The 114,212-nt window shown below is 43.0% G+C and overlaps 1 protein-coding gene and 1 long non-coding RNA gene across 3 annotated transcripts; one reads left to right on the forward strand and one right to left on the reverse strand.

The window, feature by feature from the left end:
* Window positions 1-12,743: 12,743 nt before the first annotated feature.
* Sdc2 (syndecan 2) lies at window positions 12,744-111,245 on the forward strand. 2 transcript variants are annotated; one of them, XM_005072659.4, is made up of 5 exons: window positions 12,744-12,876; window positions 93,783-93,894; window positions 102,220-102,353; window positions 106,973-107,108; window positions 108,856-111,245. In XM_005072659.4, the coding sequence occupies exons 1-5, from the start codon at window positions 12,817-12,819 to the stop codon at window positions 109,017-109,019; spliced, it is 606 nt and encodes a 201-aa protein (XP_005072716.1). In that variant the 5' UTR covers window positions 12,744-12,816; the 3' UTR covers window positions 109,020-111,245. The 2 variants fall into 2 exon arrangements, with proteins under 2 accessions (XP_005072716.1, XP_040586235.1); XM_040730301.1 differs by lacking the exon at window positions 12,744-12,876 and adding an exon at window positions 91,111-91,146.
* On the reverse strand, window positions 96,309-107,040 carry LOC110341370. Its single transcript, XR_002383293.2, has 2 exons — window positions 106,905-107,040; window positions 96,309-96,752 (listed from the first exon to the last, which is right to left on the reverse strand). It is a non-coding gene; the product is annotated as an uncharacterized LOC110341370 (long non-coding RNA).
* Window positions 111,246-114,212: the final 2,967 nt, after the last annotated feature.

Consider the following 114,212-nt stretch of genomic DNA (forward strand, 5'->3'; position numbering starts at 1 on the left):
TGAATGAAAAAAATTCAAAATACCCAAGGAAGACATGGAATAAAACCAACCTAACTAATCAAAATGAAACACCCTGCTAGTGTGTGGTTAGGAAGCACAGGGAGACAGGTTTTGAAAGTATGGAGCCTTGGTGATCAAAGGGAGGCATCACGACATGGGAAAAGGTAGTAGACTACTAGGTGAAATGCAGAATTGGAAATGGTTGCAGAATGTAGAAGAATTTATGTAAGACGGACCAATGAGATCAATGTTAATAACAGTCCTGGGAAACCTAAGGAAGAAAGGTATATTACCTTGAAGAAGGAGAAAACAGTGAATACAAAATCCCAGCTTACCTACTCCAAATAGAATAAACCCACGGAAAGATTCTCTGACGCACTGGCCATCAGGACTCTGTGGGTAACCTGAGCCGTGAGCCGTGTGTCCCTTCATACTAGCATGCTTCCTCTGGGAGGAGAGAAACATCTCTTGCTGGCTGGGGTGTGGGGCAAGAAGAAGCAGCTCTCAGAATTCCTGGTGGGTCCGTGAGAACTTCTTGTCATAAAATGGCCAAGAAACAGCTCATAAACATAAAGATATTTTTAATTTTCAACCAAACAATCCTACTCTTGGGAATCTGATCCACAGAAAGGAAACTACATGTACTTGAATGAATATGTGAAAGGTATTCCTGTACCGTCGTTGTGCTGGTGACGGCGGTAGGGGAGCCAACAAGCATCCTTCCGGGAAACGGGATCACATAGGCGACACCAATGCCAAGGAGCCAAGGAAGATCTGTCAAGGGACTTGGTGTTCAACAAGATGAAGAAAGCAAGAAAATGCATTTGCTGGAATCCTTTTCTTTTTTTTGTAAAACAAGAACAAAATGCATAGAAAACCCCTCTGTGTGTGTATTTCATATATGCGAGTGTGTGTCCACACAGGCTTAGATGAGCATCGAAGAAAAGGGATAATGATTCATGCTTGGCTGTTTACAGGGCATATGGTTTACCAGCACTGGTGTGTTCCTTTGGGAAGCAGGGATTGAGGGAGCTGTCTTTATTATAAAGAACTGCCCAGGCTTTGTCATAAGGAAAAGAACAGAAAAGAGGCATTTAACTTCTGACTCTGAGTGTTTTATCTTTCTTTCCCTAAAGCATTTCCACTACCTTCCTCCTCCTCTTCCTCCTCCTCCTCCTCCTCCTCCTCCTCCTCCTCCTCCTCCTCCTCCTCTCTCGCTTTGGAATTTTATGCTTTTTCTCTGAGGCTTTATGTCATTTACAGCTTCCTGTGGTACGTTCATTAAGCGATAAGATGGAGTGTACTTCTGTTTCCTATTCGCTCCTAATGTCATTCAGTTGCCTGTACTTTTAGCAAACAGAACAGCTTTCTAAGAGCAAATTTTACAATGACTCAATTTTTTAATGACTAAGTTACACTTAGTGGGTGGTTACTAATTGTCTGAAAGTTTGTTCCCGAATCCAAGGGTGTCATGGAAGGCTTCTTGGAGGTATGTGACTCACATTCATATATTTGCTAACGGGGATGCTTCTAAGCCGATGCTTAAGGGGCACTCAGGAATAGATTGCAGAGAGAAAGGTGAGAAGACAGATAGATTCTTCCAGGCAGAGAAAATAATAACCATATTGACATTTATGACAATGGACACGTATTGTAACAACATACTACAGGCATGTACAGAACATTCACCATGTGCCAAGTAACTTGCTGAGTATTTAGTATTATTAGCTCATATACCTCCTTACATTAACCAAAACATAGCCAAACTACAGATGAAGGGACTCTAGCCAACCTGAACATAGCAAACGTGGCTCTGTCAGGAATTTTCCTTCTCCCCCATTCCCTCTGTCTTGCGTTAGATTACATTCCTAAAGCTAGCCACTGAGGTCTAGTACCTTATGTCCACTTTCTCCTGCTGAGACTAAGGTCCGGCTATCAAAGTATTGAAGTCCAACAATCAAAAGCCCCTCTTTGGCTAGCCTAATTAACCTGCCTGATCAAAATTAACCAACTCAAGCCGGGTGTTGGTGGCACACGCCTTTAATCCATCCCAGCACTAGGGAGGCAGAGGCAGGAAGATCTCTGTGAGTTTGAGGCCATCCTGGTCTACAGAGCAAGTTCCAGGAGAGCCTCCAAAACAATACAGAGAAACCCTGTCTCGAAAAACCAAAAAAAAAAAAAAATTAACCAACTCTTCCTAACAGGGTTACCTTTATAAAATATCATTTTCCTAGGTGCCTGTCTGCTCCCTATCCAGAGACAGTCCTTTGTTCACCTGGACAAATACCCTCCCTATCCCTCTCTCCCTTGTTCCTTTCCTCTTCCTCCTTGTCCTCTATCTCCTGTCTCCTTTCCCCTGCCCTTTATCTCTCTGGAGCAAGTAAATCTCCTTTGGGCTGAGAACTTGTGGTCTTGAGCAGATTATGGCCCCTTCAGGCTTAAATTTAATGACCTACTCATGCATCAAGGCCTTATGAATGAAGTAAAAAGTAGAAATGGGAGCTGGGAAGTGACTTAGAGTTGAGAGCACAAGTACAAGGGTCTGACTCCGGATCTCCAGTGCCCATGCAAAAAGTTAGGCATGGCCACACACATCTCTATAACCTCAGATCTAAGGACTTGGAAGAGTAGCTGGGGTTGCTAGCCACCAGCCCAGCAGACAAACCATTATCTCCTGGAGTGACATCTGATCCTTGGCCAGGCAGCGGGGAGGATTACAGGAGAGGGTGTGTGTCTGTGTTCCCTCTCTCTCACACCCTCCCACAAATTCAATAATAATGCCTCTAAAAAACCCGTGAAAATGATATTCAAACCTCTGCCTGTTGCTCCAGTCAGAAGGGGATAGTCTGCCATTTCAAACAACAAACGAGCCTGCTTTATCTGGCTTCTTGACATGTTGACTCATTCAACAATTCTTCAGGCGTGGTTACTGGACCTGTCACTCATTTTACTAGTTCAGTAGCATTTTTTCACATGTGCGTATCTGGGAATTTACAGTTTAGATCTTTTAGAGAAAAAATTCAATGAAGCAATAACGTGCAACATCAGTTCGAATGTATTCATAGCATTAATACTATTTCATCTGAAAAATTTCTATGTATTTATTTATATTTTCTTCCTTTCCTCTTTTTCCTTCCTTCTTTTTTTTTCAAGAGTATCTGAGATACCTAACTCTACAGGATAACCTCTTTTGCTTTAAAATTTGCTTCCCCTTCTGAGAGTCAGTGAGGAGGCCTGGGAGGGGCCATGAGCAGTGGATCAGTGTTTATCCCTGGCATACAAATGGACTTCGTGTGTCCATAACACAAAGAGGGATGCTCTCTCAGCTTGGACTCTTAGGGGAGTGCCTGGACCCTGCCCTGAGTGAAATGACAGACTCTAGATATCCCCTATGTGGAAGGAAATGGCGATGGGGGAGGGATGGTGGGGGGTGCAGGAGGAGGGGAGGGAGAGGGAACTGGGATTGACATGTGAAGCAAGCTATTTAAAATGAAAATAATAATAAAAATTTGCTTCCTCTAATCTAAATAACTTTTTGCACTGATAGGAACCTGATAAGTTTAACAGAGGGTCTGCCTTTATTTAGCTTGTTCTGGGCCTATACATGCCTCATTGATCACTAAATGGCAAGGATTCCATGCTAGCTTGGAATGAAAATAAGATAGTCACAATTCTGCCTATTTGTATGTCTTCTTTGATATTATTTGTATATAGCAACAGAAGGAAAACTCTTCTAATTGTTTTTGTTTGTTTGTTTGTTGTTTTTTTGTTTGTTTGTTTTTTCGAGACAGGGTTTCTCTGTATTGTTTTGGAGCCTGTCCTGGAACTTGCTCCGTAGACCAGGCTGGTCTGGAACTCACAGAGATCCACCTGCCTTTGCCTCCCGAGTGCTGGGATTAAAGGCGTACACCACCAACACCTGGCTCTTTTGTTTGTTTTTGAGAAGGAAGAGGAATTTGCCTTAAGGATATCAGGTTATCTTTTTTTTTTCATTTTTTAAAAATTTGAATAAAAGCCGGGCGTTGGTGGCGCACGCCTTTAATCCCAGCACTCTGGAGGCAGAGGCAGGCGGATCTCTGTGAGTTCGAGGCCAGCCTGGTCTACGGAGCGAGTTCCAAGACAGGCTCCAAAACAATACAGAGAAACCCTGTCTCAAAAAAAAAAAATTAAATAAAAACAAGCTTGTTTTATATGTCAATCCCAGCTCTCTCTCTCCCTCCCTTTCTCCCCTGCCCCCCACCAGCTCCCCTATCCCATGCCCTTTCTGTCACCCAAGGAGGGTGAGGCCTTCCATGGGGGATCTTCAAAGTCTGTCATATTGTTTGGAGCAGGATCTAGCCCCTGTGTCTAGGCTGAGAGAGTATCCCTCTCTATATGGAATGGGCTCCCAAAGTCCATTTGTGTACTAGGGATAAATACTGATCCACTGCCAGAGGCCCCATAGATTCCAGGCCTCCTAACTGACACCCACGTTCAGGGGGTCTGGGTTGGTGCTATGCTGGTTTCCCACCTATCAGGCTGGGGTCCATGAGCAACCCCTTGTTCAGGTCAGCTGTTTCTGTGGGTTTTTCCAGCCTGGTTTTGATCCCTTTGCTCATCACTCCTCCCTTTCTGAAACTGGATTTCAGGAATTCAGCTCAGTGTTCAGCTGTGAGTGTCTGTTTCTGCTTCCATCAGCTACTGGATTAGATGAAGGCTCTACGATGGCATATATGGCAGTCTTCAATCTCATTAGTGGGGAAGGGCATTTTAAGGCAGCCTCTCCACTATTGCTTAGATTGTTAGTTGGGGTCAACCTTGTAGATCTCTGGACATTTCCCTAGTGGCAGATTTCTCTTTAAACCTATAATAGCTCCCTCTATTATGGTATCTCTTTTCTTGCTCTCCTGTATTCCCCCCCCCCCACTGGATCTTTCTGCTCCCTCATGTCCTTCTCTCCTCTCCTCTTTTCCCCTTCTCTTTCTCCTTACTCCCTCTCCCTGTCCTCCATGCTCCCAATTAGCTCAGGAGATCTTGTCCCTTTCCCCTTTTCTGGGGGACCATGCATGTCTCTCTTAGGGTCCTCCTTGTTTCCTCGCTCCTCTGGAGGTGTGGATTGTAGGCTGGTAATCCTTTACTCTATGTCTAAAATCCATATATGAGTGAGCACATGCCATATTTGCCTTTTTGTGACTGGGTTTCCTCACTCAGGATGGTTTCTTCCAGTTCCATCCATTTGCCTTCGAACTTCAAGATTCCATATTTTTATTCCACTGAGTAGTACTCCATTGTGTAAATGTACCTCATCTTCTTTTATCCATTCTCCAGTTGAGGGACATCTAGGTTGCTTCTAGGTTCGATAACATGTCACCTTGAAGATTCTAATGGAAGAAGTGGATCTGGATGGATAAAGAAAATGGGATGCCATTTATCCTTACAGGGAGGGAAATTTCACTTATTTGTGATGATATGCTTGAATCTGGAGGGCCTTCTGTTGAGTGAAAAAGAGGCACAGAGGGCCACATGCCGCATGACCTTGCTGATATGTGGGATCTATAAAAGCTGAATTCATGGAGGCAGAATGTACAGCATTGATTACCCGAGGCCGGGGTGGATGTGAGCCAAAGCATTAAAAATCCAGTTAGACAAGAGGAATAGACTTAAGAGCTCTACTGTAACCGTTTTAAGTAGAGTTAATAAGAATCTATTGTGTTTTTGAAAATAGATGAGGATAAAATTTAGGGGTTTTTTTTTCATCACAAAAAAAGGTGACTAATTAGCTTGATTTCATCCTTCTACAATGTGTGCACATTGCAAAACAATTTCTGTACAGCACAACTTTATGCCTGTCAGAATAGTCAAAAAAAAGATTGATGACAGCTCATGTTGGAGAGGATGAAGAGTAAAGGGAACACTCCTCCATTGCTGGTGGGAGTGCAAACTTGTACAGCCGCTTTGGAAATCACTGGTGGTTTCTCAGAAAACTGGGAATCAATCTACCCCAAGACCCAGTGATTCTAATCGTGGGCATACACCCAAAGGATATGCAACCAAACCACGAGGACACTTGCTCCACTACGTTCATAGCAGCATTATTCATAATATCCAGAACCCAGAAACAACCTAGATGTCTGTCAACCAAGGAGCGGATAAAAAAAAAGGTGGTACATTTGCACAATGGAGTATTAATCAGCTGTTAAAAGCAAGGACACCAGGAAATTTGGAGTCAAATGGATGAAACTAGAAAAAATCATCCTGAGAGGGATAACCTGTTGCTGGGTCCTAACGACTTCCTTGGAGGGAGGGGGTGAGAAGGTGCTGTCTTAACAACACAGACACTGAGAGTCAGGTGAAAAGGAAACAGCAGACTCATTTTTTTAGCAATGGGGGGAACCTTATATACCCTCCCAGCATCCAGGTTTCCGATCAGTTGACATTGCGTGGTTACCCCCTCATTGACTAGGCATGATCAGGACCTCTGGCAATGCCAGACAGACTCCAGATTGGCTCATCTCTAGGCCTTGAAGGTCCTCACTTCCTACAGTAACCCAGACCAACAAAGACAAACATGGTATGTACTCATTCATAAGTGGATATTAGCTATAAAGTAAAGGAAAACCACGCTACAATCCACAGACCCAGAGAGGCTAGGTAACAAGGAGTTTCCAGGTAATAATGAGGATCCAAGTGAGGCTAGGGATGCATGGATTTCCCTGGGAAGGGGAAATAGAGGAGATCTCCTGGGTGAACTGATGGCTGGTGGGCATGGGAACTTGAGGAATCTGATTGAGGGTGGGTGGAGGGGGACAGGGCTGAGAGAGATGACTGGAAAGGGGTACTTTATGGGGTTGGGTAGAGGGCTGATGCAAAGGAAACTCCCATGAGTCTACAAGAATGACTCCAGCTAAGACTCCTGGCAGCAATGGATGCATAGCCTGAACCGGCCATCCCCTGTGATTGGATGGGTGACAACCCTGGTTGTCATTGGAGAGCCTTCATCTAGTGACTGATGGAGGCAGACTCAGAAACCCAGAGTCAAACACTGGACCAACTGTGGGAGTCCTGCTGTGGAGAGGGAAGAGGGATTGTAGGAGCCAGGGTTGTCAGGGACATTGGAGGAAAACCTACAGAAACAGCTAGCCTGGGTCATAGAAACTCACAGAGTCTGAACCAGCAACCAGGGTTCGATCTTGCATGGGACCGACCTAGGCCCTCTACATATTTGTGACAGTAGTGTAGCTTGGTCTATTTTGGGGACTCCTGGCAATGGGAACAGAGGCTGTCTCTGGTGCTTTGGCTGGCTTTTGGGAACTTACTCCTCATACTGTGTTTCCTTGCCCAGCCTGAATATAGGGAGAGGTCTTGATCTTATGGCAGCTTGCTACGCCATGCTTTGCTGATGTACATGGTAGGCCTGCCCCTTTCTGAGCAAATACAGAGGAGAGGTAATTGAGGCAGGGTGTTTGAGATGTAAAATAAATGACTAATCAAATAAAAAGATAAATATACCTAAAAAAAAAAAAAGAAAGAAAACTCACAGGGCTGGAGAGATGACTCAGTGGTTAAGAGCACTGGATGCTCTTCCAGAGGACCCAGGTTCAATTCCCAGCACCCACATGGTATTCACACCTGTCTGTAACCCCAGTTCCAGGGGATCTGGTATCTTCAATGTACATAAAGAATAAATAAATCTTAAAGAAAAAAGGAAGAAAATTCACCTGCCTACCCAAGAGAGCACTCTAGCAAGACAGTCATACCCATTTGCCGACAACCTTTAAAGAACTGTACTGCTAGAGAAGCATTTCCTATCTTATCCTAGGGATCCGTTATGTATTTTACAGTTACTTGTGTTTCTTGTCTGTCTCGTAGCAATGGAAACATGAGTTTTGTTCTATATCAGCACCATGTTGATTTTGTAGAACTGGAAGCAGACAGCTTCCCTGGCAAAGGGCTGGCTGGTGGAGGGCAAGAAACAGTGGAAAGTTTGATGCTAAAAATAGATTTCTCTTGGATTGCCCGCAGATGTTCGTCACAGCCTCAGCTCACTTGCCGTTATTAGCAATGGGTGATTAATCGTTGGCCGACTAGGCTTCCTCTGCTTTCAAGTACTCTTACTTTCCCGTTCCTATCACTTTTCAGGCTGGTACCTCCAAACTGATTTCTAGCCTAGACCCATGGTGACATTTCCGTGGAGCAGCAAATGGGAGAACAACCAAAAACTGTGAGGTGACATCTTTTTGCTTTTACAATTGTCCATACTTGACAGCTCACCTTGGAATTGAAGCACCTGTTTGTCCGAGGTCAAACTTGACCTTAGAAACGCTAGTGACAGAATCCAATGTGCCCGCTAAAGTGGAACACTGTCTTTTGTTCCTATTTTTAAAAGTTTATCTGGTTTGGGGGGCTGGAGAGACGTCTTAGCAGTTAAGAGCACTTGTTGCTCTTGAAAAGACCCCAGTTTAGTTCCTAGCAATCATTTGGTGACTCACAATAGTCAGTTATTCTGGGTCCAGTGGTTCTGATGCCCTCTTTTGGCCTCTGTGGGCACTGCAGGGACATGTCACACATACATGCATGTAAACAAAATACATTAAATAAAAATATACAAATGAAAAATTACTCCAGTTATCTCTAACGTTTTCATTTCTTCACCTAGCCTCTACATTTTTGTTTGTGTTATATGCCTTCTTATTCTCAATTTTAGACACATTTACTTATGTGGTGCTATGACACATGTATGGTAGCTGACACTCTCTTTCCATCATGTGGGCTCCAGGGGTAGAACTCAGGCTGTCAGCCTTGACAGCAACTGCCCAAACCTGCTGAACCATATCACCGGCCCTCATTTTATATATTTTCTTCTGAGATGTACCACTAGTAAAGGTACTTGGAAGACATCAGTTAAGAAGATTTCCTTGCTGTATCCCACAAAGTTCAGCCTGCAAGCTGGAAGCCCTCTGAGCAGATAGAGAATGATCCTTGGCCTAGCCACAGCTATCTTTTCTGCATCAGATACACTTCACAAAATTCAACTGAATTTTAGTCTCTCAAATTTTATTTAAAAAATTCACCTAGCAAGATGCAGACATATACCTTTATAATTTCTAGATTTAGAGACATGGCTGATGAACACTAATTGCCATTGGCTGTACCCTTCTCCCATCCTTCTTCTGCATGGGTGACATGGATAGCCAACTCAGGGGGAACCAGTCCTTGTATTTTGGTTGTGAGCCTAGTCTTCTTATACTGTCACATTTTCCCTCTCATCTTACTTGTTGATACCTTTGAACACAAGATGATGAATAATTACCTATTTTCATGGACTTTATAGTGACTCTCAACATGGTACCAATTCCCTTATGTGGTAAAGGCTCAGGCTTGAGTTTTTTTCTTCAAAGTGTAAGTCATGGAGAGTCCAATAAAAGCCAAGAGCTTTGGAGTTTGTCTTCAGGGAAGCTGACAGATACATCCCTTCTGTAGATACATCTGCTTATTAATTTTATCACTTCCTGTCCAAGCTGAATCAGAGCTTCTTGTTAGGTAGATACTTGACAAACAAAATGAACACATAATCCAATTTTCCTCAAGATGGAAATTACTTTTATAGTTCTTCTCTTCACATTTCTCTTATGTCTGCTATTATTCAGGGTCTTTATCCAGTTCCTCATCAACTTGTAGCCTTATCATAGCTTCCAAATGTTAAATGCTGGAGACAACAGAGGTATGAATATGAGACCTAGCCTCAAGAGTGAAAAATCAACTGAGTCCTTTGTGGGAACAGAGATGATAATTTATAACTTAAAACAGATTTATTTTATTTTTATGTGTCTGTGGGTTATGTGCATGGGAGGGTGGGTGACTGTTGTGGCCAGAGGCTTCAGATCCCTCTGGAGTTACAGGAAGTTCTGAGTCATCCATTGTGAGTCCTGGGAACCATACCTCTGCAAAGTGATATGTGCTCCTAACTTCTGAGCTGTTCTGATGAAACATTTCCTGGGGAGACACAACTCACAGGTCTACTCACACCAGATAGGGAACTCAAGACAGGCCCATGTACAATTACCGCTAAAGTCCAGTTTGGTGACTCAATGAGTTTTACTAGGGTTACCCTCAGCGGTATGACTGAGGAGTCACTTACAGGGGGCAGAAATGACTCAATGACAGCTGCATCGTCAAAGCCCTCTTCTGCATGGATGACAGTTCACAGAGGTAGGAACCTGGTACATATTGCACACCAGCAGGCAGCTCAACGGGTTTGAGAGTGTCCTTTCCAGGTGCCTCAGTTTGTCTAAACCTCTTCCGGCAGCTGGTCTGGTCTCAGTCTTCCTGAAACTTCTCCTCCAAGAGTTTTTTGGTAGCTTAGCTCTTTCTCGTTTAGTGGGAACTCTGTTTCTACTGCTTACTCTGGCAGGGAGTGACCTGGTGACAGGATCAGTTTCAGGGACTCCCTGAAGCTATTTTGAGTTGAGTACCTTCCTTCCTGCTTGAGGGGTTTCCTGCAGGATGGAATGTTTCAGTCTTGGAGGAAGCTTTTACATGCTCTCTCTCTAGCCCCCTGACTTACAGCTTTTTGAATGAAGTGTTAATTTTTATTGTGAAACCTCAGTACCTTCTTTTTTTTTTTTTTTTTTTTTTTTTTTTTTGGTTTTTCGAGACAGGGTTTCTCTGTGGCTTTGGAGGCTGTCCTGGAACTGGCTTGGTAGTCCAGGCTGGTCTCAAACTCACAGAGATCCGCCTGCCTCTGCCTCCTGAGTGCTGGGATTAAAGGCGTGTGCCACCAACGCCCGGCTAAACCTCAGTACCTTCTACTTCTCAAGGTGTTCTTCAACCACAAAGTGCTCACCTTACACATAAGTCTACAGTTGACTGTTTCAGAAGCCAAGCTCGCTCTTCTGTGTCCCTATTTCCCCCTTTGGGCTGCTAGCGTCTTAGGCTGCTCATAAACACCGGGCAGGAAGTTGGTAGTTCTCTGAGGTAGAATCGATATCTTAATTTAGGATTATGATTCTCCTGTTAATTTTTCCTTTGAGATCCATAACAGTAATTTATCAACGAAACAACCCAACAGTCACTTTAGATGTGACCACAGTTTAGTCTTAGTTCTAAAATGACTACAGCCTCAAGGCTGTATCTTTATGTATGAGTGTCTTAAAGGGACACAATTTTTATATGATACGGCTTGAGCTTTGGAGCGGTATTTACCTACAACATAGTTATTGCATATTTTCTAATGTATCCCAAATGATAATAAAGTAGTGACCAAGTCTGAAAAGTTCTGGCTTCTAGGAATGGGCAATGTAGAAGAAAATGAATCCATAATTCATTCAGTCCATAAATCAAAGAGGAAAACAGTGGTAGAAATTAGGAGGGTCTGTGCCTGCCTGGTTCTGTAGCACAGCACAGCCCTGAGCTGCAAGGCAAAGCCTGATACTTCAGATCAGTCTCCTCTACACAGGGAATGCATATTCATTATTTTCTTCAAGCCAGAAACGACTTTACCCTTCTCTGACCTTTTCTTTCATCTGCTATTATCTAGAATTTCTATCTAATTTTTCATTCCCATTTGTTGCTTTCAAATGTAAACACAGTGGAAACTGAGTTTAGATGATGCCTAAGGGGTGAACATAAACTGTGAGCGGCAGAAATGGCTTTTAAACCATTTACGAAGCTGCACTTTGGAGATGTTGCGTTTTCGGATTCCCCTTCCTCTGATTTTTTTTGGGGGGGGGGGGGCTCGAGGATAATCTTAACACGCGCTTGTTATGCTCGTTCTCATCTTTTCTGGATTGCAGTTTACATGATCTGGTGACCCGTGAATACTGTAATTTAATCTATAAACTTTCTCATTTTCCCGATTCTCATCGCTGTTTCTTCTAGTGACCTAATCCTCATAAACCAGAAAAGGATCAGTGTGCCGATCGCCCTTCACCGATTTTTTTTTTCTTCAGAAAAATTAAAGCGAAGAAAAAGGAAAGGAAGGGAGAAGAGGGGCAGAAAGAGGTGGTGGAGAGAGGAGAGGCGTTGAGAAGGGGAAAGGGGAGCAGGAAAATAAAAGAGCACTGAGGTTTGCAGAGGCACGTTCCTGGAGCAGCCACAGCACGGAATCGAGGGCTCCCACTGGCTCTGGAAGCTGCCAATCGCAGTGTAATCCTGTAAGAATTTCTCCCGGGTTTATCCTGGAGTCACCGCCGCCTCCTTTCCCCTAGTCGTCAGAAGGAACCCAGAGCTGCGGGCGTGGAAGAGAGGGAAGGTGGGGGCGGAGGAGGCGGAGGCGGAGCAGGACCAGGGAGAGGACGCCCGAGGGGGTGGGGGGTGGGATCGAGGGGAGGACCCGGGAGGCGGCGGCGCGCAGAAGGAGGGGCGCAGCAGCCCAGCCTCTAGTCCGGCCCCCGAGCGCTTTTCTCCAGATACCCCCGGAGTTCAGGCCGCGCGTATCGCGCGTCCCCGCCGCTCTGCATCCCAAACTTCAGCCGCAGCTCCCTTTCAAGCCATCGGCTGCTTGCTTCAAATCAGACTGCACTAAGACCGGGACTCCGAGTCTTCCGAGTGAAAGCACGCCGCCGAGCAGGACCAGCCCAGGAAAGCAGCCTCCCGAGAAGCAGCAACTCCGGTTGGGAGAGCAGAAGCCAACAAGTGAGAAGGAGCCGCGTTCCCGGGGCGCAGCGCGAAAACCGGAGCAAGCGCCAGAGGAGACAGCAGCTACCGCCCGGAATCTGAGCCCGAGCTCGAGCCCCTGCCGTGCTCCCTGCGGTGGCTCAGCTCCGGTATCTCTAGGCCCGCTGCTCTGTGCGTGGGGCTTCGTTTCATCCGGGTTGCGAGCCACGTCCCCGGGGGAATATGCAGAACGCGTGGATCCTGCTCACCTTGGGCTTGATGGCCTGCGTGTCGGCGGAGACGGTGAGTGGGCCAGGCCGGGGACGCGCGCTGTTTTGGGTGCCCAGGCTACAAGAGGAGCTAGAGGGTGATTGGGGAGCGCCACCCGGGGTATCTGCCACCCGTAGACGTGGAGCTGCCGAGAATCTGCCGGGGCAAATGAGCTTGCTTTTCCCACAGCTTGTCCCTGGTCCCTTCCTTTCCCCTCTTGCAGAATTATCCATGACTTCGGGGATGGGGGCACCAGAATTGCATCTCGGAGACTCCTACAGTCACTCCCAACTTTTCGCCCTCGGGGGATTTTGTGGTGTGGTCCAGGAAGGACGGAGGTCTTAGAGTGGCGGGTCACAAGAGCACCGCTAAGGGTCAGGGATGAGCTGGAAACTTTGGGGAGTGTCTGTTCTTGGAGACACTATCCCTCTACTCCAGGTTTTGTGCCTGACTGAATGCAAGTTTAGGGAGACGGGGCCCATATTAAACTCGAAAATATGGGGAGAGGAAAGTTTGTAAAAGTTCATTTGTTTGATGCCCCCTGTTGCTGTGGCTAGGAAGCCACACTACGTGGAGACACAGTCGGTGGTCTAGTTGGAGCTCCCCCCCCCCCCGGCCCCCCCCGGCTGCCCGGAGCTTTCGGGAACAGGCCAGAGCTCTGCCCTCTGACGTCTTCCACGAACCCTTCTCATGGAGAGAGGCCCGGGGCTTTAGGGGAGAGGGGAAAATTTAATCCGATGGCACTGGAATGCTGTAAAATGGAAAAGTGAGGTTGCTGGTGACATTGCTATGGTCCCCACAGCCTCTGGCTTCTGGGGAATGGAGACTTCTCTCCTGCTGCCCCCAGGAACCTGTGGGTTTCGCACTCCTGTGAGAATGTCTTCTTACAGTGCCAGCATCATCCCCTCTCGGGGGCGGTAGGAACTTGATTTCTCCTCAGGATTGCGTTTCTGGGGTTGGAGTTTGTTTCTCCGCATTGCCCAATGAACGCCCTCTATTGGTAACTGCCTCCCAGGCTCCCGACTACTGCGGTTGCCCCTACCTAGGCCACTGCAGCTGTTTTGGCAGGTGGAAACCCAAGCACGCAGTCCCAGGGCGGCCTTCTGCTACTGTTTCCTTTCCTCTTGTTCTCTACGGCGCTGCGCTGGCATCTAGTAACTTGCCCAATTCAAATGAATAGAAATGTCCCTTCGAAAATACTGCACGTCTTTAGCTGGGCTTGGGAGTCTCTTTTTGACCCCAGGCAATTAGGGATTGGGAAACTTTTTGGCATTCAGCCTAAAATAGACAGTTGTGATGGTGGTGTGTGTGTGTGTGTGTGTGTGTGTGTGGCGATGGTTAGAAGGTCGCTGTACATTGTTTGAGGCTGGGGAACTTAGAATTGGAAACTGGATATTTGAGCTATTGGGATGTAAAATTACAACTCTTGATATTTACAGGATTTCTCACTGACAAATGATGCTTAATCCGTTGGAATTAGTAATCCCTCCCAGCTCGTTCTGAATTTAGGCTTGTTGTAAAACCAAAAAGGGAGCTATTCTGTTTATTTAGGGAAAAAAATTCATTGCTCATTCGATGCAAAGCAAGGCAAAAGAACAGCTTAGCTAAATGATTTCCAGAGTAGATTCCTGTGAAACTGTGCAGAGCTGGGGGACATTTTCTTGAGAGATTTGCTAGGAAACGTTCCCATTTGGGGATTCCAGGCAAGAGAAACCCTTTGGAGTCTCTGTGTGGGTTTGACAGCTACTTAAGGTCTGGTGGGGTTTGTTGCTTTTTTTTTTTCTGAATTGTGCTTGTCTCCCCTCCCTGCCAGATTTCTCTTGAAGTCTCTTATCTTTGGAGGCTCTGCCATTTTTCTCAGTTCAAACCAGAATTGAATGTTTTCCAAGTGAACAGCTTTATTGGAAGATTATGTTTTGAGCCCTTGAACTATCATTCGAAGGGTGATTAAATATTTTTAAAATGTCAACTTGAGAATCCTACCTAGAGCCTTTGTTGGACAGTGAGTCAATCTTTCTCAGTAAAAGCTATTTTAAAAACCCAGACTGGCTGATAGTCCGTTTACTCTGTTTTCCCATCTCTAATTTACTTCACCTAGAACAGCATAAATATACCCAGACTTGAAACTCAAGACTTTTAGAAGTTCAGCTGCTACAAAACATTATTTCCAGAACTTTGTAGTTTTAATTTGGAAACTGCAGTGGTGTCCTGGGATTTAAAAGCAGTGATTGACTGAGCTCTAAGACTCCATTGGCAGCCAGTGAATTCTTTAGTTTATCTTAGACTTAGCTCAGAGGGGAAGGGGCGCTTCTCAGGCACTGGGGTTCAAAACTGTTTGGGGAGAGGAACTAGGGGCCCCTTCCTCAGGATACAGAGAAAGCAGGGAAGCCTGTTTCTCATGCCTGCTCGTGCATTCCACTGGCAGCTGAGGACTCTCACTACTGGAAGGATGGTGAAGGGATAGGCCAGTTGAGTGGGTCTGCAGCGAACATGCTGCTAGTTTTTCTGTCCATTTTTTTTCACATGACTGTTTATCTTTAGAAATAATACAGCGCAGACTTCTATAAACATATAATTTGAACTGGAAATATGTTTAAGGAAAGGAAGCATTTTGAACTGGTGGAGTTTTATAAACGGACTTAGATGTGTGTAAATTAAAAGAAACTGTCAGGTCGTTTGGAGGCATGCGCTACTTCAAAAGGCATCATGAAAGCCAGGCTCTGGAAAGTTTGTGCTAGAAAGGAAATTAAAGTTGAAATACTATAGTTCTTAGCAGTCTTTCTTTAAATGTATTTTGTCAGTTCTAATGGGCCAAATTACTTGCACCGGAGAGTATGACAGAAACAAAGGCTCTTTATCTGTCCGTTCAATATTAGTAGTAGACGGTGTCATTTAAGAAGGAAAGCTCAGAGGATAGGTGATCAAGAAGGAATCTGAGTATGTCTTGCAATGCTTGCTTATAGAAACTGGTATGCCTTTTTCTTTTCATTAAAAATGCTGATCAGTAAGTAGTACTTTTGCATGCTTATGAGATACCCTATGATATTTTGATTCATGCATGCATTATGTGATGTTCAAATCAAGGTCTTATATCTAGTTTTGGTGTTGTCTGCCATTTCTGCCATTACACGAGCAGCCTACCAATGGGCCAGATAACATGACCATTCAAATGGCACCTTGGGTAATCAATAGTTGAGAAAGAATTTTAAAAGGCAGGCTAGTTTTCCCAAAAGCAAAACTTATTTTTTCAAGCCTCCAGAAGTCCCCCAAACACATACACACACACACACACACACACACACACACACACACACACACACACACACTTCAGACCTGACCTATAGGTGACATGGAGTCTTTTAGGGACTATCTGTCTGGAGACTAACTTGGTCATACAGAGCCCAGCCTGCTCTGTCATTAAGGTTTACAACAAGTCTAGCCAAGCCATTGTGCTGTTGACATGTCTTCTGGTTGGTGACCCAGCAGGTCCTGAAAGGAATGCCTCCAAGCAGAAGTTCTCACCAAAATGTCCTCCCTCCCCTGCCAAAAAACCAAATGACAAGATCTCACCCATCATTCTGTGCTTCCCAGGGCAGAAAGAAGGCCTGTCATTCACACCTGTGCCAGCAGTACATTCCAGTATCTGAAAGTCACCTCATTCTTTCATGGAGTAGGAACCAAAATAAAGTCTCAGAAGAAACCCCACACCACAAAGAAGAGTTTCTGCTGAAAACAAGGCCATCCTGTTTTAACTTCTTAGTCTGCCATGGACTGGGATTTTGAAGAAATCCTTGATTCATTAATTCATTGTGCTTCTTGTCTGTAGCCCACCTTTAAACTCACCAGTGTATTAACTCTACCATTTACTCAGTAGGCAAGTCTTCCTGCAAGGTGCTCACGTGCTGGGGTTGAGCCTGCAAATCTTGTGTGTCTTCTTAGTAGCTGTGTAGCTACCGTTCTTGACCAGGTACTGGGACATGCTCTGTGGGTGCTGGGACCTGCTCTGTGGCTTATGCTTTTATCATCTTGATGATGTTGCCTATGATCTAGTAACTACCTTGTGTACTCGTCATGGCTTGGAGTCTGCATGCCTTGGCCAGATTTGTAAACTGCTCTATGCTAGTGCCATTCCCTAGTTAGTCCTTCCTGGTCACTGTTACGATCGTTCCTTAGACACGGCTGACTTTTAAGCGTCCCTCCTTTAAAATCCTGTGCATTAGACCTAAGCTTTTGTAGATTTTCATGGTTGTTCCAGTCTAACCTCCTCTTTTTGGACTTCTATAAGTAGGAAGACAGACTGACAAGAGTCACTGGAAGGACATAAAAATACAGATCTTGGAGGCTTATCTCAAACTTGCACAGTCAGAGCTCAGTGAGTATGTGTGTGGTGGGATAATTTGTATCTTTTACAAAGCATCTCTGATGGTTATAATGAGTCAGCTGCCCCTGGGAATCACAGGTTACCCCATAATTATGGACTGCTCTGTATCCCTTCCAGACCTGTCAGCTGTGGCTAAAGTGGTTTGGCTTTGGGAGGCCAACAGGTCTGGTTCCTGTGATGATGTAATGCCATCCATTCGTTATGTCAGAGCTCACACAAAACGTAAAGCTCGAAGCCACTTAAAAATGCATTTGTGTGAGTGAAATGGACCCCCAAAATTGTCTTATAACATGAATGCTGACTGTCTTGAGGGCTCAGTAGGGGTACCTATGAATGGTAGTAAGCGCTGCGTGATTTTCTTCCTTTCTCTTGGCTTGTGTTCTTGGCTATGGAATACAGATATTACACAAAGTGTTCTTTACCTGCACATCAAGATTGGCACCATCTGAGGGGTGGGTGTGGTGCTCTGCACAGCACTGAACTCAGGTAGGAGCCAGGACCAGGTAAACCACTATGGATCGTGAGATTTTCAGCATGGACCCTAGAGCACTGGGCAGACACAGAGTAATGGGTACTTCTCAGCTCAGTTTTTTTTTTAATTTAAATTTAAATTAGAAACAAGGTTGCTTCACATGTAATTCCAGGTCCCTCTCCCTTTCCCTCCCCTCCTCCCACGCCCTCTCACCAACCCCTCCAATATTCCCTCATTTCCCTTTGCTCGGCTCACTGATGCTAGTATGCCTGGGGTTCCACGAGCTCCACGTGGCCTGGGCCATTTTGCAACTGTGTCCTTTCTGCCTCAGCTTCATTTATCATGGCAGGGAAAGTGAGAAGGTAAACAAGACACAGATGCAGAGGCCCAGCATGTTAGTGGTCGTGGTGCTCATTTACTCTGGTTCCTGCATTCTTCAGCTTGGTTGAGAGACTAACCAGACATGCAGAGGTGCTGCTGGACATGTAACATCAGGAGGAAAAGTGTCAGCAATATGGGAACCTGGATTCATAAAGGGAATGTTTTCTTTTTTTTTTTTCAGGATTGTAAATGTAAGGAAACTCTCCACTTAGCTATCTGAGCATCAGGTCCTATTATTAAATGTATACAACACCTTTAATGCCAGCACATGGGAGGCAGAGATAGGTGTGTGTCTTGTGAGTTCAAGGGCAACCTGGCATACCTAGTGATCTCCAAGCCAGGCAGGGATACATTGAGATACCTTGTTTCAAAAACAGATAATCACACCAACACTGTGACAGCCCATTTCTAGGACAGATTGGGTTTAGACAAGTATGGGGGAGGGTGGTTCTGAACTCACAGGACAGGACTGGAATGGAGTTGTGAATGTCTGTCCTTTGCTGGAATGTCTCAAAGAGTCGGTAAGACTTGGGGAAGAAGAGAACCTTGGAGTCAACAGAGATTTTCTGTTTAAATTTCTTAGCAACAGAGTGAAGAATGCCCATTCATGACCTGGCCTACTAGCTGAGAAAACTGCCATTAAAGACATGCTTTCAATTTTCTTTCCTCTATAGTTGAATCTATTTTATGAAAAGTGTTACACAGATGCAGAGACAGTGTGACCTCTACACAGTATTTTGTTGTTGTTGTCTCTTTCCTTATTGTACAAGTACACCCAATACCAATAGTATTTATCGATACTGAGCCTGCAACAAATAGGGAAATGTCACATGGGACAAAATCTAGACTTATGAGAAAATTATAAAGAGTTATAAATATATCTATCTATATCTATCTATATATCTATGTCTATCTGTCTATCTATACACACACACACACACATACATATATATATATATATATATATATATATATATATATATATATATAAAATTTTTCCCTTAGAACTGAAAGGAAAAGAAAATGAAAGTAAGACATCTTCAGATCAGGCCCAAATGGGGCATTGTACACACATTGTCAAGGAATGCATCTACAAAATGATAGAGCTGGACTGGAGAAACTCTCTGCCATTACTATTTAATTTTTTCTTCTTCTTTCAGGCTATTGTTGGGGAAGCATTAGATTAATCCAACGAATAAGTAATTGAGTTCTTGCCAAACAATTCGTAAGCTTTTAAATTAACCAGTCAAAATCATGTGTACTTGTGTAAATTTGTTTTTAAGGTGAAACACTTCTGAGTTTAGTTTTAATTTTAATTTTATTTATTTATTTATTATGTATACTGTCTTCTGCCTGTGTGCCAGCAGGGGGCACCAGATCTCACTCAAGGTGGTTGTGAGCCACCATGTGGTTGCTGGGAATTGAACTTGGGACCTCTGGAAGAACAGTCAGTGCTCTTAACCGCTGAGCCATCTCTAGCCCCTGAGTTTAGTTTTGAAGCAAGGCATTCTCTCCCATAGCAGAAAAGTTAAGTTGTTTGTGGTCGTCAAAGTGACCTGTTAGCTTGAACACAGCATTCATCAGGTACTAGGATTGGTTCCATTGCTCTGGGGACTCACAACCCAGCTTGTAGTGGTTTCCCATATGTTAACAAGCTAATATAATTATCACATTGTGGCCAGTTGATGGGGTGGGATTCACTTTCGTTCTGGATAGAGGTCAGCATGACTCATGGATGACATGTGGGAGGCCTTAGGCCCTGATACACGTGACATCCACTGCTTCCTTCTTCAGCGATGGAGTTTGGTCTGAACTCTGTGGAGAACATAAGCAAGAATGGGAATAAGCAGCCTCTTTGGTAGCTAGCTAGCTTGGAGCCATCCGGACTCTAGAGTTAAGATTAGTCTGGGGTTAGAGTATATTTACCCTGTAATATGGGCATATTTATTAATCTCTGTGCTCATTTTTGTCACCTGTAAAATGAGCCATGCTAAAATGATTTCTTAGGGTTTTGTGAGGTAAAACACGTAGGCTTTTTAGTAACTGGCATATGTATGCCCTGTGCCATGTTAGTTATAGCTCCTGGTTTTCTGCTTCCTAAGGAGTAGGAGCTTGACATAACATACCTCATGAGCTCATGTGATAAGCAATACCCGAGAGGGACTCAGAGCGTCCATAACAGAGCTAGCTTTCCTTCCATAGCTAGCTCTCGCTTCCATCTTGGTCTAAATCAACTCTACGCCAAGATATGACGTGTATGCTGACACCAAGCTGTTCTCTAAAGTGAGTGATGTGAGACAATACATCATTTATTTTATCTCCGATTGCTGAAAGGCCCCTCACAATGACTGGACAAACAACATAGGTGTTCGATGTGAAAAACCCATCTCTGGGTGTGACTTTTACCACTACAGATCTGTTCAGAGGGAATGGTCTTAGTTGGGTAAATAGTGTTTTCAAATGTACTCACCGAAGCTCTGCAAATAGTTAAAAAAAAAAAAAAGAAACAGCTGGAGTATACAATAATAATGACTAGATCAAAAACTCCAGTGCACATTAAATATTAAATCCCACGTAACCGTTAAAAATGCATTTGCAAAATATAACTGTTGGCCGGGCGGTGGTGGTGCACGCCTTTAATCCCAGCACTCAGGAGGCAGAGGCAGGCGGATCTCGGTGAGTTCGAGGCCGGGCTGGACCGGCAGCCTCCAAAACAATACAGAGAAACCCTGTCTCGTAAAAACCAAGATATATATATATATATGTATATATATATAACTGTTGGGGGGACTTTATAGATTAAAATTAGGATTTGAAAATTTGCATAGTAAATAGCTGTTTATATTAAGACTATATAGACATGTAAATCTATACAGCTATATATTATACAGCTATCCATCTGAAGCACACGGACTTGTATGTATATGTGATGGAATTGTAGCGAGAATGAGAAACACACACACACACACACACACACACACACACACACACACACACCAGTGCTATAAATTGAATTGGGAGTATCAGAATAAAGTTGTTGGATCACATTAATATCTTTATTGTGGTATTTACTATGGCTTTTGTAAACTGTTATGAGCTAGTGGGCTGGAAAGAATCTTGCTGATTATTTCTTACAACCAGGCATGAACCTGTAATTGCCTCCTCAAAACAAAAACAAAAAACAACCAAAAAAGACCCCAAACCTAGAGGGTTTTACTAGTCAGCATTGCAGATCCTTCAAGGAGCGAGTAATTATTGTTCCAGAGTTCAGAGAATGATGTGATTGGAGGCTTTCCTTTCCCAGTGCATGTGGTTAGCACTAACGTATGTCAAAGTCAGGAAAACAAATCTATAGGTCAGTTTCACTCACCATTGGTGCCATAATTTTAAATAGGTATCGCCACATTGCATGTATCCACTGTGTTCATTAGAAGAACAGTATGAGTCAATATAAGTTCTATCCAAGGAGTGCTTTGACATCATGAAAGCAATGCGGTTATTAACAGTTCAAGGGGAATAGTAGATGCAGAAAACCGCCTGATATAAGTACATGGAAAAGTTTCCAACACTGGTCTTTAAATTATGGCAAATGGGAGGTTTACTATATTAGGGTTAGTACATCTGTGCCAATGACTTAATTCACTTGACACGTTTAGGAACCGAAAAGCCACTGTTTATGAAGTTGTTAGGCAACAGTCTTGTTGTATGGGTGACAGGTGTGTGGCAGTCCACTAAAGGCGAGGCTGGAACGCATTGGTTCTAACTCAATTGGAGTTCTAGTTCAGTGTTTCCAGTCACCCCGCCCACCCCCCCCCCCCACTCTCTGGATTCAGACAAATGCAGTAGATCGTGTTAAGGTTTTGGAGTTCTATAAATTACAGTCTGGTTTCTGGTGAATCAGAGTTGTTTCTTACCCCTTCCAACTTTATTTCTTAATGCGAAACTGAGGGCTTTAGTATTTGCTGTTGTGATGCTTTGAAAATTAGCTTTAATATTTTGTTGCTTTGAAGACTAGCTTTAGCAGCCAACATACAGCTTGACCTATAGCTGACATTTTAAGCATGTTTGTTTTACTTTCGAGCTTTATGATTCTGAAATAGTCTCTGATAAAAGTTTACGAAATATGTATGTGTATAGAAATATGTATGGATATGTCCTAGCATTTCTCACTTGTGGCATACGCCAAGTGGCATGCATTGTCACAAATACAGGACCAGCTATCTGTTTATTTGGCCAGGGTGGGTGTGCTGCTGAGTTTTATGTTTGCTTTCTCTCATCATCACCGCATTACTTGAGTTACACCTAAAGCACACAGAAAACTTACAAAGCAAATTTCATGGAGACAGAAAGGCAGAGAGTAACTCTTGAGTTTATAGTTGTAAACTGCTCAAGGAAGGACAACATTGGATCCTTAAACCGTAAACGCTAATTGAACTAAGTTCCCTAATACATTAAAAATTCATGTCCCTCTTCTGACATCACTTATCTAAGAGTGATATTTTGATTTGCTTATATTATATTTGATTAGATTTTATAATTATCCTGATTAGTTACCGAATTAAATTTTATGTTTAATTCACCTTTATCACTTAACACACATCATTATGTAATAGCTCTTGACTAGTTTTTCCAAACTAAAAACAAATTATGACTTGGAGCTTACTCTTTAAGTCATCTCTCTTATCCACTTTTGGTTATTTATTCTCTTGGATTCTTCCTTTCCAGTCCTTGTAATGATTAGTGGATGTTGGAGCTGAGTTTTTTTTTTTTTTTTTGAGGCAGAGTCTAACTATGTAGTCTATGTCTATAACTTTGAGACCTTCCTACCTCAGACTCTTTAGAGATAATATTATCAGCAGATGTCACCACATTCAGCTGTGATTTGTGTTAGCATGGACTTTGTGTGTGTGTGTGTGTGTGTGTGTGTGTGTGTGTGTGTGTGTGTGTGCACATGAGTGCAGGCACACATGCATGTTCATTCCTGGCATGTGTGTGGAGGTCAGAAGGTCACTTTCAGGAGTCATTTCTCTCCTTTCACTATATATACTCTGAGGATCAAACTCAGGTCTCCAGACTTGGCTGCAATAATTTTTTCCCTGCTGAGCTTTCTCACAGGCCGATGGATTTGACTCTTAGGATGTCATGCATTGACTAAGGCGCCATAATTAGTGACATAGAGTTAAACATAGAATTCTGTTTTCCCTTTTTGGTTTCTCCCGGATTCCTCTTGTTACTGTTCTGACACACATGTGAAGAACTGAAACACCATCAGAGCATGTGTTATATGCAATATACAGCATCAGTGTAGTTCACGTGCTCTGTGTAGCATGAATAACTTAAGGTGGTATTTGGCTAACTTATTCATTTCTAGCAAAATCTGTACTCCAGATAATTCCTTTGCTGGTTCATGAACCTTCTCGATAGTCGTGGGAGGAAGAGCCAAGACCCCAGGGATTTGGAAGAACCAGATGGATCAGGGACTAAAATCAAGTTGATGTGTGAATCTTAGGAATACTGTAGAGATAAAAGCTTCCTGGAGATAAGAATTGGGACTAGATGCGAAACCCTTGTGAATTAATACTGCTTTTTTTTTCTGATGGGAAAAAGCTGCTATTGTAGATAGAGATATAAAGAGCATTTCTTGGATTTTTTATGCTAAGAATATGTCAGCAGTGTGCAGTAGGCGAGTCCAGCATGCCCTTGGCCCAGGTGAATGAAGACTCTTGTTTGCTACGTTCTTTTTGCCAGCACTGGAAGTAGATTAATCCTTTCTTTCAACAGTTCCCTCTTAAAGACGGCTTTCCTAAATTATTGTGTCGTATAAGTGCATTTGTTTCAGCTATTTTCAGAAAAGAAGTTTATGGGATGATTTAAAAAAAAAGAATTTATTGAAGGGCCATAAAATTAAAGGTGACTATCTCTGCTCTCCTGCCTTGGGGGTTAGGATTGTGATCCATATTTGTGACTGTCACCTGACTCCCAGGAAGAGTGACTTGGCCAGCTTGTAGCCTACGCTCCCCGCCCCTCGTTTTTTCTGGCTTGCTGCAAAGTCGTGTAGTGATACCATAATCTCTCAAGAGTGTAGTGAAAGTTTCAAGTGTCCCTAATTTTAATTCAGTTAATGGGTTCAGGCCGCCATAACAAAGTGCTGGCTTCTTCAGTTGTCTGACTAGACTAATTCTTTCGGCCACTAGGATTCAGAGTTCTTTACAAGCATGGAGTATTTTGCTTTGATTGATTGTGTCTACATGCTTTCCATTTGTGGTCAGGAAGCTAAGGGATAGACTTCACTAAAATGTATTTGTTTTGGGTATTGGACATTTAATCCAGGTCCTCACCACTGAACTGCACCCCGAAGCCTCAGTGGGAACTCCTTAAATTCTAGGTCTGCAAATTTCTGGTTGTAATGTAGGAAGGCCATGTAACTTATGTACACCTGTGTGTTCACGTCTATAAGAAGGTGATTGGGTGCCAGGCATTGGTGGCACACGCCTTTAATCCCAGCACTCTGGAGGCAGAGGCAGGTGGATTTCTGTGAGTTCGAGGCCAGCCTGGTCTACAGAGCGAGTTTCAGGACAGCCTCCAAAACAATACAGAGAAACCCTGTCTCGACAAACAAGCAAGCAAACAAACAAACAAAAAAGGTGATTGGTCACAGTGGCCGCCTCTCTGAATTGCTGGCATGGGTCGGAGTTGACTGGCAAGCCAATCATTTAGAAGACTATCCTGCCATGAAGTTCACAGTGTCGGTGCTCATGATGATTGAAATGGGTGGTTCATAAAATACATCCATCAGACAAGAGTGTCCTATGAACGAACAATACATGTGGGTGAGGGCTGGGGGTAGGGGTGAGGGTGTCGAAGACCAGGTAAGAACATCAGAGGGAAAGTGTGACCTTTGTCCTTTCTGCCTCCCTCATCCCTGTTGTTTTTAACCCAAGTAGGCTTCTCATCTGGGTGTGGCGGGTTTTACTGTAGAGCATTCTTCTCAACAAATGGTACGCCGTATCACATCTGGAGGTTGCTGACTTCGTGCCTGCCATCCCAGCATTCAGGCCAAGGCAAGCAGAAGTGTGAGTTCTGGGCTTGCCTAGGCTTCATCCATCGTAAGACTCTTATTTTTTTTTATATAGTGCCCTTTTCATATAGGCCTCACATTCATAAAACTGGTCTTCAAGGCTGGGGCCCAGTTCTTGGTTTTATAGAAACTTCTCCAGTGAGTTTTATCTTCTAGAAGATAGGAGAACCTTTGCTTGAGATGGCTTTTTGGTCTTCTCTGCCCTAGCCCCAGGAACCTAATGGCTGTGCCAGGCTGGTCTTCTTCTCTTCCATCCTCTTCTCTTTCCCTCAATGAAATAGGATCTACTGGCTGTACTTTTTTTTTTTTTTTGATAATTGTTTCCTTGAGTTATGATAGAGCTGGGAGTTCTTGAGACCAAAGATGATACATTTGGAAATTAATTTTGCCTCACAAGGAAAAGGATGTCCTTACAGAATAGAAACAGGGAGGTGGTTCCATCCATAAACTGCCTTCCTTGCAAGCACGAAGAGCTGAGTTTCATCTCCAGCATCCACCCAAAAGCAGACTCAGGGGCACGTGTTTGTAATCCTAGCACTGGGGCCACTGGCTGGCCAGCCTAGCCTAATTGACCCAGCTGCAGGCCAAAGAGAGACCTTGTCTCAAGAAACAAGGTGGATAACTCCTGAGGTTGACCTCTGGCTTCCACATGTAGATTCGCCCATATATGCACCTGCACACATATGTGCACATTTGGTGAACACACATCTAATGGAAACATTTACGTTCTTGAGGAAAGCTTTCCCTAGAGGAACAAAGGATCTTTGTCCTCTCTTCTGTAGCAGGAAACAAGTTTAGTCAACTTATTAGACGTGCCCTAGCTATACTCTTGAGTGGAGGACTTGTGTGTTTGGTTGACTGGAATGGATTCCAGGATTTGTTTGAACACACCGATCACGTGTTAAATCTTACACACACAGCTTCAAAGGTTGTTTTCTTATGGTGCCTACATTTAAGTTCCATGCCATGAACCTGGTTCGAATTGCTGCCTTCCACACAATGCCATCATTTGCCATCAACGAAGGAAGAGAGGGCTTCAGGCTGTGCTGGGAACAAGACATCTGAAACATCTGAACTGCCTTTAGTTCTTGCTTAAGCAAAAAGCAGCAGCCCATTATCGAATCTATTCATAGTTTACTTTGTTCACGTATCTAATTTGGGAGCATGTTTGCCCTCATTCAACCCTAAAAAACACAATTTTCCATCTGTTAAACAAAAGAGGGATATCTTTAACTGACAGAGAAGGAAAGAAAGACCTTGCAAGTTACTAAGAAAAATTCTGGATTTCTCAAAGCTTTTAAGAACTATTCTGCAGGATAGCATTAAAATGCTAACCTTTTAGAAACTGCTAGTCCACATGTATCTTGTATTATAGTTGAAATGAGAGGAGTGCTTTGAAAAAGCTGCAATTATGAGCCACTCATGGTGGCTCAGAGGCTTAGAAACCGAGTAAGTCTCTGTGTCTAGAAGGATATCCAGTATTACTGCTTAGTTTTTGGTGATGACAGGGTTAAATGTGCCTTCAAAAAGTATCAAGCACAAGTGTAGCTTAATCTTAGAAGCCAAGTGAGTGGAAATAGGATTTCCCCTTCCCTGCCTCTCCACTGTGTGCCTGATAGGTAGGTAAGCATCCCAGAGTATTAAATGCAATTATTATGTAGCGGTGTTCCTTCAGTGGATGTTGAGGCCTGTGAGTTGGTACATCCAGCTTTGGGCCAGTGGTACTCAATGTATGTGTGCCAGCAATCCGCCTCAGGCGGAACCTGTGTGAAAATGCAGATCGTGATCCTCCCTCCACACCCACGCATCATTCTCCTAACGTCCCATTGGTCTGAATGTAGTCATGTGACCGGGAAAGATGCCTTGTGCTGGGGACCACAAAAATCCCTCTGAAAGATTCAGTTGCAAGCTAGCTTTGGAGAACAACAGATCCTTGGCTCGCCTTGCTCACAGCACAGTGAGAGCTCCGGGCTGTAGGGCTGGATACTGGTTTCAATCTTTGCAGCTGCCCGAGAGATTGCAATCCTCAGATGTGGAGGCCAGTGCTTTTGGACCTTTGCTACCCAAAATGTGGCCTAGACCAGCAAGCGGGAGCATCACCCGAGAGCTTGTTAGAAATCCAGAATCTGGAACCCCACAGGGACTTACTGAATCACAGTTTGCATTTTTAACAAGATTATTTAGTGACTCACAAGAGCACATTAGAGTTTGTGGAGAGAGCTGCCTTATAGAAATAACGAGTTTCCTTTGTAGAAGCCAACCCCTAGAATGCCTTTAATTTACAAGTTTGGAGAGGAGGCAGAACAGCTGCTTTGACTTCTGCCTGGCAGTCACTCAAGGAGGCGACCAACACAGAGCAAAGGACAGCTTCATAGTGGTTGCTTAGAAGGGCGGGGAGCATTCTGACAGGGGCAGTCTGTCAGCCTCTGTGAAGTGAGTGACAGCAGTTAAGATCCCTGCAGGGGCACATAATGAAGATCCCACTTCCAGGTGGGCTAATACAAGGGAACTTCTTGGCTCACATCATGGAAGAAGGGTGCAAACTTACTGGCTTCAAGTGTGATCTCAAGACATCAGGTTGGATCTCACTCTCAGCTCAGTTTCCCTTCGTGAGGGTCACTTCCTGCCTGGAAAACAATGGGGCCAACAGCTTAAGTTACTAAGAAAAAAGTCCTCAAGTGTTAGTGGCGTACTCGGATTTATTTCTCTTTACATAACAACCCAAAGACCGGCCAGAAAGCTCACAACACTTAGCCCTTAGACAGGGTGGCTGTGTCACACTTACAGTTTCCCAGCTAGGAGGGAATCAAAAAGGCACACACAGCCTGGAAGTGACATCATTCCCCTCACATCCCATTGGTTGAAATTCTGTCACGTGTCCAGAACAATGCTACGCACAGTGGAGAATGTGTAGTGACCAGTTCCCCATTTTAGCAGCCATTACAGGCTAACATGTGCCTGCATGACCTTGCCGCTCCTGTCCTGGTCACTAAGGTCAGATGCCCTCCTCGTGGCGAGGAACCAATCAGAAGTTAGCTGGCGGGGCTGTGCTGACGGCTCTGGGTGTGCTTTATAGACAAGTGCAAAACAGTGATGTACAGAGCATAGCAACTGCCCTGGGAGGGCCTATGGGCCATAACAACCAGTTGACCAATCAACACAGGGCGGGTCACCCAAACCTAGAAGAGCACCAATCCTGAGACTGTTTCATACCCCTAGACACTCCCCTTACGCTGCCCTTTAAGATCCCTGCCTCGAGGTTGCTTGGTCTCTTTCTCCAGCTCGTTAAACATCTACAATAAAGACTCTTTGCTCTTGCATCGAAATGGGCCTCTTGGTGATTTTGGGGTTCAGAATTTGGGCACAACAAATGCAGTCTTCACACACATGGCTGTGTGCCCACTCACACCTGAAGAGAGTGGGAAACTTTTAGAATTTGATGCCCACGAGAAAACCATCCCCTGGTGGCAACAAGATGGGCTATGGCATCTCAGGGTAAGAGAATCCAAAGTTGGTTTCTTGTTGACTCTTCCTGGGCCTGACTTACATGCACCGAGCTTGAAGCCACATATGGAGAACTCATCACCTGGGCTATAGTAGAAAATGGATGATTTCCAAATCTGGATGGAAAGGCTCTTGCCTGAGAGGGAGTTCTGTGGCATGGGTCCCATCTCCCGTTGGTTCCTTCCATTGCCTGTGTTCTGGCTTCCCATTGTAACGTCCTTGATCCTGACTTTAATGTAAGACATGCGTGGGACACACAGCCATTTGCCTTGGCCTCGTGATTCTGAGGCACCATCATGGATATGGTTCAGGTGTCATCACCCTTTGTGTCTGTCTGTTCACCGGCACATTGAATAACAGGCTTAGTGCAGAGTGAGTTGTGTCTTACACTTAAGCAGCTGGCAAGAAAGAGAAGTAGAGAACTTTGGTGTGGAGCCTAAAGCAGACAAAGAATGTCACTGTCTCTTGGCATCATTGTGTTTGGAACACTTGCAGATTATGGTCCTGTGGGAACAAGGTCACTTGTTGGCTGTATTGGTGTAGTTTTGAATTTTGCATGTTTTACTTTAGTGGTTGGTAAATATGAACCTAAATGAAGATAAATCTGTTTACCTCTAGAAGATGTTTTTCTCAAATACCCTAAATTAAGTGAATTAAATGTTTAATTCCTACAGATGTGTAGAGGCTTATAGCCAAACAATGTGTTTTATAAAAAATAATGATTTGAGCTCACTTCCCATGTCTTTCTCAAGCTTTTGTTTGCTGTACTGTGTTTTTTTTCAGACCTTACTCAGGATCAGAAGTGATGTCTAAAACTAAAGGCATTAATCTGCAGGAATGATGCAAATAGTAAAATTAGATTGATATGCAGCCAAAGTGCTTTAACATATACTGTGTGACGCTTTAAAGAAAGCGTTTTGACGTCTGCGGTGATAAAAAGTAATACACAATTGTCAAATAACATGCCATTTCCCAGCCTTTCAGCTGAATACTTACTGCCCTTTTAATAAAAATGGGGATTGTAGGCACATCTGATGTAAATGAACTGAGATTTTATTTGCCAGAACTCTGTGTATTCCGTTAATAAGATTTACTCCAAACACTGTTGTTGGTTTAATAAATATTAAGGGAACATTTGTGATATGCCCCCTGGCGTTTTGCTGTTTTTCTCCTCTGAGCTTTAACTACTCTTGTGAGTCTTTACCAGGCTGCCTTTGTTGTTTCCTGCCTCGAGGTACAAAATTGAGACAGAAAACCCAGAGGGTTCAAACAAATTCCATACCGTAAACTTTTTACAGATGTGTTTAGTATTCACCGAATTAAAACCTTTTTGTTTATTGAATGAAAAGAAATATTTTCTCCTTAGAGTTTTATGTGTGTAGGAGGTTTGGGTTTTATTTTACTAGAAAATTAAAAAACAGTAATAAAAGTTACCAGACAGATGAGATGACTTGCCTGGATCTTCTGTTCTCTTGGACATTGGTGTGAAGGAGTGGCAGATACCTCTGAGGAGACTGATTTGGGTTGGACACAAGAAGAGCGTCCTAAATGGCAGGCAGATGACTTGGCCAACTAGGAAGTGAGGGCCGAAGCCTGGTGTGTGCGGCTGGCTCTTTGTTTCAGATCTTCAGAGGAGATGCTGCCCACCCTCTGGCTGGAGATAAGCTCACCTTTCCCAGTTCCTTGTAGCCCTAGAAGATGCTATTGTTTCCGCAGCTTGAAGCTGTACACTGAGCAGCTCAACATGCATTTTACCTCGCTGTTTTGATGACTTGGCCTCTGATGGAGGCTGACAATCCTTTGTCTATAGTAGAATTGTGGGATTTTAGGATCTACTCACCTAATGCCAAATATTTAGCTTGGGGGGAAACAGCCGTTGAAATTTGACATTGTCTTCAAGAGATTCTGGCAGGCACCTACCATGGGGAGTGGTCAATTTTACTCTTCTTATGTGATTCAGAGAAGCCTGATCCTGGGGGTGGGGGGTGGTAGGCAAATCCATGACTCAGCAAGAAGCCTGGAGGAGGAGGGAAGAGAGCCTCCCAAGGGGTTAGTCAGAGGCAGTGCAAACCACTTGGGGGTGTAGCTGGATGGGCCACTGAACCAGCCTGTGGGGCTTGGTGAGGTAGTTTTAGTTTTCCAAGAGTCCATTGCCCTATGCATTGCCACAAGAACCAGCATTCTTTCCAAGATGCTCATTCTGTGCCGTGGGCCATCAAGCCAAGCTTTCTGTATGAGGCTTATGCAACACCATTGACATAGTAAGGGTCAGGAAACTCCAGATTAGGAACTACTTTTTCCACTTGTTTCTTTTCTACTAAAGCTCTTGTTTCCATACTTTTGGTGGCCAATAATTGGCTAGAGCTCATACAGGCTGGCTTTTCTGTCATTCGCTAGCTTAGACCATTGTCAAGTCACACAGACTTTGTTAAAGTCACTCCCCTGTTGGTCTCTGCAGCCCGGTGCCCAAAGGTCATGCAACGACTCTGCTTTTCGTTGAGGAAGCCGTATCCAACACTTTCACCAAGCGCATTAAAGTTCTCTAAAATTCAAGTGGGTTTTCTCCTTGTGTCCCATTCTCCTCTCTTTCCTTTACAGCCAAGAAGTTGTCAGGTAGAATGTAGTAGCTGTTCATGACTAACCATTACCTCTCCAAGATGCATCTTCATGTAGCTCCTCTCAGATAGGATGGAAGGTACTTCTGATATGGGGAGTATAAGTTGGGATAGGAGGTGAAGTTCTCACTGTAGGGGGTAAACGTATATGTATTAGGGAAAATCCCTCACCTCAGTTCCTTCTACAATTTAAACTCTGAATTTTACCCACTGAGTAGAGCCATGGCTCTTTTGGAACTGAATAATTTTCCTTCCTTCCTTCCTTCCTTCCTTCCTTCCTTCCTTCCTTCCTTCCTTCCTTCCTTCCTTCCTGCCTTCCTGCCTGCCTGCCTGCCTCCCTCCCTCCCTCCCTCCCTCCCTTCCTTCCGGTTTTTCGAGACAGGGTTTCTCTGTGTAGCTTTGGAGCCTGTCCCTGTAGATCAGGCTGGCCTCGGACTCACAGAGATCTCCCTGCCTTTGCCTCCTGAGTGCTGGGATCAAAGGCATGCACCACCACTGCCCCGTGACCAGTTTTCTTAAATATGAGCGATTGTATATGCCAAAAAGGACTGTATTATGGGGGCCTCAAGGAGTTGATAACGATTCTCTTCTACACAGCGTGATAGATCTAGGACCTTTCCACTAGAAAGTTTCCCAAATGCCCATGAACTTGGTGGCAAGACTTCTTAGAGCAGAAGAAAGCCCAGCTCACCTGCATTCATAACACACCCAGAATGCTCCGAAGGTGACTTGCTCACCCTAGTTCAGTCTCACACTGCTGAAATGCACACTCATGGTTCCCACTCCCTACTCTGTACTGTCTGAACACACTGAAGCTTTGGATTCACTGCTTGAGGCTAATAAATAGAAAGCTCAGGGTGACTTCTGTCAGGCCTCACCCCTGTGCCAACCATACTAGTTCCACTTTAAAGATTCTCTACAAAATACAAAACTTCATGCAGAGCTTAAAAACAAAAACATTCATCGGTTTATTTGGAAATTGCTTATGCCTCAAAGGTAGGACATAATCGTCAAAAAATATTTCATGCTCACAGTTGATATGTGTCTACAATGTATATAACAGATCTGTTAAGATATGATTTACCTACCATAAATAGCCACCCCTTTCAAATGTTATGTTGAGTGGGTTTTGATATATTTAGAGTTCTGTAAGACCAGTCACCACAGTCAAATTCTAGAACATTTTTATTATCCCTCCTCACATCCCCATTATCAATCATTTCTTCCACCTACACCAAGTTTTAGGGAACCATAATGCTACCTTGTGTCTATAGATTTGTCTATTCTTGTCACTGTAGTAGTCAGAGATCATTACAGAAAATCACAAACAATCAAAACACAGAGTTGTGGAGTGTAGTCCCAATGAATATATCTAAAACAGAACAACATCCCCCCTTCCCCGCGCTTAAGGTTCAGGGTACATCACACAGAAGAGGTGATGAAAAGATTTTGAGAGCTCAAGGATCAGGTCAGTCCTGAAGACAAATATACAAGTGACGTTATACAGACTGAGAAGGCTGTACCTAGAAATATATACGTGTATACACATACATGCATGTAACAACAGCTAATGTAAAAAGACGTCATGAATTTGAAAGAGAGAAAGGAGAGGTTTATAGGAGGCTTGGAGGCAGCAAAGAAAAGGGAGAAATAATGTAATTCTATTAGAATCTCAAAAAAATAAAAGTAAAAATAAAGACAAAGAAAAAAGTAGCCAGGCACTGTAGGCATGTCTGTAATATCAGTACTTAGGAGGCAGTTGTGTGGTTGAGGTCATCCTGAGCAACACCTTGAATTCTAGAGGAGCCTGGGGCTGTAGAGAGAGCCCTGTAAACAGCAAAACAACAACAGCAAACAATTGAACCCTAACGCAAGCAACAACGACAAACTAAAAAGTAAGTAGCAGACTGATTGGTTTGCTGATAGTTTGGTCTGTTTTCTTTGCTCCCTGACATAGGAGGCATTATGGAGTCTTCTGGAATGTTCATATTGTGGGTCTGGTCCTTGGCCTGTCCCAGCTAGTAAGTAAGGACTTAGCTAAATGATGAGCTGAAAAGATTTCCACTCCTATAAAAAAATCAGTTCTCTAAGCTGTTTTATTTTATGGTATATGAAAGCTTACATTTGTGATCTTTGAAGTGTTTCCTGGTTATTTTCTTTTCAAATTATACAATGTCTGATACAGAGTTGGGAGGGGAGTTAATCCAACGCTTGGCTCTGACCCTTGTTTCTTCTCGTGGATATAGTTGAAGGCAGATTGCTGTACTTAGAGAGCTGTTAACTGTGGAAAAGTATCTGCATGTTCTTACAACATGTTTTGATTTTATTCTTGTGGGGACTTAGCACTACAGCATGGGTTTTTAATTGTTGACAGCTGGTATATTAATATAGTGATAATAATAATTGGAAATAATGTGGTTCCACTCCTAAGCTGTTGGCTTTAATGTGCTAGATGCTTTTGATCAGAAGTCTGGCCAAGCCTTCAAGTAGAACCATTTGGAGGAGACCCATCCTAATTTTTAGTAAAAATCTGTTCAGAGTGTGTCTTGTTGTGATCCATTACAATGATTTTCATTGTTTGATTGTAATGTCTTCCACATAAAAACGCAAAACCAGCCAACACTCAACAACATCTACCTAAACACACTCTGTGGAGTCTATAAACAGAAGCAATGATGTGTCTGTGTTCTCTGAGAACTGACAGGCTCTGTGGGGCCACACACACCAGCAGAAGTCTGCCGGGAACCAGGCCGCAGGAGATGGATGCAGAAGCCAAAGCAGAAGCAACTTTATCACTTCTGTGGCATAAAGGCAACTTTCCCATTCTCCAGATAACTGTCTAGAAACCATAAAGGAGATTTACAAAGTTGTTTTTTTTTTCTTCCCTCGCTGTTTTTAGTGAATCTTTCAAATTTTAAAACATAATTTATGAGTGAAATTCATTTTGCATGGGTTCTCGAGTCTCCGTAATACATTTTTCAAAATGTTTCAACATTGTGGGTATTCACTGGTGAGTAAGTCTTCTAACAAAGAATGTGCTATTGAAAAGTGACAGAGTTGGGGTGGGGAGAGGTCTCAGCCCTGAAGATGATGGAGGGCTGGGGTGGAGAGATGGCTCAGCCCTGAGGAGGATACACTGCTTTTCAGAGTCTGGTTCCCAGTGCTCCAATCAGGCCTCGCAACCACCTGCAACTCCCCCTCCAGGATCCATCCACACGTGGTGTACATTCACACGGGCACATACATATTAAAGAAAAGAAACAAAAATAAATACTAAGAAAGTTACTTGGATAGAGATTTTGGGGGAAGCTTAAAAGAAAACCAAATAAGGTCTTGTAATTATATTGAATTATTAAAAGATAACTCTTCTGCTTCAGACATCTTCTGCCACCAAATTATCTAAATTTGTGCTTAGTAATGAAAAATATTTTAAAGTCCCCATGGAGTTTGGATTGTTTGTATGTTAGACGCAGCAGTATCCAGCTAACTATATGAACAAATCAGTAGCCTCTTATGATTTATGCTGGCCCCTAATTTGACACATTTAGTACATAACTGTTACTTAGAAATGACTGATTCTCAAAAACACCTTTACTTTTCTCCAGAGACTTCTTGGCACAAGATGAGTTGTGCTAATTATAGCCGATCTAAGAATACAGTCAAGAAAACTTTGTAATGATGACCTTATGTTCTAAATACACATTGCAAATCCGTCTCTCAGATCTACAAGTAGGAAATATTTTTTGCTAAAGCTAAGTTGTTAGTCGTGTTATATTTCTAAGAGAGCAAAACCGAAATGTTTTCACTTTCAAGTACCATGGGATTGGATGGGAGAGGCGTGATTAAGGACAAGGGACATGAGACTGGGTTTAGGAAGCAGTGTCAGAGCTATATACTTGGCAGTACTTACAATGGCCACCTTCGTTCACCTTCACTGTTGTGTGAAATTCTGCCTGTTTATGTTAACGCTGACAGAGACACAGTTGTGTGAGCAGCGGGGTTTTCACATCCCTGGCTCCCTAGGCACCTTCCCACCCCACACCATTTATATATGACATTCAGTGTGCAGACAGCAAGCAGGCTTCTGTTTGAAGTGCTTGCATCTGGAGACGCAGCTTGATAAAGCGAAACAGAGAAATCTGTTGGCATTTTGAGAATGGAGTCCGCAGAAGATGTTGTTTGCAGTGTTCTGAAAACATAAGGTCCCAGCAGCCGGAGCAGGCCTGGTGCCAGGCAATCTCTCACTTCCAGAGAATAAGGAGGGCTGAGCGGGTCCTCTAAGGATTAGCTCCAGCTCAGCAGCTGCTGTCTGAGTCGGATTGTGCATATCCTGCTCTAAGAGACCTGCATTAACCCTCAGCCCCTGGGGAACCTCAGGGCTGTCTTTTAAACAAAAGTCTCTTCCAGGGACAACCAAGGACTAAAGCCAAGACAACATGGAGGTCAAAAGAAGGTAGCTCTCTGGGAAGACTGGATTTGAGGGAGTAGCTGAGCAGAAGTGAGGAACAGTCTTTTTAGACCCGGGGAGGGAAGGAAGCTTGAGGATCTGAGAAGGGTCGAGGCTCAGAGAACTTGACTGTCTTAGTCTTTTTTTCCATTGCTATGAAGAGACACCATGACCAAGGAAACTTATAGAAGAAAGTGTGTGACGGCTGCTTAGTTTCAGAGGGTGAGTCTATGGCCGTTATGGTGAGGGACATGGCGGCAGGCAGGCAGACATGGCACTGCAGTAGCTGAGAGCTTACACTTAGTCCACTAACGTGAGGCAGCCAGAGGGAATTAATTGTGAACAAAGTTGAAATCTCAAAGCCTGCCCCTAGTGGCACTCCTCCTCCAATATGGCCACCCCTCCTAATCTTTCCCAAATGTTCCACCAATTGGGACCGAGTATTCAAATACGTGAGCCTATGGGAGGCATTCTCATTCCGACCACCACGGTGAAATCCATGTGTTCCTGTTCTCCGGTTAGACCTTATATACCACACCTATTGCCACATTTCCAAGGTTGTTATCCTTACCTTGAGATAACCATGTGTATTTTGGGGAACTGAGCTCAGAGCAGAAACTTCTAAGAAAGCATTTTGGAAGCTGGAGAGGGGTGGTTAAGAATACACATAGCCAGGCGTTGGTGGCGCACACCTTTAATCCCAGCACTCGGGAGGCAGAGGCAGGTGGATCTCTGTGAGTTCGAGGCCAGCCTGGTCTACAGAGCGAGTTCCAGGAGAGCCTCCAAAACAATACTGAGAAACTCTATATACACAGCTCTCCCAGAAGACCGGTGTTCAGTTCCCAGCACCTACATCCCAGGGTTCACAATCCCTGTAACTCCAGCTCTGAGATTCAATGCTTCTAGCCTCCAAGGGCATGTACACACACAAGCGTACATATCCGTACACAGTTAAAAATAGCAAAAGTATGCTTTTGAAAAGCAAAGGAAAAGCATGGGCTGGGAAGATGGCTCAGCTGTAAAGAGCATTAGCTGTTTTTCCCAAGGACCATGGTTTGTTTCCTGGCACCCACATAGCCATTCCTGTCTGTAACTGTCTGTAACTGCAGTTCCAGAATATCCCGTGCCTTCTCCTGGCCTCCATGTACACTAGGCAGACAAAAATACCCACATGCGTAACATAAATACTTTTTGTTTTTTTAAAGAAGACAGTGTCATGGCGTTGTACGTTAATCACTTTTGTGGACTACCCAGGCGTACTGGGATATCTTTTTCTCAAGAAGCATCTTATCAGTGTGCCAATGAGTAGTGAATGGATCATTGTAGTAAATTCTGTGTATTTTTAAAGGGAGGGGAAGCGTCTCTGAGGGTGATGCTTCTCTAAGGGAATGAATTATTTTGTTAACTATGGTGGCATGAGGCTCAGGGCTGCACTCTGGGAGAATTTACAGGCTGAAACCTCCGGAAGGCAGGTGGGTTTGCATTATGTGTTTAAGAATGTGTGTGGGGTCGCTGAACCAAGACTGTCCAGGAAACAGAAGGCTTTGTTGGAGAAGATGGACATCTTGAGGTTCTAACACGCTGCTGCTGTTATGTCACCTCTGTGCTGACTACTGAGTGACCCCCATGCTTTTCAGTTTTAAAAGATCCCTAGAATCCTTCCTGTCAGCGATTAGGACTGATAATTTCAGGTAGGAACTAACACATTAAATGCAAACCAATCAGGGGAGCATGTATGCTCTCTCTCTCTCTCTCTCTCTCTCTCTCTCTCTCTCTCTCTCTCTCTCTCTCTCTCTCTCTCTCTCTCTCTCTCTCTCTCTCTCTCTCTCTCTCTCTCTCTCTCTCTCTCTCTCTCCCTCTCCCTCTCTCCCTCCCTCCCTCCCTCCCTCCCTCTCTGTCTCTCTCTGTCTCTCTCTCTCTCTGTCTCTCTCTCTCTCTGTCTCTCTCTCTCTCTCTCTCTGTCTCTCTCTCTCTCTCTCTCTCTCTCCCTCTCCCTCTCTCCCTCCCTCCCTCCCTCTCTGTCTCTCTCTGTCTCTCTGTCTGTCTCTGTCTGTCTCTCTCTGTCTCTGTCTCTCTCTCTGTCTCTCTCTGTCTCTCTCTCTCTCTCTCTCTCTCTCTCCTAGCTGGCCATTGAGCGAGCTCCAGGGGTCCTTCTATCTCTGTCTCCTCTGCACTGGGATTATAGGCACCTGCCAGTCACACCCCGTTTTTTATGTGGGCATAGGGATTAATGTCAGATTCTCAGGGTCCTGTGCAAAGCACCTTACTTACTGACTGAGCTATCGACGCTGTCTCCTATTTTTACACTTCTTAGTAGTGGGATCGATCTCTAATTACGTTTGTTCACTCTCAGAGGTTGAGTGTGAGCCCACTATGTAGTTGTTCCCTCCATTCTCTCTCTGCAAAATTAAAAATTAGATGCTACGTTTAGGATGCCTTACTGGGATGCTGCAGCATAGCTGTCTCTGCACGTATCCTTTTCCCACGATTTTGGTGACACACATAGGAAACGTATCTTCCAGGAGACCTGTGGTTTGAGAAGTGCTTTTGTCCAGTCACCTCCTAAGAATGTACTTGAGTCCATTGGTTGATTGGTTAGGCTTTTGAAGTACCTGTTGCTTTTCCAAAAATGAGCACATCAAGCGATGACCTGAGTTCCCCCATCACTGGCTAGAAAAACGTTTAGGATAGAGGAAAAGCTCTGTGCCCTTTTGTTCTTCCCCCAAGGTACAGTTTTGGGTACTTTGGTGAGAGAAGACACCAAAGCAAGCAAAGATCCAGATAAACAAACAAGAACAAAACCAAACTGACAACTAAAAGAATCCCATCCCGTTTTTTCTGGGTTCCTTTGAATGGTAGTAAGTGTGTCTTCATCCCAAGGATGTGTATTTTTACTGGTATTATTTTGCCATGAATGGAATCTGAGGGAGAACATAAGCGGTGGTCTCTGTAGGCAGTTGTTCTAATTCTTGAGATAGATCCAATGAAGCGTTCGGAGAATCTGCGTTTGGACTGCTAAAGCAGAGGAAGTAGCTTACTGATCTGTGATGGGTATTTGAAGTCATTGTTAAGCTGTGCCGTCCGACCGTTAGAGGGTAAAATGAAGAGATTAAGGATGTAAACTGCTTCTAAACTGGTGACACTGGTTTATCTGGGAGCTGATATGTCTGTCCTTAGAGTAGCTTTACACAGTGTTTCCCGTTTTCCCCTTTCACCGTCTGCCACTTCATATATGGCTAGAAATGTGTCCTCCCTTCCCAAGACAGTGAATTATGTGGTTCTTCAAGGAAGATTTCTCTAAGGAGTTCTGAACTCAGCTGTTCCTTCCTTAGCGGTTACAGTGATAAACGCTAGAGTTTAAGATCTCTTTACACATCGCCTTGCTCTTTCCTTCCAACATGTATGTGATGGGTTATTGGGCATCTAAAATCTCACACTTTTTGGAATCTCTTTTTTAGATGCTTTGGTAGTTTTTCTGTTCAAACTCAACCACATTAACCGGGAGTTGAGACTTTCCGACTTAGAGAAGACTTTTTTGAACGGCTCACAGCAGGGGATCTGGCCCCTGTTGTTACAGCATATTTGGAAGTATCACTTAGTGACTTTCTTGAGTGTTAATCTTGTGGCTTTTCCGGGGGTTTCTGGGTACCATCGAAGAGGAGCCTCCATTGTTGGCATTCTGGGAGAGATTTACATCTGTAGACTGGATAAAAACATGCGGGAAGGTGATTAGTTTAATTGGCCCGCAATTATAATTATTCAGTAGGAGGTGACTGTGGGATTGCTGTTATAGCTCCAAATACCTGCTGGGAAGGGGAGGGAAAAGTCATTGAAAACAGCAACAATCCTAAAATTTTAGTAATAACAAAGTATCCTGGCCCTTAAAGGATAGAGAAATTCTTAACAGCTTGTTTCACCAATTCTTCTGAAAACGAGTTGGACTTTTTGTTCAAGGGTAACTGGGAAACTTTTCAGATGTTTTCTTTTCCCTTGGCACCCTTGGTGTGGAACAGTTTTAGGGAGAGGTAAACCCTCAGTGACTTCATAACTTGATGATGGTCTCCCAGGGTTGGGGAGACTATCAGGGTGGCCACAGGAGTTGTGTTGTTTTAGCTTCTTTCCAAAAAGAATCCCCATCCTTGTAATATTGTAAAGTGGAGTATTTTTCTTTCACATCAAAGGGCAGGGAATGTTCTACAGACAGTGAGCTAAGAAGCAGGGAGCTGACATTACAGTTCTCGCTTTGGGAAACTATGTTAGGAATGCCATAGTTCATGGACCAGAAACCCTGAAGTGAATCCAGGTGCCTGTGTGGTGTGCTAAGTTATCCCACAATGAAATGACTGCAGGCAGAAACTGCAGCCAGATGAACCCCAAATAAAACTGATGGCTTTATTGAACATTCTTTTCATGCGATTTAACTTTCTAGTGTGCTCATATATCACTCTGGCGATGTCATCGTAAATGGCTGACCTTTGTTTGGGGGAGTTGTTATGAGTTCTCTGTGCAGCTCAGCTTTGATTTCTGCTCACATCTGTTAAGCATGTGAGATATGCATGTGAGTCTACACACACACACACACACACACACACACACACACACACACACACACACACACACACACAAGGCACCTTGACAACTGGCAAAAAAAGACTCAATGAAAACCACTCAAAGCTAGTTTCAGCTGATGTACCAGTTTAGGATAACAGCTTCTCTGGTTTCAGATGCTGCAGTTGTGGCTGCCTTAACTGTGTGTGCTGAAAGTTGCATTAAGAAGTCTCAGGGGCAGAGAGCTGGGGTTCTTTGTTTTGCTCCCCCCCACTCTTGCTATGGTTAATGATTGCAGGATGTCTGGGAATAATGGGCCCACTCTGCAAAGCTTGTTATCAACAAGCTTTGGTGATATTTAAATGTCATTCCTCCACCCTCTTTTGCCTCTCCAATAGGAGTCAGAATGCTGCTGTAGCTGCATCTAATAAATAGTGCAGGCTTCACTGGGCTGTTTAATGAGACCTAATGTAGTGCCATTTGTGCAGCTTGGTGGGTGGTTCCCCCCCACCCCTCCACCCCCCCCCACCCCCACCCCCGTTCTTGAAAACATGTAACGTCTGAAGAACTTCCAATGATAGTCTTCTGTTTTTGTAAATTCTGTTTTGTTTTTAAGACAGTATCACTCTTAACCCAGGCTGACCCTGAACTCAGGGTGTAGTCAAGATTGACCTTGAACTCACAACCATCCCACCACTGCCTTGGACATGAAGGGATTTCAGGCATGAGCCGCCATGCTTGCTGTGTCAGTGACATCCTTTGATTTCACTAGAATCTGAGTGAGATAAGATACTTAACAGGATACCTGGATTTCCCTGAGCTTAGAGGATGCAGGAGAACTTGAGTCTGACCCTTCCTCCGGCATGTCCTTGTCAACCTCAACCTCCCAGGGTTCACAGATGCCTGTTTTCACACTCCTGGTGTGATCTGTCGTATCTTTTGCTAGTCTAGATTGAAAGGTTGCAAGACTTCTGGCCAACCAATGATGATCCTAGGCCAGAGATAGCACTGTTTTGGTCTGGACCACCCTAAGGAAGTACTGTTCCTTGATTATGGTTGTACCCTTTGGGTTTTGCAGCTCCTTTTATTTCTCCTCCAACAGCCACCACCCCTCCCCCCCATTCAGTTAGAGTTGTGAGCCTCTTCTCTGGAGTGGAGTACCTAATTCTCTGGGTGTTCTTTATAGTAACATACTTTGGTGTGGGGAGGGGGGAGGGGCATACACCACCCTGTTTCCCTGTCTTGTACATCTCTATCCTCACTTGAATGCACTTATTTAGTAGCTATTTGGCACTCAAGAAGAGGGTTCTTGTCCTGGGAGCCAGGATTCAGGTACAGTTTCTCAGATCTCTGTTTTCTCTTACAAGCTCTTTGGTGACAATATCTTCAAACTGGTCACCATCCAGACAAGTCTATTGCTGGAGTTTCTTGTTCTGCCAGGCCCCGCAGTCATTTTAGCCCCAAATTAGCACACAAAGACTTATATTAATTATTAAACTGTTGGCTAATGGCTAGGGCTTCTTATTGGCTAGCTCTGTCTTAATTATTAACCCATAACTACTAATCTATGTATATCTACATGGTCTTATCTTACCAGAGAATGCTTGACTCATCCTATCTTCCTGGTCTCTACATGGCACCTCCTTCTGCTAGTCTGTTTCTACCTACCTTTCCCAGAATTCTCTTCATCTCCTAGCCCCTCCTTTCTTCCTGCTTCTATTGGCCAAACTGTTTTAGTCATCAACCAATAAGAGAAATGTATATTCTGAAGGACATCCCCCATCACAAGTTAACTAATATCAGACCGTGAAGGAAGCTAGTGCTTGAAGTATTAGTTTACTAAGGACCTTACCTTACTTGGGAAGTCAACCCCCCATCTTTGTTCCTGAGTACTTTCAAAACCTTGATTTGTGGGATCTTTCATATATTGCTTAGGCATGAGCTTCTCCACATGTGAAATCAGAGTAAGACCCTCACATAGACAAAGGGGATGGTGTTGAGAAGAAAGAAGCACTTGTAGGACAAAGGCAGGCATAAAACCCGTTGCGCACACTGCCGGAGTGGGACCTTACACAACCTGTAGACTAGGTATCACTGACCTCATTTCATGGATGTAACTACTAAGTCCAGGAAGATTCAAATGAGCTTATCAGAGCTGGACATCTGGTCTGTGGTTTAGGCATCATATGACTTTTGGATATGACTCAAAGATTTTTTTATCTTGTAGTTATTTCCTGATATTTTGGTTCTGAAGGCTCCTCCTGTGGCTGTGCCTGCTATGGGTCTATGAAGTAGGAATTCTGCAAATATATGCTAATTATTTGTTTTTGGCTTTATACGTGGAAATCTTTAAAGATATGCAATTGTCTTTTAGGTTTCATAGACAATAAAGCACCCCCAAATCATCATTTATGTGTGTTTGTGAAGACTGCTTCCAAGGTTCCTTCAGATAACCAAATGACATTCAAGTATCCTGTCCAAATGAAATAGTATTTGTATGTAACAGTAGCGATTGCACGCATATCTTCTCACATACTTCAGAAAAGTCCTCCCATTAGTTGTAACGTCTTATAAGCAATAGTTTATAGTAATAGTGTATACATCCTGCATGAATAGCTATTATACAATATTGTTTAGGGCATGGCAAAAACAAAGTATACTTGTTCAATTTGTGTAATTTTGTTTTAGAATGTGGTTCTGTCTGTAGTTTGTTCAGAAGGCTGAAAAGAATTGGAAGCTCACAAGTTTGCAGCACAGAACTCATCTTCTTAAAGCAGTTTCTCAGTGTGTTTCTTGTTGTGAAGTATAGCACCAGTAGATGCATAACCAAATTATCTCACAGCTACACAGATTTCTTTTCTGTTTTCTGTGAAATTTAATATGGTATACCAGATGTCTTATCGTTGGCAAGATGGGGAAGGGAAGACAGACAAGTATCTTTTCTGTGTTCTATGAATGCCAGCAGGGAACTTGCAGACAAAGCTGCCAGTCTACCTAGTGGGGAGACTACAATGGGAAAAGACCTTTTCTTTTTCCTGAGAATTTTTCTTGGGGACCTTCATAAGTACATGGTTGGTATACTTCACTAAGACTAGGGGTGTGGCAGGCTTTTTTAACATGGTGAGAAGATAATGTCTAAGGATAGGTTTGTAAGTTTCTGGTCTATTTGAAAGCCCCACCACTCTCAACAGTGGGGTTAATCGTGTGGGAATTTGTTCTCCATTGCCACAGACCCTTGCTACTGCCCTAGAATAGATATTACAGGAATATCTGACCACAAAGAAATTGCCAGTTGTGGTGGCTCACACCTGCAACCCGGGACTTTGAAGGATGAGGCAGAGGAATATTATGAGCTGGTGACAGGCTGGGTCGTATGACACATGGTAGGCCAACCTGGGTTACAGAGTACTAACCTGACCCAAAACAAACAATAAAAACAACAGAACCAACCAGATCCACACTTATAACCACCATCCTCATGTTCCTAAACTTGTTTGGAATAAGTGATCATTGTGTCTGTCAGAGTCAAGAATCTAAGAAAGGCACACACGCACACGTACACACACACGTACACACACATAGACACACACAGAGACACATACACACAGGCACACACACACAGACACATACACATAGACAAATACACATACACAGGCACACATACATACACACAGGCACACACACACACACACACACACACACACACACACACACACACACACACACCCTGAAACATTAGCCTCCCAGGGCTCTTTCTCTGTGTTTATTCATTTCCAAGACTGTTGAAGGTTTAAGAGGCACCCTTTGGGCAGGAGACAGAAGCTTCTTATTTGGGGTTGCTGACACCAGATGTCTTCTTTCTATTCTTCTCCTAAATGTTTTCTTCTCTTTTTCTTGGGACTGCTGAATGGTTAGCTATTTCTTTCTTTGTTATTCTCAGTCCCTTGTGTGTATATAGTTAGATGTCTCCTGTGGCCACTTAGCTAAGTGATGGAGATTCTGTTTTTAACTTGTCCCTCTTATGCCACCCCATAGTTCCCGGCTCATTATGGTTTGCCCTCTCCTCACTCCCTCCCTCATGCTTATTTACATCTTTCTTCTAATGAGATGCCTAGAACTTTCCAACCTATTAGTTTAACGCAGATTTTTTTTTTTGGTAAGGTAGGCTTTTTTTTTCTTGATCTTTGTTGCTTTTGTTCCACTTTTTGGTAGAACACCTTATTTTCTTGGTCTTCTGAAAAGAGTTTCCATTGACTTTTAGTGTTTTAATCCTTTGAAGTGTGATTGTGGAGCTGGGGGGGGGGCACAATTGGGTAGGGTGCGGTACTTACGCCATGCTTCATACAATTGATCTGGTAGAAAACATGAGGGGGGGTTGGTTCGCTGAACTCCGATGCCTCTGCTTAAGCATAAGTCTGTAGTGATTAAAAGCTAGGCTGACATATCACTGGTAAACATCAATTTACTACAGTTATGTTACTATTAGAACTATTAAACACCGGGTTGTGGTGGCACACGCTTAATCCCAGCACTTGGGAGGGAGAGGCAGGAAGATCTGTATGCATTCGATGCCAGACTGAATTCCAGGACAGCCAGGGCTACACAGAGAAACCCTGTCTTGAAAAAACCCAAACCAAACAACAATTCCCCCACCCCCACAAAAAGAGAACTTAGTTAAACATAGGTATTTTTCTTTTATTTATATACTGTGAAAAGATTTTGTTTGTAGAATAGGTAAAAAAATAAAATACCAATGGGAATCTCCAACTAGTAGCCAATAAGAAGTATTGTAATTAAACCTAAACATTTTCAAGCACTGTTACTGTTTACCGTATGTCATTGTAATCTGAAGCACCGTGGCAAAGTTTGAAGTGTGCGGCACTTACCAAGCATGACGTCCTTCATTGTAGAAGATAAAACTGCATAGTTGGCTGTAGTTGGTACTTTGAGAACACTCAAAATCACAGCAACAAAATGTCCATGTAGTATGGACTAATCTAGTGCCTTCTGACCATGAGACATACTGGTAAGGGTTGCAGGATACTGTGGGAAGAAATGGCCCCTCTAAGCCAGGAGCGATGTACTGGGAACTTGCATCATGGACCCTGGGCAGTTGTCCTGGGTGCTGATAGGCAACGGAAACTTATCACAGTGGGGCTAAGGCATGTCTCTTGAGAAACTGTGATCTAACCCAACTCTCTCATTTTATAAATGAAGCATATTTTTGGTGTTTTTTTTTTTCAGCATCAAGATTAGGAGATATAAAGTAGCTTTTTCAAGGTGACACAGTGACTTACTGATATGATTATACATAGAGTTTAAACATTTTAGATGTTAAAGTCTAACATATACTTCTCTTTTGCAAAGGATGCCTTGTGATGTTGTTCTAGGAGACCACAGACCTTTTAAGAGGTGTGTCCTCCCATAAGGCTTTTCTCTTTGATACAGTTGAGAGGAAGATGGGGGTAGTAGATACTAGATATGCTTCTTGGGAAACCCCAAAACTGAAAAAATTGCTTGAAAAACACCATGTTTGGAGAGGTGGCTCAGCTGCTAATAATGTGTCGGTGCTCTGAGTCCTGTTCCTAGTACTATGTCAGGTGGCTCAAAACCACCTATAAGTCCAGCTCTAGGGATCCAGTGCTCTCTTCTGGCCTTTGTGGGCACCGACACTGATGTGCACAGACTCACACACAGACAATAGATATTGATATAGTTAAGAACAATAAACAAATCTATTGTTTAAAAGTAATTTTAAAACTTAAGGTTATGAACAACCCCCCTTTTTTGAAGGTTTTTATGTTTTTTCTTTTCTTTTTTTACTAATTTATTTTTTTACATTCTAATCCCAGTTGCTTTCTTCTTTTTTTATTCATTAATTTTTTTTACATTCCAATCCCAGTTCCCCTCCCACATCTTCTCTTGCCCCCCCCCACTCCCCTCTCCTCCCATCTGCTCCACTGAGAGGGTGAGGTATCCCCTAGGGAGTCTACTACGTCTGTCCCATCATCTTCTTGAGGCAGGATCAAGACACCTCTCCACCCCCACTCCCCTGTGTCTAGGCTGGGCAAGGTGTCTCTCCATACAGAATGGGTTCCACTTAGTCAGTTTGTGCATTAGAGTTAGATCCGGGACCCACTGCCAGTGGACTCATATATTGTCCCAGTCACACCATTGTGACCCATGTTAAGGGAGTCTAGTTCGGTCTTAATGAACACCCCCTTCTAAGGCTCAGGGAACATCACAGAAGAGGGAGCTGGTAAAATGTAAACATTGGAAGACAGAAGGTCTGTGAAATGCTATCTTCTGGGCACTGCGTAGCCAATTCAGCCCTCATCTCGTGGCGTTTAAGGATGCCTGCAGTGGGCTTTCTCAAGGCTGGACTCTGTCAACAGTAAGTCTTGAATCTAGGCAGGAAGTCTACTGATATAGAAGCAGCCATTGGCTTCATTTGCATAGCCACTGATATACCACAAGGCTCCAACAGATATTTCGAAACCCATGGTCGCCACACAGATGACCCTGGTAAAACTTAGTGGGTCACAAAACAAAGAAGACAGGGATGTGTGAAAGAGGCTTGAAGGAAGGAGGTGTTGGGGGGATAATAGAAGTGGGAGGGACGGAAGGAGAGTGAAAGGTGACAGGGATCAAAATACATTATATGCATGTATGAAACTGTCAAAGAACAATTTTAATAAAAGCTACAAAATCTGGTCAAAACAAATCACCAAGACTACATAACTAAATGCAGTCTAATGTATGTAAAAACAGCCAAACCACTTAAAAATATTCTGTTTACACAAAGCAAGAGTAAATGCAGTATATGGAACCCCACCTTAGCAGTTGTTTTACTTGTCAAAATTCAAGTTGGGTGTGCAGGCACATGCCTGTAATCCCAGCCACACAGAGGTAGATGTAGGAGGATGACAAGTTTCGGGTCAACATATGCTTCATAATCTTTCCGCAAACAAAAGAAACAAAACACCAAAGCAAAATGGGGGAAAATGGTATCTATTACTTATCCATTATTGAAGTTCTTTAGAAATACTAAGAAACCATGGTTATATTGCATGGTATTGTAAGTAATTTTTCCTTTCTTTTAACTCTCTTCAATTTCCTGACTTAATGCACTGATTTGAATGTAGTTCTGTTTGGTTCACTCTTATACAGGTTCATGTGTCTGCCAGGCAGTGTGCACATGGGAACAGGATGTCTCAGTTCAGTTCTTTCTGAGAGCCACAAACTCCTAACTCCCGTGTTCCCGCTCAGGACAGCTTAGTCTCAAGGCAGAAGTTACAAACTAGCATTGCCCACCGTTAGCAGTGATGTACTTTGGGAATCTACCTTTGTCTCTACTTTTCTCACCTGGAAAATGAGGTGTATTACCACTAACCTGTGAGGGATGTCCCACTGCAGAAATAAGTCAGTCGATAGAGAAAGTCTTAAGGATAGTGTCTTGCACACATAAATATATACAATAAATAAACAAACACAGTAGTCATGAGCTAGTCCCATTGCTGTTGATTTAGTGGCCTGGCCGGATTGCCATTGAGTGGGGATCAGTAAGGGGCCTCCATTTATAGCCAGTACCTACCCCACTACACAACCTCACTACTCTGCCTATTGTGATTTTATTTTTTTCCACTTTGGGTAGAAGAAGAATCACTTCATAGGACATTGGTAAAGTATTACTCCTTTTTGTTTTGTTTTTTTTGTTTTGTTTTGTTTTGTTTTGTTTTGTTAGTATTAATTCCAGTCACAGTTTTGGGGAAAAGTTGAGGAAGAGAAAAGGGGGGTAAAGATTACAACTTTTTCCTTTTCCAATGTAATGGACATCCAGACAACACCACACTTGCTCTCAATGTGCTCCCTACCCTCAGTCTGAGTGAGAGGTGAGAGGTGGGAATCAGAGAGGCTGAGTGTCCTGGGACCTGCTTTTGCACAGCCCCACGATTTTAGGCTGGAGCTATCCTTTAGAGGTCCTGGAGGCTGCTGTGTTTGGAACATAGGTTGTGACCCATAAATCATAGCTCTGTTCTCACTTTTCTAACTTCGACTTTGAAGAAGAGACTGCTAACGATTTTTTTTAAAAGATAAATAATTAATTAATTTGGGCATAAGGTCTTGAGTCTAGGTTCATTTCAGTGCACCGTCTTAACAACCCAACTTTTGGAGTACTGGAGTTGCATGGGTGTTGCTGGTTTTCTTGTCCCGCCAGGGCCTGCTGCTTCACCCCAAATGAACACACAGAGACTTATACTAATTATAAAACTGTTGGTGAACGACTAGGGCTTCTTATTGGCTAGCTCTGTCTAAATTATTAACCCATTTCTATTAATCTAAGTATTTCCACATGGTTTTGGCTGACCAGAGAATGCCCAGACCTGTTACTCCTTCCTCTGCTACATGACATTTCACTGCCGTGTCTCTCTCTGTCTACCTTTCCCAGAATTCTCCTTGTCACCTAGCCCCGCCTGTCTCCCTGCCTCTATTGGTCAAACAGTGTTTTATTCATCAACCGGTAAGAGAAACATGTATGCAGAAGAATATCCCCCATCACATGGGTGTGTTACCAGGCTTGGTAGAAGTCAGACTTTTTATTGCACATGTTTGCACTTTCTTGTTGTCGTCTGAGGCTATTTCATGATAATGCCTCACTCAATTTCAGTTACTGGTTCCCAAGCTCTGTTACCTATATCCTTACCCCCCCCCCACAAACATTTTATTAGCTCCTTTCAAATTAATTTGGCTCCTTTAGTATGTATGTGTGCATGTGACTGTTGTGTGAATACTTGTGTGTGTGGTGCACTGCCCTGTGCACGTGTGTATGAAGGTCAGAAGTTGACTTCAGGTAGCATTCTCTACCGTGCTCCACTTTGGTTTCTAAGTCAGGGCCTCTTATTGAGCTAGACCTCACCATTCCAGCTAGGCTATCTGACCAGGCTCCAGGCTCTGTCTCTGCCTCACCAGTGTTGGGGTCCACCATGCAGAGCTTTTACTTGCATCCAGGAGATCTGAACTCAAGCTCTCATGCTTGTAGAGCAAGTGTGCAATTTATCACTTGAACCTTTTCCAATACTCAGTTTTGTTTCCCCCATCCATCATATCCTCTATCCTTTTTCTAATGGCTTAGCCCTTTGTTATTTCCTACCATAAATAGTGTTGGCAGGTAAGACAGAATGCTCAATTAAAATGGATCTATTTTTAAATTTTATTTATTTAGTTAGTTTAGATTTAAGTGTATTCCAGGCACTGTTTGGGTTATAAACTAAAAATTGTTTATTGTTTTCAGAAATTAAAATTTACCCAGAGGCCTTTTATTTTTATATGTGAGTCTAGTTATCCCATGAATATCTGTACCGGTTGCATTATTAAAGCTTTTCTTCCCAGAGCAGCATGTGCTTGCCTTCAGGACAACAAAATGAATAACAGAAGATGCCTAGTTCCTTCCTAAGGCCATGTTTTGACTAAATTGAAAATGCCTGCCAGTCAGTAGGAGAGTCTTGACAACCTAGAGGGGTTGCTGGGACTTCAGGGCATGAGATGTGCATCATCCTCGATTTAGGAGATCACATGACAAATGTAAGGAGCCTGTGTGTCATTCCCAGAAGTAGGAGACACCTAACAGATTTTTATTCACATGCTTTGCACCTCAGTTCAAAATGTAGACAATTCTCGCCTTCCTTCCATAAGTCACAATCCTAATTATCTGGCGTTCTCTGAACAGAGCAGGAATTCTGCATTGAAGGGTGTGTGGATGAGATAGACTAGGAAGAGACAGACATATGAGTTAAGGATTACATTAGGCAGTTTTATGAATCATAAAATTGGCATTTTCATGGAGCTCAAGGGCATGATGCTTGAAGGAATAAGACCAAAGAGGCATAGTGTGTCTATCAGTCTTCTGACATGTATGGACAAACATGTATGGACATACACCACTCAGATGCTACTGCCTTTCTCTGACAGGCATTTAATGTATGGGTGAGAAACTTGAAAATAGAGTGGCTTATCTTAGTTCTTCTTTTTTCTTCTTTTTATCTCTTCCCTACTTCAAGACAGAAGTAGGCTTGCCGTGGCTTTGCATAGCAACAGTCAAATGAAGGCTGATCATGGTATGACCACTGCCAGGTTTAGACACATTTCTTAAGAAGCTTACAGATGTGGTCATCATCAGACTTGAGTTCTTCCATGAGCTGGGAAGGGCTTTGCATCGTAGGTCCTTGGGGATGTAGCAGTGAATGGACCAGATACAGTCTCCGCTCTGTGTAGTTTGTGTTCTGTCACATAGTTATTTGAGAAATGCAATGACCGCTCAGAGAGGAGGGTTCTCTGTCCTCTACTATCCCCTTAGGGTTCTTTGCCTCTGTGTCCATTAGAGATGGTTGGCTTTTGACAAGAATTCTGGATACCTGGCAGAAATCTACATTGTTGGGAAAACTAATTAGACTTTAGGTGCCTGGCTGGGGAGCTGTTACAGAGTCTTCAGTCTGGCCCGACAGCAGCCAACTTCAGTCAAACCATAGATCAATCAACCAGTTCACCTCTTTGTAGAATACTGAAGGCATGGCCCAGCATGTGGCAGAATGTCTCTTTACATTGGTGACTCATGCCCATAGTCTTAGTTTTTTTGTAGACTGAATCATGAAGATCTCCAATTAAAGGCCATTCTGGGTTACACAGTGAGACTTTGGCCAAAAGATAAGGAAGGGGAATGGAGGGAGATCTTCTTATTGGTGCCTTGTCATACCTTTGTGGGTGTTTTAGTTAGGGTTTTTGTTGCTGTGAAGAAACACCATGACCACAGCAACTGTTATAAAGGAAAACATTTAATTGGGGCTGGCTTACAGGTTTAGAGCTTTAGTCCATTGTTGTCATGGCAAGACACGGCAGCCTGCAGGCAGATATGGTACTGGAGATGAAGCTGACAGTTCTACATTTTGATCCACAGGCAGCCGAAGCAACTGTGTGCCACACTGAGTTTCGCTTGAACAAAGGAGACCTCAAAGCACACCCCCACAATGACATGCTTTCTCCAACAAGATCATACCTACTCCGACAAGGCCACACCTCCTAATAATGCCACTCTCTATGGGGACCATTGCTTTCAAACCACCACAGTGGACATTATTATGAAAAGTAGTAGGACTTGATTTATCTTAATGGCAGCTTGATTGATTTTAGGAGACTAAGGAGATGATGCCATATTAGTAAGGTTTATAGCTTTTCTCACCAAAAGAATTTATAAATATTACAGGGAGGAACAGAAGGCAAAATAGAGAGAGAGAGCTATTGATTTTGAAAGTATACTCTCTCACATTTTAAGACAATGGGAGACACTTCCTTATTCTGAAGCCCCTTGAGATTTGAACTCTTACCTGTGTAGAACATTAGACTTCTTGAGTTGTGTTGAGGTCCCTAGTCTGAAGCTCACTGGATTCAATGTATTCATATCCAGACTTATCTCTGATTCTCAGAAAAAAATGAAAATAGCATACTTAAGAGACAAATGAGCACAGTGGGAACGTTCTGTGGGTGTGACAGAGTTCTCAGTCAGAGGAAACGGGAGAGCAGGTAGTAATGAGAGCAGAAAAATTGCATGGAAATCGGAACACGTTAATAACCTTTTCTCTGAGCAATTCTTACTTTGGAAATTTTGGTTAGTATTTTACTTGTTTTAAACACTATTCTAATGAGCCCTATATTTTATTTTGCTGTCACCGGTCTTAAGAATAACAGGGAAAAGAGAGAGATCATCTTTCCATTCTATAGGGGGGCTATGCTGTCAACTTCCTCTTATTTAAAAGAGACCCTGACTTCAGACCTGACTGATTTCTGAACATTTCTGTGTTATGTTATACCTTATGTATTATGCCTTCTGAAGGGGACTCCTGAACAACTAGGACTTCTCCCCAGATCCTAAATTAAGCACAGACCACACCCAAACACCTGTTTTCACAGAGCTCCTTTATTAAGCAGGAAAGAAGAATTAAAAGTGCTGCTTTCTGACTCAGGCAGAAAAACAGCTGCAGATGACCTTGCAGGTGTAATTCTAAGGGGAGAAAAGGAGAGGTCTGTGCTAGACTGGGCTAGGATGCTGTGGATAAGGAGACAGGGGACTGGCAGAAAGGGAAGGGGACAAGGGACATTTGTTCTGGAGAGTCAAAGGACTGCCTCTAGATAGAGAGAAGACAGGTGCCATACAGGCAAAAGGTGGTCTATAAAGATAAAGTGGGAAATCCCATGTTAGGACGAAGTGTTTAATTTTAATTGGGTTTGTTAATTACGTGAACCAAGGGGGGGGAGCTTGTGATTGCAGGACTTCTATAACTGAGCCTTGGTTGTCAGCCTCAAGAGGAGGAAATGGCCAAATAAGGGAGTGGACCTTGGTGGCTAGCTTTAGGATATAATCTAACTTTTTTTTTTAAGGCAGAGGGAATGGGGAGAAGGGCAAGGCCTGACAGACCCATGCTTGCCACTGGACAGAGTCCCTTCACCTTCCATTCCCAGAAATCTATTTCAGACTGTATGATAACAAGTGTTTGCTAAGTATTTCAAACCAAAGATACTACAGGTAAAAAGATATTTTGTTGTAAGTTTTACTTTTGGGTATTTTTTTCTAATTAGGTTCAATTGACTGAAATGTGTATGATTTCTATGTTAAATCTCGCTAAAACAGATTAAGGCTCTTTATTTAAAATATCTTCGAAATGTGTTGTTGTTGTTGTTTTTTAAATAGAGCTATTTGCTTCAAATTCTGCAGTATTTGAATTGATAGACATGAGTTCCTTAATTGCTAAAAGTTGAAGGGGCAGTTTCCATGGCAACTTCTTCAGTCACTATGCATTTATATTTTAGAAGGATCTTCATTGCTGAGCTGTGAATTCAGTATTAAGAATTCAATCAAATCTTTGCCATGTGAAGAGCAATTGCTAGAGAGATTCATTTACCCTAAGCATCTTTTTTATTTATTTATTTTTTTTAAGCAGCTGACTGAGTCTATGGCTTCTCGGCTGGCTCAGCCTTGCTAATCCAATCTACTGACCAAGACATTATCTTTGGACACTGACTTTAACAGGGATGATTGACATCTAGTGTTTTGACATCCCTATGGTAAGCAATTACAAAATAAGCTGTTTTTAGTTGATGCCTGTATTAGCACATATTGCTTTAAACTGCTTGTTAGGAAATTCTCTACTTGCTCCCCCAAAGTAAACAAATAATTAAATTTGGCCAAACGACAAAGTCCATTTTCTGGTTTTCCTTTTGGGCGTAAGGAGGCAAAGCAAGACTATCTTGCCATATCCAGTGGTGAGCATGGAATTTTGTTGAGAGTGCCACCACACAAAGCACCGGAGTCTCTGTGGAAAGTGACTTTAAAAGAAGGTCTTTTATCTCCCATGTTTTCAAAGGCGAAACACATCTCAGCATGGGAAGAGATGGCATTAAAGAAGTATTTTCTTCAAACACTTGAGTGCTCAATTTTCCTTATGGACCTTCTCAACTAGGCTTGTGTTTTTGTGGGGTTGCACACATGGTAAAATCCTTATGTGTCTGTGGGACTCATGTTATAATGACTTATTTTAATGAATTTGAAACCTTTAAAAATTTATATTAAGTTGGAAAAGAGCAACACCAATCTTGGCTATCTTCTAGTGTTTATGCAAATCAACATGTATTAAGGATTGTTGATGTGTGCCTAGCCCTGTCCTGCAGGAAGCAAAGGAATTGGAAGAAATGGCCGTGCTGCTTAACTTAAGATGTCTGGTCTGTTCCCTGACTATCCATCAGTGTTTTAAAAGCAATATAAAGTGCACTTAACTAGGTTTTTACTTTATACCCACTTTTATTTTCATTATTCATTACTCCGGCTTTTTTTTTTATACTTTGTTAAATAGCTTTGGCATTGTTTATACTATAAACAACTTTATAGCCTTTGCTGGTCATTCCTATACTCAGGTTTTGAAGGTGTTATTTCTGGAACAAGGTACCGTTTATCCGGGTTCTTCTCTCAGGACGTAGTAGGACATACCTAAGCAGAATTACAGTCATGTTTGAGTGAGAATATCTCCCATAGGCTCTGGCATTTGAATACTTGAAACCCCTTGCTGTCCCAGTTTGAGATTTCGGGCGTGTCTTTCAGCTTCTGCTCCAGTCACCACGCCTGCCTGTGGCCGGGCTTCTGTGGTGGTGAGGGACTTGCTCCCTCTGAAACCTTAAGCCCAAATAAGCCTCCCTTCTATAAGTTGCCTTGGGAGTGCTGTTTTGTCACAGCAACAGGAAAGTAGCTAGGACAGATGGACATTCATAACCTTAAAATGGGAGAAAAGGAAGAAAGAAATTCTCATAGGCTCAGCCTTGAAGACAAAGCAGAAACGGTCAGACACTCTCAACGGGGCGTTCCCCGGGATCACCTGCCCTTCTCCGGCCGGTCTCTCTTGTGGAGACAATGATCTCTAAAGCTACTTCTTCACTCGACACAACAACACATTTCTTTTTCAAGCTTCGGTGGCTGATCAAAACCAGGACTTCAAAAGGTTTGTCGCTGTTTATTTTATCTTTCTGGCAGTGATTTTCTTTTTCCAGATGAAGAGCTGTTCTCTCGGCCTCCAATGAAGTAAGTTGTACTGCAGCAGAGGCATTCAAATACACGCTGAGAAAAAGCAAAGCAGTTTACCAGGAAAGTCTCAGCTCACAGAGGCCAAGGGGATTGTTGAGTTCTCCGGTTTCCTTGATGGAAGAATACAGAGGACAGACAGCCTTGGGGAACATTTTTCTTACCTGCTTTTGTTTTTTTGATTTCCAATTCATGTCTGTCTCTGTAGGCAGTATCAAATATTTACTCCAGCACAAGAAAGAGACTTGAAATGTCCCTCACATTGAACAGCAAGTGTGAATGTGTTCCTGCCTTTGAAGTATAGTTACTTCATTGATTCAAAATGCATTTACTGTGGGTAAACAAAATGTGCTGAACCCACATAGAACACTTAGGTGTGGTGGTGTATACCTCTGATCCCAGCACTCAGGGAGTCCGGGACATGAAGATTTCAAATTAAAGGCCTTTTCTGGCTATGCAACAAGGCCTTGTCTCAAAAACAATTTTTAAAAAAATTTTTTTAAAGAAAAGAAAAATTGACATCCACTACCATTGAGGTGAAACTGGAGAACATACTAGTTGAAAGAAGCCAGAGAGAGAAAGCCCCAAAACTTGTTACATGAGACACCCAGAAGACACCCAGAAGAGTTACGTTTATAGAAAGAGAAAATTCAGTGCGGGCTTCCAGGGACTGGGAGAGAAGCCCGTTGAAGGCTAGTGTTCGATGGGTTTAAAAGTTTCAGTGCATCGAGGTGAGAAAGTTCCGAGTGTAGACGTGATGGTGATTGCACAACCGTATGGACACCTGTGGTGCTAGAATTCAACCAAAGCCACAGCATCCTGCGAATAAGCCTTTGCCAGCGTGCCTACTGCTCTTTTCCAAACCCGGCACGGTCCTTTCGCACCTCTGTTTCTTGTGCACGCGTGAGTCTCTTGTTCTATGTACGGTCCACACCGTGTTCCCTCTTGGAGTCTAGATTCAAAGAGGATGTGGGCTCTGCACTTTGAGCTTCGCAGAGCCCAGCACAGCAAACCGTACTTAATGAATGTTTTGGGTAAGGAGGAGGCTCTGAAGGTGGAAGCTAACGTGTCTAATGCCTATTTAATTGAAGGTTATTAATGACTCTTCAGTGGTGAAGGACGGTGTGCTGTTTACAGCAGAGAATGAGTAAATAAATGCTCATGGTTTTTTTTTTTTTTTTTCTCTAGTGGTCCTAAAGAATTCTGTCAGATTATTGCTCTGTGTTGTATCTGAGTTAACATTCCAGAGCGATGAAGTGAGGACAAGCAGCATCCATTGAACAGACAAGGGTCTATGCATTTTTTGTTTTTTTTTTTATTTCCAAAGTAAATGAATAGGTTTAGTGGTAGTGATACCTGAGGCAACTGTAAAATTTTTCAGGCACATGGATGTTATGAAGAACCTTGTTAGTGTAATTATCACCTGGTTTGTCCATAATTAAGAAACACAATTACATATATATATATATATATATATATATATATATATGCAATTGGTTATCCTGCTTTATTTGTTGACTGCCCTACATTGTATGGGCCTACCATTTCATGACATCACATAGGTGATTTTAGATATGTTCCTGTGAAGAGGTGCAGAGATGGGTTCCTTCTAGAAAAGTTCAGTGGTTTGTCTCCTTGTGTTGCAAGTGTATCCTGATGGGCTGAGTTGGAGCACAGCTGACTAGCTTTGTTCCTGTGACTCCTACTTTGGCTAAGAGACAGGTTTGACTATTTCAACTCTGCTCTGCCTAGCATATAGTTCTGGAACTATCTTGGTGTATTTTTTGTTGTCCTTTTAAGTAGCTTAGTCTTCGGTGGCTTGTGAGAGTTCTATTATGTAATCTTGGTTTCTTGAATGTATATATATATTTCATTGCCTGTCTCTCAATTCTATAGCGTTTAGCCTGTCCCATGATTGGCATTTTTAACAACTTCTCCCCTTTGCCTTCCTGAGTAAAGTCATTCTGATGTCAGGAATCAGACAGAAATTAGTCAATAGAGACAGACACCAAAATAGAACAGTATCCAGGAATAAGGGAGTTTGATGTAGGCCTTCTGAAAAGTGTAAAATGTAGGTAGGCAGAAAGGGGATGGATCTTCCACAGAAGTGACACACAGAGCAAAGGCCAAAGCAAGGCTGAATGCATAGCGTTCGAAAGGCGTGTGGCCACAGACTCATAACCAAGCTTCAGTGAAAGATGGATCTCTGTAGAGCTGCGGGTGCCTCAGAGTCCAGGAAGCTAGGTAATCTTCCACATTCCTGCGTCTCCTTACCCTGAAATTTTGTTCCTTGGGGTTGTTCTGGGGTTACTGTTCTGGGATTAGGGTTGAATCTCCTGGAATCTGCATTGCCAGCAGGCAATCTGAGTGAGTTTGGGATGACAGAATCCTCTTTACTGGAACCACTCCTCAGTGGGTAGAGCCTGTGCTTCTGCAGCTCCTAGAGTTTGCAGTGGAGTCTAGAGATTTAAGAGGAGTCTGTGCTTTTCCTGGAAGATCCCTTCGGGCAAGCTGAGGAATTCTCAGAGGTTAGTCTTGTAGAAGGGGAGCAGCAAGCAGAAATTCAAGGTAGAACTTTTCCAGGGCTGAAGGCGTGGACAGCTGAGAACTGCTGAGAAATTTCAAAGTTTTTTTTTTTGTTGTTGTTTTTAATTTGCCATTCACTAAAATGTTTTAGAAAGACAAGCTTTTAAGTCTATTCCTCCAACGTTCTGATAATAGAGAGCCTTGGGTCAGAAATTGAGCCTGCAGAGGAATTTGACTTCGGATCCATGAGCTCTACATGTATTGGGGGCCATTGAACTAGTGGAGTTGCATAGACATTTGTTTTACAGGGAGAAGAGCTGTAGCTTGACCTCATCCTCAAAGATACCCTCAATGAGATTTGTCAAAGAATATAAAGCAGTTGGGAGTTGTAGTCGGGGAAGGAGTGGCTGTCTGTCTTGTAGAAGACAGTCCCTTTGTTTCTCTGTGGGTGGGCCGCCATCATTAATAACTGGGAAAGGGGAACAGAAAAGGAAGTATTTTGTAGCATATATGATCTTTTTTTTTTTCTTCTATTCCTTGTGGAGCTAGGCTTAGGCTGAAGTACAAAGGGGTAGCAATTTTAACAGCAAGGAGATGAGTTACTATCCAGTTTGGAGCTGGGGTAACAAAACTGGCGTGTGAAGTAGGATCATGTGTGAAGGGTTCCTCAAGTGTTTCATTAAAGATTTGTCAGAACAGTTAGCCCTCTAACCAGGCTCCAGTATCTGGCTTCTGATGCCTTTGTGGAAATGCTTTTAGGAAGAGGCGCTAAACAAGCCTTTTGTTTGGATTTCCATATATTGATTTATGGACCCGGTGAGCATCCAGCTGTGAACCCCTTCTGCCAGTGGTAACCATCACAATGAAGGAAGCTTTTCTGAACTGGCACTTCCAAGGACCCTGTAGGCTGCTATATTGGGTGTGACAATTTTTAAAAGCCACTGTGCTAGAATGAAAACAGACCATTTATAAATGGCCTATTGATTTGCAAAACCTCTTTGTGTTGGACTGAATGGTCTCATATCTGAGTTGGGGGGAAAAAGATGCTGACCATTTTCAATTTATTATTATGTCTTGAAGCTTTGGGCTGACAACATTTCAGCGGTGGTGCATGCCTCCTGTGGAAAGCCCTGCTTGGTCTCAAGCCTTAGCCACACACGTGAAAATCCAATTCATTATTTTATACGATAAAAGACTTCTACGGTTCAACCGCAGTGCGAGTCACCGTGATTGTGATTGTGGATTTAGAAATCCTAACTACGACTCAGGCTTATCTACCCTTAAACTTGTGGACCACCTCCCCACCAATGCTCTGCTCTGGGCTATTTGTGGGAGGAGTTGTTAGGTGGCTTTTGTGTCAGGCCCACAGGGATAGTGCTCAGTCTTAGAGTGGCTGTGAGTTCTACATAAGAATTACAGAAGGCAGCAGGTAGAGAGACCAGCTCAGTGGTTAAGGGCACTCAGAGAGACCAGCTCAGTGGTTAAGGGCACTCACTGCTCTTCAGAGGACCTGAGTTCAGTTCCCAACACCCACTTCCAGAGTTCAGTTCTTAACACCTAGGTTAGGCAGCTCACAACTGCCTGTAACTCCAGCTCTGGGGACCACACATCCTCCTATGGCCTCCTGTCTTAGTAATCTTTTCTGATGAGGTCTGAGCCCTATTTCTCACACCTCTAATGTATGTTTCTGTGTTGTTTGTTTCTTGTAATTTCCAATTATATAAAAAATAGCGATGATACATCAAAAAGGTGGTTGTGGTATCTGCTGTATGACAGATGTCCCCTCAAACAGGGCCTGCCAAGGAAAAAAGACAGGTCTCACCATCGCCGATACTTTCTGCTGCAGATACACAGTGTGATCCATCTTGTCAGAGGAGTTCTTCTTATGGTCTTCTGGCTGGAGCACGTACTGGGGTCATTTCTTAAACGTGTTTTTTAACCCGTATTTGGTGTCATCACCGTGGTACCACCTTTTAGCCAACGGGATGGAGGTCCTGGAAGCGAATACAGCCAGAAACAGAGTCAGAGTAGTTTAAACTTTCAGTTTTAACTTGGCAATACACATTGAGAGAAGAACAGAGTTGAGAGTAGTGCATCTTACTGGCTTGATGTCAAGGTCTGTGAAAGCTTTGTTCCCACGTATTCATATATATATATATGGAAGCTTTGGCCTCAGTTCTGTATGTGGAACAGGACAGCCCCTAGCATATCTTGGCAAGCAGTGTACACGGGGAGCAGACGTGGCATTTAGTGAGGCATCACGGCATTATATTGCGTTGTGTACACGTCCCTCTCGCCAGCATTTTCAGCAAACTGAATTGAAATGTGCCCAAGAACCTGTTGTCGCTTGTATTTCTTTACAAACTGTGTCTGTCGGGAGCATTTCTCGAGCGGTCTATGTTATAATAAGTAAAGGGCTTGAACCTTGGCAGATTCCATGGCAGGCGAGTGTGACCGAGGTGGAGGGACAAACAGGCCAGGCAGACAGAGCTTAAGTGAGAAGTTTTATTAGAAAGGGGAGGGAGGGGGAAGGAAAGAGAAAAGAGGTAAAGAGACACAGAGACAGAGAGAGGACAGAAGAGAGGAGGGAGACAGGGAAAGCCCTGTCCGCCCCAGGGGAACAGAAGGAAAGAGAGCGTAAGTGGGTGGGGGTCTGTCTTTTAAAGAGGTCTTTTGCACCTGCGTGCAGACTAGTAGTCATGGAATCCTGGACTGACCAGGGCACTGCCTGAGTGCATTCTGCCAGGTGATGGGCAGGCCAGCTCGATGCCTGAACGCTTACAGTCTTAGTAAAGGAATCTGGACACAGTGCCAACAACAGAACCCCTTTGTACTAATATTGAGGAGACACCCTGTTAGGAAAACATAAAAAAGTATGTTGTTTAAAATCAATTTTGACTATTTACAAATCTCCCTCACATTTTCCCTCCTCCGCATTTTCCTCCAGCTACAGGTCTTTGCTTACAGAAAACAAAATAAATAGTTTTTTATTTTTTCTTGCATGTCTGACTTTTTTTTTGTTCCTGATTGGTTTTTTATCTTTTTTTAAATTTATTTTTAAGTTTAAATTTAGATTAGGAACAAGGTTGCTTCACAAGTCAGTTCCAGGTCCCTCTCCCTTTCCCTCCCCTCCTCCCGTGCCCTCCCCCAACCCCCCCCAGTACCCCCTCATTTCCCCAGGGAGGGTGAGGCCCTCCATGGGGGTGTCCATAGTCTGTCATTTCATCCAGGGCAGAATTGGACGCAAAGGAAATGAAAAAAAAAAAAAGGCTAAGAATGGAATAGCAAAAACCTTATCATGCTGGTAGCCCTGGAAAATGAAGTCTTGTCTTTGAGAACTATGTGCAGACATTTGTAAATGGTGCGGCTTGTGAAGAAATCAGTGGCCCCAGAGCTTTGGGCAAGAGCACTTACACAACTGATGGATAGATAGGAGCTGTTGTCCCCCACCTGATAGGCTAATTGCAGCCAATAATTTGAGGAATGTTTCTTAATTGCCCATTTGTTTCCATTGTTTGTTTAGGGAAACATCACCAGACTGTTGCCATGGTATCTCCCATCAAAGGAAATTTAGTTTTAATGGACTTAATACCAATTTCTGGTCTGATGGCAGAATATGTTTGCATCGCTTCAAAAATGATTTTATTTAGCAAATCACTGAATAGTATTGAGGTATTGACTTTTTAAAAAATTTAACTAGCATATTTAAAGCATGCTGCTTCTGTAGAAATGTAGTGGCGTGTGGACCTCTTTTCACTGACAGACTGGGATTCAATAACCTTTCTAACTCCTCCATCTTAAGTGTTGAACCTGAAACCTGGGCTTGGAAATAGACAGTTGAAACTTTGGGGTCTCCATGGTCATGTAGAGCACTCCCAAACACATCGAACTTCTCCAGGCTAGGAGTGGCTCTGTGTCTCAGAAAGTAGAAACTCAAAAAGCTTGTTAGAGATCTCAGATTAAACATACAGTACTGTTAAATATAAGAATTAAACTCCGGACAGAAACTAGGTGTCTGCCCCTAGCTCTTTGAGGTTTTGAGAATAATTGTAGTTAAAACACTTGTGCAGAATATCTAGTCATTTTCAGAGGGAGACAAATTGTGTTACAGAATTGAATGGCTGGTGGTGTTTTCATTGTTGATGCAACACTTCTCAAAGGTGCTTTTGAAGTAGGGGCTTTGATACTCTCCAGCAAGTATGTGTCACCTGCTCAATTCATTCCTATGTGTACACAGATCCCCAGAGTACTAGGGAGGTAACTTAGTAAGAGTTCCCAAGAACCCAGCTCTGTTCTCTAGGTATGTTGCATCAGAAAAAAAAATTGTTTTAAAAGGTCTAGTTAAAGGAGACTGCAGTGATTCTTAGAAAAGTTGAACAGTTCCTGGGTGGTGGTCCATGCCCTTCCGTGCTCCCCACAGCCTCCTATACAGGGCTCACCCATGAAATAACAAGGTTCAAGTGGCTGCCTACTGATGGCTGTTTTGTACTGTTTCCTAGGCTCTGGATTATTGGTCCTTGGTTTCTTTCTTCCAGCAGTGTCTATGATCATCCATCTGGTGAGACCGGCAGGTGTTCCCAGGGCAAGAGTTACTTCAGGAGGGATCTGCCTCCTGCTTACACGAGTCCCCACTGGCAATGGCAATGAGCAGAGCTACCAGAATAGTAGGTGGCTTTCTCCAGGGAACCTTGCCTGGTTCAAGCACTGTGACTCTGGAGAGGGTGTCCCTGTCCCACACCTACCTTAGGCAGGTGGTATAGAGGTAGAGTTCATGTCACTGTTGCCAGGGGTTGCATCACATTCCTCCTAGAAGTCCCACGAAATCCACCCACTAAAACGCGAGGGAAAGCACTAAATGCTTGTCATTTTCCTAGTTAAGGCCCACAGCTTTTGGTCTGCATGTATGTGGCTGTGTGTGTGTGTGTGTGTGTGTGTGTGTGTGTGTGTGTGTGTGTGTGTGTGTGTGTGTGTGTGTGGTTGCATGTATTGCAGGGCATGGGGCAAAGGATTATATAGAAATAGCCTTAGGTGTTCATTGTCCTTCTAGGCAAGCCCCCCCCCAGAACTGGAGCTTACCCAGTCGTGTAGGTTGGATGCCGAGTAAGCCTCAAGGATTCTCCCATCTCTGCCTCCCCAGAGCTACAAAACTATTCAGTTATTTGACCAAGTCTTGGGAGTGGTGGGTCCAGGAAAAACCCAGATAGCGACGGGTCCCCAGTCTTAATGATCTTAACAACCAATACCCCTGTCGCCAAGTGCAAGATGACTTCTGGGTGGTTCCATTCGGATTCTGATGGTCTTTTCCAGAGACTGAACTTAATTCTAAGTGTGGGTGGATCGTTTTGTCAACATTTGTGATTCACCAAGAAGACTTCACGAGCACAGCACACTAGGCAGATCTTAGAACCCTGGGCCATCTTCTTGCTCCCCCTGCTTCTGCTACTCTGGACTTGGCTGACATGTTCTACCGTGCTCATTTCCTTTTTCCTGGAATAGATTTTTTTTTTCAGATATCTCTTTTCCCAATCTTTTCTTTCTCCTTCCTATTTTCTGAAATGAGATTAGCCGGTTTCTTGTGTGTGGGGTCAAAGGACTCAAGGACTCGCAATTTATGCTGCCTCCCTAGAATGCCTGCTTACACTCCTGGTTTGGCCAAAATAGCAAATCCCATCGTTCTGCACAACAGCCAGGGACACATGAATGAGAGAAGCTTGTAATAGGGTGCTGCTGTGTTTTCTGTGGGTTTAGCCAGAAGCCCTGATTGGTTCAGATCTATTCAGTGTCTTACCTCCAGGTCAAATAAGGTATGAAATACTGATTCCACAAGGTAATAAAAAAAAAAACAAACTTTTTTTTTATTCTGAACTCCGTCTTGGGATTATGTTCTGTGCAGAGGCCTGGAGTTGTGTTTATCCCTTTGTTTTGATATATGAAAGTTCTAGAATCATATCCTGTTACTGATCTTGGCAAAGGTGAGTTTCAGAATCAAGAGAGCAGCGATCGATATCATGTTACCATACATTTGGCTACACTCTGCCCAGCCACTGAGGGAAGGGATTTTTAGCCAGCTATGATTTATTACTATGAAGTCAGTTTACACTACCTTAAAAAAAAAGTGACCTTTGAGACACGCTGAATGTGTCAGTGAGTCAGCTGTTTAAAACAGGGATCTAAATCTGTAGACAAGCGATACATTTGACTTATATATACTAAACTTTGGACTCTCTGATTTTTTTTTTTTGGTCTTTTTTTTTTTTTTTTTAACACGAACAGTTGCATAGTAAATCTTGAGGAAGTTCACCAATTCCAAATTATAGCGCAAGACAAAACTAAGGGGGAAAGTGATCAGTTTATCCATTTGGTCTGTGCCCCTTGTAAAAGTTTTTTTTTTCTTCTTATTGTAAAGTTAGGTGCTTTACTTTAAACTTTGAGCCTGAAGGGGACATGGATTTGTGGGGTTTGTCACTGACTGGTGGCATGTGACAGTTTTCCCTATTTTGAAGGCCTGACTCTGTTTTTTTTGGGGGGGGTTGCATTCTTTGTTCTTTAGAAGGTATGCCACTGTTTATTGTTATTTGTTTTTTCATATAAAGCAGTGCCCCCCACCCCATACCTCCCCTCATGTTAGAGCATTAGGAATGTCGAAGTTCCCCTGGGGTCTCAAAGCCTCTTGTTAAAGAATAATGTTTCTCTCATTCATTAATCTTCTAAGGATTTTCTGGTATTGAGTGAAGAAGAATTGTAGGTATTTCAGGAATTCCCGAATGGCTGTTTATGATCAGCCCAGTGAAAAGAAAGCTGCTTTTAGGCATGGGATAATGCAAGTTGCAATTTTTAACAGTGATGCAAAAATCTGCACCATTATTTTTACAAAATGTTTTTTTGCATTGAGGAAAAAATGCATAGCAGGTATAAAGTTTGGTTTCATTGTGTTTTTAAAAGATGGATGTGATTGGGGATATAACTTTTAAAAAGCTCCTACGACAGTATCTCTATTGTTCCTAATTTTAGAAAATCTTAATTGCCGACATGTCATTTTGATAGCTGATCTCATATTGTCCATGCAAGTTGTGTACTGTTTTATTTTTATTTTACAGATGATTTTTTCAGATAATGACTCGCTTATTGTAAGAATAATTGACCCATGTTATGCTTTATAATGTAAATTTTAGCATTAAAAATGACTTGCTTAATGAGTTAATGCTGTGCCTGTCTGATACTTTAGCAGCCTCTTCTCAGGGAGGGTATAAGGGTAGTGGAGGTTATAGAAATAGACTATAATATGCCAGCATTAATATCAGAGCATATTCCTCGCTTTGCTCATTTTTGCTTTTTTTTTTTTGGCACAAAGAACTGCACACACCAATAATGGAGCAGATAATAAAGTCATTTATCTCCTTTTAAAAACTCACACTGCCATTCTCTTTCATTACTTTATTACTTGACATTAAAATGTTGGCTGGATGGTAAGAGCTCTTCTGCATATTGGTGGTTTTATATGAAGATTCTTAGTCTGACTGGCTCTGAGTTCTCTTGGCAATAAGGTAATTAGCTTACGACAGGCAAGCCTGGATTTACGCCTGGACTATTTTTTTTTTTTCTGAGAAAGTTTCTATGATTGCTTTAAGTACATGATTATGTCTTTTAGATTATTTTATAGCCTGCCATTTTAAAATCAACGTATTTATTTATTTATATTGAAAATAGATTCTTCTCTCATACAACACATCCCAACCATAGTTTCCCTCCCTCCACCCCTCCCAGCTTCTCCTTCATCCTCTCCCCTCCGTCACCCTCCGGAAAAGAATAGGCTTCCAAGAGATAACAACCAAACATGACAAAACAGAATACAGTGAGACAAAGAAAAAGCCCTCACCCTGAGGCTGGACAAGGCAACCCAACAGGAGGAAAGGAGTCAAAGACACACCGGCTCCCACAGTTGGTCCCACAAAAACGCCAAGCTCACAACCAAAACATATACACAGGGGTCCTGGTGCAGACCCCTGCCGGCCCCATGCTTGGTTATTAAGTGTGTGTGAGCCCATGTGCACCCTGCTTAGTTGATCCAGAGGGCCATGGTTACAGCCTACTAGCTGTAAAGTTATAATGCAGGTTAACTTAATACATTTTAATAAAAAAAACTTAAGTTTTGTGGATCTTACTCTCTTAACACTTTCGATGTATTGGTATATACTTTTAGAAACTATATCTCTTTGGACATGTTTTTAAAAGTACGTCTTTGAGTTTTAAAAGAAAAAAACAAGAGTAAGTTTTAAGCAGGTTGTAGTTTGTGTTCTAACATTTGGTTTTCCAAGCGAATGGTATTGTAATGGTATCCATGCTCTGAATAGTTTATCTTTGCATCGCCGTTTTTGTATCCTTTATCTCTTCCATTCTCCCCATCTGTACCCTGGCATAGGAGTTAGAACTTGAGTCTACACTACTAGGATGGGGATCAGATGCCCAGCATCCGTTAATGGTTGAGCTGGCACCTTGCTCTCAGGTTTAGGCCATCCATGACACAGGTTTTTCTTCCTTTTTATGTAAAGGTAAAGACAGATCTTTACCTGGGCTACAGGTCTGGCTGTGCCTGATTGCCTGTTCTCTTCCCACAGTCCCAGCTATAGGTAGAACAGGCTAGTAGGTTAGTGTATGTTTCTCCTGTACCTAGCCTAGCATCTTCCCTCCTTTTGTGGAATGTATTATTTCTGCATACAGTCATTTTTCCTTCCTTTGTTTTTTTCCTCCCTTACTTCTTGTGGCTAAGCCCTAATTATCCTTTAGGATGATGTAAAAGCTTTTCAAACCATCCTCCAGTCCCCGTCCCAGCCCCCTTGCCTCCCATAGTTTCACTTCCTTCTTGCAAACACTTTTCATTTACAGTTTGCTTTTTGTGTCACCTGGTTTTCTCCCCCATTAAACTGAGCTCTTCTTTAACAAGCGCGTTGCCTAGTTTTCAACTTACTGTGTTAAGTTGACACATAAGAGGCACCTATATAGATGGATGGTTGGACGGATGGATGGACGGACAAACAGACGAGAGAATAAATAAACTCAATGATTGTAAAGATTTTGCTTGCCTCCTTTCTCAGTACATTATAAAATGGGGAGCCCATGGCATGAAGTTAGTGTTCATGGAAGGTGGCTGGTATGGTTAGCCTCAGACACAATAGGAACCCTTTGTTTTGTTTACTTCCAGCTCCAATAAGTTAACCAATATTTGTGGAGTGTGAGACAGGGTGTGACCTGTTGTACCTCTGCCATTTTCTTTATTTCTCTGTCTTAGCATTTGAGCATTTTTACCCAACAAGGAAGGTGATACTTGTAGTTAGTGGCAGCTACCAGATGGACAAGCACAGATAACAATGTGAGAAGAACTACAGGACCATTTTCACACAAATTCTGTGCCACTGATAGCATATAAACCAGGCCAGATTTCATGTAATATGTCATGGCTTTGAAAAGTTTTCAAAATACTAGGTACCTGATAAATTGTTCCATGTAAAACAGTCTTCAAATGCAATGGTATTTTCCATACATACCCATTTATTGACCCTGAAAGTTGTAATGTACATGTAAGTCCACATATTTAGAAACTTTCACAGCTGGGCATGGAGGTACAAGCCTTTCCAACCTTTGGAGGCAGTGTGAGTGTGAGGCCAGCGTGTTCTACATAGTGAGTTCCAGGACAGTCAGGCCCTGTCTACATAGATAAGCCCTGTCTCAAAAATAACAACAACAAAATGAAACACCCTAACCAATCTAAATAAGTAAGTAAAAAATAAGAACTCTTCTACCTGGTGCAAGCAAGATTTGAACAGTATTTTGGGGTGCAGGGGTTTTGTCTGTTTGTTTCCAACTTAAAGAATAAATTGTTTAACTTACTGAAAGGCTATACCTTTGCATTTATTAAGCTTGGTGTGAAATAAGATTTTAGAGTGGAGTTGCAGAATGTGTATACAATATGCAAATGTATACATATTTCAGAATACATATATAATATGCAAATATGCATGGTATGCTCAAAAGTCAGAATGGACTAAAAAAACATATGGCTTGGATTATTTCTGTAAGGCTACTGCATTTTTCTTATTGGTTGGTCTCTGTCTCTCTCTGTCTCTGTCTCTCTCTCTCTCTCTCTCTGTGTGTGTGTGTGTGTGTTTGACATTTTGAAAAGTTACCTACATACTTGCTCTAGACATTATTCTCATATTTGCTCTGTTGGAAAGAAATTAAACATGGAACTTATTGAACTCATTCCTATAGTATTTACGAAGCCCTCCTCCACACACAATTTCTAACTATTTTTGCCATATGTGTGTCTAGTTTGCCCCCATCCCTTCTAACTTTTGTCCCTTAAATGGCTTGTCCTAAACCCCAGCACATAGGTGCTTTGGTGTGTGGTAGAATGCCAAGTTTAGGATGGTTTAGAAGGAGGGACAGAAGAACACAAGTACACAGAGCTGATGCCAAGGACAGATGTCAGGGTGAGCTGATGCCAAGGACAGATGTCAGGGTGTGCCAAAACCATGTCTCCATTCAGTGTGTTTTGTAAGGAAAACCTGTAATTGGTTTGCAAGAGTAGTCAGAGGGGTTCTAATTGCAGGAAACTCCTTAAGCAAGAGATCCATTCTGTTCTTGGTGGTTGGGAAGATTATACGTGTTGAATGGAGTGTGTGTCATTTAGGGCTCAGCCATGCTGTTTCTCTGGTGGGTGGAGAGTTGAAAGGAAATGTGTTTGCCGTCATGCTTGGCAAGAAGAAGGGGATTTGTGACTCTTTCTCCAGGATTGGGACAATGGAGACTAATTAAGCAAAGGATGAGGCTTTTGGTGGGTTTGTGGTGAACAGTCTTCACCAACAGGTGTGTTCCTTGTGTGGGCATCTGTGTGACTTGTCCTCAGTTTTACCTTTGACATTCAAGAGTATATATAGCAATGAAGAATTTCTACGTTTCGCCTCCTGAGACTGCCTTGTAAGCATCCAGAAACACTGTTGAGCAAATGAGCGAATGCACTTTTGACTTGTGACGAGTCTATGTAAGTCAACATGCACATTTTTGTGTGTGACTTGTTTTGCCCAATTCTGATCATTGTGACCATAGTAGTAAACTAAGGGTTTATGTTTGAGAAACACTTCAATGAAAGGCTCAAATCAAACACTGGTTTGTTTTTTTAATTATTGTTGTAACAGTGAGCATATTAGTAGTAGTGGGCACCTATTAAAACAATAATAAATTATTTTAAATTATTGTTGTAATAGGTAAGCTCATGGAGGTCTGAGGAACTTTCAGGATTCTCTTTCATCTTGATGAAGCAGGAACTCTTTAGTTTCTGCCACTGTGTAACATATTCCAGACCACCTGGCCCTTGAACTTCCAGGTGTCTCCACAACCTCCCCTGAGTTCTCTGCAGGAATCTTAGAACTACAGACCTATGACACCATGCATGGCCTTTCATGGCTTGGACTCCGGTCGTCAGACTTTTGCAGCGAGAACTTTACACACTGAGCCCGTGTTGCTGGGCTTCAGACTCTACTTCAAAAGGTCACACCCAAGTCCCAGATTCTTTCTTATTTTTGAGCTGTCTTTCCATGACTTAACTTAGATTCAGACTTACAGTTAATCCCAGAAATCTGAAGGCTAGACCATCAGTCTGTACTTCTGATGCAAGGGAAAAGAGAGGAGGATCAAAACTAGGGAACTAAGAAGGAGGTGGCGCCAGATGAGAGAAAGGATGACTCCAGAGTCCCCACTTGCTTAGAGATGGGTGTTGCACGTGGATTGGGGAAGAGGGAGTGCCGTCTATTAGTAAGAGGTGGAGAGCTAAGAAGGACTGTGAGGCCAGGCAGGAGGTAGGGTTTTATCAAGGAGGTTCAGGAAGCACTGCAGTTTGCATAGAGAAGCAGGAAAATGAAGCTGCAAACTCAAGCTGGCTCTCTGGTGAAGTTGGTCTAATTTGCTGTGTGTGGAGCTCCACTCCAGGTATCGTTTCCAGTGTGTTTTGCTTTCCTGATTTATCGGCATAAAGGGAACTTCCGGTAACGATGTAGTGATTAAAGCTGGGTATTGCATTCATGTCTTGATCTTGGTGTGTCACTGGGTTCCCGAGTGTGAGTCTTGAACTCCCAGTTCTGCAGGAAGGGAGATGTTGGACTCCTGAGTCGCCAGCAGATTTCCAGCCATGTAGAACCCAGCCCAGAAATACTTGAGTGACTTTTCTCTTTAAGGGATATTGAACAGCTGAATGTGAAATGAATTGAAAAATACCTATGTAAACAAAACACCGAGACCAGATGTTAGCGTCTCAGGTGATGCTTTTCCTTAAAGATGGCAACAGCAGAAATTTATTTTCTCTTCTAAATTTCCATTGATTTTTTTAAACGGGCTTCTGGAGCTATCTTTCATACACCATATGGTATATCCACTTAAGAAGTATAAATTTAACCAGTTTACAGTGTATTTGGTCCTGTGCAGACATCTTCACAATCTAAGTTTTGAACCTTGCCACCGCCTTCCTAAGGCTACGTCCATCAGCATAATTCCATCTCCCCACAGGTCCTCCCTTCCGCCCCCTCCTGTCATTTAATATAATGGATGATCCATACAGTCTCCACATGCCAGCAGATGAGACCCTTGACCTTGAGAGATAATAACTTGCCACACTGGACAAAGAAGCCCTGCATATTGGCAGGGAAACAGTCAGCCAGCTTAAGCTGTGGTACCGTTGTTCTCTATGTAAAAAGTGTATTGGCATGTGCTTGCTCAGGCATGGGGATGAACACTGTTAGTGCATCTTAGTCACATAGACAAGGCGTAAAGACTTCTGGCCCTCAAAAAAACAGGATAAGAAAGAGGCTGAAATGTCTTTCAGATTGGAGCAATACCCCTTGGGCCTGTACCTTTTTGACTGTGCATATAAACAAACATCAGATTCCCAATGGAGTCCAGGAAAGTGGGGGAAATTCAAGGCAGTTTTACTGTTTGAGTGGGTACATTCTCCAGATAACTGCAAGTCATACACTACATGATACCGTTGTTCATTTCACAGTTTGTTAGATGGCATGGCGGTATAATATCAAAGACTTAGCAGGGGTGTCCGTACCATGTCTAGAAAGCAAATTTCGTCCATACCAAACCCATTTTACCAGTTATTTGCTGTGTCTGTTAACCTTCTGTTACTGTGATAAAGCAGTAACTCATCGAGGAAAGAGTTTATTTGTTTTCCACGTCTTGATCACAGTCCATCATTAAGGAAAGCCAAGGCAGGAACTAGAGAAGAGACCACAGAGGATGCTGCTTCTGACTTGCTTTCATGGCTTGCTTAGTCTGGTGTCCTGTACAACCCAGGATCACCTACCCAGAGGTGGTACCATCCACATGGGCCAGACCCTCCCACATCAATCATTAATAATAATTTTAAAAATGCCCCACAGGCTTACTATAGGCTGCTCTTATGGAAACATTTTCTCAACTAAGGCTCTTTTTTTCCCAAGGGACTGTAATGTATGTCATGTGACCCAGAAACTGATACACTTGCTTGTCTTAACTTAGATGTGTTGTAGGAAGGGTCCCAGCGATGCTAAGAACACATCCCAGAGGGCTAGTGAAAGGAGAGCAGGATAGAATGAAAACCACATGAAATACTGATTTATGACAGCTAGGTGCACCCTCTGGGTAAAGGGACAGGCCACTTGTTGTACCTGTGTATAGCTGTCCTTCCCCGTGTATGTATTCTGCAGGTCACCAAGACAATACCTTTGAGGGAGATTTTGGGACACTGAGTATAACTAACTGCTCTTCTCTCGTTGCTTCCAAACTTCCATGAGGTAGCAACTTGCTCTAACTCTCGTCCTGCTCTGCTTCACCACAGGTCCCGAAGTAATGCCACCAAACTGACCATGAGTTGAAACCTCTAAAGCTATGAGCCAAAGCAAATCTTCTCTCTTTTTAGAGCTGATTTATGCCCGGCTTTGTTGCTGTGGCGGAAAGCTGACATAGCCATTGGTTGCTCAGGGGCCTGTAGCAAATGGAAGTGGGTCAAAAGTTTAAATACATATCAACTCCTATTGCGTGCTAGCCCACAGACCCCTTGTCTGTAAATGTGCTGTTGACTTGGAGGGCTACATTTCTGCGTCTCTTTATATGTTAGGTGAGGAGAGTTGCCTTATTTAGTTCTGGGCCCCTTGCAGCTACACCATCATTACAAACCAACAGATACCAGTTAACTCCCGGTTTCTGAATTTTCCCCTATGCCTTCCTTATTCAGGCTGAAATCCTGGCTCTTTACCTAGTGTAAGGCCATAGGGTGTATTTTGTGTTTTGGGCATCTATAAACTTAAGATGCTTGCCTCATTCTTGTTTGCTTTGAGTTAAAAAGTTGTATGAAACTCAAGCCTCATTAACTCTGTGCCTGTTCAAAGCCTGAGGGTCGTTCCTTACTCCCTCAGAAGTTCTTATAGTAATTACCCTTGGCACACCAATTGTGCTGAAAGAATGCATTTCCTGGGAGTAAAAACTAAACATGCTCTATAATGAATGACACTATTGGTCAGCCCAAAGAGCAGGTGTAAATGAAAAAGGTATTGATGTGAATGAATGTCTTTTATAGTTTACCTGTCAGAGAACCTAAGAAATTATCCAGTTATTAAGGAGAGTTTCTGGTAAAGACCAAAGGTAGGTCTGTGTTTGCTACACGGACTGTGGTATATGTGGGTAGAAGAAACTCACTTGCTTATCTAAGGGAAAGCCTGGAGTCGGTACTCTTGCTTAGCGTGTTAGCTTCATAGGTAGAAATAAGGTTATGATGGCAGAGCCTGTACCATCTTTTCTTATATTTGTACATCTGTAGATTGTGAACTTACCAGAAACGGTACGTGAGTGTGCGTGTGTGTTGAAGTCAGGAGCTGCTTAGCGTGTTCAGGTCTGGGACAGTGGTTCAGGTCACAGTTTTGGAGCTGTGAGTGTTTACTCTTAGGAGAGGAAACAGAAAGTACATTTACTGCATTGTGATGGGGCAACGTGTGTGGAGGGGAGAATCCTCCATCTACTTGAGGTAGAAAGGCAGAGACAGAGTAGATGCAAGAAAGTGTGGAGAGTAAATAAAAACTTTTGTCGGCCGTCAGGGAATGAGAAGTCCCATGGGATTGGTGCTTGGAATGGAACTGTAGAATGTTCTTTCACACTCAATCACCCACCCTTCTTGCTGTGTTCTCAGTCTAGATGCCCTTTCCTCCATGAAATTCCTTGCCTGTCCCCCATCCACCTGAGTTAATTCTTCTTCTGTGGGATTCTTGAGTACAATATAATGTCTTCCTCCTGATTATAACTGGCTGCCTGACCATAAGCTGAGAGCAAGGGTCATGCAGACACGGTGCTTCATACTTACGAAGGACTTAATACTTGCTCAACAAATTAAAATGAGGCCATAAAAGTTATAGCCTAATTGAGAGACCTCTGTCATAATTTTAGATGGTATTTATTGAGCGCTTACTATGCGTTACATGCTATACAAATCTTCAGGTGGGCTTTGCCTCATTTAATTTTCCAGCCAACTATGCAGCCCGTATAGAGTTACTGTTCCATTTTATAGAGAAAGAGTAAAGATGTGAAGCTGAGTGTCTCCTCAAAGTTTGTCTTCTTTGCTCCTTGCCTCTAGCTGATTCTTGCTGGGGTGTTAGTTTGGCTCCCAGAGGCAGTAAATGATGCCTGTAAGAGGGGTAGAGGAGTAGGGGGTAAGGTCTGAGTATGAGTGCCCTCTGGCATGTAGGTAGACTGTGCAAAGCATCTGAGCCAATACAAAGTCACCCACCCCTGGAATAGCAATAGTAAAACGTGTTACTGTGAGTTATTAATCCAACACATTCAGAACACTTACACAAGGCGACTGTACGCAATGGCACCGAACTATGTACTGAAAACCGGGTTAAATGGTAATGTTTGCTATGTGTATTTCACCACAACTTTTAAGTGCTTCCCCTGTGAAGCATACGTTTTTAGAAAATAGGTTTTACTACTAGGAGTTTTAAACTGTCACAGATGATTCTGGTTGTATTCCTGTTAGGCTGTCCTGGGATAGAGACGCTTGAAGGAGAAATCTGAGGCAGAGGAAGGGCGGAGGCAAGACCCCTGGGGTGGTGACATGCTCTTATGTGTGGGGAGGCGGAATGGATCGGGTTGCTGGGAGTAGGACCATGAAGCTTGTATGTTCCTATTCTCCATACAAGTTGAGAGTAGAAGCAAAGCAGCAGGAAAAATGGAATTTTCAGACCAGCAGGATGACTCAGGAGTGAGAATGCGTGCGTTGCCAGCCTGACACCAGAATTTGATCCCAGCACCCACAGTGGAGGAGAGAACTAGCCCCTGTCCTGAATCGTCACATGTATGTTGTGGGGCATATGCATTCTCTCTCTCTCTCTCTCTCTCTCTCTCTCTCTCTCTCTCTCTCTCTCTCTCTCTCTCTCTCTCTCTCTCTCACACACACACACACACACACACACACACACACACACACACACACACAGGGAGGCACACTCAGAGGCACAAACACTCACATTTACATGTGCACCCATAAATTATAAATTTAAAGAAATTTAAAATTAAAGTTGGGAATTTGCCTGTAGCTCAGATCACATGAAATGGGTGACTTTATTACCTACACAATGACGGTTTCGTCTGGTACTGTTGTAGTTTGGAGATAGTGACTGCTTCCAAATTAACCTGTTCAGACTGCACCCAGACTTGACTGATCTCTGCTTAGGTGTTCCTTGGTGGCTGCCTCCCAGACAGCCCTGTGTCCTGCTACTGGCATAGTACAATGCTCTATAATAAATGTGCCATGAAATGGAAGAAAGTCTTGCTGTCACAGACTAAGACTGTCACACATAAAAACAAAACAAAACAAAACAAAAAAACCTGGGAAACCTGGGAGGCCTTAACCTTGAGTCTTTTCACTCTGGTCAAGCCCTGCCTTGTTTGGTGGTGCTTAGATCCCAGGGGGAGAGATGAGAGTATTATTGACACCTTTGGATCCTGATCCAGTCAAGTTACCAGGGCAGTCATTATTATTGTGCAGGTAAAAATTTCCTTCTGGGAAGGCCTTGGCACAGGACAAGAAAATTAAAGGGTTGACTTTCTCAGTAGGGAGGGTTGTTAGGCAGGAAGACTGGCATTTGTTTAGCCTCCTATTAAAGGCCATCCCTGCTGGCTCTATATCTTAAAAATCTTTCATTGCATGGAAATACGTTCTTGCTTTTGAAACATCTCTGGCTTTGTGTTGGGGATCTTTGATTCTAGCAGTGATAGTGGGCCTGCTTTGTTCTAGCTTTTTTTTTTCTTAATGTTCTGTGTTATATTTGAACTGCTCTGTCATGGGGTTCAAGTGTCATCTCTGTTTCTGGGAAGTGGACAGGTGACTGCAGGGTTCCTCAGGCTATGTTGAATTTTCAAGTTCGCAGGACACTCTGTGCTCTGCTGAAATTCTGGGGGTATTGCCTCATATCCTAGCTGTGTAAATTAATTTGCTAAAAACAGCAAATATTTAGTCTCTTGCGTGTTACATAACTATTGGCGTTTGAACCACAATCTAGAAATTGTGATACACTTTCTAGAAAGATTTCTCAACTCTGCACATACGATGGGCCATTTCTTTTTTTTTTTTTTTTTTAATTTAGGTTAGACACAATCTTGTTTCACATATCAATCCCAGCTCCCTCTCCCTCCCCTCCTCACCCGCCCTCCCCACCAGGTCCCCCAGTCCCCTACCCAATCTCCAGTCTGATCCCCAAGGAGGGTGAGGCCCTCCATGGTGGATCTCCAGAAACTGTCATTTCATCCAGGCAGGGCCTAGGCCCTCTCCCAAGCGTCCCAGCTGAGGGAACCTCCCATATTGTGGCATGAGCACTCAAAGTCTATTTGTACACCAGGGATAAATATTACCCAAGGCCCCATAGATTACCTAGGCCTCCTCACTGACACCCACATTCAGGGGGGTGTGGGTCAGTCCCATGCTTTCCACACAGCCATCAATCTGGAGTCCAGGAGCTCCCCCTTGTTCAAGTCAACTGTTTCTGTGGGTTAAACCAGCCCACTCTTAGCTCCTTTGCCTACAATGGGCCATTTCTATAGGGCCACTGTTGGGTCATCTAAAGTCAGGCCAAAGGGGCCATTCATAATCCGATGAGAACATTGCTCAAACAATTTCTAACCTTAAGGAAGGCTTTGCCTTGATGGGCAGGTTTTTATTTCGTTTTTTTGTTGTTGTTGTTGTTGTTGTTGTTTTGTTTTGTTTTGTGGGGCTGGATTTCACCACAGCCTCAGAGCACTTCTTCATTGACTTTCAGTCGTGATCACTTTGTTTGTTCTGCTGATTACATGTCACGATCATCAGGCTCACTCTGACCACCTGGCTTAGTTTCAAGCACTCCCATTCTACATGGCACCTGGCCTGTGTGCCCAAGAGGGCAGGTGCAGCCTCACACATAGAAGGAACTGTTTGAATGGTTTCCTCTTGAAGTATGTTTTTATTAACTACTTCACGCACTTTATCTCTTTTTAGCCTTTCCACGAAATCTTGGAGGCAGTCATTACTGTTTTCTCATTTTGAAGACAGATCTGAGTTTCAGTGTAGGGTTGGGTTCTCTTTCCCATATATCCCGTGTTGATTTTCCTTTTGGAAGTGACCAGAAGACCTTCAAGAGCCCAACCATTTAAGCTGAGAAAATAATTTTCTGTCAAATGTTACTTCCATGTTTTATTTTAGTAACTCCTGTTGGCTTGTCCCACTGACTCATTCCTCAGCTTCACAGGGTAGGCACTCAGTAGATACATGAATTAGCTCTTGGTTTAAGTGCATAGTGGTGGCCACCATCTTTAGCCTGTGGAGTCCTTAAAGTCTCCAGTTTGGAGAGGGCACAGCATAGGTCCTTTGGGTTAATAGCAGAGCCACCCAGACAAGGGGGAAGAGAAATGATAACATGGTCACCATAAACCGCTTGCTTTACCTGCAACAGGAAAGCCTCCCGGTGGTTTCCTGAATTTGGGTTGACTACAGCAACCTCTGGCTCAAGAGTAATTGGTCTAGAGTTGCTGTAACTTGTGTATTAAGCATTTACACAGTGATTGCCTCGTAAGAAAACGCATGTTGCCTTGTCCCACAGGTGACAACCAGGTAAGAGTGTGCTATCTATGGTTACTAGGAACTAAACCTCTACTAGCTGAAAACCAAGTCAGGTTTGCTGTCTGTCCATTTGTCCAGCTTGGGGATCTTACTCCATGGTCATTTCATAGCTACCTACTGATGGTTTTGAGACGCTAGTCTAGACTCCCTCTTTTATGAGAAACACAGCTGACACCCCTCTTTATTTCATGGTTAGTTTTTTGTTTTTTGGTTTTTTTTTTTTTTTGAAAACTGTGTTCTGTTGAAAAAATGTACTCCATTACATTTCTGTTCGAAACAATCATAAAGCCAAGATTATCTCCTTTACGAACATGGAGTAGAAAGGGAGGGATTTGCTTTACTTCTGTAGTCTCCTAAGTATTCTGAGTGATTGGCTCTGTTTCTGGATTAGCTCTCACATACATAGGCATGTCTGGAAAAGAGTCACAAGATGCACCTAGTGTGTATCCAATGGCAAACATGTATTAGAAAAGCTTGGAGACTGGGAGATAGCCCACTCTGTAAAGTCTGATAGGCAAGTACAAGAATCTGTGTTCTGAGCCGGTTGTGGTAGTGCAAGCCTTTAATCCCAGCACTTGGGAGGCAAAGACAGGAGGATCTCTGTGAGTTTGAGGCCAGCCTAGTCTACAAAGTGAGTTACAGGACAGGTAGGGCTATTATTACGCAGAGAAACCCTGTCTAGAAAAAAGCAAACAAAGCAAAAAATACAAACAAACAAGCAGCCAAAAGGAATCTGTGCACCACCACAGCCCTTATGTAGAAGTCTAGATATGGTGGTGTATATTTTTAATCCAGGCACATGGAAAGTCAGAGATGGTAGGATCCTGGCACAGTTGCCAGCTAGCCTCCCCTAACCCATGAGCCTGGGTCCCAGAGAGACTGAAAAATCAAGGTGGACAGCTTTTAAAAAATGACATTCACCCATAGTTGACTTTCAGCCTCCACACACAAGTGGCACACATATGCATGTACACTTATACATGCACTTCACATACATAAATATGTGCACAGATAAATTAAAAGAGAGAAAATGGGCTTCATTTTCTAAGGCTAAGGTTACTCCCTTTATTATTTATTCGAGTCAATTTTATACTGAAGTATAACAGAAAAGTATACAAATCCAAAGCGTGCAGCTTGAATTTCAAATTGTCTTTTTAATGTATCAATTTTCAATATACAAATAATTTTGATATTCATGCTGTGGCCCATTTCTTGGCTAATCAAATTGAGTGCTTTGAATTGTGCTTTCTTGTTTTTCCCTTTGCTGCTGGCTGTTGAACCTGGAGTCTTGTGTATGCTGAGCATGTGTTCTCTCTCCAGACTGCACGCTCGCACCTGGATTCTGCTCTCCTGACATAACTGTGCAACAATATCTCCATGGTCACTTGTTTGTTTTTTTCCTGGTGATAATATCTGAGCCACTCACAGTTCATATTTTCTTTTCCCTTTTTTTAAACCCCCAATTCCATTTCTTTAGTCTTTGAATAGATACAAGAATTCCATCACAGCTACACAAGCATAAAAATTGCTCCTGTTCTGTGAATCTGATGTGTTTGTCCAATGAAAAGGCACCAAATTATTGGTTGCATGTATCCTTCCGACAAATAAGTTCCCTTTCTTGATTCTGTTTTTTTTTTTTTTCTCCCCTTTGAAGACTCCTCCCTTTACCTTTAGGCATTCCTCCATAATGGTTGTTTTTATGTTGCTATAAAGAAATACCCAATGCCAGGTAATTTCATAAAAGAAAAGAGACTTATTTGTCTTACACTTTGGGAAGTTCAGAGCATGGTACTGTCAGCAGTGGAGAGCTGGTGAGGGCCACCATAGAGAGTACCAGAATGGCTGGAGTGTGGTGTGTCAGGGAGGGGTCCTATCCCCAGACAGGAAGCTAGAGGCCTCCAGTTGCTTTTTTGCAACCATCTGCTTTTCAAGAGTCCAAGGCTTCCTTCCACAAAGGCTACTTCAGATCTTCCCAAGACCTAAAGACCTTCTGCTGTGCCACACATTTAAAGGTCCTGCTAGGCTTGGAAGGTGCTTTTTGCAAGCCTCATAACCTGAGGTGGTCTCCAAGGCCCGCACAGTGGAAGGAGAGAACCAACTCTTGCAAGTTTTTGTCTAACTTCCACATGTGTGCTGTGGCACATATGTGCCCCACCCCAGCACGAAATAAGCAAATGCATCTAATAATTTTTTAAAACCAAACCAAACCAACCAACAAATGAAAAATAGATCCTACTACCTTTCACACAGTTCCTGAACTCTCAGGACAAACCACATCCAAACCATCATATTTCTCTTTCTGTCCTTAATGAAGCTTTTTCCATTTAGGATGTGATGATCTGTTGTTAAGTACCTTTTCTCTGAGACAATAATCTGATAACCACACCCCCTTTATATCTATTATGAGTCCCAGCCACCTACAAGCTGACATAACTCTTAGTAAGTTCACTTTGCTCTTCTGACCGGTATGAAAATAGTGAAAGCATTTTCAAACTGGGATCATCCCCTACCTCCACGTTTTAGTTGTAAATTCTCAAATGTATGGAAAAATTAAAATAGCAGGATAATATCATGTATCCAAATTTAATAATCGGTGGTATGTTATCATAATATATATGTATGTGTATATGTCCTTAGGTGGTTCCATCAGTAGGAAGTAGAGGATAGTGCTCCCCTGAAGACTTTAGTAGTCCGCCATATGAGTAACACTGTTCTCACCTAAAAAATCTAGTGCTTCAACAGTATTGTCTAATATATATCCCACAGTCAGATTTGCTAGTTGGTCTCAAAAATCTCTTTTCTAGTTTTTTTAAAAATGTGATCCAATGGATCTTTTATATTCTGAAATTAGGTTAACATGTCAGAGACTGTTCATGCAGTCGTGACGGCTACATGGATGGATCAGTGGCAACTAGTTGTGTAAGATATGTAGGCAAATGAGCTGTATTTTATAGTCTAGTCTACACTTGCCTGTTGATTGATGGCAGGTTCTTCTCCTCTGGAGGTACCAGCAGGGCTGTGCAGAACAATCAAATGGGAATGAATAGAAAACACTCTCCACACTTATGAATGGGTCACGTGGTAACATGCTGAAGTCTAGACTGTGTATGTGTTTGTTGATGCCGAAGAGTCTGGTACCATGAAGACAGATGAGCACCCAGACGTTTGCTGACCAGGAAGCATCTCTTTGTGCTGAATTCCTAAGAAGACACCTACTTACTGTAGTGGGGACCATAACCCAGGCCACAGCTCAGAATATGTGGGAGGCCTAAGGAGTGCACTAGGAATTTGGCTTTGTGAAAATTGATAGTTTCAATTATTGGTACCATCTTAAGTTTATGGGATAATCGAGTAGGCTGCACATAATATTTCCCATACCTTCTGTTTAGTTTAATTTCTGTCTCTATGATAAAATGTCTTGACAAAAATAACTCAGGGGAGAAGAGGTTCATTTTGGATCACAGTCCCAGGTGACAGTCCGTCATAGCAGGGAAGTCAAGGTGGTAGGAGCCGAAAAACGGAAGTTCACATCATATCCAGGATCAGGAGCAGAAAGAAGTGGATGTGTGCCCACTTGTTTGCTTGTGATGACCTCAGTTTCTTCACTCAAACAGTTCAGGTCACCTTGCCTAGGGAACGGTGCTACCCACAGCCATTTACCCAATGAAGATAATCCTGGAAAGACATGTCCATCAAACAGCCCCATGTAGACCACGCCTCATCGAGAGTCTTTTCCAGGTTTATCAGAACTGTGTTGACCACTAAAGCTAAAATTCCCTCTTCCCCCACTTTATATACTAATACATCTTATGTTAGTGAGGTGCATTTTTTTTTTTTTTGCAATCGGTGAACCAGTACTGAGACATTATTATTAACTGCAATTCAGAATTGATGTTAAGGTTGGTTCTTCACATTGCAGTATTCTGTGGGTTTTGATGATTTCATATTGTCATGTGTCCACCATTACAGGATAATGCAGGATATTTCAGTGCCCTAGAGTCCAATATACCGTGCATATTTATCTCCCTCTTTTTAATGCCAATTCCCTGGTAACTCATGATGTTTCTAACATCTCTGTAGTTCTGCTTTTCCCAAGATATCCTGAAACAGCATTATACGATATGTAGCCTTGCCATATTAGCTTCCTTTATTGAGCAAGATACACGTCATACTTCCTCCATATGTCTTGATAGCCCATTTGTGTTTGTTCCAGTATCCTGATGTACCCATTGGTCTAACCATTCACATCACTTACTATTGTATATTTTAAAGTGTGTGTGTGTATGTGAGTGCACACACACACACATGTCCATGTATGTGGTAGTGCATGTGTGGAGGTCAGAAGACAAACTGTGGGTGTCTCTTCTCTCTTCCTATCACATGGGCCCTGGAGATCCAACTCAAGTCTTCAGTTTTGACAGCAGGGCACCTCTACCTACTGAACTGCATCACTAGCCCTTACTGTTGTATTTTTAAACAAATAATAGAACACTTCTGTACATAAGAGCTGCTGAATCAATAGTCATTAAATGACCTAGTTAGATAGATGGGGATAGACAGGGCAATTAAGTTGTTAGACACTGACTACTGCAAATATACAGATAAGCAGCTTATCCAAGAGGAGAATGCTTAGGCTGGCAATATAGATGGCTTTTGAGACCCAGGCTTTTAAGCATCATCTCAGATCTCTCCAGAAACACATTGTTCAATAACGCCAGCCACCAGCCACTTGTGGCTACTAGAACATAAATTGATTAAAAGTAAATCAAAAAAGCGAGTATCTCAAATTGCACGGGCTACCTTCCCACTGCTCCATAGCCATCCGTGGCTGGTGGCTACCATTTTGAACAACACAGATGCAGTTATTTCCTTCACTGCAGAAACTTTCACTGGCTTAGCCCTGATTCACATAAAAGCATTCCGGCTGGGGGATGGGATTGGAATTAGTTGACCAAGCTGATTCTGGTTTCTCTAATGCATTAGCCTTTTTGTGTAACCACCACTTTACAATAGAAGAGATGAAGCCGAGAGATTTGTTTGCTGGGGGAAAAAATGTTGCTTAAAATGACTCGCTGGGGGATAAAAAGACTGTCCAGGCCAGTGAAGCTGTGAAATGCCCCCACACGACAGCCCCAGGATGCTTGGCTTGACAACAGTCTGGACCCTTGATCAGCTAGTGTTAAGTAGTCTTACAGAACTCCCAACTCTTGCAAATTTAGTTGGGTGAAAAGCAAAGGCTTTCTCTAAGGGAATGGGATAGGTATGGAGAGGAGTTCGACTTCTCAAGTGAGAACTGAGAAGTTTATGCCCATCCCTTCCAAAACTCCTATGGCCACTGCATGCCAGGAATGTGAAGCCTGAATGAATAGCTGACATGTGCCACAGAAATTGTAGCTGGCTCCCTTGAAATTGAAATTACTGTTATTTGGGAGCAAAACAAATAGCAGTTAAGTTTTTCCCCTTTTGCCAGCTCTTTGGATGTGGTCAGATCTGATTTCATTCCCAGGGTGGGTGTAACACTGTGCTGTCACTCTGTTTAGATTTAAGTCTTCTGTTCATTTTACATATGGTGTTTTGATAGAGTCTTCAGGTTTTTCCTCTGAGGGAAAAATTGCCAATAACCAAGATTGTATTAAATTGTGTTTTTCCTTAGTATCTAATCTGGAAATTTGCTGTTGACATTGGCAATGATTTTTAGTATGATTGTAGAGGCAAACGTGAAATTGCATTACCTGTACATTGAAACTTTAAACACTGACTTCTTGCCTTTTTAAATGCCTGAGACCTACTAATGAAAAGGTGAACTTGACAAAATACCATATCAACCATAATTCCTGTGAAAAGACTTAACGTATTGTGGTATTTGGAGGTTCAGTCAGGGTGTGACCACTTGGAATCATAGCTGTCTATAAATACAGGCCTAGAATTGACAGTTTTCTCTAAAAGCAGGCACAGAGAAAATAGTATATTATCCTGAAAATTGAGAATTTAAAATGCCAGATCTCAAATGAAGTTGAATTTTCAGTCTTTAATCCACTTTTGCCTGCTAAACAACTGTTGCAAGAGTAGCCAAAGCTTAATCAGTATTTAATAATTATTGAGCTTATTCAACTGACTTTACAAAGAAAAAAAAAAAAAACAAGACTCTGTCCCCTTTGGACAAAAGGCAGAGTATTAGATGAGTTTGTCATATGTGGTATGGTGTGTGTGTGTGTAATTTAGATAGTGTTGCATGTTAGTGAAGCCTAGAAGAATTGTTTATGGTTTCTTAACATTGAATTATTTTCTTAAAAGCTATGAAAGAGGAAAGAGTCAATATTAAGTCTTTTGGAAGGGCAGCTTTTTACAGATCCCCACCCACCCAGAACAATTGATTACAGCTACTTTTATACGGGATCTAAAGGAACGATCTGTATTAAAAACAGCATTCTTTTGGGCTGAGCTTGAACAGCTCCAAATGGGTTTCCATGGGGGCTGCCCTGCTATGTGACCACTGGAAGAAACTGTGACCATTGCCAGTGGGATAGGGCCATCCAGGCAGGAGAAAGGCACGTAAGTGAGGGGTGCCTGGCACGCATGCCAGAGAGGTTGTCCTGGCAGCTGTGCTCATTCAGCCGCATTCTTCATCCTCGAAAGCAGGAGGGGCAGAGGCAAGCCGCTCTTGGACAGGCGACAGTGCACAAGGTTACGCTACAGGTAGGGGAGTCTCCGGAGCATTGGGCAGAGCTAGGGGTCTCCAGTCACAGCTGGGGCTAGTGGTGAGGGATGGCTTCCCAGCCTCCGGGGTCTTCAGCTGTTGTCCCGAGGCTCTTGGGGGAGTGGACGCATCTTCATTTGGTGTTTCACAGTGCAGCCTGACCTTGCTAGTCGGGCCACACGTTGACCTACACCCAGTTGTATTCCTGCACCAATTAATTCTGCACTAATTGCATTCCCTGGATAATAATTAAGATGAAACTGAGTAGGGGGGGCTTTCATTTAAAAGAAAATTAGGTAATACTTTTTAGGTTCGGGGGTTTTTTTGTTGATGCTGTTTTGACAGATTCTCACTGTGTAGCCCAAGCTGGCCTTTAACTTGTGACTCTACTGCCTCAACTTTCCCCATGGCTGGCATTGGCAGATGCCTGCCCAAGGAACACTTTTATACACACGCAGCCAAAAGCTGCCTTACAGAAGACATGTATGTATAGGAATGGATCTGCCTTACAGAAGACATGTATGTATAGGAATGGAGCTGCCTTTTACTTTGGACACGCTGAAGATTCTGGTGAGAGTGGGCTCTCTAGAGAGAGGTGACTTCGTATCATCATGTTTGGGTGGCACTCTTGGGTGCTGGATCATTGTGGAAGAAAACCTTTGGTATGATTTCCTACAAAACCTTGTGGGATCGGCTGGTAACTTCTGTTGGCCTTGGACAGAGTTGGAGAAAGAATTCTTCGAGTTGCTGGGATGCTAAGATTTACTTCTGTTAGTCTCTCATATTTTTTTTAACAAACTAAATGTCTGATCTGTAATGAATTGGTGTTTACGAGTGTGCATTCTAACCACTATGATCTGTAATGAATTGGTGTTTACGAGTGTGCTTTCTAACCCCTATTTTAGTAGTTGCTGGTGAATTACCATACATCATCCTTCTTTGAGGCAAAAAAAAAAATAATAATGAACTATGCTGCTTTAAAAAAAAAGCTTTCATGTGGTTCTTAAATATTTTTGACAAGGCACATAATTTTATCCACCTTGCAGCCTCTTTCTTAACTTCCTCTGTTCTCTACAGCCTCATAGCATAAGTCATGTGATCCTGTGAGCGGCCTGTCAGGGTGTCTTCTTAGACAGGTCTAAGTTCCTATGGAAGGAGATCAGAATCCCAGGGAGTTAGGTTGCCTTTCATACATCAAAATATGAATAAATAAAATAAAAAAGAGCAGTTCCTTTCTATAAAGAGAAGAAACATCTGAGTCTGGAAAGAAAAGGACAGTTTTTCCAGGACGTTATCAGAAGAGAAATAATCATTCTCTTGGACACATGCAACTGCATAGTGACTTCCTGCTAGGTGCTCATGGCCTGTCATTCAGAACAGCTGCTTCCACTCTACCTGTGAGAAAGCACTGTTCTTATCTAACCTTTGGGTTTATTGCTTCTGTTTTATCTTTATTGCCTTTGTTTAGGTTGTAGGTTTTTTTTTTCTAAGTGTTTTGTTTTTCTCCCCCCTAAGTGTTAATAAAGTGTTTTCAGTCTTCTATATTGTAAATGAGTAGTTACAAACGCTGGCTGTCTTCTGCAAACAGCCCTCCTAGGTGATCCAGTCATGGAGTCAACTCAGGCCAGCCGAGTGGCTCCAGTTGCAGGTAACATCTGTTTCATAGCAAGGATACTGAAAGCCAGGAGCAGTTCAGACACTGGATAGCTAGCTGGCATTTGAGACCTACAGGTGTCAGGACAGTATACTCTGGTCGGCGCTGGAGCCAGGTTAGAAACCACCTTGTTAACCGGGTAACCAAGTAACTTCCCCATAACTTGGAGTGGATTTTTCTGCCTGAGGTGATTAGGATCAGGAAGTAGCTAAAGAAAATTGGCAGTTAGTTCCTGGACTCTTGTCTGTTTTATTAGATTCGTTGCCTTTATGACCTTAAATAAAACGGATCAGGAGTGGTCCGAAAACTTCTATGATCCTGGCACACCTTCCATGGTGATGTCTGCAGATTCTTTTATGCGTTCATGTGTGTGCATGCGTGCTCATGGAGGGTGTGCATGTGTATGGAGCACACAGGTGTGTGTGTGCATTTATGTATAGTCATTCCTTAGTAGCCCTCCACCCTGTTTGTTTTGGTATTTTGAGACAGGGTTTCTCTGTGTAGTCCTGGCTGTCATTGAACTTGCCATGTAGATCATGCTAGCCTCTTAACTCGGAGATTTGCCTGCCTCTGTCTCCCGAGTGTTGGGTTTAAAGGCATTGTATAAAGTGTTGACGTGACCTCTCCCAGGGTATGGCTGTGGGAAAGGTTTTATTGTAGAGATGAGGGAGAGTACTTCCAGAGCATATAGAAAAGTCCAAAGTAGCGAGAGAAAGTGATATATACTCAACATGGCCAGCAGAATGAACCAGGCCGTGACAGGAAAAGAGAGGGGGAAGAGCGAGAGAGGATGAAAGGAGAGGAAGATAAAAAGAGAAAGAGCAAAGAGAGGAAGACAAAAGACCAAGAGAGTGCATGGTCAAAATGGAAGGGTTATATAGGAATGAGAAGCTGGCCTTTAGGGTAGAGGATGGGGTGAGAAGAACCACAGGTACTGATTGAGCCTGGAGGCCATCACACTCTTTGGTATGGTGATAGGCACCACAGCTAGCCATTTATCATGACCGTAGACACCACTGTCATTCTTATATTTAAAATATTATTTTCTATGATAATTTCTGAGGGAAGACCTATGTGCTCTAATAGTGAAAGTTTTTATGATTTCCCTTCCTTTTTTCTCTCCATCTCTCTCCATCCCATGTGGCCCAGACAAGCATTGAGTTCATGGTTCTCTTGCTCCCTCCTGAGACCACACCCCCAGATTTGAAGCCCCTCAAAACCCAAGGTGATTCCTAAAGGGTCTGAGCCTCTGTTAGTTAGTACTGTGTGGATAGCACAGGATTCTTTGTATGGCAGTGATGGGGTGCTGTACTCCCCTTCAATATTCAGACTCACTTCTACTGCAGTTCTCTGCAACACCGGTGAGTTGGAAATTCTTCCATCACTGCTACAGGCCTTTGAGCCCTGGATCATTCTCCAGCATTGCTTCCCATGGCATTCTGTCATCCCTGATTTGGGTGGAGAATGCACACAAACCTAGAATCGTAGGCGTTGAAAAACTCCTTAGAATGAATTATTAAATCCAAACCAGAGCTTGTTGGCTTCCTGTGCTTGGCTTGGAATCTGTTCTATGATGATAGTTTTTATAAAGCACTTATGAATAGGAAGTAGACTCCAAATATCTTTGCTCCCACCTCCTGCCAAACTCTACTAGGAAACAGCATCTCATTACTTCCGTTAGGATTTATTAATACTGACCTCAACACTTGGGTCTTTCAGGTTTGGCTCCCAGTGCTTCTATTTTTACTGTAATCTAAACTGTGGTCCTATGGATATCAAAATAAATACTGGAATTTTCTAGCTTGGGAAGGGGAGAGGCAGCAATACTTACAATAACATTATCTACAAACATCTTGCTTCCCTCTGCTACTCCAAAAACGGGAAAAGGCGTGAGGTAGAGGACATCTGCAAGTAATAGACATTTTCCTTTTGTGTGTCATGTATATTCATCATAACCCACTCACCATCCCAGGCCCTGCCTTACTGTGCATTGCTTTGGAGATTCCTGTTTCTGTCGCCAACAAATTTAACTCAACACAAAGGGTGCTTGGGAATCTGAAGCCATCAGTATAAACGGAAGTATGGCTACTCAGTGTGTTCTGTTCATGTTTTTTTCTCTTTCGTCCCTTGATCCCTTGATCACCTTTTCTGTTGTAGTTGTTACCAAGGAAGAAGACTCCTATTTTGTTTAGAAATAGCAATAAACCAACTTGTTTCAGGAAAGGGATTGTGTGTGTGTGTGTGTGTGTGTGTGTGTGTGTGTGTGTGTGTGTGTGTGTTTGTGTGTTTGTGTGTTTGTGTGTGGTATGGTATGGGAGATCAACCCCAGGACATTACACTTGCTAGTCAAGTAGTCTACCAACGAACTGCTTCCTTAGCCCCAGAAAAACACTTAAAAAGCAGATATGTTAATTAAGATTTGTCAAGCAATGGTATCAAAATTAAGAAGTTGCAGAAGGGCAATAGGTGAAAATTGCCTCCAGATGGAATATTTTTACTCTTAATAGGTTTCCTCTGTAATTACTACAAAGCCGGAGCCGTGTCAAGAATTTAGGTGCAGAGGCTTAGATGTCTTTCCTACTCTGTCCCTTCAGTTAAGTGTTCTTCATCACGAAGATGCGGCCTGTGGAAACCAACAGATTGTGTGCATAACGTTTGGAGAATGGTATGTCAGGGTTATGGTTGTCAGCAAATGAACGTATGCTTTCTTGATAGTATGCATGATCAGGGCTACTCCTTGTCACCAAGTTCTAGACTAAAGAGAAATGGGACTGGGGAACAGACATCGCGTTTTGTGTATTCTACTGCATGGGGCGGGTGGGAGCAGGAAGAAGGTGGCTTCATTCTGTTGAGTACGCATGTAAGATTGTCTGGGCCCCAGATCTGACGTGGTACTTTAAATTTGTCCAGCGGCCTAGCTTTCGAGCCAAGCATCATTTCAGTAGAGTCTATCCACAACACAGTTGGAAGCCCAATAGTTTTCAGTGACAGTATACTTTGCATTCATGGAGTGAGGCCCCCTTTGAAAGCATTGGATCATAAATTCTGGTTAGTGTCTGTGAGTCACACAACACCCTGGCGAGATATTTTGGTTTAGGTAAAGCGCGTATATGTTGATTATGGTGCTGAACACTGAATCACAGCACAATTTTTATGTGAGAATTTTTGCTTAGGACCGCTCTTGACTGCTTGCAGGCCTTTGTTAATACCCTGCAGTAACGCAGGGTTACTTTGTAAAAGCTATTTTCAGCCATTTTCCCCTAAGACTAGCACTTTGCTGGCTCATTAGAGACATTTAGTTCTTCTGCAGATGAGAACACTAGGACACCCACTATGCCTCCGCTTTCTCAGTAAATTAATTTCTTACCCCCTTCCTTCTTTTGATGTTGCTTTTGAGACAGACTCTCACGGTGTAGCCCAGTTTGGCCTACAACTTCTTTCGCCAACCAAACTGACCATAAACCCTGATCCTCCTGCCCCAGCGTCTTAAGTGCTGGGGGATTACATATGTGAGCACCATCATAGCGGGCTCATTGGAGATACTCTTAATGGGTCAGGGTCTCTCCCACAGGCGTGGGCATCTTTATTGAGAGCTTTTCTCACAGTTTGGAGCTAACTCCAGCATACCCTTCTGTAAAGGCAAGAAAACGTCCATCTGTTTTTTGTTTTTTTTTCTCCCAGATGTGGTGTCAGCTAGGTCATCTTTAAAAGGCCTAAAGAATCAACCTGCCAGAAAACTTGGGCTTCTCTGCATTGAGCCTACTTCTGCAGGCAGACGGTAGGCAAGGGAGGAGGATGCAGAAGGCACTGAAGTGGGCTCTGTGACCGCCAGCCACACTATGTTTATTACTTTTAAAGGGATTTTTTGTCAAAGTACAAAATCAGCTATTTCTCATATCGGGCTTTGCTCTTGCTGTGTCTTCCGCTAGCTTCCCCTTCGTACACATTCTGTTTTTAAGTCGCGCACATGCGAATGCATACACACGAACACGCGCGGGCATGCGTGTGCGCGTGCACACACACACACACACACACCACTGAGTTTTGTTGTAGTAGTTGGCATAGTTCTTCTCTGTGTGTCTCTCACTTATAGGATCTAAGAGTTTTTCCCCCCCATGCTTCCCCTTTGACCTTGCCTTTTTATTTTCTTTTTGGTTTTTCTAGACAGGGTTTCTTTGTATTGTTTTGGAGGCTGTCCTGGAACTCTCTCTGTAGACCAGGCTGGCTTCGAACTCACAGAGGTCTGCCACCAACGCCTGCCGACCTTGCCTTTTTCTATGAATAGCTCAGATTTTAGTATGTGTAGGAAAACGGTGTCGGCCTGGAAAATTGTTAGACAGTAGACAAGTCCCTTTGCACGAACCCTTGAAATGGGTGCCCGTAAACATCCCTGGGCTTGTTCTTCTGTCGTATCCACTACGGTAAAGGGCGAGGAGAGTATCCTTGTCCAAAGCTAGGCAGGAAGTTCTTTCTGCTACATTTTAATGATGTAGACACTTCTCAAAAGTAATGAAAGGCAACTGGCACCTGTGGCTGTAGGCAACCTCATTCCCTGCGAGGGGGGGTTGGGTCAGTAGGATGTTAGACAGGGAATGAACTGTGGAGCCAGTTCCCACCCTCCCATGCTTCCCCCCCTCCCCACCGACCCCCATCCCCGTCAACTCTTCTGCTCCATGGAAAGGGTGAGGCCTTCCATGGGGGAATCATCAAAGTCTTGTCACATCATTTGGAGCAGGGCCTGGGCCTTCCCGCATGTGTCTAAGCTGAGAGAGCATCCCTCTGTGGGGAAATGGGTTTCCATTGTCCATTCGTACACTAGGGATAAATACTGTTCCGCTACCAGAGGCCCCATAGACTAGCAGGTTTTCTTCTTCAGGCTACTTCCTTGCTCTCCGCAGCTTCCCCTTCTGATCCTGAATTCCCATCTTGCAGCGGCCAGGAGGGGGGGAGAGGTCTGAAAGGTCAGCTCTGTTGTTCTCTGAACCCTGTTGGCCAACAGAGTCAGCTCTGCCTCATCGTAGCCATGGCGCGAGCCAAACTAAACAGCCTCTGTATCCGCTCCACACGCCGGCCTCTGCGCCTTTCCCCTCGATTACGTCATCCAGTCCCTCTGTACCACTGCACCACCGAGCGTGTGCAGAGCGTATGCTGACAGCGAGAGAGGGAAAATCGGTAGCTGGGAGTCGTCATCGTCGCCCCCCCCACCCCCGTCCCCCGTCCCCCTTCGTGGCCTTAGAGAGATAGATGCACATCACCAAGTCTTAAGGGGAGGCTGGTGCGTGACTTATTAGCGTTTTCAAGCGCATCAACCTCAAAATCCTTTACCAACACAGGGTGTGAAAGTCTTCAGAAACGAATCCTGCGTTGGTGGCGCACGCCTTTAATCCCAGCACTCGGAAGGCAGAGGCAGGCGGATCTCTGTGAGTTCAAGGCCAGCCTGGTCTACACAGCAAGTTCTAGGACAGTCTCTAGAACAATACAGAGAAACCCTGTCTCGGAAAACAAAACAAAACAAAAAAAACCAAAAAACAAACAAACAAAAACAAAAAACAAAAGAAAGTCTTCAGAAACGGCATTGGTCTTGTTTGAAACAGTGTCTCGGGGGGGGAATGGGGCAACAGAGAATTCATGGAGCATTATTTGCTGCAGGTGAAATGGACCCTGCTTGGTCTTAAAGTGTACTCTATAGAAAGATGTGGCTGATCACCGCCCCTCCTTGTGTTCTCAGCATCCTTGAAATCTGAGCAGGAGAGAATGACTTTAATTTGATGTCAGTATTACCTGCACCCCAATGAGTGATGGAAAAACAAATAATTTTGGCCGCCTCTGAACACATTAGACATCTGGGCAGCCCTGAGCCACCCTGGAACTGGAGGACCAAAGTGACTTCAATCAGGCCTCTCTAGGTGTCTCTGTCCCTGTCTCAAATCCTATAGTAATCCAGACCCCACAGCCACCTCTTAAGCCAATGACTCATCATAACACACAGTGTGCTTAAAATGTGATGTTTCTGGAATTCTCCAGGAGAATCCCACCTGCCAGGCATTGTGACAGTTCTGGTCCAGACAACCGGATCGTCTAACAACAAGAAACTTGGTTGCTACATAAAAATAAAGTATTTCAGTATTAGCACTGCCATGCCAGATTTCTTTGAGTGAGAGATCCAAGAAGAAAATGAAATGCACCCAATGTCAAGAAAAGAGAAACTGGTTTCTAAAATGTTTTTCTTAACTTTTACGACTCTGGGTCACTTAAGTAGACGTAATGCATGGTGTGGGAAGTATGCGGCAGGGTACCTCAGAGGCTTGAATTCAAGAGCATTTAACTATAAGGATCCTAGAGGTCTTGGGGTGTGTGTTTCTGAAACCTGAGTCCAAGTTTGCTTAAGCCAGTGTGGTTTGGTAATCTCAGCTGACAAATATTTATTGAGTACTCATGCACTTTGAGCTGGACAAAGAACAAGGTCACACAGGTTATTGAAGACCTGTATCGACACGTGGTTTGTCAACCAGAGGCAAGGAGAATACATATGAGCCGATTAACAATAACAGCAAACCTCTGTCTTAACTGGCGCATGCACCACAAAGTCAAAAGCAAGTTCGTAACTAGGGGGACATACAAGAAAAACAGCTAGAGAAGTCCGAGAGTGTTTTGAAAAGCAGGCAGGATTTGACAGCGGTAAACGGGTCCTTAGGTTAGTTAATAAGACAAGGTTTAATCCAGTAGCTTTGGGGTGGGAGCACAAACTAGTTCAACACAAGTAGTGTTTTCTGGGCACCTACTATGTGCCAGACACTGGGATTTAGTGCTGTGGAGTGGGGAGGCTTTCTAGAAGATCCTGATATAGCAGGCTGAGTCCAGGATGCCCCTTGTATACCAACTCCCACAAATGCTCAAGTCTTTTATATAAAACGACAGGTTTTTGCACATGAGTTGCACATATTCAGTTTTTCCCTGTGTACTTTAAATCATCTCTAGGTTACTTACAATAGCGAATACAATGTAAGTGCTATGCAAATAGCTTTTGTTTGCTATGACAAGGAAAAAAAGTCTGCATATGCTCAGTACTGATTTTTTTCTATTTTTGTATACTTATTTATCTTGAGACGGGGTCTTATTAGATAGCGTAGGCTGTCCTCAAACTTGTGATCCTCCTGCCTCAGACTCACTAGTATATGTATACATATATATTTTTTTTCAATCTCTAGTAGTTTGAACCCATGGATGTGGGTCCCAGGAATGTGTAGGGCTATGTGCACAGCCTTCTCACTCAAGCGAACTGAGAATGTAATGGCGTCAGTTGCATGGAGCTACAGCATGCAGGAGTCTCCATTCAGTTTGCAGGCTTTAAGAATGAAAGTGTGGGATGGACAGAGGCTTGAAAACTGGTGTTTTGTAGAATTGCCTCAGATTACAGAGGGAAGCACTAACTGTGTGGCAGGAAGGCTCCAGAACATTCCTGGCTAGAGTGGGAGAGGTATTACTCATGCCTGCAAACCAGCCTGCTGGAACCCAAATCCCTAAGGGCGTGTCCTCTGAATCTGTCAGTGTGATAGCTTAGACAAAGTGATTCCCATCCTTTTTATTCCTTGGCATCAAGGCCCGTGGAGAATGTGGGCTCACATTTAAAATCCTCCTGCCTCTCCAGCCAGCCCCTGAAACTTGAGAGGATAAAGTACTGCTTGTTTGGAGCCCATGCCTGCTAGTCTTCCCAGGAAGGTTCACTAGCATTGACTGCTAAAACCAAGCTTTATTTTTAGCAAAAATCTAATTGAAACCAACATAGCAAGGGAAACATTTTTTATAATTCCTCTGAGAGACAAACATCCAATTTGATCATTAAAAGTAGGATAATAATGCATGCCACCAGTTCCAAAGTTAAACTTTGTTTAGAGGCTACTAGTCTGAGATACTGGTGGTAAAATAACCAATTAACTAAAAACCACTTTTAAAAATTCCATGTCTGCTTTATCTGCAGTTCATGCAAGTGACTCCTTTGGCAGGATTAGATGAATTTTAATAGTAACCTCTTACTGAAGAGCTGAGAAGCTGTGGAACTGGGGTATTTGGTGACTGGTCCCTCTCCACATTAAGCCTATGCTTTCCTGTCATCAAGTGCCTGTAATACAGGAAAAAGTGCTCTTGTGGGTTTATCTGTATTTGTCATTAAACTTTGCTAAGCCAGGAAGCCTGAAAAGTGGGCTTGCTGTGGGCTCTTGCCCTTGGCAGATAAGCCCCACAGGCCCGGCTCCACACAGGTTGCCTTGCCGGGCATCAGTGTGGGTCTGTTCTGTACAGAAATCCCTGGACTTCCCTGTCATCTTGGGAGCACGCATCTGTACTGAGAAAGCCAAGCTTGGCCAAGCCTGTGAGTGTCTGGTGTGTCTTAATGGGTCTCTAAGCGATGATTTAGCCCAGTGTCCTAATACCTGGCTTTATGTTTCCAAGAAAGCCTGTGAGTGTTCTGTAGCTTAGCGTTCTCCGTCCAGGAATCTCATTTGTGACAGAAGGAATGTCTCAGATGGTTTATTAGCTTGGGACAAGAGATACTCGGACAAGTGGAGTGGAGTGGAATGAACAAAGTCTATGCCAGAAGGTGGACGACTTTTACAAGATTAGGTCGCATGAATTTCCTTGGGGGGCAGGAGTGTGTGTGTGGTCAGCCCTTGATGTCGTGCAAGTTGCTGAAGTGTCGTGCATGAGGGGTGGCTAGACAGGAGGATCCAGAGCACAGCATGAGGGGTTCCAGTCCCTGGTGAAGGATGTGCAGAGCTCGAACAGTAGACAAAGCGGCAGCCTTTTTCCGATCCGACCATCCTGAGTTGCTTTGTCTTTCTTTTCTCAGAGAGCAGAGCTGACATCTGATAAGGACATGTACCTTGACAACAGCTCCATTGAAGAAGCGTCAGGAGTATACCCTATTGATGATGATGACTATTCTTCTGCCTCTGGCTCAGGTAAACCTGCCTGCTGGATACCGTTCTCTGTGCCTGGGCATGCGCGGAGTGTGTCAAAGTCACAAGCATAATTTTGGGGTGCAAATTCTAGTTTTTTGCAACGTAAGCTATGAGATCTTGGGAATTTAAGTCTCAGTTTCCTCGGTTACAAAATAGGAATAAATATTTAATTATACATAATATTTTATGTACATTATATATTTAAGTGTTTGTTTTTTATATAATTTTTAATTTAAATTAGAAACTAATTTGCTTCAGGTGTCAATCCCAGCTCCCTCTCCTTCCCCTCCTCCCTTGCCCCTCCACCAGATCCCCAGCCCCCACCCAATCCCCAAATATCTGTATTTTTATATATTCATAAGTAAATAGTTCCAGGTATTTGCTACATAAAGTGTTTTTTAGGGATTAAGGAAGTTGAGATGTTAGCCTTAAATTTGATTGTTAAGATTTTCAGAGTATGGTGATAGAAACTACCCTTTAAGAAATCCTGCCAATATCAGTTTCATAAAATGCCTGTTCTATGTTAAGATTATACTCGAAACTGAAACTTATAGGCTTTTACTTATATCACTCATCAGTAGGAGGAACAGTGTAGCAGCCGTGTAATATAAAGGTAGCTTTGTATATTTGACTCCATTAGTGTATTAGTTATCTGTTGCCTCTGCAATGCTGCCTAACAAACCATTCCAACACTCAATAGCTCGCAGCAATAGGCATTTACTTAATTCATTGTTCTGCAGGTTTGCCATTTAAGGCTGGCCGCTCACGTGTTTGCAGCCGAAGCTTGGCAGATTTTTGGCTTAGCCCTGTCATGTGTCTGGGAAAACTGAGCAGACTTGGCCTTAGTCCACATGACCTTTCATTCTCCATGTGGCCAGCCATTTGTTCACAGAGTGAAGTAGAAATCTAATCCTAGACTTAGAGCTTGGCACAGCATCGTGTGTGTGTGTGTGTGTGTGTGTGTGTGTGTGTGTGTGTGTGTGTGTGTGGCAGTGCCAGGAATCAAAACCAGTATATTTATTGGCTCTATTATTCTTGTGACCAGTATATTAGCTTTATTATTCCTGTGACCAGGTCCCTAATAGAAGTGCCACAAGGGAGGAAGGATCTATTGTGGCTCGTGGTTTCAGAGGATTTGTTTGACCCCATGTGCCTATGTGGAACATGGCAATTGGTATATTTAATGGAGGAGGCCCTTCGCTTCATAGTTGACAGGAAGCAGATGATGTGGAAGGCAATGCTGACTATGTATAACCTCCCAAGGCAAGCCCTGTTACCAACATCCCCTGCCTTCTAAAGTTTGTACCGCCTTGCAAAATAGCACCACTAGGTAGGGACCAACTGTCCAATGCAAGAATCTGTGGGGGCACATCCCATATTCAAACTATAACGCCCAGGGTCCCATGCATGCATACCACTGAGCAATGTTCCCAGCCCTAAGTTGCATCTCTTAGTGGAGGGAGCTATCATCACATTGCAGAGGATTCGGGTACAAGGAGGAGTAAATGAGCTTGGGCACTTCCCCCACTATATCTTACCTGGAAATGCTTTGCCTGTGCCAGGAATGGCTCCCAAGAAGTCGAGAAAAAGGAAGACCTAAGCAGGTAGTTAGTGGATAAGCCAGCAGTATCTGGCTGGTAGCATGTAAGAAAGTCTTAGCAAAATCTTTCTTGGAGTGTCTATTACAGATTAGATTTAGCTCTGGTAACGGTTATTATGCTGAATATAAATGTGTGACAGTGGGGTTGGCCTAGGTTTCAGAAGGCCCTAGAACCAACAAAAATCAAGATCTAGACTTATAAGGATATTTGATTTTTGAAAATGGCCAATCTGAAAGACAAGAGGCAGTAGCTGACCTGGGAACATCGCGTTTCCACCCCATCCTGCTGTAAAAATAGCCCTTGTTATTCAAGGGAGCGTGATCATCTCTCTCTCACACACGCAGAACGGGTGCGAAGGAGTTGCTCTCTGTAGCCCACAGGACTATTAATAGCTTTCACTCATGGCACTTTTTTTTTTGTTTAGCACCTCAAAAGTGCCTTGTAACTGTCATCTCAACATGTCCTCGTAAATAATAAGTGTAGGCCCTTGTGGTCCCCATTTCGTCACAGACCCTAGGATCCCAGGGCTGTTGTGGTTCTGTGGAGGCTGCGTGCAATTCATTTTGCCAACTCCTCCCAAGATTGTGTTTACTTTAAGTATAAGGGGAAATGGTCACGGTGTTCACATGCCTCCCTTCCTCATCCAGTTAAGCCTTGAACCCACTCATCCAACGGGCTGGATGGAGATAAGACTTGAATGTGGGCGAGTCTCTTCAGCCACAGATCTAGCTTTGGGCAGATTGTTTTTTTTTTTTTTTAAGTATAAAAAAAAACAGAAAAGGCATTGATCTTTAGAAACTACGCTGGACTGGGGACAGTGCTTAAAGGTTGTATTGTGCATAACTAAAATCTGTGAAGCACTTTGTGCTAGCCGATACTCTGTTCTTATAACAGCCCTATCCCTGCTTCTGTTATTATTTCCACTTTCACATGAGAAAATCCAAGGAGCTTGCTCTTATCCATCGCAGTGAGGCTGGGACAGGGACCAGGAAGTGGAGCTTGAGAGAAGGGCTCGTCTTTCCGTCCCTTATTGTTTTACTTCTTGTGCTGTGAAATCCTGTTCCGCCATTAAGAGGCTCTGCCTCCTAGATGCCCAGTCCCAGCTGTAACACAGAAATCCTCAGTGTTCTGTCCAATGTGCCACCTGGGCTCTTTCCTCTCACGCTTTTCAGCAAATGGCTTGGAACAGAGTGTCTGAAGGCCTGGAGAGTACATTCCAGCAAGGGTACGGGAACCCGCATTACATAAATATGGGTTCTGAATGGGAAGCAACAAATTGAGAGACTCTGTTATGCACCGCTCCAAGGGTTACACTCTTGAAACACACAGAGGAAAAAAAAAGATGTTTCCTGTCCTCTGAGAGGAATCTAGAAATAAAAAATAATAATGACAGTGCCATGTGACTGGTGACAACATCGGAAGGTACTCTCCAGCATAAATAAATAATGGATTTCTGGTTAAAGATGACAAATCGAGCAAAACACACAAACCAAAAAACTCTGCTGCGTTCGAGATAAAGCGATATTAAAAGAATCAGACAAGAACTGACCAGACAAGTGAGATGACAGTGACTCTGACCAAAGCCACAAAGGTATGAGGCATGTGGGCATACGGTACCAGTGTTGGCAGGCATGAGGACACCTAACTGGCCAACCCCGGGAAGCACCAAGACACAAACCATAGCACAGCAAAAGGCTACACATGCCCAGCAATGATGTCACAAATGGAGGGTGAAAGTTGTGCTAGCCTCAGGGTGAATCCTTGAAAATCCCTTTAAGAAGTAGGTAGACCCTTCCCTCCGTCATAAACAAAGAGGCGCATACTCTGACCCCAGATTAGAACCACAGATTTGGTTATCGAAAGTAAAGCGTGGCACTGGTCAGCGGAGTCCAAGAGACTTCCAAAACAGTATAGGCTGTTGCTGTTGGTCGTCCCCGGGAAGTTTAAGGTAAATCTCTATTGCTAAAGACACCATGAATTCCGGACGCAAAACTTGGAGCGTTCGAGCTGGATAAGACCTGAAAGCCTGAAAATCAAGAGAGGACAGGAGCTCACAGAAGGCGACGACGAACAGAAAAACTAATTCCTCCCAAGAGGCATGAAGAGCCTTTAGTGGTGAAACAGTAATAGGATACCATAAAACAGAAATGTTCATGAGAGTGGAATGCCATTGTTAGAAATGAAAAAAAAATCCTGTTAGAAAATGAAGGTAGTTTTTCATCCAACAGGCGTTGTTAATTACCCACTTAATGTAAGAACAGACGTCATTCATTCTAGGAACACTTCAGTGAAAAAAGCAAATAACAGTGTCTTCTATGTTAGGGAGGCCCTTCCCTTTATCCCTTTATCTGTTTCCAAATTTCATCCATGAAAATAGTTTATTTGTAAAACATGTCTTAAATCATCTTGGCCCACTGGGGTGCTATAACAAAATGCTTCACAGTGGGTAACTTAAAAAAAAAAGCACAAATATGTTAAATGTGTTGGCCACAGTTGTGTAGGCTGGGAAGTCAAAGATGAAGGCACCCACAGATGTGGTAGGTTTGAGTGTTTGCTTTCTGCTTCAAAGGCGATACCTTCTTGCTGTGTTTTTGATAGACTAGGCAAACAACTTCCCACTGGCCTATTCTATAAGGTGCTAATTCATTCACAAGGGCAGACAAAACCCTCATTGCTCAATCACATCCTTAAAGTACCTTCCTCTTAACAGTATTGTGTTGCAGACAATGTTTCCCTGTGAACGTGGGATATGGGGTGTAGCATAATTAGAAAGCATTGTTATTACACACACACACACACACACACACACACACACACGCGCGCGCATGCACGCACACGCATGCATGGGAGAGATGTATTGGGAGCTTAGAAACAGCTCCGTGATGGAAAGACAATAGAAAACTTTAGAGGGGGTGAAGAGAAGTGTAGATGGGCTTTGGTGTAGAGCCTGGGAGATGTTATTGAGGGAAATACCCTGGCTTCTGGTAGACAAGACAGTGAATCTTTTCATTTATCATAATATAAGCAGAGTCTGGGATGGATCCGCATCTTTCTCCAACTTCTAAAATGCTCACTTGAGGGCATCTTCTCCTTGGCATATCTCTCTCCCTCAGTTTCTCCTCACTCCTAGCTGGGTGATTCACATTTAGAATCCTTTTGGAACATGGGGAAGGGTCTTGAAAGCCCTTAATTGAAACTTATCATTCCTCACTGAGATTTTGTTCTTATTAAGATAATGATTCATTGAAAATAAAATGACTCATTGTAGTAACAATTCAAGTAACAAATGTCAAACTTCAATGGATAATTAGGTAGTCCAGTATGAAAGAGCCACGTATTTTTGGAGCTGTCATTATTAATGGCTCGTAATATTTTACATGTACATTTTGCCTCTAAGCATACATCACACCTGTGAATGATACATTTTCACACACCCCATAATGACATTTTGGCTAGTGATGGACTGAATATACAAAGATAATCTCCCAGTGTTACATCAGGAGCTGAAAAATTCCTATTAACTGATGACAACATATTAATAATAATATTATATATAGTGCAGTCCATTACTCATGTTCATGGAGACACCAATATATACAAACATGCCAGTCATAAACAAGTGCAGCAATATACTTAGCTATATCAATCCTTGATAATAAACAGAATGCTACTGACTATATTATATCTATAATCATGATTTCGCAGTGTACTCCTATTTATAAAAATATATATTATAAAAACAGTAAATTTCATACCCAGAAATGGCTTGACTGGAGACTTTTTTTAAAATGTCAAATCCTATATTGTCCCGATGGATTCTGTTATTTCTGCACTACAACAATGGGTATACATGTTCTGAAGCTAAAGGAGACAGCTGGTAATGTTAAAAAGTCAGCCCTGGCCTTGCGATATTTCTGTATGAGCTCACATGTTTTAGTTTGAGGGGTTCAGGGGTATTCATTCAGTCTCATCTGCGGAAGTACATTAGTTTTTGTTAGCTTGAGTCTGTTTTTAAATGTTTTTTTTTGTACAAATTTGACAGATGATTAACTTAAAAGCAGGGCTACATTCGCATGTAAGAAATTCTAAAGTGTAGAAAGCTAGTGGTTAGTCACCATATTAGAAATTCTTCTCATCAGTGTGACCAGACCTGACAGAAATAAATTAGAGGAAGGATGGTTTGATTGACCTATGGTTTCAGAGGATCACAGAGGGGAAGGCATGCAATGTGGCTTGGTCTGTGGTGGTGAGAGCATGAGGCATTTGGTTCCACCTGGAGATCTAGACCAGCATTTTCGAAGGTTCATCCCTAACGACCTGTGTTTTTCAGTTAGATTGTGTCCCAAATATTTCACAGCCTCCAAGCAGTGCCCTCAGCTGGAGGACAGTGCATAAAGAATGAGTCTATGGGGGACATTTCAGATTTAAGTTTCAGTAGCCACTTAATGAACACATACCAGCTCTCAGCTCAAGGCTCGTAGTGTCCTAGACCCTATTGGACATCCAATGTTGGACATTCAAGGAACAAAACAAATGTGTTGTCTTGTCCTTCTGGAATTTCCAATATAGAGGAAATTGTTAAGCAATAATTACACACAGAGAGAGAGAGAGAGAGAGAGAGAGAGAGAGAGAGAGAGAGAGAGAGAGAGAGAGAGAGAGAAATCTTTTTCAAAGGGGAAGGTTAAAACTAAGCCATAAAGAATACTTGTTATTTGTCATTTTTCCCTTTTCTAAATTTAAATTAGAAACAAGCTTCTTTTACATGTCAATCCCAGTTCCCCCTCCCTCTTCTCCTCCCCTGTCCCCCACCCACACCCATTCCATCTCCCTTTTGCTCCCCAATGAGGGTGAGGCCTTCCATGGGGAATCTTCAAGGTCTGTCATATCTTTTGGAGCAGATCCTAGACCCTCCTCTGTATGCCTAGGCTGAGAGAGTATCCCTCTATGTGGAGTGGGCTCCCAAAGTCCATTCATGTACTAGGGATAAATACTGATCCACTAGCAGAGGCCCCATAGATTAACCAGACCTCCAAACTGACATCCTCATTCAGGTGGTCTGGAACAGTCCTATGCTTGTTTCTCAGCCATCAGTCTGGGATGTTATCTGCCATTTTGGTGGAAGAGAATAACTAGGGGAAAAATTAGGAGGTTGTAAGCTCTCAAAGAAATAGTATATTTCAATATTTCAAGGAGATGGCAGTTGACAGTATCCAACGTTGCTAGGAATATGTTATTCAGATTTCTGTAACCATAACAAAATATCTGAGATGAGCAATTTAAAGAAGAGGAAAGATTATTTTGTCTTACAGTTTTGGAGGTTTAGTCCATGGTTGATTGACCTATTGTATTTGGACCAATTGCCAGGTAGAGCATTATGCTTGGAGTGCCTTATAGTAGTTAGTAAAAGAGAGACAGGTAAGAAGAGCTCATGGTCATAGCATCCTCTTCAAGGGACAGATCCCCAATGACTGATATTCCTGGAGTTGTCAAAGCAGTTGTTCTCACCCTGCAGGTCCCAACCCACTGGTGATCTGTAACATGTACTCTTCCTGCCAGCTGCCTGGGTCCTGCCACTGTCTCAGCCCCCAAATAACACACAAGACACTATATTAATTATGAAGCTGTTGGCCATTTGCTATGGTTTCTTAATGGCTAGCTCTGACTTAATTATTTACCCATAATTACTAATATATATTTCTATAAGGTCTTATCTTACCGAGGACTCCAGACTTGCATCCTCTCCTCCTGGGAATCACATGGCAACTCTCCACCACATTTCCCAGAATTCTCCTCGAATCCTAGTCCCACCTATCTTGCTTCCCTATTGGCCAACAGTGATTTATTGATCAACCAGTTGTACAACATATACACAGAAGGACTTTCCCCCCAATCAGGTGGTCACATATCAGATGTTTACATTTTGATTCCAAGCAGTAGCAAAATTATAGTTGTGAAGTGGCAATGAAACAATTTTATGGTTGGGGATCACCACAACGTGAGGTCACAGCATTAGCTAGGTTGAGAACCGCTGTTTTAAAGGTTTCACTATCTTCTAATAGCACTGTGAGTTGATGGCCAGTCTAGCCCATGGGCTTTTGGGGACACTTATTCAACACAAGAAGAGCTGATTGAGTGCCACTTAAAAGAAAGCCATTGGAGATGCCAACACGGAAGACACTGCTGATCTTAACAAAAAGTATCAATAGTGGATGACAGAGCCAATCCAAGTGGGAGGAGCAGGCAGAATAGAGGAGATGGGGAGGACAGGAGCTGATGAAGGACCACACCATCTTTGGGAAAGATGGCTATAAAACACGAGAGAGGGCAGAGGCTTGCCATGACATAAGCAGTCAGCTGCAGGAGGGTTTACACTTTTCATGCTTTGATTGGCTCTGGCTTTTGCAGTGGCCTGTTTCAACACTGACAAAAATATCACTTGTAGCAGGAGAGATTGAATGTGCAAGAGAAACGGGGTCATTGCAGAAGGTTTCAAGGTGATAGCACTGAAAAAAAAAAACCAACAACAAAAACCAAAAACCTGCCATACTACCCAGAGCCCCTGCAAGCTCCTTGAAGATCACAGGTCAGGGCTTGTGCTAAAAGTTTAAGGACTGGCATCTGGAGAGCGTGATTCTGAATCAACGCTCAGTGGCGTTGCCTGGTAATGTACATACGTGTATGTGTCATGAGCCACATGCTCAGTTCATCTTCGCTTCTTTCCTAGGAGCTGATGAAGACATAGAGAGTCCAGAGCTGACAACATCCCGACCGACTCCAAAGATCTCGTTCACTAGTGCTGTTCCCAAAGTGGAAACCATGACGCTGAAGACGCAGAGAGTTACACCTGCTCAGACCAAGGTGCCCTTGCTTGGCGTTGCGTTAGCATGTACTTGCGGATACTGCTTCCTTTTGACTGCGCAGAACAGTCCTTTTGAGAGCCCCCCCCCTGAAATTATGTGGGGACAGACGGGCCTTCCATTCTATTGCTGTAAACGGCTCTCTGCTCTTTAGCAACATCTTACGGTTGACCTGCTTACTATTCTTACCGCTGAGGCCTAACTTCCTTATGGATATACTGTTTTTAACATGACACTCTTTCTTGTGGAACTCCTTTCCCCCAGTTATGAAGCAAACTCTATTTAGCTTGAGTCAGGTTTTTTTTTTTTCTTCCCCGTGTCAAAAAACATGGTGAACTTCAGATCTGCTGGAACAGGTTAAGGGACTGAGACTCCAGGTCCTATCTTAAGGTCTCAGTGAGCGTCTAGGTCCACCATCATTGCTGCACAAACTTGTTCCACTCTCAGATATACATGGACCTGCTACACCTGTACCTGTATTTATTTGTTGTGAGGGCTTACTTAATAAGAATGAGATGGCTAGACTTAGAACAGAACAAAACTACTAGCTGATGAAAACACTGGGTTTATGTATTTGACCTTGTTAACATTACATTGTGTTTAGCTAACCATCCACTACTAGGTAAGCTATTTAATATGGAAACTGCATAATAAGAAGAAACGCACTGAATTCTGGATCTAGTAAATTTCTTGGATCATTGGGAAGGCAAGATGTAAATATATATGTAGCAGGCACCTGAGGCCTGGTAAGCAATATATAAACATTTGTTGAACTTGGTGGCACAGAATCATTCAAACCAGTTCACCAAGTGAGCATGAGTAATAATTCAGTGGGTAGACTTCACACACTTCTGGGATGGCATGCTGCTTATGAAAACTTAGCAACACACGCATCCCGTTTTTTCAGTTCATCCATCTGTTCGTTTAGAAGTAAGATACTGCCAAGCTCTTTCGGTGTCCAGGCTTTGGAAGGCTGTTCCCTGGGAGGCAGTGACAGGCATTTGTAGTGATATATTATTTATGACTTCCCGAATGCTTGACTGAGGATTCAGAAAAGCAAAGTCAGCCTCGAGCTGTAGAGACCAGGCAGTGGTGATACACACCTTTAATCCCAGCAGCCAGAAGCTAGGACCAGTGGTGGTGCACACCTTTCATCCTAGGACTCAGAATTAAGAGGTTGACTGAGGCCACCCGGATCTACACAAGAGTGAATCAGTCTAAAAGAGAATTATAGCTCACACCTTTAATTCCAACATTAGGGAAGTATATAAGGCAGAAGCAAGGTCTCAGTACAGCCATTCATTCTCCAGCCACCCTGAGGAGAGGCAGCAGTTTGAGGCTTGGTGAGAGCTTAGCTCGTGCGTGCCTCAGCCCATTCAGCCTGAGACAGAGGTGAGAGCCAGTGGCTGGCTGCTTTGCTTTTTTGAACTTCAACTTGGAGTTTGAACCCTATATCAGTCTCTGGGTCCTTTTTTTTTTTTTTTTTTTTTTTTCATGTTGCAGGCAGGCATTGTGAAGCACCCCTCTGCCAGCAGAAACAGTCAGGCTTTTCTTAACTGTGGCCGTACCCTTCTCCTCCTCTTCTTGGTTCTCCCCACCCGTGGGATTTTGAAGCCATGACTCAAATGGGTGGCTCCCTGCAGACACGCAGTAGCCAGAGCTCAGCTCTGTGTGGATTAACACGCTCTCTCTGGGCTCACGGGGGCATTGGTACTGTTGCCAGCAATCTTATTCCACAGTTAGGAAACAGGAAGGCAGGGAGATCTGCTGTGAGGACTACGGCAGATGTACGTAGCATTTTCTGAAAGCTGTTTCACTGGTTTCTCAGTTGAATGAATGAAAGAAAGGAAGAGGGCAGAAATGAAAAGCAGAAGGTGCTTTGATGGTAGGGTGAGTTACATCAGCCCGTGTGTGGCAGTTAGTTTGTATGCCTGTAGGAAGACAGCCTTGGTCTCTCCCACAGTTTTACTTGGCCTCTTCTCTTGCAATGTGTTCAACTCTGTAACCATTGAGACTCAATATCTTGGAGTAAGAAGCTCTCCTGGGGGAAGTTTTAACTTTCAATCCTAAAGAGTTTTATCCTAAGCAAACCCCAGTTTGGTACAGATTTCTGGACTACTGACAAGTATCGATTGGAAATTGATTTAAGTTTGTAAAATTTAATCCTAATAAGTAACTGATTTGGCTTTTGTTAACAAATGGACATTTGGTGATGAGTTTAGAAATTAGAGATCCCTGGACATTTTAATGCAAATATTTCTATTTTTAGTTATGTTTACTGTAATGACAAGAATTCATCCATTCATGGGAGGTTTATTCAGTGTGTGACAAGCACCATCCCAGGTGATGATAATGAAGATATTGATCCTGAGTGACAATAATAACAATGTAATTTTCTGTTTATAGTTACATGGTATGGCTGAATTCAACCTTGCCTGTCGGATGCCATTAGTAAGGGTTCTGCTTTGGAATGAATAGGTCTCACAGTGGCATTGCTGTCAGGGGTATAGATATTCTGTCTAGTTTGTTGTGCATCTGTGTGACTGAAGAGTAAAAAGAGACCTTCCTTGTTTTTCTGGAGCCTGGTCTTTTCCACACCACATTTTCACAGCCTCTAGACATCCAGACACGGATTCAATAAACATTCAATTGGCTTCATTTAATTATCTGTGCTCCCTTTTCATAATTCCAGTTTGCACAGACATATATATGAGAGGCATTTTGGGGTAGCTCTATCCTGGGTGGTGGTTTCTTCACTGTGGAGCCTGCACTTAACTCCCGTTCAATTGAGCATCTCGATTTAAAAAGCGATTGCTCCATCTGGAGCACCTTGAGGCTTGTGCACTGACCGACCACTCTCGTTTCACCGTGAACAGCGGTCTAGAGCATCCCTTGAATGATTTTTTTTTTTTTGTCTCCTTCATATTGAGAAGTTGAGAGTCAAAGAGAACTAAACAAGTCAGCTCATAAATGACTTTAGAGACTTAACAACAGGTAAAGCCATGTGGCTTTGTAGTAATGGATTAAAGATGCTAAGGATTGCGTAAACTTGGGGGGGGGTGTCTAAGCTTCAGTGTTGGTTCTCATTCCTGCAGCATCCACTGACATCTTTTCCTGGACACACACCTGCCTGATTCTCCTCTGCCCTTCCCTAACTTCTAACAGCCTAGCAACCAAAGCAATGCTAATGAGCAGTGAAGCATGCGCCTCCTTGATGAGGACTCAGATAAGCCACTCTCTGATCTGCTGCCCACCCTGCCAGGCAGCCAGTTGGTGATGGGGATTCCATAAGAAGAAACTGGAGAGAACCAGCAAAACACTGCCAACAGGCTTCTCTCATCTGTTTCACTTGGACGCAGCAGGACTAGGGAGGAACTTCCATGTTTGCTTCTAGACTCAGACTGAAAACAGAGAAACCTGGCTTGGTGTTTATGCGGTGATAAAATGATAATTTATGGAAATCACCGCAGCTTAAGATTTTACGAAGTACAGAGTTTCTTGTAGTTTGGGAAAGAAAATGACACTATCACATATTATGACTGCACTTGGCTGAAGCCTCGTGTATTCTGATCACTGAGATGGGGGACCCACTGAACCCCATTGATTACTAGAGTTCAAGTGAAACCACCCCCTGTCCCCCCACCCCCCCTTGGACTTTGAGGCAGTCCAAGAAAACAAACTCTTTTCTTAGTTATTTTGCCTTAGGATGAATTCCAGCCTTCAAAGAGCAATTGAATGACACATGGCACATTATTCTGGTAAACATGGATGAACATTCTTAGGAAGAATTAGAATAGGTTTGGCTAGGGAGGAGGCTCATTGTCTACCGACTTTATAGCTTAAGAGGGTTAACAGTGTTTTCCCATCAGTAGTGCTAGCCAAAGAGAAAGAACTTAACCTGGTAGAGATCAGCCAGTTCACTGGGACCTAATGTCTCTAAATCAGGGGTTCTCCAGACACAACACCATCTGAGGGATTGTAAATAACAGTAAAAACCAGCATCACATTCCCAATAGCAGACCAAATGAACAAAAATCTCTGCTCAAAAGACGTGTGTTTGTGTGAGTGTGTGTGTGTGTGAATGAGAGAGAGAGAGACAGACAGACAGACAGACAGACAGATAGACAGACAGACAGAGATAGAGAGAGAGAGAGATGGGTTGCCTGCCTCACTGGTCTAGAAGTCACTGAGCAAGCTGGCTAGAGCCTTAGGATTCTACCATGGCCCCCACCCAGTATTTTCGTGTGGCTTCTGAGAGTCAAACTCAGGTTTCCGTGCTTGCAAAGCAAGCACACACTTTATGGACAGGGCTATCTTCCCAGCCCAGAAAGTAAAGATTCTGAGAATTGTCAACGAAAATAACCATGCATATCATTCGTATGCTATGAACTCATTAACTACCCACCTTTGTTGCCATGATACAAAAAAACACAAGCTACATAGGTCCAAACGTGGGCCTCACCCATGGGCATTTAAACATTATACAAATTATTATTACTATAATTGACTACACCTGTTTTTAATAAATTAAGGAAATTGGGGATATACTTACCATCATTTCTTCTTCCTAGCCCGTCTTTGAAGGGTGATTACTAATGTTTCCTTTCTTCTCCGTGTCAGTCGCCTGAAGAAATTGACAAGGAGGAAGTTGGCATCTCTGAGGCGGAAGAGAAGCTGGGTCCTGCTGTAAAAAGCACAGACGTGTACACAGAGAAACATTCAGACAATCTGTTCAAACGGACAGAAGTCCTAGCAGGTGAGTTGCCGGCAGAGTCAGGTGGGAAAGAGCTTAAAGATCCCCTCACTGGGGAAAGTGGCGTTCGGTGGCCATAGTAAAGCATTGTTACCAGCCACCTGGAAGTCATCTGCAGGCTCTTTATTTCATACCGACAGGGGAGAGGTTAGGGTTGCTTTGCCCGCTTTCTGGTTGTAAAGAGAAGCTTTTTCTTTGAGAGGAGCCTTCCCGCCAGCCTGGTTCTAGAGCCGCATCAGTCCCAAATAAACACACAGGAGGCTATATTAATTATGAAGCTGTTGGCCTTGCTTGTTTCTTACTGGCTAGCTCTGACTTAAGTAATTACCCCATAATTGTTAATATAAGTATTTCTCTTACCGGAGAATAGTTCTGGGCTTCCTACCCCATGGCGTTCCATCTTGATTCTCTGTGTTTCTCCTTCCCAGAGTCCTCCTGGACTCCTAATCCCACCTATCTAGATTCCTATTGGCTCAACAGTGCTTTATTGACATAAGACTTCCCCAACACCTGGTAGCTCCTCTAGCCCATCCCTCAGACGGCCGTTGATGAGAGGCTGAAGTGATTAGGCAGTTCCAAGTTACAGTCTGCCATGGTGAGGATGTTAGAATCCCAGGAGCTTGAAGCAGTGAGACCTAATAGGCCCAGGACTGTTGGGCGGGGGCCGGGGTAGGAGATGCCAATCCGAGGAAATGTGTCCCTGGAGTTCAAAATCAACTTCAGAGGAGGGAAGGGTTAGAAAGAAACGCCACCCACGTGAAATGACAGACTATGGATACCCACCCATGGAGGGCCTCACCCTCCCTCCGGATAGGAGTGGGGGTTGGGGGACGGGGGTTGGGGGAAGGCGTGAGAGGGACCCGGGATTGACATGTGAAGCAACCTTGTTTCTAATTTAAATTTAAAAATAAAATTAAAAAAAGAAAAAAGGAAATGCTACCCACGTGATAAGAATTTTGCCTCCCGCCGAAACTCATCTGTTGAGGGTACAGGTGGAGCATCACGGCTCACGGGGGGCTGGAATATTGCAAACATCCAAAGCTTTTAAAAATCCCGACGTGGCTCCACAAGTGGAAGGTCTCACTTCCTTACACACCCAAAACACAGGCACCCTACACAAACTTTGCCTTATGAATGCAACTACTTTTAAAATTGTGCAGATTTTCCTTTGTGTTACGTGTATAGGGTATCTTCGAAATCGTAAGTGAATTTCGTGTTGAAACCTGGACCTGATCCCTGATATTCTTATCCCACATATGCAAATATTCAAAGATATGAGAAAGACCATACACCAAAACACTCCTGGTCCCAGAGATTTCCGATAAGTTGAATACACTGAAGAAGCTTGTGTTGGTATTTGTTTTAAAGGTGAAGACGTTTAAGGTTTAACAATGCCTCGAACTCAGGAACAGAAAGACATTTGCATGCTTTTTGTATCTACTTTTCAGTCCTTAAACTCTTTTGTATCGTGGTCTGCACTTTCATTCTGATTAGAGGTGTACCCTGTGAAATGCAGGCACTGAATGCCAAGCCAGTGTTTGAAAGGGTAGGATCAGTTGAGGTTGCTGCTGGAGGCTTGTGGGCTGATATTACCATACTTTGAGAGGGATGACGCTACTGAAACTCCTTAAAAACATGGGTTCTCAAATTAAACATTTTGTATGAATGTCAGTAGATTGGAACTGACCAAACTGATTCCTGCAAACCTTGAACCTCATGTAAAGGAGCTCTCCCTTTTGGCTCGTTTCAGCTGTCATCGCTGGCGGGGTGATTGGCTTTCTCTTCGCCATTTTCCTGATTTTGCTGTTGGTGTACCGCATGAGAAAGAAAGACGAAGGGAGCTATGACCTCGGAGAGCGCAAACCATCCAGCGCGGCTTACCAGAAGGCACCTACTAAGGAGTTCTACGCATAAAAGCTCCCACTTAGTGTCTCTTACTCGGGAGATCACTGAACTTTTCAAAATAAAGCTTTGGCATAGAATAAGATGAAGATCTTTGTTATTTGTTTTGTTCATTACAGAGCCATACTGGCCCTTTAATGATTTTAAAAAAATCCCATTGTATTTAAAACTTTTCATGTATTTCTTTAGAAGGACATAAAAAGTAAAAAAAAAAAAAAATTAACATCTGCAGTGTTCTGTGAATAGCAGTGGCAAAATATTATGTTACGAAAACCCTTGACATTCATGGAATTGGTTTGAACATCTATGCGCAAATACAGAATGATTGTGTTTGTCCTCTGGTTCAAAGATGACTGCTGCTCCCCTCATCAGCATGTCTCCAATTGACCTTACCAAGTTGGTCTTTGTTAATTTATCTCTTGTCCCTCTTCTCTGCCCTCCCTTCTTGTCCCCTTCCTTAAAAACAAGACCTTATGCCTTTTGTAGCTGTCACGGTGCAATTTGTCTTTGAATGATTACGATAATGGTAATTTAGTGTATATGTGATTTTTTTTCCAAATATGTAAACCTACTTTATGTACTTTTTTAAATGTCAAGACTATCCATTTTACACTTGCTTTACTTTTCATTACCTGTAGCTTCAGGCAGATTTGCAACAGCAAATTAATGTGTAAAATTGGATTATTACTACGAAGTTGTTTAGCCCTAGTGATCTAATCAGATCTTCTTTTGGGAGGATTTGACATGAGTAACTGACAAGCCTCAGCAAACCCAAAGATGCTAACAGTATTTTGAGAAGTTGCTGCAGATTCCTTGGCCACTGTGCTTGTTAATTTCCTGCAATTTGAAGGTATGAGGAAGACTTAAAAGAAAAGATCAGCTTTTGTTCTTAGAAAATGCATTTAAGTTGTAAACATCTTTTTAAGCCTTTGAAGTGCCTATGATTCTATGTAACTTGTTGCAGACTGGTGTTAATGAGTATATATAACAGTTTAAAATACAGTTGGTATTTTATAAGCACAGACAATTCTAATGGTAACTTTTGTAGTCTTATGAATAGACATAAATTGTAATTTGGGAACAAACAAACTACTGAATAAATCATGTGGCCTAATATTGAAAATGTCACTGTTATAAATTTTGTACATTTTTGTCAAATGTACATCTCCCCTTTGCTATGACTGACCGTCTGCTCTCAGCAATGATGTGGGTTTGATTTTTGAGTATTCCATGGTGTCTTTAAGTCAAGACCAAAGAGCCCAACAGCAAGGCTGTTTATTCCCAGAGTCACCTCTGAATTGGCCAGAGGAAATGTATATATCGTCCTGCGTGTGTCTGGGTACAAGGTTAGGAAGGCTGCCAGGGATTTCAAGATTTGCAGCCTTTATGGTGTAGCTACTGACAGTACTGAGAAAGATGCCTTCTTTTGCAATTTACTCTTAAAAGTATAAATTCCAAAGAAGTGAAAGGCCCTTTCTGGAGATAGGTGCCTCGGGCTCAATCCTATAGATTTATTTATCTGCCAAAGTCCCCCACCCCCAGAGACTAGTAGAAGAATTCCTGTGTGGGATACTACAGCCACTCAGTGGGGCTGGAGGGAAGGATAGGGAGGTTCTGGGTGATAAATTGTCTTGCTACTGAGAACGGATGTTTGTAGGAAAAGTAGTGCCACAGGAGAAGACCGAGGGATGAGAGTACCCAGGTTGGGTACTCCTTGTACAAAGCATTTTTTTTCTGTTCTGTTTTTTACTTTATCATTAATTTTATTTTTAAGCTGTGAGCCATGGAAGTAGAAAGAAGACAGCAACAACCACAACTTTTGCAGCATAAAGTTTACTTTTTAATAAAGTTTGACTACTTTGTTTGAGAACCTTCCCTGGACTTGCCACAGAACTCATTCAAACAAAACTAAAGTAACACTTGGAACCGTGTTGTATCTGAATCCTTAATGGCCTTAATTCCCAAATTCCTGTCCAATTACAGACGCAGTTCACCTTGTTTAGGACGATTAAAAGGAAATGATGGGCCCTTCCAAAGCTGCACAATGCCCCTCAATTACAGAGGTTAAGAATGTAGTGGGTATACCTCTAACTGTGCAAAAACAGTGCAATTCTATTTGTAGAATAACTTGCTTGGAATATCTGTGCCAGGAAAAGAATTTTCTGGCAAATATTTTGTCACTGCTGTAAAGCAAATTTGTTCAAGTGCCAAAATAAAGTCTGTCATGCCTAAAGTAAATCATTGTATAGACTCACATCCAGTTTCCTGTATGCTTTCTGCTTAGGTTGGTTTTTTTTTCTTTTTTAATTTTTAAGAAACAGTAAGCAATATCATAAAGTGTTAGTAGTCATTACTGAGTTCAGGAAAATTTTGGTAAACTATAAAAATTAAAGCCAGTGTGGTAGTTCCTGTTTTTTTAACCGCCTGTGAATGAGCTCCCTTGTGTAAGTATTGCTTTTTCTTTGAGAGATCTGCAGTATCTGCACCGCCTGTTTGTAGCACGTTGTGGGGGGGGGTGGGAAGAGCACATTTAAAAAAAGAAGAAGAAGAAAAATTTTGCTTACTGGTAAAAAGCCCTGGAACTTCAAGATTAAGGCATTGTTAATAAAATGGAATTTAGCTAGAACAAGACAGAAACAGCCCTCAGTTATTGTTAACAGTTGAGTTTCCTGTCACATGTCCAGTGAATTGACATCTAGGAACACTCTGTGTAACAGCCCTAGCTGTCCTGAAACTAGCTCTGTAGACCAGACTGACCTCGAACTCACAGAGATCCCTCCTCCTCTTCCTCCTGAGTGCTGGGATTAAAGGTGTGCGCCATCACTGCCCGGCTCAAGAAAAAGAAAAATTAAGTAAGTATATTTACATAAAAATATAAAACCTAAAAATGTTACAGGGTTGGTTTGGAGTGCTGGTTTTTGTTTGTTTGTTGTTCTTTTGTTTTGCCAACCGGACACAAGGTAGGGTCTTTTGGGAAGAGGGAACCTTAATTGGGAAGATACTTCCAAAGCGTCAGCCTGTAGGTATGTCAGAGGGTCCATTTTCTTGATTGTTGATGTGGGAGGGCCCAGCCCATGGTAGATGGTGCATCCGTGAGCAGAAACGAGCAAATAACAGAGAGCAAGCCAGTGAGGAGCACTCCTCCATGGACCCTCCTTGAGTTCCTGCCCTGACTTCCCTAAGTGATGAATTTTGACAGAGAAATAAAAGGCATGGGAGGAAGAGAGGGAGAGGAAGAAGGAGCTAGCTGGGATTGACATGTGAAGCAACCTTGTTTCTAATTTAAATTTAAAAATAAAAAAGACTGACTGTAACAGCATTGATAAGGAAGAGAAAGAATGAAACCCATATATTGTTGGTATCGATGTAAAATGCTACAGCCAGTCTGAAAAATAGTTCCTCAGTTCCTCAAGACATATAGAAAGAACTGGAGAAAGAGTTCCCTGGGTAAAGAGCTGTTGCACAAGCGTAAGGATTTGGGGTTGTACCTCCAGAATCCACGTACAAGTCAGCGCAGTACTTGGGTCTAATATCCTAGCTATCTTACAGTAGGATAGAAGGTGGAGACAGCAGAATCCACGGAAGCTATCAAGCCAGCGAGAAGAGACCCTATGTAAACAAGATGGAAGACAAGGACTGAGACAAAGCTGGCCTCTGACATCCACACTCAGACACGTGATAGGGGAGGTGTTGCCTGCCCACACATTATCCGCACACACTCACACACTCAGAGTGAAACGCTCTTCAACCATAAAGAAGAATGAAGTCCTGTCATTTGCCACAAAATGCACGGAATCGGTGAATTCGGTAACACACGTTCATTCTCACCTTTGGAAGCTAACAAAAATGTAGGCCTGGATGGAGATTGCTAGCATTTGGGAAGTAGAGGTGGATGGACAGATACCGACAGGCTGAATACAGTCATCATACACTGCGTGCAAACGTTAAAATACCTCACTGAACCCCGTTAGTATGTGTTTGCTTGCTTGTTCAGTTTTTGCCATTCAGGGAAATGAACCCAGAGCCTCCCACAAGCTAAATAAACGTTGCTCCACTCCAGGCACACCGTAATGCATATGTAATGCATATATTTGATTCATGTCCATCAAAAGCTTTAAAATAAAAAAATTAACTTTCAAATGTTAGAAAAAAAAAGTAATATAAGCCAGTCAACCCTTTCTTCCCTGGGTGGGTTTGGTCAATGTCTTATCACAATAACAGAAAGCAAACTAGTACGTTTGATAAGCAAGATCTTCTTACCTTATTACAGTTAAATAATAGGGGAGTAGAAGCAGTATATTTTTAAGAAATGAATTTGAATCAAGACAAATGAAAAGCAGTTGCTCTATATTAAGTAATTAGTTAAAGTGCTGTTCAGTGTTTTTAGACCAATAGTGAAAATTGAGATTTGGTCTTTTTTTTTTTAGTTTTTATTTTTAAATTTAAATTAGAAATAAGATTGCCTCACATGTCAATTCCAGGTCCCTCTCCATTTCCCTCCCTTCCTCCCGTGCCCTCCCATCAACCCTCCCAATATCCCCTCATTTCCCCAGGGAGGGTGAGGCCCTCCATGGGGGTATCCATAGTCTGTCATTTCATCCAGGACAGGGCCTAGACAGACCCTCCCCCAAGAGTCCAGGGTGAGAGTGCATCTCTCATTGTTGGATGGGCACCCAAAGTCCATTTGTATACCCGTGGATAAATACTGATCTACTACCCAAAGCCCAATAGATTACCTAGGCCTCCTCACTGACACCCATGTTCAGGGGGTCTTGATCAGTCCCATGCTGGTCATTTCTGAAGAATTAGATTGGACCATACAGAAACTTTAAAACAGGTAGAATTAATTACAAACAAACAAACAAACAAAAAACCCCAGCATTCAAATGAAGTTTGTTCCACCACCTTCTGACTGGGGTAATATCACTCTGAGGATTTCAAGGTCTCATTTCTTGTTCCCTGCCAGGCTCTTTCGTGACCGGGTGGCTTTGGAACCGATTTGGTTTCCTGTTAGCTGGCTGGGAGTCTGTAACCTAAGCAAGCTGCAGGTCCAGCTCATACGGGCAAAGTGAAGCTTTAGGCTTTGGTGCTTTGAGTGCATTGAGCTCAGGATTCATTGATTACAGTGTCGTTGGTTTTGGTGAAAGAGTTCAAGAAAAGGCTGCAAGGGAGGAAAAGTTCAAATAGATGCCTATCTGCTGAATG

This window comes from Mesocricetus auratus, unplaced genomic scaffold, assembly GCF_017639785.1.
Source record: "Mesocricetus auratus isolate SY011 unplaced genomic scaffold, BCM_Maur_2.0 Super-Scaffold_100023, whole genome shotgun sequence".
In the NCBI taxonomy this organism is placed as follows: Eukaryota; Metazoa; Chordata; class Mammalia; order Rodentia; family Cricetidae; genus Mesocricetus; species Mesocricetus auratus.

Excerpts from the sequence above, each read along its gene's own strand:
- Sdc2 (XM_005072659.4), top strand. The coding sequence starts at position 12,817 with ATGCAGAACGCGTGGATCCTGCTCACCTTGGGCTTGATGGCCTGCGTG. Across the intron at positions 12,877-93,782 it reads CCTGCGTGTCGGCGGAGACG|AGAGCAGAGCTGACATCTGA; the intron begins GTGAGTGGGCCA and ends TTCTTTTCTCAG. Across the intron at positions 102,354-106,972 it reads TTACACCTGCTCAGACCAAG|TCGCCTGAAGAAATTGACAA; the intron begins GTGCCCTTGCTT and ends TCTCCGTGTCAG.